The 144,179-nt window shown below is 36.4% G+C and overlaps 7 protein-coding genes across 8 annotated transcripts in view; 4 read left to right on the top strand and 3 right to left on the bottom strand.

The window, feature by feature from the left end:
• The first annotated feature begins 19,313 nt into the window (after positions 1 to 19,313).
• On the top strand, positions 19,314 to 26,103 carry LOC139866747 (biotin carboxyl carrier protein of acetyl-CoA carboxylase, chloroplastic-like). The gene is made up of 7 exons (XM_071855041.1): positions 19,314 to 19,689; positions 20,688 to 20,741; positions 20,817 to 20,947; positions 21,513 to 21,840; positions 24,997 to 25,068; positions 25,726 to 25,791; positions 25,881 to 26,103. Exons 1-7 carry the CDS (start codon positions 19,519 to 19,521, stop codon positions 25,902 to 25,904), a joined length of 846 nt encoding a protein of 281 aa, XP_071711142.1. The 5' UTR covers positions 19,314 to 19,518; the 3' UTR covers positions 25,905 to 26,103.
• Positions 26,104 to 26,707: 604 nt separating this feature from the next.
• On the bottom strand, positions 26,708 to 27,136 carry LOC139868129 (uncharacterized). Its single transcript, XM_071856464.1, has one exon. The coding sequence runs from the start codon at positions 27,134 to 27,136 to the stop codon at positions 26,708 to 26,710; it is 429 nt and encodes a 142-aa protein (XP_071712565.1).
• Positions 27,137 to 30,490: 3,354 nt separating this feature from the next.
• LOC139866777 (chaperone protein ClpB1-like) lies at positions 30,491 to 34,639 on the top strand. Its single transcript, XM_071855066.1, has 5 exons — positions 30,491 to 31,640; positions 32,279 to 33,083; positions 33,192 to 33,471; positions 33,686 to 33,883; positions 34,120 to 34,639. Exons 1-5 carry the CDS (start codon positions 30,491 to 30,493, stop codon positions 34,444 to 34,446), a joined length of 2,760 nt encoding a protein of 919 aa, XP_071711167.1. The 3' UTR covers positions 34,447 to 34,639.
• A 1,883-nt stretch (positions 34,640 to 36,522) lies between these two features.
• LOC139865653 (PLASMODESMATA CALLOSE-BINDING PROTEIN 2-like) lies at positions 36,523 to 92,436 on the top strand. Its single transcript, XM_071853733.1, has 4 exons — positions 36,523 to 36,635; positions 37,166 to 37,405; positions 37,511 to 37,544; positions 92,044 to 92,436. The coding sequence occupies exons 1-4, from the start codon at positions 36,584 to 36,586 to the stop codon at positions 92,300 to 92,302; spliced, it is 585 nt and encodes a 194-aa protein (XP_071709834.1). The 5' UTR covers positions 36,523 to 36,583; the 3' UTR covers positions 92,303 to 92,436.
• Positions 92,437 to 93,259: 823 nt separating this feature from the next.
• LOC139867249 (uncharacterized) lies at positions 93,260 to 94,906 on the bottom strand. Of its 2 annotated transcripts, none has more exons than XM_071855592.1 (2): positions 94,769 to 94,906; positions 93,260 to 94,387 (listed from the first exon to the last, which is right to left on the bottom strand). In XM_071855592.1, exon 2 carries the CDS (start codon positions 94,359 to 94,361, stop codon positions 93,450 to 93,452), a length of 912 nt encoding a protein of 303 aa, XP_071711693.1. In that variant the 5' UTR covers positions 94,362 to 94,387; positions 94,769 to 94,906; the 3' UTR covers positions 93,260 to 93,449. The 2 variants fall into 2 exon arrangements, with proteins under 2 accessions (XP_071711693.1, XP_071711692.1); XM_071855591.1 differs by having other exon boundaries at positions 94,747 to 94,903.
• A 42,211-nt stretch (positions 94,907 to 137,117) lies between these two features.
• LOC139866282 (histone deacetylase 5-like) lies at positions 137,118 to 141,125 on the top strand. Its single transcript, XM_071854473.1, is given in 14 exon segments — positions 137,118 to 137,408; positions 137,539 to 137,740; positions 137,869 to 138,015; positions 138,103 to 138,212; positions 138,293 to 138,504; positions 138,957 to 139,021; positions 139,190 to 139,363; positions 139,445 to 139,577; positions 139,656 to 139,780; positions 139,859 to 139,985; positions 139,988 to 140,051; positions 140,136 to 140,262; positions 140,574 to 140,638; positions 140,728 to 141,125. Coding segments are annotated over 14 exon segments (1,911 nt in total). The 5' UTR covers positions 137,118 to 137,214; the 3' UTR covers positions 140,894 to 141,125.
• Positions 141,126 to 143,696: 2,571 nt separating this feature from the next.
• LOC139865953 (glycine-rich RNA-binding protein 2, mitochondrial-like) overlaps positions 143,697 to 144,179 on the bottom strand; it is a 2,443-nt gene continuing 1,960 nt past the window's right edge. The window contains exon 5 of the mRNA XM_071854074.1: positions 143,697 to 144,179. This exon is cut by the window's right edge and continues 177 nt beyond it. Coding sequence (XP_071710175.1) covers positions 143,946 to 144,179 — 234 coding nt within the window. The 3' untranslated portion in view covers positions 143,697 to 143,945.

The following is a 144,179-nucleotide window of genomic DNA, read 5'->3' on the forward strand; positions in this document are numbered from 1 at the left end:
TAAGTTAGTAGTCCTGTTTTTACATATGTAGTTCATTGTTAATATACTTAATGATATGTTTACTTATCATAGTATCATGTTAACTATATATATATCCATATATATGTCATCATATAGTTTTTACAAGTTTTAACGTTCGTGAATCACCGGTCAACTTGGGTGGTCAATTGTCTATATGAAACATATTTCAATTAATCAAGTCTTAACAAGTTTGATTGCTTAACATGTTGGAAACATTTAATCATGTAAATATCAATCTCAATTAATATATATAAACATGGAAAAGTTCGGGTCACTACAGTACCTACCCGTTAAATAAATTTCGTCCCGAAATTTTAAACAGTTGAAGGTGTTAACGAATCTTCTAGAAATAGATGCGGATATTTCTTCTTCATCTGATCTTCACGCTCCCAGGTGAACTCGGGTCCTCTATGAGCATTCCATCGAACCTTAACAATTGGTATCTTGTTTTGCTTAAGTCTTTTAACCTCACGATCCATTATTTCGACGGGTTCTTCGATGAATTGAAGTTTTTCGTTGATTTGGATTTCATCTAACGGAATAGTGAGATCTTCTTTAGCAAAACATTTCTTCAAATTCGAGACGTGAAAAGTGTTATGTACAGCCGCGAGTTGTTGAGGTAACTCAAGTTGGTAAGCTACTGGTCTGACACGATCAATAATCTTGAATGGTCCAATATACCTTGGATTTAATTTCCCTCGTTTACCAAATCGAACAACGCCTTTCCAAGGTGCAACTTTAAGCATGACCATCTCTCCAATTTCAAATTCTATATCTTTTCTTTTAATGTCAGCGTAGCTCTTTTGTCGACTTTGGGCGGTTTTCAACCGTTGTTGAATTTGGATGATCTTCTCGGTAGTTTCTTGTATAATCTCCGGACCCGTAATCTGTCTATCCCCCACTTCACTCCAACAAATCAGAGACCTGCACTTTCTACCATAAAGTGCTTCAAACGGCGCAATCTCAATGCTTGAATGGTAGCTGTTGTTGTAGGAAAATTCTGCTAACGGTAGATGTCGATCCCAACTGTTTCCGAAATCAATAACACATGCTCGTAGCATGTCTTCAAGCGTTTGTATCGTCATTTCGCTCTGCCCATCAGTTTGTGGATGATAGGCAGTACTCATGTCTAGACGAGTTCCTAATGCTTGCTGTAATGTCTGCCAGAATCTTGAAATAAATCTACCATCCCTATCAGAGATAATAGAGATTGGTATTCCATGTCTGGAGACGACTTCCTTCAAATACAGTCGTGCTAACTTCTCCATCTTGTCATCTTCTCTTATTGGCAGGAAGTGTGCTGATTTGGTGAGACGATCAACTATTACCCAAATAGTATCAAAACCACTTGCAGTCCTTGGCAATTTAGTGATGAAATCCATGGTAATGTTTTCCCATTTCCATTTCGGGATTTCGGGTTGTTGAAGTAGACCTGATGGTTTCTGATGCTCAGCTTTGACCTTAGAACACGTCAAACATTCTCCTACATATTTAGCAACATCGGCTTTCATACCCGGCCACCAAAAATGTTTCTTGAGATCCTTGTACATCTTCCCCGTTCCAGAATGTATTGAGTATCTGGTTTTATGAGCTTCTCTAAGTACCATTTCTCTCATATCTCCAAATTTTGGTACCCAAATCCTTTCAGCCCTATACCGGGTTCCGTCTTCCCGAATATTAAGATGCTTCTCCGATCCCTTGGGTATTTCATCCTTTAAATTTCCCTCTTTTAAAACTCCTTGTTGCGCCTCCTTTATTTGAGTAGTAAGGTTATTATGAATCATTATATTCATAGATTTTACTCGAATGGGTTCTCTGTCCTTCCTGCTCAAGGCATCGGCTACCACATTTGCCTTTCCCGGGTGATAACGAATCTAAAAGTCGTAATCATTCAACAATTCAATCCACCTACGCTGCCTCATATTCAGTTGTTTCTGATTAAATATGTGTTGAAGACTTTTGTGGTCGGTATATATAATACTTTTGACCCCATATAAGTAGTGCCTCCAAGTCTTTAATGCAAAAACAACCGCGCCTAATTCCAAATCATGCGTCATATAATTTTGTTCGTGAATCTTCAATTGTCTAGATGCATAAGCAATCACCTTCGTTCGTTGCATTAATACACAACCGAGACCTTGCTTTGATGCGTCACAATAAATCACAAAATCATCATTCCCTTCAGGCAATGACAATATAGGTGCCGTAGTTAGCTTTTTCTTCAATAACTGAAACGCTTTCTCTTGTTCATCATTCCATTCAAAATTCTTCCCTTTATGCGTTAATGCAGTCAAGGGTTTTGCTATTCTGGAAAAGTCTTGGATGAACCTTCTGTAGTAACCAGCTAGTCCTAAAAACTGGCGTATGTGTTTCGGAGTTTTCGGGGTTTCCCACTTTTCAACAGTTTCTATCTTTGCCGGATCCACCTTAATACCTTCTTTGTTCACTATGTGACCGAGGAATTGAACTTCTTCCAACCAAAATGCACACTTTGAAAACTTAGCGTACAATTCTTCCTTCCTCAATACTTCTAACACCTTTCTCAAATGTTCACCGTGTTCTTGGTCATTCTTTGAGTAAATAAGTATGTCATCAATGAAAACAATGACAAACTTGTCAAGGTATGGTCCACACACTCGGTTCATAAGGTCCATGAACACAGCTGGTGCATTAGTTAAACCAAACGGCATGACCATAAACTCGTAATGACCGTAACGTGTTCTGAAAGCAGTCTTTGGAATATCATCTTCTTTCACCCGCATTTGATGATACTCGGAACGTAAGTCAATCTTTGAATAAACAGACGAGCCTTGTAGTTGATCAAATAAGTCGTCGATTCTCGGTAGTGGGTAGCGGTTCTTGATGGTAAGTTTGTTCAACTCTCGGTAGTCGATACACAACCTGTATGTACCATCTTTCTTCTTGACAAACAAAACAGGAGCTCCCCACGGTGATGTGCTTGGTCGAATGAAACCACGCTCTAAAAGTTCTTGTAATTGGCTTTGCAGTTCTTTCATCTCGCTGGGTGCGAGTCTGTAAGGAGCACGAGCTATTGGTGCAGCTCCTGGTACAAGATCTATTTGAAATTCAACTGATCGATGTGGGGGTAATCCCGGTAATTCTTTCGAAAATACATCGGGAAATTCTTTTGCTATGGGAACATCATTGATGCTCTTTTCTTCAGTTTGTACTTTCTCGACGTGTGCTAGAACAGCATAGCAACCTTTTCTTATTAGTTTTTGTGCCTTCAAATTACTAATAAGATGTAGCTTCGTGTTGCCCTTTTCTCCGTACACCATTAAGGGTTTTCCTTTTTCTCGTATAATGCGAATTGCATTTTTGTAACAAACGATCTCTGCTTTCACTTCTTTCAACCAGTCCATACCGATTATCACATCAAAACTCCCTAACTCTACTGGTATCAAGTCAATCTTAAATGTTTCGCTAACCAGTTTAATTTCTCGATTCCGACATATATTATCTGCTGAAATTAATTTACCATTTGCTAATTCGAGTAAAAATTTACTATCCAAAGGTGTCAATGGACAACTTAATTTAGCATAAAAATCTCTACTCATATAGCTTCTATCCGCACCCGAATCAAATAAAACGTAAGCAGATTTATTGTCAATAAGAAACGTACCCGTAACAAGCTCCGGGTCTTCCTGTGCCTCTGCCGCATTAATATTGAAAACTCTTCCGCGGCCTTGTCCATTCGTGTTCTCCTGGTTCGGGCAATTTCTAATAATGTGGCCCGATTTTCCACATTTATAACAAACTACATTGACATAACTTGCTCCGACACTACTTGCTCCACCATTACTCGTTCCGACACCATTTGTTCCTTTCGTTCTATTAACCCCTGGTCCGTAGACCTCACACTTCGCCGCGCTATGACCATTTCTTTTACACTTATTGCAAAATTTGGTGCAGAACCCCGAGTGATACTTTTCACACCTTTGGCATAGCTGCTTCTGATTGTTGTTGTTGTTGCAGTTATTATTGTTGTTGGGATGATTGTTGTAGTTGCTGTTGTTGTTGTTGTTGTTATTGTTGGGCCGTTTATTGTAGTTGCGATTGATGTTGCGATTGTTGGGATAATTGTTGCGATTATTGTTGTAATTGCTGTTGTTGTTATATTGGTGATTCTTATCACCGTTTTCCTCCCACTTTCTTTTGACTTGCTTCACATTGGCCTCTTCAGCAGTCTGTTCTTTAATTCTTTCTTCAATCTGGTTCACTAGTTTGTGAGCCATTCTACATGCCTGTTGTATGGAGGCGGGCTCGTGTGAACTTATATCTTCTTGGATTCTTTCCGGTAATCCTTTCACAAACGCGTCGATCTTCTCTTCCTCATCTTCGAACGCCCCCGGACACAATACGCACAATTCTGTGAATCGTCTTTCATACGTGGTAATATCAAATCCTTGGGTTCGTAACCCTCTAAGTTCTGTCTTGAGCTTATTTACCTCGGTTCTGGGACGGTACTTCTCGTTCATCAAGTGCTTGAATGCTGACCACGGTAGTGCGTACGCATCGTCTTGTCCCACTTGCTCTAGATAGGTATTCCACCATGTTAACGCAGAACCTGTGAAGGTATGCGTAGCGTACTTCACTTTGTCCTCTTCAGTACACTTACTTATGGCAAACACCGATTCGACCTTCTCGGTCCACCGTTTCAATCCGATCGGTCCTTCGGTTCCATCAAATTCCAAAGGTTTGCAGGCAGTGAATTCTTTGTAGGTGCATCCTACACGATTTCCTGTACTGCTAGATCCAAGGTTATTGTTGGTATGTAGCGCAGCCTGTACTGCGGCTATGTTTGAAGCTAGAAAAGTACGGAATTCCTCTTCATTCATATTCACGGTGTGTCGAGTAGTCGGTGCCATTTCCTTCAAAATAGTCAAATGGAACAAGTTAATCATACAGAATATTAAGAGTAGTTAATAGTATTTCGTAGCATAATATGAACTCATTTATAAAAGCTTTTTCTTCATATTAGCGTTTTATAAGTTTAAATTCGGGTAGTACCTACCCATTAAGTTCATACTTAGTAGCTAATATACAATTCAACTACTACAATTCTATATGAAAAACTGATTATAATAATATTTCGCGTTCAAACTTTTATACAATATTTTACAAACTTACAATACTGCTTATTTTACATAAAGCATGAAATATAGCACACAATAACTTTGATACAAGATAGTTGTGAAGATAATTCTAGCTAGTACACAAGTCGTTCAGCAAAGGCAATAAAGACACGTAATTCATACGTCCAGAAACAAGTCATGCATTCTGGTTTTACTAGGACTACTTCCCATCCTTGGTCTTGTGGAACATAACCGTTATGGCCGTTGATAAGACAGCATGTTGTAACGTCGTCAAAGGGACGAGGGTTACGTAATGTCCAACAGTCCCGTAACAATCTAAAAACCTCATTTCTTACCCCAATTACCGACTCCGTCACTTGTGGGAACGTTTTGTTTAATAGTTGTAGGCCGATGTTCTTGTTCTCACTTTGGTGAGAAGCGAACATTACTAATCCGTAAGCATAACATGCTTCTTTATGTTGCATGTTAGCCGCTTTTTCTAAATCACGAAGTCCAATATTCGGATATATTGAGTCAAAATAATTTCTTAACCCATTGCGTAAAATAGCATTTGGGTTCCTCGCAATATATGCGTCAAAGTAAACACATCGTAACTTATGGATTTCCCAATGTGATATCCCCCATCTTTCGAACGAAAGCCTTTTATAAACCAAGGCATTCTTGGAACGTTCTTCGAATGTCTTACAAACTGATCTCGCCTTAAATAGTTGTGCCGAAGAATTCTGACCGACTCTAGACAAGATTTCATCAATCATGTCTCCGGGTAGGTCTCTTAAAATATTGGGTTGTCTATCCATTTTGTGTTTTTATACTGTAAAATAGACAAGAGTTAGATTCATAAAAAAAAATACTTATTAATACAAGCAATTTTTACATATATCATAAAGCATAAGCACACTATATTACATATATTACACCGCACGAATACAGCTATCTTATTCCGACTCGCTTGTTTCTTCTTCTTCGGTTTTGGTTCGTTTTGCCAAGTTTCTAGGGATATATGATGTTCCCCTAATACGAGCCGTCATTATCCACATTGGTTTAGAAAAACCTGGTGGTTTAGAGGTTCCCGGGTCATTGTTACAACTTAAGGACTTCGGGGGTTGACGATACATATAAAGTTCATCGGGGTTGGAATTAGATTTCTCTATTTTTATGCCCTTTCCCTTATTATTTTCTTTTGCCTTTTTAAATTCAGTTGGGGTAATTTCTATAACATCATCGGAATTCTCGTCGGAATCCGATTCATCGGAGAATTGGTAATCCTCCCAATATTTTGCTTCCTTGGCGGAAACACCATTGACCATAATTAACCTTGGTCGGTTGGTTGAGGATTTTCTTTTACTTAACCGTTTTATTATTTCCCCCACCGGTTCTATTTCTTCATCCGGTTTCGATTCTTCTTCCGGTTCCGATTCTTCTTCTGGTTCCGACTCTTCTTCCGGTTCCTCTTCGGGAACTTGTGAATCAGTCCATGAATCATTCCAATTTACATTTGACTCTTCATTATTATTAGGTGAGTCAATGGGACTTGTTCTAGAGGTAGACATCTATCACATAATATCAAACGCGTTAAGAGATTAATATATCACATAATATTCACATGTTAAAAATATATAGTTTCCAACAAAATTTGTTAAGCAATCATTTTTCAAGTAAACACGGTCGAAGTCCAGACTCACTAATGCATCCTAACAAACTCGATAAGACACATTAATGCAAAATTCTAGTTCTCTAAGACCAACGCTCTGATACCAACTGAAATGTCCCGTTCTTATTGATTAAAAACGTTCCATATTAATTGATTTCGTTGCGAGGTTTTGACCTCTATATGAGACGTTTTTCAAAGACTGCATTCATTTTAAAACAAACCATAACCTTTATTTCATCAATAAAGGTTTAAAAAGCTTTACGTAGATTATCAAATAATGATAATCTAAAATATCCTGTTTACACACGACCATTACATAATGGTTTACAATACAAATATGTTACAACAAAATAAGTTTCTTGAATGCAGTTTTTACACAATATCATACAAGCATGGACTCCAAATCTCGTCCTTATTTAAGTATGCGATAGCGGAAGCTCTTAATAATCACCTGAGAATAAACATGCTTAAAACGTCAACAAAAATGTTGGTGAGTTATAGGTTTAACCTATATATATCAAATCGTAACAATAGACCACAAGATTTCATATTTCAATACACATCCCATACATAGAGATAAAAATCATTCATATGGTGAACACCTGGTAACCGACATTAACAAGATGCATATATAAGAATATCCCCATCATTCCGGGACACCCTTCGGATATGATATAAATTTCGAAGTACTAAAGCATCCGGTACTTTGGATGGGGCTTGTTGGGCCCGATAGATCTATCTTTAGGATTCGCGTCAATTAGGGTGTCTGTTCCCTAATTCTTAGATTACCAGACTTAATAAAAAGGGGCATATTCGATTTCGATAATTCAACCATAGAATGTAGTTTCACGTACTTGTGTCTATTTTGTAAATCATTTATAAAACCTGCATGTATTCTCATCCCAAAAATATTAGATTTTAAAAGTGGGACTATAACTCACTTTCACAGATTTTTACTTCGTCGGGAAGTAAGACTTGGCCACTGGTTGATTCACGAACCTATAACAATATATACATATATATCAAAGTATGTTCAAAATATATTTACAACACTTTTAATATATTTTGATGTTTTAAGTTTATTAAGTCAGCTGTCCTCGTTAGTAACCAACAACTAGTTGTCCACAGTTAGATGTACAGAAATAAATCGATAAATATTATCTTGAATCAATCCACGACCCAGTGTATACGTATCTCAGTATTGATCACAACTCAAACTATATATATTTTGGAATCAACCTCAATCCTGTATAGCTAACTCCAACATTCACATATAGAGTGTCTATGGTTGTTCCGAAATATATATAGATGTGTCGACATGATAGGTCGAAACATTGTATACGTGTCTATGGTATCTCAAGATTACATAATATACAATACAAGTTGATTAAGTTATGGTTGGAATAGATTTGTTACAAATTTTCACGTAGCTAAAATGAGAAAAATTATCCAATCTTGTTTTACCCATAACTTCTTCATTTTAAATCCGTTTTGAGTGAATCAAATTGCTATGGTTTCATATTGAACTCTATTTTATGAATCTAAACAGAAAAAGTATAGGTTTATAGTAGGAAAAATAAGTTACAAGTCATTTTTGTAAAGGTAGTCATTTCAGTCGAAAGAACGACGTCTAGATGACCATTTTAGAAAACATACTTCCACTTTGAGTTTAACCATAATTTTTGGATATAGTTTCATGTTCATAATAAAAATCATTTTCTCAGAATAACAACTTTTAAATCAAAGTTTATCATAGTTTTTAATTAACTAACCCAAAACAGCCCGCGGTGTTACTACGACGGCGTAAATCCGGTTTTACGGTGTTTTTCGTGTCTCCAGGTTTTAAATAATTAAGTTAGCATATAATATAGATATAGAAAATGTGTTTAGTTAATTTTAAAAGTCAAGTTAGAAGGATTAACTTTTGTTTGCGAACAAGTTTAGAATTAACTAAACTATGTTCTAGTGATTACAAGTTTAAACCTTCGAATAAGATAGCTTTATATGTATGAATTGAATGATGTTATGAACATCATTACTACCTTAAGTTCCTTGGATAAACCTACTGGAAAAGTGAAAAATGGATCTTGCTTCAACGGATCCTTGGATGGCTCGAAGTTCTTGAAGCAGGATCATGACACGAAAACAAGTTCAAGTAAGATCATCACTTGAAATAAGATTGTTATAGTTATAGAAATTGAACCAAAGTTTGAATATGATTATTACCTTGTATTAGAATGATAACCTACTGTAAGAAACAAAGATTTCTTGAGGTTGGATGATCACCTTACAAGATTGGAAGTGAGCTAGCAAACTTGAAAGTATTCTTGATTTTATGTAACTAGAACTTGTAGAATATATGAAGAACACTTAGAACTTGAAGATAGAACTTGAGAGAGATCAATTAGATGAAGAAAATTGAAGAATGAAAGTGTTTGTAGGTGTTTTTGGTCGTTGGTGTATGGATTAGATATAAAGGATATGTAATTTTGTTTTCATGTAAATAAGTCATGAATGATTACTCATATTTTTGTAATTTTATGAGATATTTCATGCTAGTTGCCAAATGATGGTTCCCACATGTGTTAGGTGACTCACATGGGCTGCTAAGAGCTGATCATTGGAGTGTATATACCAATAGTACATACATCTAAAAGCTGTGTATTGTACGAGTACGAATACGGGTGCATACGAGTAGAATTGTTGATGAAACTGAACGAGGATGTAATTGTAAGCATTTTTGTTAAGTAGAAGTATTTTGATAAGTGTATTGAAGTCTTTCAAAAGTGTATAAATACATATTAAAACACTACATGTATATACATTTTAACTGAGTCGTTAAGTCATCGTTAGTCGTTACATGTAAGTGTTGTTTTGAAACCTTTAGGTTAACGATCTTGTTAAATGTTTTTAACCCAATGTTTATAATATCAAATGAGATTTTAAATTATTATATTATCATGATATTATCATGTATGAATATCTCTTAATATGATATATATACATTAAATGTCTTTACAACGATAATCGTTACATATATGTCTCGTTTAAAAATCATTAAGTTAGTAGTCCTGTTTTTACATATGTAGTTCATTGTTAATATACTTAATGATATGTTTACTTATCATAGTATCATGTTAACTATATATATATCCATATATATGTCATCATATAGTTTTTACAAGTTTTAACGTTCGTGAATCACCGGTCAACTTGGGTGGTCAATTGTCTATATGAAACATATTTCAATTAATCAAGTCTTAACAAGTTTGATTGCTTAACATGTTGGAAACATTTAATCATGTAAATATCAATCTCAATTAATATATATAAACATGGAAAAGTTCGGGTCACTACATATTCATGGCATGGTGACTAACAGCTTACCCTGTTCCATTACTGTTGACGCCATCCGACGAGCTCTTCAATTACCCAATGGTCCATTTATAGATTCATCTACAAGTGATGAGTTTCGAAGGGAGGTACTGGAAATCATTGGCTATTCTCAACCAGTGTCTCATACACCACTCAGGAAACACATGCCACCCCTATGATATTATTTCTTTGGGTTGCTGACTCAGTGTATCAGTCACAAATCTGGCAGTTTTGATCAATGCTCAGATTATGAGTTAAATATGGGTTACGGGCTGCTGTTCAACCGCAACATAGATTATGCCGGTGAAATCTACTTAAGGTTAAGGGAAATGGTGCTTGCACCCAAACAAACACATCTAATCCCCTTTCCAAGGTTTTTGAGCCTTGTTTTTGAAAATGAGCTGGGTGAAGCTTACCAGCAGATTGCTGACAAATCATATAACCTGCCTCTTAAACAAGGGGGGATGCCAAAGGATAAGCCTACTGCTCCATATGCTGTGTTGACACCAGCAATGTTTGAGTATCTAGCTGCTCAGGGTGGAGCTGCCCCATTGACTGCCTCTGGTGTTGCACCAGCTGAGGGGGAGGGTCTTCAGCGAAAGCCAGCTGTCAAGAGGAAGAAGCCAGCTACCTCAACTAGTACAGCCACCGTCTCACATACTGGTAACGCAGTAGTTGTATTAGAATCTAGTGCTCTCTGATCACAAAGAACAGCCCTAGTCTTATATACTGACTACCCACTTCTAGTATTGGAATCCGTTGCTTAACTATTTCTTGGTAACAGGCAAATCCAAACGTGCAAGAGCTGGCTCCAAGCAAACCACAGGGGGAATTGCACCAGTCTCAACTGCTGCTCCTGCAAAGGATGTGGCTATGGAACCTGGTGCGTTTCTAGACCATACAGCAGAAAATTCTAACATAATTAAAAATCTTTTATCTGCTGACTTGAAAAATTAATGTGGAGTTCAAGGTATAACCCTGGCTCCCAAGCTGACTGGTTTTAAAACTAGTGTTAAGAAGAGTAGCAACTCATACTCCTCTAGCCAGACACTTCCACATTTTTCAAATTTGAACTTAATGTTATATCCTCTGCTGCCAGTACAATCAGCAGAGCACATACCTGACCCCCAAAGCAAACTTGAGCTGGCTCCTCATCGTGTTGAACCAGCTCAGGATACTGCACAGCCATTATGTTACTCGGATCATTCTAAGAGTCTCACTCCTACATCATTACCAGCCAGAACTCTTACACTATCTGGGTCAACATGTATCGCCAATGAGTCAGCAGAGTCACAGCTGTACTTACAGACACCTTATTCTGTCTCATTCGAAGGGCTGACCAAATCACCAGTCTGTCCCCAGAGACCAACACCAGATGGAATTGTTGAGTCAAATTTATTTGGTTCTACAGTTGTTAACATAAAATGTTCTATTATTTCAGTTCTTAGCAGGGTAGATGAACAGGCAGAGGGGGAGCAAGTTAAAGATGATATTATTCCTACTAAGCAGATTGCTGCCTCTGCTACTGGTATTGGTGCTACTGTTTCTCCTACTGGTGGTGCTGATGCTAGTACCGTTGCCTCTACAGCTGCTGGTAATACTGCTCCCAGTATTGTTGCTTCCACCACTACACCTGAAGTGGAAGATGAAATCATAGTGGATCCTCCTGTTCTTAAAAAGGTAATAGACAATATTGTCAAGGATGTTCTACTTGATGAACCTGTCACTGAACCAAAGGGTGACATTACGTCTGCTGCTGCTACTGATGCACAAGATGTTATCATGGAAGCTGGTACAAGTGCTACTTTTCCATCTGATGTTATCATGGATGCTGGTAAAAGTGCTACTTTTCCATCATATTCTGGTTCACAGGATGATACTGTTCTGGAGGGTCTTGATTTTGTTAATGCTGGCTATGTTGGCTATGTTGTCTATGTTCCCACAGAGCCAACGGTGGATACTGATGCTACTACTGGAGATGCTGCTCAGTTACTTACTGCTGCAACTGGTTCTACGGAATCCATTATGGATGCTGGTACCTCTGCTATTGCCACCACTAACTCTTCTCAGGCTACTGTTTCTGCTGAGAAGAAACCCTATGTGTGCCAGGTGCCAGATCCTGATGAAGTTGTCCCTAACTTCATCTATCGAGGAGCATCTATCACTCCCAGAGTTGCTCTGCTGGTGGATCAGCTAACTTTTGATCCTCAAAATGCCATAGTATCAGCCAGCAAATTGCCTCGCGAAGAGCTGACTGAACTATTGTCTTAACTTGATCGACCCGCTAGAGAAGAAGTTTATGAGAGGCTGGCTACTTTAGAACAGATAAACGAGCAGCCATTTTATCACTATTTTGGCATGGCTCCAGCTGCTTCTCCATGGCCTGGTACATGGAGGCCTCTCAAGTTCATCAGGGATCCCTCTACTGGTAAATATGTTATGCAGAATATTCCTGATTCGCCAGTACCTTCTGATTCATCAGCTTCTTCCTCATCATCTTCTTCTTCTGATGGTGATGCTGATAAAGGTACTGGTAAGGATGAACCAGTCATTCATGATAATGTGACTGGTTCCAAAGAAAAACCAGTGGATCTCACAGATGATACTGATCTTCATGCTGATAAGGATACTAGTGGTTCTAAACCTTCGGGTGAAGGTAAAAATGATGGTGATCATGGTGACGAGTCAGATCCTGACCTTCCACCTCCACCACCCCGCGGACGTACTCCTGTGTCAGCTGCTTCTGACCAGCCCTTAACCAGCTATCTTAAATTTAATGCTGATGAGGTGGCTGATATTTCCACCTTCGCCGTGCTTAGGACACTCAGTGAAGTTACACCAGATCTTCAAAACACCATTCGCACTGCTATTGATGATAGTGTAACTCAAGCCATCAGGAACGCTGGGCAAGTCACCTCTTCGAATATTGAGGCCCAGCTAGGACAAATACGTGCTTTTGCTGATCTGGCAGTATCAGCCATTGTCAAGCAAATGGAGGGGGAGGAGGAATTACAGAAGCGAATCCTTTCTCACAATGAGTACATGGAGGACATTGCTAGCCTTAAAGCTGATTTGGAGGCTGCCAATCACAGAGTCCTGTTTCTTAATGAAGAAAATGCTGTTCTGCATGAGAGATTGGAATCGCAGGAACAACAAATGGCTAACATGATTCCTGTCTCTGCCTATGTTCAAATGGTGGAGAATATGCAACGCCTGGCTGCCCTACAGGGTGATGTTAGGGCTATGGTTGAACAGATGGCCATGGGTGTTGCAAGGAATGAAGTTAGATCCTCCAACCTTCTCCTTAGACAATTTGGTGTGGATCCTGGTGCCCATCTCACTCCTGAAGTTGCTAATTGGAACAATTTTGCTTTCTCTGTTCCCAACTCAGATAGTGACCTTGATGCACAAGTCTCCCCTGTTCTTTCTCCTGCCCCTGCTGATGACAAAAAGGGGGAGAAGAAGAAATCTAAAAGTAAATCTAAAAAGAGAAAACAATCAGAGGGGGAGCATGAGCATGAGAAGGCTCCTAAACAACCAAGGAGAGATGGTGATGGTGATGGTGATGGTCAAGACTTTGGCACTAAGCCCAACAACGCTCATACTGAAACTGGTGTACAGGCAGCTGGTGGATCTCAACCCAGTGAGTCTGTCACATCAGTGGATGATATTGGTTCTGGCAGTAAGCCCAGTGATGTTTCTGATATGGCTGTTGCTAAAGCTCTTCTTGTCTCTCAGTCTATTGAAAGGAAAATGAAAAGAAAACTTGAGAGATATCAGAAGAGACAGCAAGATTTAAATGATTCCTTCAATGTTAAATGAGATGCCTATGTTGCTCTTAAACGCCACAGAATTGATCATAGGAGATGGCTGACCCAACAAAAGAAGGACATTGATGATGACCTGACTGGCATTGATCTCTACAAAAAGGAAGCACGAAAAAGAAATGCCAAGTTCATGATCAAATACGACAAAAAGAGGGCAAAGTTGTATGCTGAGCGTGTAGACAGAATTAAACGAATGACTCCAGAAGAAATGAAAGATTATCTTGCATCTACTGGATCAGGGGGAGGAGTTAGAGCTGATATTTTTATGAAATGGTTAGATGCTGTGTTAGAAACCAGCTCATCTCCTCGACCAACATCCACTGCTCAGCCAGCTACACAGCAACAACCAGCAGAAACACTCAATCTTGACGTTGATGATACTCAGGGGGAGCATCTTGCTATTGTTCCCTATCTGTCTCCACAAGAACCAGTATCAACACAAGAACCATCAGCTGAACCCAAGCCTATTGACAAACAAAGGGTGAAATCCACTCCAAGGGATAACCAGCCCCTCAGGAAAGGACCCCTATTTGAGGCAGCTGATGAAGATACTGTGACAGTTGTGCCAGCCGATACTAATCAATCAGCTGGTACTGAAGACTCAGCAAGGAGTGCTGAGAAAGAAGACCCAGCCGGAAGTGTGCTGCTGGGTGACACAAGCGTTGAAGACCCAGCTAAGGTGGTTGAGCTGGGTGCAAAACCAGATGATGATACGGTTGATCCTGCTGACTTTACTGTCTGGGGTAGAGAAGATCATTTATTTGTTCAATCTCCTATCACTCCTTGGACTCTCACTTATTTTAATAGAACAAAGGATAACCGTGTCAATCAATTCTCAGTAAGTTCATCTGGCATAGATGAATCAAACATGTATCCTCCATCTTCCCCTAAACGTCATGGTAAACACAGAACCTGGGAAGATGATTCAGTTGACCATAGTGAGCCGAATCTTTCAGAATGAATCCAGATGAAAGAGAAGCTTACAGGCTGGAGATCACTGTTCCAGAATTGCTTGAGCAAAGACAAGCAGAGCTTAATGAAAGAATACGCCAAGTCAGATTGCTGCATCATCCTCTTGATCAGCCACTCTGCATCGCTGCCTTGACCTTTGGCGTTGATATTGGTGTATATTTGAATAACAGTGGTCGAAGGCTCTCCACTGATAAGGAGAAAGCTCAATTTCATGAAGCTCATCAGCTGGGTATGGATCTGAAAGAGTACCAGGTTGCTCTAAGAACTGAAGATGGAAGAAAAATGATTGAAGCAGTCAGATCTCTAAAAATTAGCCACACTGATTATCTGCTAGGCTTAGTGGCAGAACAGCAAAGAAGAGAGGCTGCTAATGCTGAACTTACTGAGAGATTAAGCCTTCAGGAAATAGAAGACAAGTTGGCTGCTGATGAAAAGGAAGAGGCTGAGTCCCTCAAACTAATTCAAGCCATTGTCAAAGAACATGATAAGGCACTTGATGAGAAGGAAGCTGCTGAGAAAGCACCTGCTACTGCTCCTATAAAACCTGTCAGTACTATTGAAGTTCCTGATCATTATTACAGGAGCAGATATGGTGATGTAATGAATAGAAGATCAAATCCCAGCCGGATCATCAAAGTGAACAGAGGGTCAAAAAGAGCCTTCAACGTTATGAGGGAGAATAATGTTCAAGAAGGATTAACTATGATGAGTTAAGATCCCTTGGATTTAGTGAATGGATGGAGATACTGGAGTATTTTATTGGCAAAAGTGATAGTGCCATCAAAAAGACAATTAAATCTGAACTCCAACAGCTCTTCAACAAAGCCACGAAGTTTGGGAATGCACCAGCAGTAGATGTAGAACAGGTTCTTTCTTAAAAATTTAAAAGACATCAATCTACTGGTGAAGGACCAACCGGAAGAGGCCCATCATTCTACCTCCTTCTATCCCTGTTTTTGACCCAGCTGAGATACCTATTCTGTTCTATGAATCCTGGAGAATCAACCAAGAAGAGCTATCTGAAGAAGAACGGGACAAAGATAAAGATAGATAGTCTCCTATATGCTTAAATTGAATCTTTTGTCTAACTCACTTTTCATTCTATTATCACTGTATTTAATGTATATATCCTGTTGTAATGAAAGTGAAATGAGTTTATCTTCAAAATCATATCGAATTATAAGATATAGATAACTCAGCAAAAGATCCCAAAACAAACTTAAAAAGGGACAATCTCACTGCATATTCTTATTTGTTCCCTTGTTGCTGGCTTTAGTGTTTTCTCTATATGTCATAGGTTTTGTCATCATCAAATAGGGGGAGATTGTTGAGTCCCCAAAATAATTAAGGATTTAATTATGACAAAACTGTAATTTATTTACACTAAAATGTTATGTGCAACCAGCACAAGTTTGTTTATGTTGTTTATGTACAGTCAGCTAATATAGCTGTGTCGAGTGTGTAGCATGCTGGCTGATCTACCAGCACAAGGTAGAATGTATTCTTCGAATCAGCACAGGATGAGTACTCAGCTAATTAAGAATATCAAGTGACTCAGCATATGAAGAACCAGTAGATCTGGATAGCAGCATACAACACAAGACAGCCATGCTCCATTACAAGCATGGTAGTTTCCCAGAGTGGTCTACATCAACGCACTATTCAACAGAAGTCGAAGACAAAGTTGAACAGAAAAGGACAGGAGTCGGCGGCTGACAAGTGACCTTACAAGACCACGTGGGAATGCAGAAGTGGAACGCATGTGCAGATATGTGTTATACTTTATTCATACCTAGGGAACACAACATTCCATTTGTTTAAATCAAATGGTAGTGCCAAACCGAATTGGTGTGTTCCTGCAAATAGCTACCTAAGAGGAAAGAAGGAGAGCACGCCTTCTGACACAATTGTCCCCACAAGTACAAGGCATCCAATGTACTAGTGGACAATAGATTAATTACACGGACAATAGGACTACTATATATTGCTGTATTCACTGTTGTATCAACTAGTGGTGTGGGTTTCATTATTTAGAGTCCTAAACGTGTAATAGCTTTTAGTTTACCTCTTAGCTATAATCTAGGTAATCTGTATCAACCAACTATCATTCCGCCAAGGGTAGTTGTAATTCTTTGTGATTCAATCAATAAAGAATAACCGTTGAAAATTACCTGTGACTCTATCTAATTTGCATGCTTGAATACATAATCGAGTTTAACTGTTTAGTTAATTGAAAAGTAATTGTATTCACCCCCCCCCCCTACAATACTCCTGTCGTTATTAAGGGACCAACAGACCTCAAACTTTCATGATATTTCATGGATGACCTTGGTGCTGACGAAAGTTAAATTTTAGCCGCTAAGTTTAATCACGTGCACAATAAGTGAGAGTATTTTAGCGTGAGGGCATTTTTGTTCATGTATAGAAGGTTTAATAGATCAACTTATTTTAACGTAAACACAAATCTGATTATCATTACACCATTTTGTCCCTAAAATTCAGAAGAAAAAAAAAATTAGAGTCATATCGTGACTATCATCATCATTTTTAGAACTCGTTTCATCGATCTTGTTCATTTCATCATCAAATTGTTCTTCATATTCTAGATATCTCATATATCATTATCAGAATTAGATACAAGAAACAGATTCAGATTCGGATCCATAAACATCTCATCTACGTTCATATTTACCTTCAAATCGCAACAAATAACTGATTTTTTTTTGCGCAAAAACGATAAACTGATATTACCAAATAAGAGTTCATCAAAAAGATGAAACACTTATGAAACGTACAAAAATGGTAAAAACCTCTGATCTAAACTAACAACAACCTGACATACGCTCACGACAAACAATGACAAAGAGAAACCTAAGCAACAACATACAACAAAATAACGACAAAAACGAATAGTGACCAATCTACAAAACAATCAGAAGATTGAAAACCATCTAAACGTCATACCGTCTACCTAAAAAGGCTGAAAATCCCGACATCAAACATTTTTAATAAAAACACCAAATTGCTCCATCTCCTCCCCTTGAACCAATTTTTTCTTCTTCTCCTTTTTAACTTTAGCCTGGACCATAGGCTCCGTAGAATCACTCAAAATAACCAGAATTGCATTAACTTTGTCGCTTTCCTCAACCATGTCATCCATCATCTTATTAAAATTAGCATAAGGGTTAACCGAATCATTGGTGGGATTTAAAATGCACTCTACATCAACCAAAAACTTTTTTCTCGATTTGTCAAACTTGCGAGCAATGGACGTAAATTTATTCTGACACTTGCCAATATCACCAACCCCCACTGTTAAATCAATTTCACTAGAATAGTTACTCGAACCAATGACAGGTTCAACTCCATTGGACTTTCAATCAAACCCAGAAGCTGACAATATTTTGAATCTGTAACAGGAACAGAAGGGTCTTCGATGACCAATTCATCCAACATCTTAACCGAATCGCACGTTGGTAAGGATGAAGATTCAATGCCAACAAGAACGTCTTTGTAAAGTGGTCTTGGGCTCGACGGAACCAAATGCGGTACAACTGGAACAACGGGGTCACTTGCAACAAGACCGAGACCGGCACAAACCCCTTTACATGCCCAAGAACATTCACAAAACATGGATTTAACTGGACCCACTTTCATTTCCAAAACAGATGCATTAGAGGTATCTTTTGAAGAGGATGAGATGCCCACCTTCTCAAGAGTAGGCTCAAACGCATCATCAACGATAATTGAAAGAGTAGAGTGAGTTTGAGCTCGCACTTTAGACTTGACAGATTCATAGTGATTAGCATAGGGACCATCTGTACGAGCTTATGAAGCACAACATTACCAACATCCCCAAATAATTATTACAAGTTACAACGGTACTCGTAAACAAAATCACGTCACCGTGTCAAACCGCACGATTCAATAAGGTTAATAAATCTAAAGGAAAACCTAGATGATAAAACTGATCAACATCTTTAAAATCAGAAAATTCGTTGACATGAATAAAAAAGGAATAGGAGTTCAGATTGTTTTTGATCTCATTTTCTACGTTCGAAATCAAATTAGGGAAATCCAATTTGACAAACACTAATGCAACTCCAAGAAGAAAAAATAGATAGTAGAAGATAATTATAAGGATACTGATATTTCTAAATGTTATTTTGATAGATCCACACATATTATATGCCATCTTCTAGAAACACCCTTTACTATATTCCTTTATTATATTGAATTAAAAATTTTGTATAATACAAGATTTAAGGGTATTTTAGTAATTTTATGTGAATTTATCATAAAGTGATTTGCAATCTTTAATGACGTACGGAGTATTAACCACAGAATTAGCAAAAACACCATTCCATTTACCTTCACTACCAATAACTCATCCACCTAGTGAAATCCATCATCTCCCTCGTTCATATCGCCCTGCAATTTCATTTCTGTATTTTAAATTTAAACTCTACTCTCACTTTGTTCCTCCAACTCCGCCCCCAAATCCTTACAAATTCAACTCAATTTTCCCCAATTTCTCCCCCTCTTTGTTTCACAAATGGCTTCTTCATTCACTGTCAATTGCCCAAACACATCACCTTCTTTACTCCCTACTCACTCTAACCCTAACCACAATCCCAAACTTCGTACCAGCTCCGTTGTTCCTATTCAATCTCATTTCAAATCAAACCGTGCATTGATCTCTGTATCCACTTCCTTAGGATTCCAGGTAACCTATGAGTCTGTTGTTATTGTTGTAAGTATGAATTTACATCCGTTGGATCCATATTTTGTGATTGATTCGTTAATTGTGTTAAATTTTAAAGTTTGAATTGACTAAATTGAGTATCACTGGTTTGTTGAATTTGTTGACTGGCTGATTAAATTACTGTAGTTGTGATTAATGCAACTGTGACAACTTATAATGGAGTGTTACTATCTAATAGACTAATTAATTGATTAATGAGAACAGTGATATGTGGCTATTAGTCAAATAATGGTTTTGTTTGACAATATCGTTTTGAAGCACTGATAAGTAGCAGCTTCTAATTTAAAGTTGTATTTTCGATTGCAGAACTAAGTTATGTATTAAAACTAGTTTTACTTAAACATCGTATGTTAAGTTATTATGTCTTATGTCTGCGCGATCGCAGACTTTTTTACTGCAGACAGTTTGTTTTTCTGAAGACATAAGATAAAATTATGTCTGCAGCCTCGCAGACTTAGAAATGTGCTTCTAAGTGCTGCAGACAGAATTAAGTTATGTTGCAGACCTAAAAACAAACAGTCTTCATTATTCAACATACATACAAACCTTCAGACCACATCTTCTTTACAGACATCGTCCGCAGATCTTCAGACAAAAATATCTTAAAAAACAAACAGCACCTTAGTTAAGTTAATTTATTCCTTTTTGATTGCTTTGCTTTCCCATCAGCGGGTTGGATAACAGGATTAAACTGGTTAAGTTCAAATTTATAAAACTACACATGTTGATGGCCTAAATCGAGTGTTAGTTTATTTATTTATTTTTTTCATCCAATGTTTAGAAAACTAATAAAATAACTTAGTTTATTTATTTATTTTTTTCATCCAATGATTAGAAAACTAATAAAATAACAATTTAGTTTTAGCTAAATGATTTACGAGATGGTTACTTGTTACGAGATGGTTAGTATTTGATTTGATTGTTTTGTACTAATGTTATGCTATATTTATTTTATGTAGTCATCTAAGAGGAACCAGAATGACATCATGAGAGTGTCTGCTCAACTTAATGATGTGAGTTACACAATGCTAGTATATATAATTTTTTCTTTCATCTTAGTCTTTGTCTAAATCTCCTTTTCTATTAAGATTGCCGTTGAGAAATCATCAAATTCTGCACCGGCTTCAGAGAAATTAACCGAGATATCTTCTCAGGACACCACAGTCCCTGATGCTGCAGCAATCACTGCATTTATGAATCAAGTTGCAGGGCTTGTTCAGTAAGTCAATCCATTTCTTATACATAACCATGGTTGCGAACGCCGGTTGCGGTGGTTTGGTGACTAGCCTGTCTCATTTCACACAAAAACGTCTTATTACTCGGTCAACGCTAAAAGTCAGGTCAACGTCGGTCAAAAGTTGACTTTTTTTCTTGTATTGTTCAAGTGTAAACGAAAATCCCAAGACCATTTAAAAATTTGATGGGGAAAAAATCCAATTTACATTGTATCCCTAAAGATAAATTAATAATTAATAAATACATTATAATTAGAGAAAACATTATAAAAAGCCTATATATTTTTAAAATAACACCACATCATCTTTTGTGTAAATCAATTATTCTTAAAATACTTATGTTCAAAATATTTATGTTTGAAAATTTGTATTTGATATATTTGTATTTAAAAGTCAACCATTCGTCTCAACCGACTCCACCTTCAAGCTCCTGACCGACTTGTCTCAGTCTTGCATATTTTTCAATCTTGTACATAACCATTTTGTCCCCATATAATATTGTTTTCATTCAATTCTTCTTATAATGGAAAATGTTATTTCAAATTTTAGGCTTGTGGATTCGAAAGACATTATGGAGCTAGAGCTAAAGCAACAGGGCTGTGAGGTTCTTATCAGAAAAAAGGAAGCCTTACCTCAACCTCCAGCTGCTCCTATGGTTATGATGCAATCTTCACAACCGCAGGCTATGTATCAATCTGCACCGCAGTTTGCTCCGGCTGCACCACCACCGGTTACATCTTCATCGGGACCCGCACCAGCAACACCGTCACCTGCACCTGCACCTGCAAAACCCAAGTCATCTCATCCTCCAATGAAATGCCCCATGGCTGGGACTTTCTACCGATCTCCTGCACCAGGAGCTCCTGCTTTCGTCAAGGTACTTTGATAGTATATGCATATCTACATGCGTGCATTGAGTAACCTGTCAAAATGGTTTCAGGACGGGTCGAAAGGTATTCAAGTCGGTGTATTCAAATACATGTTTATATTTTCTATCTTAGCTCTTACATTTTTAGTTCATTGATTCTGTTAGGAATTCGGTAGGCCCTAACAAGACAGGTGATTCATCAAACCACCAAACCCACAAACGACAAACGATTAATAAAGCTAGAACGATAAATAAAAACAATAAACGACACAGGGTATTTAACGTGGTTATATCCCAAATCCAAAACACAGAGAAGGGTTTACTTCACGGGCGCAAACCAGAGATTTTTCTACTATTAATTTTGTGCACACATTACAATGAGGCTAGGGGTTACAATTTATAGGAAGAGTTAAACTTGTCCACCAAGTTAAACTTGTCCTTCAAGCAAAAGACATTCCATAAATATCTATTACTTGCTCCATACTCCATTCCTACTAGAAGAATTAATTAAGGCAAGAGAATCTCTACGACTTGTTCACCAAGTCAAGCTCCCTACAACTTGTTCACCAAGTCAAGCTCTCTACGACTTGTTCACCAAGTCAAGCGCCTTGTTCATCAAGTCACATCTTGTTCCTTTGATCAAATTCTTCACACCTTCAACAATCTCCCACTTGAAGACTTTGAGCAAACTCTTCACTACTCAACAATCTCACACTTGAAGATTTTGAACAAACCCGAACATCAATCTCCATTCCAACCAAGAACGTCAAACCACCATTATACCGCCAAACTCCATTTGGGACACGCACACTCATCACATATGTCGAATGAGTAGACTTTCGATACAAGGTCTTCAACACTACTTGTCGGAACTAGAAACCAATAACCGCCTCAACTGTCAATGTTGTTTAAAACACCCATAGCAACTCCCGATCTCCTCTCAGCTACGACTTTTGATACCGCCGGAATCAAACATCTGGGTCACGCCGCTCTTCCACGCCAGAGGGAAGGAAGTCTTTCGACATCAAAACCGCCAAGCTTCAACCCGATCTCCAGTTACTAACTTAGGTACTCTCGGTTTCTTGCACCACCATCTTCTTACACGAAGATCAATTTAAGTATGCGAAACTTCAATTACAGGATTCTTTCATGAGACAAACACCGCCTCACCCATCTCTCTAGACACGTCCAATCCAGAAGCCCGTGTCAACGATCATTAGTACAGAATTTCCGTCTATCTATGATTTCCTTTTACCAGCAATCAGAAAACCTAATAGACGCCTTTGTAGACTATTTATCAAGGCTCCAATGAGAACGCTATCACAACCTTGAAATCTACCACTTTGAACTTATTCCCGCTTTCACGCTGGTATACTGACCCATCGTTATAACTCTGAATTTCACAAACCCATCTTCTCAATCCCAAGCACGCTCCCACTGTACGAATAAGAAATAAAATCGTGGCTATCCGAGAAGAATCTGGTTTGTTCCACCGGTCAGTTGCAAATCTATTTGCCATTCGAGGGTATGTTTGCAGCATCCAAGTACCCTAGTGTTATACGCACTAATCATGTGAATACCAGAGACCCACGTTACATAACCGTCTCCATAACTCCCATTAGTCGTCAAACTCCCACTAGCTCAGTACTTCCGTCGGTTACCAAACTCCCATCGAGTTCCCGACACCCTCTAGAAAGCTCAAGTTCCAGGACTTACAAGATTATCCACTTCTACCATCACCTGAAGATTCCTAATTGGTCACCCATAAGAAACTGCTCGCTTTGTTGAACAAACCATCACCCAAACCCGAGCCACGGTCGAACGCGTCCTATCCGACAACTTCAAACCAATTTCTTCAGTGAGAGAAGCTAACCCTGCCCACATACTCCAAAATACTATGGAATATTCGACCAAATACATTGGTCGACCCGTTCAATAATCTCTTCTTTGTCTTCAGCAACAAATCTTCGATATCTCGACACAAGTTGCAAGACGCACAACCCTGTCGTTTAATCTAACCTTGATGAACACCCGAATCATCAAACATATCGAATATCTTGCTTTCAAATCGCCATCGTGCCCGTCTTCGAACCTTAAAGCTCTGATACCACTTGTTAGGAATTCGGTAGGCCCTAACAAGACAGGTGATTCATCAAACCACCAAACCCACAAACGACAAACGATTAATAAAGCTAGAACGATAAATAAAAATAATAAACGACACAAGGTATTTAACGTGGTTATATCCCAACTCCAAAACACGGAGAAGGGTTACTCCACGGGCGCAAACCAGAGATTTTTCTACTATTAATTTTGTGCACACATTACAATGAGGCTAGGGGTTACAATTTATAGGAAGAGTTAAACTTGTCCACCAAGTTAAACTTGTCCTTCAAGCAAAAGACATTCCATAAATATCTATTACTTGCTCCATACTCCATTCCTACTAGAAGAATTAATTAAGGCAAGAGAATCTCTACGACTTGTTCACCAAGTCAAGCTCCCTACAACTTGTTCACCAAGTCAAGCTCCCTACGACTTGTTCACCAAGTCAAGCTCTCTACGACTTGTTCACCAAGTCAAGCGCCTTGTTCATCAAGTCACATCTTGTTCCTTTGATCAAATTCTTCACACCTTCAACAATAATTGATTTTAGAAAAGGATGGACTCTTGGGCTTGTATTGCAGGACATTGTGTTTGGGCTATGTGATCCCTACAAATGGTATCAGAGCCAGGTTATAGCCCCGATGTGGTGGACGGCGCAATGGGCGCACCCCTGAGCGCACGCAGTGACGTGGCGCACCCTCGGTTGTATGCAGCGATGAGTGGACCCAGCTATCGTTCGAGGGGACCCTGGCACGATGAGTTGATCCTGGAAGCCGCCGCCTGGATCCGGACTATCGTTGGAGGGGAGGCCTAGATGGACTTAGGTTTGAGGGGAGGTTTGTAAGGGTGCAAACCAAAGTCCCACATCGGTCATGGGGCAAAACTAATGTATGTATATAAGTCTAAGGGAAAATCCCTCTATCACCAATTGGTTTTAGAAAAGGATGGACTCTCGGGCTTGTATTGCAGGACATTGTGTTTGAGCTATGCGATCCTTACAGATTCTGCAGTGATGCGTTTGCATTATTGATGAAGATATCTCGTATACATTTTTTGCAGGTCGGAGACAAGGTTAAAAAAGGCCAGGTTGTTTGCATTATTGAGGCAATGAAGTTAATGAACGAGATTGAGGTACGTTGCCATTCTGTGTGTAGTTTATACATAAAAATAATACTGTAATATTACTGGCGATTACTTAAACTAAATCATAACATAATACTTGAAAACCTGTATTTTGAACTCCTGTAAATACATGATTCTTTGTTTATATTCGAGAAACAACGTCACTTCGGACATAATATCACTGTTAACATGCTTGTTAAACTACGACTTGATCAGTTTTCCTTTAGAATTCACTTGTTGATTGTAAGATAGTATGAGACATCTGTTTCCATTTTTATTTGACATAAATTATCAATTTTTTTTTTTGGGTAAGCGAGAAACCCTCCTATGAACGAGCACATTGGCTCCCCCATAGAAGGTAAAACCTCGGGTAATCAAGCCCCCCGAGCGCGAGACTTGGTACCGGGTGAATTGCGCATTATACACACCCTCTAGTCACACTCTCTTTTTGAACAATTTGGCATAGCCAGAAATTGAACACGGGTGATGTGCTTCATTGGGCAACTCGGGTGGCCACTCATGCAAGCCTGCGTGGTTATAAATTATCAATCTTAAAGACAAATCTCTAAGCTTTGGGAATTGGCTATTAACTAATCTATAAACTATGAAACTGTAAAAATCTGGAACTTGTTTTGAACACTATGCTAACTCTGCTTATCTTTTTAGGCTGATCAATCTGGAACGATAGTCGATATTCTTGCTGAGGATGGGAAACCAGTCAGCCTGGACACGGTATCTTTCTATTTCCTCCTTTTTCCTATATGTAAAACTAATGTCATTCGTGTTGTTGATTAAACGATAAACATTGTTGTTGCTTGCAGCCCCTACTTGTAATTGAACCATGACGAGGAGACATGAAGTGATCTGATGACTATTATATGTCAAAGTACGAGATTAAGCTTTAGACTTGTGTTTGTTGTTTAGTTTCTTTTTTTGCGGGTAAAGGGTATTGTAATTTGGTTTTGTTCACTGCTTTATAAACAAACACTATACTATTATCTATTTGATTGTAGATGAGTCTAAATGAGACCCTTTGTATAATTAATAAAGATAATCTAATTGATAATCTTGTTGTGTTGTCTTGGCAAAGATTTAATCATCAAAATGTGACTCTTTATGCTTGTTAATTATTGGTATCATTATCATTATTAGCATCACTTAAATTAAATATTCATTTTTTCATTTTTTCGTAAAATAGCAAGTCAACAAGATCCAGATCTATGATCAAATGGCCGGCCATGCATACATGATACATGTAGATTTCATGGTATATTATATACACACACTAGTTTTGGTGAGCGAATCACTATTGTCATAGCAATTATGTAAATACTTTCAATTTTAAGGGTATTATGGTAAGCTATTTATTTATTTTAATTTTTCCATTATTATTTACTCCATTTCTTTATTTTGTTAATGTTTAATTGCCCGGCCATTAGCCTTTTTTTACCGTTCAATTAGCCGACCATTAACCGACCCGTTAAACGTGTTCGTTCAATCAACCGACCGTTAACTGGAAAATCACTCCGCAGCAAAGCACGAACTTTTTATCCTCGTGAATATCATTATCAAGAACTTCGTTATTGATGTTTAATAACATCCACAAATAACAATATACACAATTTTACTTAATACAAAAACTTAAAAACTACCCGGAACAAGTTATCTGGGGACCCTGCTCGACTTTGAGTGCTGCAAGTTGCGCTTGTCTCATCACCAGTGAATTATACATCTGAATTACTATTTTTTCATCGTAGTCCTTTGTGGGTCTCATTCCAGATTGACAAGCACCATCACCTCCGAAACCACCTAATCCTCCTCCACTCACAAGAGGCGAATTGGCCACCTTCATCATCATACTCACGTAAGCACGACGAAATCTAGTAAGAAACTTCTTAAGGTTAAGTTTAAGTTTAAACTTGAGCTTTATTTTCAACTTGGAAGCTACCTTTATTCTCCGAGAACTTCGGTTTGTCTTTGATTTGGGTTTATCAGTACCGATAGCGAGATGCTTGTAGCCTCTCCGTAGCCAATATTGCTTCACACCGTTGGACACTTTGCTTCCCAAGTGTCCCATTTGGATTACTATAAAATGGTATGTTATGGAACACTAATTAATTAATAGGATGGAATGGATGTTGAGAGGAAGATGGGTAGAGAATATCAGTGACATTTGAAATTTCATGTGTACTCAAATAATAATACTCCATGATAATTTGACGTTTGGTGTTATGGATCTCTCATCAACATTATATTATGCCTTTGTACAACTAAGGGCCGGTGAAGGTCCATATTACCTACTCTTAATATTGTGTTTTTTAAATATTTTTTGTTGTTCAGTACGTATATTTACCGGCCCACTGGCGGAAATAGGTAAGGATAAGGGCATCCGCTCTAAGTGAATTTGCAATTTTCAGTGTAAAAATTTTGGATTTTTCGAGTTTGCCTCCAGTGAATATTTTTTTTCCCCATATTTTACTCCAAAACCTTTAACATTTGCCCGAAAACCTCCAAAACTTGCCCAATAACCTTCATATTTTGTCCAAAAATCTCCAAATCTTGTCCAAAAAACTTCATATTTTGTCCAAAAACCTCCAAATTTTACTTTAAAAAGTTGCTAAGTTTCAAAAAAAAAAAAAATTCGCCCCGGGTGAAAAAAGTTTCTGTTTTTACCACCGTACCGGCCTATACTGTTGATAAAAAATTTGGCTGGTTGTCTTTAAAGACAAAGTATTGATACTTTTATAATGTTGTTTTACCGACTCATTGAGTCAACGATCAAAGTTTGTTTCCTACTGGTACTACTGAAAATTTAAACTTTGAAATATTAAATTAAATAGAATATAACAGTAACTTCTCAAACTTGGAAGTTGGGAAGATAACCAACAAGCTGAGGGAAGTACGACTTAGATGATTTGAACATGTTTTGAGGCGTCCACTTTTAGCCCCGGTTAGGAGAGTCGAGACCCTCGTTGTTGGGGGCGTAAGGAGAAGGGGTAGACCCAGACGTAGGTTGGAGGATAGATTGAAGCTTGATATGAAGGATCTCTTATTTACCGAGGACATGACCTCTGATAGTAATTTGTGGAGGAGTAGAATTAGAATAGATGACTAGGTTCTACATATTGTTTATTTATTTTATATTCCCTGCCTACTTGCTTGTGTGCACTTCATTTTTTTTTTTTTTTTTTTTTTTTTTGCGTGGTACTTCTCGTATTGGCTGTACATGTTTTTTGGATATATAAAATATCTATACTTATTGCAGCATATCCACATGCTTTATTGCTCTATATGGTTACATGTTTGTTTTACATTATATAGCAATAGCAATTAAATTATACGTACTTTCATATTACATGTTTTTATGCTAACATAGTATACTTATTTGTCTATGCTTACATTGTATACCATCTACTTTATACTGCATATTATACCTACATGCTTTTTACCAACATGTTTACGTATACTTATTGTACTTACATGACTTGTTATACTTGCATATTTGACACTCACTTATTTTACTTTTATGTTATATTACATTATATTGTTACCTGCTCTTTTTACCTATACATATCGTTTTGGAGTATACATTATTCATTATTCATGGTAAAGTTTCTATTTTATCAACTGTACTTGTATATTTTTACTGCACATATCGGAATTCATGGTTCTTTCTGGCCGGAGGTCCCTAGGAAGCAGCCTCTCTGCTCTACAGAATAGGGAGGGACGACTTCCTCTACCTGGTGACCGATAGGTATCCGTGGGTGGAGGAATGACTTCCCTTTTACTTTAGGGTAGAGGAAAGGACTGCCTACATCTAACCTCCTCCATACTCAACTTTAGTGGAATTGGGTATTGTTGTTGTTGTTGTAGTAACTTCTCAAACTATCTGGACCAATCTTGTGAAACCCAAAAACCTTAAGGACTAATACAGAAACTTTACCTAGAACCCATACACAAATTAACTCGAAGCGCCTAGAAAATTTCTAGTAGTTTCGGGACTCAACTTCCATTTCATTCCAGACAGTCTTAGAACTCGGTATAAAATCATATCATCACCGATATTTCAAACAGTTTGCAAAAGTCATCATCAACGATTATATAAAATTCGAAGTTTGAACAACATCCAAATCGTTTGTTTCTGATCATATTTTAACATTTCAATTCAAGGTACGCTATCATCTACTCGTATTTTATTAAGCTTATGTTACGTTATTATCATGTATTTGTTTTAACTTTTCAAGATGCTATTATTATTTTATGTAATATGTAATTAACCCTACATAGTAATATGCATAGGCAAAATCGTAGTTTCAGTTTTATTCGAATGTTTCAGTTTTATTCGAATGTCGTTTTGAACTTGCGTTCACACTAAACCCGGCCCCTCAAATTCGGCTTCATATACAAAACGACCCCCAACTTTCTATTTTTTAGGGTAAAAAGCGTAAATATATAATTTTAAAAAAAACAAAAGAAAATGATTCCACCCGTATTTTTAACGGGCCCTATCTTCTCGTTCGGTCCGAGTTAAATTTTTCCGACACCACCGTTCAACTTGAAAAAATCAGGCGGACACAACGGGACTAACTATGCGCGAAACGGACATCGTTAAAAAAACACTAAATAACGGGCCCTATATTCTCGCTCGGTGCGAGCTAAATTTTTCCCGAGCGAAATTTTTCCGAGATCACCGTTCAACTCGATATTATTTTACGAACACAACGCGACTAATTATATGCGAAACGGACATCATCAAAAAAACACTAAATGTTTCGAGCTATATTTCATACATATACGTACACGTCCAACAAACAACCCAACCTACTAGATATATTAGGTAACAAACAACGTATATACAAACATGACCGCGCGTTGAACACAACCGCGCGTTGCGCGGTCGAATTTTTTCTAGTGTTGTACCTAATATTGATTGACATGAATTTTATAGTAACAATCGTAATTAGTTTTTTTTTTCTCTTTTTGTAACAGTTTTGGATTTCATGTTAGAGCACTATGAGTCGTTCAATGTTAAACACTGAGATTTAACACTGAACACTGAGGTCAAAATAGGAGAAATCGTTGTTAAATTCATTATTTATATACTTTTAATATTATTAAAACAGAAAATAAAGAAAGAAAAGAAAAAGAAAAAAAACAGAAACACAGAGTTGCCCACGGTGGTGCCTGACGGTGGCCTTTAACGCCGTTAAATCGGCGGGCGGGTGTCGTATTTTTCACCGTCCCCACCGTTAAATTTGTTTAAAGCCGAAATATCGTTTACATATGAAACTAGATACAGAGCATTCAAATTAGAATTATATGCACTTGAATTGTACTTTGAAATTTGAAATAATCTAAATCATATGAAACTAGATACCGACTGAATTATTAGTAATTTTGTTTCTGTGGTTTTTAGGAAGTGTAATAAAAGATGAATCCAGACACATTTACAAACAAGACAAATGAGGCATTGGCAGCAGCTCATGAATTAGCTATGGATGCTGGTCATGCACAGTTTACACCTCTACATATAGCTAATGTGTTAATTGTGGACCCAAATGGTATATTCAAACAAGCAGTATGCAATGCTGGTGGTGAAGAGGCGGCTAATTCGGCCGAAAGAGTTTTTAAACAAGCTTTGAAAAAGCTGCCATCCCAGTCCCCTGCACCAGATCAAATTCCGGCTAGTGCCTCGCTTTTGAAGGTGATTCGTAAAGCTCAAAAAGCACAAAAAAGCCGAGGAGACACGCATTTGGCTGTCGATCAGTTGATTTTGAGTTTGCTTGAAGATTCACAGATTAGTGATCTTTTGAAAGAAGCTGGAGTTGGTGCTTTGCGGGTTAAAACCGAGGTCGAAAAGCTTCGGGGTAAAGAAGGAAAGAAGGTGGAAAGTGCTTCGGGTGATACGAATTTTCAAGCGCTTAAAACATACGGTCAAGATCTCGTGGAGCAAGCCGGGAAGCTTGATCCGGTTATCGGTCGAGATGAAGAGATTAGGAGAGTGGTGAGGATTTTATCGAGACGAACCAAGAATAATCCGGTTCTAATTGGTGAGCCTGGTGTAGGGAAGACTGCAGTTGTTGAAGGGTTGGCTCAGAGGATTTTAAGAGGTGATGTACCGAGTAACCTAGCCGATGTGCGCGTTATCGCGTTGGATATGGGTGCGTTGATTGCGGGTGCTAAGTATAGAGGGGAGTTTGAGGAACGGTTGAAAGCGGTTTTGAAAGAAGTTGAAGAAGCTGAAGGGAAAGTGATATTGTTTATTGATGAGATCCATTTGGTTCTTGGGGCGGGTCGAACCGAAGGGTCCATGGATGCTGCGAATTTGTTTAAGCCTATGCTTGCTAGAGGTCAGTTAAGGTGTATTGGTGCGACTACGTTGGAAGAGTATAGGAAATACGTTGAGAAAGATGCTGCGTTTGAGAGACGGTTTCAGCAGGTTATGGTGTTGGAGCCTAGTGTTCCTGATACGATTAATATTCTTCGTGGGTTGAAAGAAAGATATGAAGGTCATCATGGTGTTCGAATTCTTGATCGCGCTCTCGTTGTTGCAGCTCAACTCTCAAGCCGATATATAACTGGTATGGTTCACATCTCTTGTTTCTGTCAGTTACGTTTTTATTGATCGTGTATTTGGTTTTTTTAATAATAAAAATTTACTTGCCTTTAAAAAAAACGTTTTTATTGATCGTATTTACGGAGTACCTTCGAGTATTTAACTTTGATCGTGAAAAAAAGTTTTAGTTATTGATGATGCTTATAATACGGTTGCAAAAATTGCTACGCGGGAGTATTTGGTCGGGACTTTTGAGGGAGTAATCGGACTAGACTTTTTGAGGGATTAATCGGACTAGACTTTTTATACATTTAAATAACAAATTTTAAAATCATATGTGTAAGTGTATAAGAAATCCATAGACATAAACATTTAAATAACTGTTACCTAATCTTCATTTGTTCAGAATTTCTAATTTAAATTTAGATTCATGTTAAAATTTGGACCTATAATTTTGACTTGACTAAATCCGTTTTGACCAATTAAAATGGATTTTGACCTATTGACCGATGAAATCTGACTTTGGTCAATAAAATTGGATTTTGGCTCGGTGACCGATGTCGACCAAATTATTACTCGGTGTTTGAAAAAGCGGATCGGCCATTTGCATTAATTCGCTACTTTTACAACACTGCGTATAATTACTTTGAAATGTGAATGCAGCACGGTTTTTGCCTGATAAGGCTATCGATCTTATGGACGAGGCGTGTGCGAATGTGAGGGTGCAACTTGATAGTCAGCCTGAAGAAATCGATAATCTTGAAAGGAAGAAAATGCAGTTAGAGGTTGAGCTTCATGCTTTAGAGAAGGAAAAAGACAAAGCAAGTAAAGCGCGTGTAATCGAAGTAAAAAAAGAACTCGAGGATTTGCGAGATAAACTGCAACCCTTAATGATGAAGTACAAGAAAGAAAAAGAAAGAATCGATGAAATTCGAAGGCTAAAACAGAAAAAGGAGGAACTCATGGTGGCTTTAGAAGATGCAGAACGAAGAAGTGATATAATTCGAGCTGCTGATTTGAGATACGGAGCAGTTCAAGAAGTGGAAACTGCACTTGCGAAAATGGAAGGGACCACTGATGAAAATGTTATGTTAACGGAGACGGTGGGACCCGATCAGATTGCTGAGGTGGTGAGTCGGTGGACTGGGATACCGGTTACTAGGCTTGGGACGAATGAAAAAGAGAGGCTTATTGGGTTAGCTGATAGGTTGCATCAGAGAGTTGTGGGTCAAGATCAAGCGGTTAGTGCAGTGGCTGAGGCGGTTTTGAGGTCTCGAGCCGGTTTGGGAAGGGCTCAACAGCCTACTGGTTCGTTCCTGTTTTTGGGTCCTACTGGTGTTGGAAAAACAGAGCTTGCTAAGGCTCTTGCTGAACAATTGTTTGATGATGAGAAACTTATGATCAGGATCGATATGTCAGAGTATATGGAGCAACACTCAGTCGCCCGGCTCATTGGGGCTCCACCTGGGTAAGTTACATTAAGTCGATCACCTATAATATTAAATGTTTCGTTATCGTTTTTAGTATGTTGTGAATGATGCTGACATGATGTTTGTATCTATTGTTTTGTGTTTAGATATGTTGGTCATGATGAAGGCGGTCAGCTAACGGAAGCGGTAAGGAGACGACCTTACAGCGTTGTATTGTTTGATGAGGTGGAGAAAGCTCACAGTTCTGTTTTCAACACTTTACTTCAAATGTTGGACGATGGAAGGTTGACCGATGGTCAAGGTCGTACGGTTGACTTTACAAACACTATTATTATTATGACTTCTAATCTTGGAGCTGAATATTTGTTACAAGGGTTGTCAGGCAAGACTAGTATGGATAGTGCCCGGGCTATGGTGATGCAAGAGGTAAAGCTTAAATTATATGAGTTTATTCTACTTTGAATGACTATGCTAGGGGCAAATGAGGTCGGCCGCCTCTACGACCGAAAATTTTTTAGTGTATGTGTATGCTAAAGTTCAGCGTTTTGCCTGCGTTTTTTTTGCTTATATAAAATTTTTAACAAATTTCTGGATCCTGATTGTATGGCCTATGCCTTGAACTATTACCTGTTTGTGACAGGTGAGGAGGCATTTCAAACCCGAGCTTCTGAATAGGCTTGATGAGATCGTTGTTTTCGATCCGCTTTCACATGATCAGCTACGAAAAGTTGCACGACTTCAGTTGAAAGACGTGGCTGTTCGTCTTGCAGATAGGGGTGTTGCTTTGGGAGTTACAGAGGCCGCGTTAGACGTTATACTTCGTGAGAGTTATGATCCGGTAAGCATTAAAAAAAAAAAGAACAAATTCACCTTGATTTACTTAACGGGTCAGGTTGGGTCGGTTTGGGAATGAGTCAAAACAGTTTTGGGTTGAAATGGGTCAAACGGGTCATCTACATAGTAACATAGCTGTGAAGAGGGTGAAGAATTTGAGTTTAATGCTTAATATAGCAAGTTTACATGGTTAATTTAAGATATGGGATACTCATTTTGGGTTGAATGTGAAATTGTTAGGTTTATGGTGCGCGGCCGATTAGGAGATGGTTGGAAAGGAGGGTAGTGACGGAGTTATCGAAAATGCTGATTAGAGAAGAGATTGATGAAAATGCGACGGTGTACATCGATGCGGATATGAATGGGGATGAGTTGAGTTACAGAGTGGAAAGGAATGCAGGACTTGTGAATGCTGCAACGGGTCAGAAGTCGGATATATTGATCGAAGTCCCTAATGCAAATAGTGGAGTGGGTGGTGGTGCGGCACAGGCTGTGAAGAGGATGAAGATTGAAGAGGTAGATGATGATGATGATGCTGATGCTGATGATGATGAAATGGCCGAGTGATTCAGAAGTGCAAGGTCATGAGTTGTATATTGTAATGGTCTGTATATCTATGGAGTCTTGAGAATGTTTTTTCTAAAGTGTCTTGAGAATGTTTTTTCTAAAGTTTGAAGTCAGGAATGGTGTATGTCTTTGGTTTACTGTTGTGGATGTCTGCTTTGTTGTTCTTCAGATGTTTGAACTAATGTGAATTATATAAGGGTTTTTTTTTTTAATATATTTTTTTTTATATTATTTCTTGCATATTCAGGTGTTTGTGAAATTGTGAATTGGGTTGTAAAGTTCAAAGTCTTGACAATCATTAAAAAAGGCAAATCAGCTGTGTTAACAAAGAACCTGAAACTACATACATGAGTTCAATGTCTTGACAGTCATTGAAAAGGCTAATCAATCTTGTTAACTATTGTATCATATCATATTACCCCTATATACTAATAGTCACTAAAATTTGTGTAGTTAACCCTGTATACTAATAGCCACCAAAATTTGTGTAGTTTTAATTATTTTGGGATGTAGTTTTGAGTTTGTGTTAAAAAAGTGTAAATATACAATTTAATTAAAATTAAAATTAAATTAAAATTAAAACCTATATACTAATAGCAACCAAAATTTGCATAGTTTCAATAATTTTGAGATGTAGTTTGGAGTTTGTGTTCACACTTTGGTTGGTCCCTCATCTTTGCTTTAATTTACATAATGACCCCTCAAATTCACATTTCCTTAGAGGTAAAAAGTGTAAATATACAATTTTATTAAAACCTATATACTAATAGCAACCAAAATTTGCATAGTTTCAATAATTTTGAGATGTAGTTTTGAGTTTGTGTTCACACTTTGGTTGGTTCCTCATCTTTGTTTTAATTTACATAATGACCCCTCAAATCACATTTCCTTAGAGGTAAAAAGTGTAAATATACAATTTTATTAAAATAAAAAAAAACTAATCTCACCCGAATTTTTAACGGGTCCTATCTTCTCGCTCGGTGCGAGTTAAATTTTTCCGAGCCCAACGGGACTAACTATACGCGAAACGGGCACTTAAAAAAAAAACGCTCAATACCTCGGATTATATTCAATACATATACACACCTATAATACGCTCCGTTAACTTTGAATATATTCGCGCGGGCTCCTTTTTCTAGTTCTTAACTAACTCTGGAGTTCTAAAGATGAGGTAAATGAACAGAATCAAAATCCTCTCTATTATAGACAACAACTACTTGGGACAAGATCTTTAATCGACCTCAACTCCAAAGTTTTTGTTGCTATCTTCGGAAACCGAGTACCTCAAATTTCCATTAATTGGAACCCAATGCCCACTATCATAGTTCATTAATTGTATCTTCATCAGTTAATCCTCCCCGCATTCATTGTTTTTCCTTGGTTTCCTTCTTTCCAATGCCCTCGTCGTATGTCTCCTGTCAACGTTGTAGTTTGCCTTTCTGAAGAGGAAAAAAATTGTACTTTTGTTTGATCTTGTAAATATTGTAAGGAAGTAACATGTAGCAGATATTATAATCAATAGTATATTTTTTTCATTCGCATAGGAAACTTCTCTAGCGACAATCACATTGGGTTCTCACTAGCTAGCAAGTAAAACTCCTAGTTGACGAGTTCCTAAGCAACGGGACCTGTAACGAGTATAACCAATTATCTTTGTAGCAATCATAAAAGCGATAGATCGTTGCAGCTCTCATTTTGGTAATTTAGCAGTTTTGTAATTGCGTTATATAATGATAAAACTTGGTGAAAAAATGTAGATCTTTTTTACTGTATTTAATTAGAGTGTAATCTTTTTTCTTAATTTAAGCATAGATGAAATTCACTTAATAGTTGGAACACTTAGTAATTTCTCTATTAGCTAGAGAATTTTTCAACAGAATACTACGGAGTATGTTGTTAATTTTTTATTTTTATTTTTATCTTCGGTAATTTCTTTTCAAGAGTTGGAATATCTAATTTTAGACAAATGTACAACTAATATTGCATTATGTCCAATCGTTACAAAATCTTTTTCTTTGACTTCACTTCACATTAAAGTTTTAATTTTAAACCCAAGCCCCCACAGGCCATATTCATACTCTCCCTCACACACTCATATTTTCTCCAATCTTCTTGTTCTTTTGCATTCATAACAACAATGGCTTCTCTTGTTGTTCTTTTGCTCTTCTTCTCCATGGTTACTCACTCCAGTAAGCATTTCTCTCTTCTTTGTTTTTCCCATTTTTTCAAAATAATGAAGACAAAGATTCAAACTAACAATAAAGTTTGGATCTTTTTACTTGACTTTTTTTTTTTTAACTCAATTAATCTTTAGTCATGTAACAACCAGCACTAAAAGAAAAACAACAAATAAGAGGTCTTAATTCATAATTCCCACAAAATAGTTAGACCCTCAAATCCAAACTGCAACTGTAACTCTAACTTAATTTTTCAAAGATACATTCCTTAAAAAAAAAAAAACTCACAATCATTTACTGTACATTGCTTAAAGCAAGTATGCTACATTGACTTGTACTCTATGTCTAAAAGTTTGTACATAGCTGGTAGATATCCTTAATTAAATCCCATACATTTTCTGCTATAAAATGTACCCATCTGTTCAAAGCACAAAAAATTGTATTCCAACTTGCTCTCATGCTTTAAAATTTGAACCTTTTGACAACATTCAATTCAATTTAATTACTGGTTTATCATGTAAAATGTATGTATGTATGTGTAGGTGCAACATGGTGTGTATGCAAGAAAGGTGGAAATGATAAGGTTCTACAAATGGCAATAGACTATGCTTGTGGTAATGGTGCAGACTGCACCCAAACACACCAAGGTGGTAGATGCTACAACCCAGATACAGTCATTGACCATTGCAACTATGCAGTCAACAGTTACTTTCAAAACAAGGGTCAGACCCCTGAGGCTTGTAATTTCAATGGTGCAGCCATGGTGGTCACCTCTGACCCAAGTTAGTATTTACCAGTATTCTTGTAACCAAACACTCCCTTTGTCTACACACACATTTATGATGATTATGTTTAGGGTTAATAATTTTTTGTGCATTTGTGTACAGGCACAAATGGATGTTCATATCCAGCTTCTGCCAGGTATGTATTTTTTTATAACTTATTAAGGTACTTTCAAGAATTTTTATTGATTATTGATTTGTAAGTTTTTAATGTAGCTATGGAGTGTTTCAAAAATGTTTTTTTGTTTCTTCAAGATAATATAATAATAATAATAATAATAATAATTCAAATGGCCTACCACAGCCTCAAGCCAAACAAAACCTCTTTAATCTTTCACTTTTTGACAAAATCTAGGTTATGGGCCTTGATCAACTTTTGACTTGTACCATCGTATTCTTGTATGTTCGAGAAGTTGTACTATTATGGTAATTTTAGTATTATCTAACAATCATTCTAAATAGTTGTGGTTTACTTTAAAACAAGGTTTATCAATTTTTTTGAGGGGGCGAAAATAATACCAACATGATGCATATAATTTTTTTACTCCTAGATATTATATATATTACCCTTTACCAAAAAAAATATTATATATATTACACTAATAAAGTACTTAAATTTTAGGGGCGGCTCCAATATAGCTTTATCTTTTGCCAATGGTTATCAAGTTATACATAATAACGGGTTTGGAAAATGTTTAGTCACTGTAGTGCATGCCAATAACTTGATACTTTCACGGAAATAGGGTTAAGGGGGCAACACCAGAGGTGTAGGGGGCAACACCAGAGGTGTAGTGGGCAGCATCAACTAGTTGGGTTTCAAACGGCTTATTTTACCATACGTGTTTAGTGAAAAGTTGTGTCCCAACTGTTTTTCCCGCCAGATGATTTTAACCAAAATTAAATGTTTTTCCTTCTAAATAAAAAAAACAGGTATGCTTTCAGCCTTTCATATGAAAACACGTAAGTACATGCATTCACCTTCGGGTGATCCCAAATTCGCTGTTCTAAAAAAAAAAACATGCATTCACGCTCGATATTTTGATTTGTGATTCTACTGCTTAAAACACAAATTGTATTCTTGTTTTATTTCTGTGAAGATTTCATGAACCTAGACACACATTCGGTCGAATATTTTATAGAGAACGTGTTTACTTCATTCAGGAACTTATCCAGATTATCATTCGGTAATTAGTTCCTAAGAGGCTAAGACGTTATACTCTGTATATCTAATGTCCAATAAGATTTTAAAGTTCTTCACATGTTACTTTAACTAGCATTACATTTGGGTTGCACCTTGTGCTTACGTAGTTGTACACTTCTACAGATGAAGCTTAACTACGTTCCAACCTAGCTAACTCAAAAATATTTAAGCCATCTTTCAAGAGTGTACTAATATTGTACCATTCTTTGTCTTGACCTTTAGTTCGTGTTGTATACATCTATCAAAAAATTTTGAGGTGACTTGTACATTTTGTACATTGCCTTAAGTTTTTTAACCCATAAATTAAGCATTCATGTGATGAACTTTGTGAAACATTTCAGTCAAACATATAAAGCTAAACATCCATCAAAAAGTTTTTGAGGTTACTAGCTTGTGCATTTTGTACTTTATCTTAAGTTTTTGTTAACCTATAAATTTAAGCATTCATGTTATGAACCTTGTGAATTATTTCAGTCAAATATATAACCTTGTGGATTAGTTCATTCAAATATATAAATTCGTAGCTACCAAAAAATGTTGTCATGGTAACTACGTGCAAATAGTACCTCATTTTAACCACGGTCCTAATGAAGTTCACCTGCAACGACCCGGGGCTACCTACATAGGAAGTTGGGATTAGTCAGCTCGCAAAGTGGGTCTTGGATACCCAAATTATCTCAAAAAATGCTGTTATGGTGTATATCTTTGTTTATTCGATCTAGCTTATGATCACGTATATGGGCCAAAAGTGTTAAGTTACTAATACTTCTACAAGTTATTATTTTAATAACCATTAATTCTTGTGTTCCACTGTTGTATAAATATAAATTCGAGACATACCCGAAACCTAATAGCGGAAGCGGTCGGATCGACGTTTAGATCACCGGTCGGGAAAGCGATCACCAATAGGAAGGCTTTCTAGTTTCACGGCCTAAGTTCCTTCAACGGTTTGCAATGTTCCACTTGAACAACTATACTCACAATTTTACTACTTACTAGTGTATGATTTTCTCAATGATTTGTTGTGTGTTTCTTGTGTTTTTGTATTTTTTACAAGAAGAGTTTAACTCTCTATTTATAGATACAAAGAGAGTACTTATTACCATGTACTACCAAAAGTACATAGTACTTATTACCTTTGTAAGTGTACTATCAAAGGGTAAATGGTACTTATTACCATTAGTGTACTACTCATTAATAGTGGGTCAAACACAATGAGTTTGTGGGTGTTCCACAAATAATTTCCAACATCTCCCACTCGCACACTGTAACGTCCTCCCAATAGGGTCTGGAAGAAATGTAACTAATATCAAATAAACCAACATATTATAATACGAGAACAATACTAAATGATAAAATTAACTGGAATGAGTACGCAGCGGAAAATGAAATGTCGTTACAAAAGAAATATGTAATTGTTTAAATGCAGTAGTAATAAATGCGATAATCTCTTGATCCTATGTCCAAGTAGCATCACATAAGCAGTAGATAGGAAAGCTTGAATTAAACATCACCTGAGACAAAACATGCTAAAGTGTCAACCAAAAAGGTTGAGTGAAGTTCATAGGTTTAACAAAAGTAGTTATCGTTGTTTTTAGACCACAAGATTTAATTGTAAAGTTGATCTCCCGCAGGATCAAAAAGTAGATCTCGCAGATCCAAAAGTTATGCCAGTGCGTGATATTTAGACTAAACATTCAAGTTTGCCCCATGACAAGTTGTGTCTGTCCTTGTCGGTTTAATTTCATTATCAAGTAATACAAAGACTTAGTCAAATGTATCGGGGACGTTACTCCCGATAGGCCTACCCCCAATAAATAAGCATGCCGCAGCACTTAAAAATATCACTGTAGGGACTTAGTCGGACATAGCTGGGTATAACATAGTTTTAACAGTTGGTACTTGTGTCTAAATTGTAAATAGTAAAAGCAGCATGTGTCTCATCCCAAAAAGTTAAATAAGTTTGCTAGCAATAAAGAGTGGGGCTATGCATTCACCTTAGTAAGTAGAGAGAGTTATTCCTCGAAATAAAGAGTTGAACGAGTGAGCAGGAAAGTCAACCTATTGACATTTAAGAGTAGTTAAGTGTTTTGCCCATGTTTAAGTTTAAGTATGTGTTTAAGTATAGTTTGTTTTACTAAGTTTCTATTCCTAGTAAGTTACTATTTTTATAAAGTTTTCATTTTTAGAAAGTTTCTTATTTTACTAAGTTTCTATGACTAGAGAGTTTCTACTTTTATGAGTGTTTTCCATTTTAGGATACTTGCTGTATTAGATAAGCTTCCAATCACCCCTTTCCCTTCGAATGGCTAATTTAGATATAGGGGCTTGAGCCATAGGACCCTTTAAATCGGAAATCCAAACCCTTTGCCTAGAATCTCGTAGAAACCATTCGTCAAGAAAGTTCGAAGATCTATACATCTCTAATACATATCCCAAAATGTTTTTGTGCTACAATATAAGTAGTAGGTTATAGGTGCTAGTAATAGTAATAGTGTATACATGTTAAGTACTAGTATAAGTAGTATTAGGGTTTAAGGTTTTAATATGTATATGTATATATAATTCGTATATATATGTATATATATATAAAAATATATTTTTTTACATGTATACATGTATATATAAATCTAGATGTGTTTATGTATATACTTATGAATAACAAGTTTATAATATGAATATGAATTAACAAAGATTAAAGTTTATGTAAATAGTTTAGGGTTTATGTTATACCTTTGAAGATTCAAGATAATTAACAAAGAAAAGATGAACACGATGAAGATGGAAGATCAAAGCCTTGAAAATCTTGAAGAACTCCTTGAAGATTCTTGAAGAACACGAAGAACAAGCTTGAAGATCCGAATACCACAAGAGAGGGAGAGGGAGAGATTGTTTTTGAGAGAGGATTTTGGTGTGATTTGTGAATGAGAAACTAGGAGTCTAGGAGTGTTTATATAGTGCAAGTATTAGAGTGTTAGTCAACATAAGGATGTTCTAATTAATGATTTTATTTTGTTTTATAATTTTTAGTCAACAAAAGGTGGTACTAGTTTATAATTAGTCAACATAAGGATGTACTAGTTTATACTTTATTTTTAGTCAACATAAGGATGTAATTGTTTAAGATTCTTTAGTCTCATCATCATCATCATCATCATCATCATCATCATCATCATCATCATCATCATCATCATCATCATCATCATCATCATCATCATCATCATCATCATCATCATCATCATCATCATCATCATCATCATCATCATCATCATCATCATCATCATTATTATTATTATTATTATTATTATTATTATTATTTACATTTACTACATGATAAGTATTATTTTCTTTTTACTAATTCATGACTTGTATTTATTTTTATTTAGTTCCCAATTGTTTTATTATTTATATAAATGTCACTTTTTATTTATTACTTATAGATTAATAGTTATAAATAATATTACTGAAATGCATAAATTTTAATTAGCAGTGAGTGTCGAATAAAAATTTATTATTTGGTCAACGTTAAATTGATTGTGTATATAACAACCCTTAAATAATTAATACGTATAGTCAGACAGTAAACCCTAGGGTCATTTCAGTAATTTCAGAAGTCAAAAAGTGAGGGTTGTTATAGTACCTCCCGTTAATAAAAACTTCGTCCCGAAGTTTTAGGTAGACTTCTCGGATGCATCAGCAGTTGAGAAGAGATGGGGATATTTCCGTTTCATATGGTCTTTGCGTTCCCAGGTATATTCGGGGCCTCTACGCGAATTCCAACAGACTTTAATGATAGGTATGTTGCTTTTACGCGTTTGTTTGACCTCTCCTTCCATGATTTCTATAGGTTCTTCAACGAAGTGCATTTTATCATTAATGCGAAGATCATTCAAAATGATGATGTTATACAAGTCATTTCAGTAAATTGGATACATGAAATGTGTTATGAATAGTATTGAGCTCATTTAAAACCTTGAGCATTTTATGCCACAATATTAGGGCAGACAAACAGAGAGGAGTTCGTGAAAATCACAGTCATGAAATTTGATAGAGATCTTCATTGTTTACAACAAGAATATTTTAATGATGAATATAAGTTGAAAAATAAAGTTTTATCACTATTGGATAATATGGATAAAACGATTCGTTTATAGGAAGAGTATAAACGAAGCAATCATAAAAGAGTGAAATGAGAAAATTAAATGTTCGCCTTAACTTTTGACGTAGTCACGATTGATTTCCGGAATTCAAGGAATTAAAGGAAATCTTCGTAATCTATAAGATTTGATTCTCCGGTAATTAAGGAATTTGAGATTTTCTTTGATTAAATGCGGTGGATTGTCTCGATTGTTGTGTTTGGAATTTTGCTATAAATTAGCTTCTTCCGTTTCATTATCTTCACCACTTCTATACTTTCTTTCTCAATTCAAACTTCCAAAAGATTAAGAAAATGCTTAATCCAGTTCTGATCCTGGTTATTATATTGACCATATATGCAGTCATTCTTCTTTTTCTTTTACCGCCAGAGGAATCTGTTTACTTCTACTATGCTCTTGGGGTTATAGTGTTTTTAATTATCCCGTGTCTTTATATTGCTATACGCATTGATATACACGGTTTGTAATTTCGGAGTCGTTATTGGGCTTTATATTTTCCCTTATATGTCGGAGCTTTATGCTTTTGTTTCTTCTTCTCGACTTCAAGTCAAGCGAGTAATGGTCCAGAATTCATAGGTATGAAGTTTAAAATGATCATAATATATAAAGTAGAAATGAAAGGTAATAGCACGATTTGATTTGTCATATTACCAGAATATCCGGAAAAGACCGAATCATCAAGAAAAATATTTTCTTGATATGTTTAGAGGTTAAATAGAATGTAAGAGTCGTGTAACATGGCAAATGATGATTATAAAATCTATGAATCATCATCTTCCATTAAAAACTTAGCATGACTTACTGTAATATAATCACGTTGGCCTGACGTCATTATATTATACTAACTCATGCTTCAATTCCCAACACTTCTTCAAAGCATTTATAATTTAAACTCGAATTTTACAGAATATAGAAACTAAAACAGTTTCCTTTATAAAGATATCGCAAAGAGATACGTTATGAAGATATCTTCCGAAATATAGAGGATATTTATGATGATATTTTGGAATTTCTAAGTTTGAAAGTTGATGAAGAAAAATTTTCCGCAAGCTTTTAACATGACTTCGGAGCAAGATATTCTCTAAAGATTTCACCGGATCCAGAATTACCTGGATTCTTTGAATATAGGGTTTGGTCCTTGTGTTTGTCCTTGGTCTCCTCCGTGGTTAGCTCAATCCGTTTTTCAGTTCAAAATTTTCTTTTGAGCTTTTCCAACGTACCATTCTTTATTATCAAACTGTTGGCCCTTAAGACCATCTACAATTTTTCTGTTTCCTCTGCATTTAATGCAGCCATATTTGAATCATCGGTTATCAATCCGAGATGGTTTCAAGAAATTTCATTTTTAGATGATTAAACGCTGATTGCGATCGTCAAGATTCAAAGGATGTTTTCAAGAATTTTGAATTTGAAGTGTTTAAGCGTAAGATGCATCCATCAATGGATCTAACGGTTGACGAAGAAATGTTGTGATTTTCAAAAGTAAGGAATGGTAAGTTCGGTGGTTTGATGTGATAATTCATCATAGAATACGAATGAATATAATTCATGAATGTAGTGATCTTTAGGAAGATAACACTTGCTAAAGCTTTACTTAAGTTCCGATATGTCAAAATCAGAATATGTAACTGAATTTGTATGAAAATGGTTGTTCTTTGGTGAACATATACATATATCATGTGAATTTAAGTAGTATAGTTAACAACTGCTGAATCAGAATGGAAGAATGTACAATGTAACATATTTATATGAGATATGAATATCTCTCGGGTTTTACCTACCCGTTAAAATATTTTTCACAATTACAAAAGAGAAGATATACGTTCATATATGTATTCTTCAGATGTAATCATGGTTTTATTGAGTTAATATAATATTAAACTCATTTGATTTGCTGTTGAAACGAGAATAAATAATCTCCAAAACCTTTGAGATTTCATAATTGTCGTGAAATATTTCGCTAATGAAGTTATGAATCAATACTTCATCATTCATTATTATTGATATACTTCGGTATATGATGTTGGTGCTCGTGGAATTCTTGTGAAATTCATAAGGCACTAATGATGTTTTCTAGAAAGTTTCGAGTACATCGAAAATTAAAGTATACAATCAATCATGTATTTGAGTAATACACTTGGTTTATTACGAAATGGAGTTTATTGTGTTGAAGCAATGATTAACGATTGTTAAGTTATTAACAAAAGATGTACATCATAGCATATTATGATATGAATTAACCATGTAGTACATACTAGTTAAGATTCACACGTAATAGCTTAGTACGAAAAGATTTATTATTGTTCCAATCCATATATATAAAGTATACATATGTAATTCTTCAGGAAGAATGAGTCAATACATCTTAACTCATTATTACTAATATTCCTTGGTATCTATGAGGTGTATGATGTTGATGTTTGAGGTACTGAGTGTGATGTTGAGGCGTGGAATGCGGATGTTGTCGTTGGTGAAGCTGGTGATGTTGGTGGTGATGCCGATGGTACTGGTGGTACTGGTTATGCTGCTGGTGCTGCTGCTGGTGTTTGTAGGTTTCGCACCATATTCTCCAGAGCCACTATTCGAGCGCGAAGCTCGTTGACTTCTTCTATTATTCCGGGATGATTGGCGGTTCGGACAAGTGGATGAATAAGATCTAAAATTTTAGATATTATATATTCGTGACTGGATATCCTGGAAATGAGGGTGAAAATAGTGTTCCGAACGGGTTCGCCAGTAAGTGCTTCAGGTTCTTCACCAAGAGGTGAATTCGGTCGGTGGAAGGGATCACCTTCTTCTTGTCTCCATTGATTAAGTTTACTACGAACCCATCCCCAATTCATCCAAAATAGATGATGGCTGATTGGTTCGTTCATTCCAGTTACGCTGCCATTGGAGCTCGAAGAGTTCGAGGAATCCATATTATGTGTTTGGAATAGGGTTTTTGATATGAGATTAGTGTTGAATACTGGATGATATATTCGTCTCCTCGAATACGTGTATATAGCAAAAAGATTTCCGTAATTTACGGTGGGAATTTAGGAAAAGTGTTAGACAAAATCTATTGGGATAGATACGATAAGATATAATAAGATATGATGTGTCTATACTTTAATAATGGCAGTATGACGTGTCGAGATCATAAAGTGATAAGTATGTAATCTAATAATCTTTTGATTAAAGACTTTCAATTCGTATACTGTGATAGCCCAATGACATTTTTCGATTCGCAAACCGATGCATGAAGGCATAAGGCATATAGGTACGTGATATAATAGGGAGTTATATACGTTTGATTGTGAGTAGTAACAATTATAAGAGTTTCAAAATCATGGATAATATTTCATGTAATACATATGTAATACACATAACCATGATAGATGACTTATGAATGTCAAGAATTTCTGAAATCATTGTGTCGCATTTAGATGTGGTGGTGTAATTGGATAGTACTCAGGAAAGTGAGCAGAGTTCTTAGATTAGCTCGGCATTCTAAGATAAGTAAAGTTTCTAAAGTATAGTGTAGCATTTAACAGTTAAAGGCAACAATTAAAGGCACTATGGTCAAGGAAAGTTGTAGTCCTACATTAGGAAAGAGACTTTGATTAGAATCTTTAAGTCAAGTTTGGTAAAGCATGATTGTTAAGATTATAAGGCAATCCTAAGTGCTTTAAGTCTAAGACAGGAAAGGTTATATGTAACAACCCCAAACCATCCAACGACAAAACCACGTGAAAACAGCAAAATAAAAAAAAAAATTCCTGAACAGCATGTTGCGCGGCGCGCCATATAGGCCGCGCGGCGTGCCAAAGTGGACTGTCCAAAAAGTTCTTAAATGCGAAAATGTTTGACTAGTTCCCGACGTATTTAGACAAAACGCTTTTAACCGCATGTTCAATATATGAAAACTAGCGCGTTCCATTAATAAAATTTAGTTTATGAAGCGGGGCCCACATTGACTCAAATTACCCCTTAAGTACCAAAATACAATTTTCGACCATACGACTTTTAATACAAAACAAAGCCGAGCATGGCGATTGGGGATACGCTACCCAATCCTAATAAATCCAAAAGCAAGTCTCTAAAGCAACTATGCAAGTCTTCTAGTCCCCACGCTTACCCGAGCCACCGTCCGCATGCAATCTATAAAAGAGTCAACAACGAGAGGGTAAGCTAACGCTTAGTGAATGATAATATACTACATACATATATATGTATAAAATGAATACGCCACACAAATATCAAATACCGCATACCGAACAACCAAGCATAAAGGCAAGCTAGTCTAGGCGTACCGTACAAACACTAAGCACGAGCTAAGATACAACAACAAAATATAAGTTCACCAACGACGATGTGAACCACGCCAAATAGCTACACCCGGAGGGTTAGCTACAACACAACAATACATTAATATATAACAATATAAACGAACAAGGTTAACACCTTAACCAAATACCGAGAACCAAATACCACAATGAAGATTGGCCGAACTACACGAGCCTTAGTAATCTGAAACCACACGAGATTACTATCTTCACAACATCGAGGTTGGCCGAATGAAACAACCCAACCCGTACTCCGTACGCTATAAAATTTTTTTTTTTTATAATATACACATTTATGCGCCAATTAAATATGTAGACCAACTCACAAGTTTCATTAAACCGTACAACCATTACCAATGTTTACAAAAGGCACAATGGCCGTTAATTAAGTTAATACAAGTTTGACCGAATACAATGGTAGTTTATTAACCAAACGACCCGACGAGCATGGTTTGGGACTAAACTACCCAAAAGGTGGCCAACTTCCAAAAGCTCCTACAAGCACATCATCAAGGGCATCTAGTGCCCGACAATCCCCTTCCCTTTATCCTCACCTGCAACTAAAAGATAAACAACGAGAGGGGTAAGCTAACGCTTAGTGAATGCAATAATTATACATGATCATATATAACCTACTTACTTGCATACACTTACACAATACCACATACGAGCTAGCAATTCAACAAACATGCAATCCATCATGCATAAACTACTATCCACGTTCCACATTATGCTAGCAACAATAATAGCATATAGTTCACAATATAATATGCTAAGTACAATTCGCACAACCATGGTTAACCAAGTATACAAGAGAACGGTACATGTAAGTCCGTTGGAGTTCATAACATCCACTAGTGTTACTTATACACCGCGTAATCACTAGTCCCCCGGGTGATGTCTTGAACACCGCGACTAACTCACCCTTACAACAATGTGGCGTCTTAAACACCGCGACGAATCCACACTTCATTCAATACAATGAGTGGTGTCTTGAACACCGCGACACTTCCACTCTCACGACATTGTGGTGTCTTAAACACCGCGACAATCCCACAAGTCAATTACACAAGGAGTAGTGTCTTAAGCACCGCGACAATACTACTCGTTACCTAGAATGTGGTGTCTTGAACATCGCGACACTTCCACATTCATACCACACAAATAAATACATTATATACGTTCACGCATAATTATTCCACTCACCTTGACGCAAGGATGATGAATAATCGCTTCCAAACTTCAAAGCCAAGTACCTAATACATTAAGTACCAATTCAATACATAAACTAGTGGAATTAACCACATTACATTTACTTGGGCATTTAATGACTCAATTTTGCATTAAATGACCCAACCACACCACAACCGCCCTCTTAATGGCCAAGACTCGACTTTAATTACCAACATTAGTGCATTAAAGTCTACTAGCCTCAATTGACATCCACCTAGGGTAATTTACACCCATTTTACCCAAACTAGGTCAACTAGTACATTCTTGACCCAAATGACATCTCTTTCAATTCTAACAAGTGTTTAATGCTTACAATACCATTAACACTTTCAAACTCACAATTACAAGACCAAAACCCTAGATTATGGCCATTAGGGTTTCATTACAACAACCTAACCCAAATTCACCCATTTTACTCCCAAATGGGTCATACAAGCTTCTATTAACCAAAACCCTAGCCATAATCAATTAAAACTCGAAACTTAGAGTTAGAACTTACCGAGACTATCACCACGTAGCTAGAGTCACACGGAACAACTTTAATACTTGCTCCAAGGATCAACCCTAAATCCTTCCTCTCTCAATCTCACTTTGAATCCAAATGGGTGTTAGAGTTTTGGGAGAGAAATTGAAAGAAAATGAAAAAGGAAAATGAAATAAATGAACTAGTGGACCAGATTTAATGCACCCATCTGATCTATACGTCCATTTACCATTTTGCCCCTCAAAATCTCTTAATTTAACCTAAAACCGGAACCTGGCCAGCAGGCCTGCCGCGGCGCGGCACTAAACGTCGCGGCGCGACGAATCAAAGTAAAATTCACCATGCTTATGTCCTGTTCTGATCTGGAAACGCTTGATGGGTCGCTGCGCGGACCCGTTTGTCGCGGCGCGACATACGCCTGGGTCTGGCCACTTCGACTAGTTAGTCAAATTTCCAAGGTTTCCACAACTAATTCCTTCATTCTCGTTCCCAATACACGTCTAAGCCTCACATCTAAGTCTCACGAGACCTAACACTACACAAGCTCATTTGTACACTTATATACGCACATGTTAACTAGCACACAATAAATTATATATATACGTTTATCTATACAATTACGCATAAGCTTCCGAATCATAACGTACAAATGGTTAAATATGTACCTTTAGTCACGTACGGGAAAAACGGGATGTTACAACTCTCCCCCACTTAGATCGGAGCGCGTCCTCGCGATCCAAGCCGCATGACAAGCCGGAAGATAAACCAAAGCAAACTCTTCGGATTCCCATGTAAACTCGGAACCCTTTCGATGTCGCCATTGCACTTTGAAGGTTCTAACTTCCTTGTTCCGCAACATCTTAACCTTTTCATCAAGGATTGCAACCGGTTCTTCCGCATACTCTAACTTGTTATTCAAAGTAATCTCATCCAATGGCACCCAAGTCGAGTCATCCACAAGACACTTGCGAAGATGGGAAACATGGAACGTATTATGAATTCCCGCAAGTTCTTCGGGTAACTCTAATCGATAAGCAACCTCACCAACACGTGCCAATACCTTGAAAGGACCAATAAACCGAGGAGCTAACTTTCCTCGCTTTCTAAACCGAATCACACCCTTCCATGGAGAAACCTTAAGCATCACCATATCACCTTCTTGAAACTCAATCGTTCTTCTACCTTTATCGACATAAGACTTTTGTCTATCTTGCGCCGCTTTAAGTCGAGCCCGAATCATTTCAATTTTACTATTCGTCTCCAAAACCAAATCGATACTCCCGATTTCCTTTTGACCCACTTCACCCTAACAAATTGGAGTTCGACATCTTCGCCCATAAAGCATTTCATACGGTGGCATCCCGATACTAGTATGATAACTATTATTGTACGAGAATTCCACCAAGGGTAAGTGCTCGTCCCAACTTCCACCAAAATCAATAATACACGCCCTTAACATATCCTCTAGCGTTTGGTTAGTACGCTCGGTTTGACCGTCCGTTTGAGGATGATACGCCGTGCTCATTTTCAATTGAGTACCCATATCTTCATGAAACTTGTTCCAAAACCGAGATGTAAAGCGAGTATCTCGATCTGAAACAATAGATACCGGAACCCCATGTCTTGATATCACCTCCTTTATAAACAACTTAGCTAAAGTCTCCGATGATATCGTTTCCCGAATGGGAAGAAACAAGGCACTCTTCGTCAATCTATCAACAATCACCCAAATCGTATCGTATTGGGTTCGCGCCGTCTTCGGTAACTTGGTAATAAAGTCCATGGTAATGTGCTCCCATTTCCATTTCGGGACTTCCAATGGTTGTAACTTACCGTAAGGCTTTTGGTGTTCGGCTTTGACTTGCAAGCACGTGACGCATTGTTCAACATACTTAACCACATCACGTTTCATGCCGGGCCACCAATAATCTTTCTTCAAATCATAGTACATTTTCGTTGCACCCGGATGAATGGAATACTTGGACTTATGTGCTTCATCAAGTAGCATTCGCCGGTAATCCCCCATCTTGGGTACCCACACCCTTCCTTGAAAGGACAACAAGCCACGCGAGCCCATTGTAATGAACTCCGATTGGCCAACGATTCGTTCCGTGTGCTTATTGTGAACATAAGCCTCTATTTGATCTTCACCCATCTTTTCAAGAAAGTCATTAGTGATAATCAAACGTAACGATCCCACCTTTATCGCCGGATGTGTACTCTTTCGACTCAAGGCGTCCGCAACAACGTTCGCCTTACCCGGATGATAAAGTATCACGCAATCATAATCTTTCACTACATCCATCCACCTACGTTGACGATAATTCAAATCTCGTTGAGTAAAGAGATGTTTCAAATTCTTGTGATCCGAATATATCGTACACTTGACACCATACAAGTAATGGCGCCAAATTTTCAACGCATGCACAACCGCCGCCATCTCTAAATCATGAGTCGGGTACCTCGTCTCGTGTTCTTTTAATTGTCGAGAGGCATAAGCGATGACTTTACCTCTTTGCATCAGAACACACCCGAGTCCATTCAACGAAGCATCACAATAAACCACCATGTCTTCAATCCCTTCCGGTAACACCAACACCGGAGCTTGACATAACTTCTCTTTCAACAATTGAAAGGCGACTTCTTGTTCATTTTCCCAATTAAATTTAACATTCTTCCTCGTCAACTTCGTCAAAGGAGAAGCAATCTTAGAAAAGTCTTGAATAAACCGCCGATAATAACCGGCCAATCCGAGAAAACTTCGGATTTCCGTAGGCGTAGTCGGTCGACTCCAACTTTTCACCGTTTCGATCTTCCCCGGGTCTACCATAATACCTTCTTGATTCACAATATGACCAAGGAATTGAACTTCCCTTAGCCAAAATTCACATTTGGAGAACTTAGCATACAATTTCTCCCTTCGCAACGTCTTCAACACTTCACGTAAATGGTGTTCATGTTCCTTCATACTCTTGGAATAAACGAGTATGTCATCAATGAACACGATTACCGACTTGTCCAACATAGGTTGGCACACTCGGTTCATTAAATCCATGAATGCCGCCGGTGCATTCGTGAGACCAAAAGGCATAACCACAAACTCATAATGCCCGTAACGCGTCCGAAAGGCCGTTTTCTCGATGTCTTCCTCACGGACCCGCACTTGATGATAGCCGGACCGTAAATCGATCTTAGAAAAATACGTAGCACCTTGGAGTTGATCAAATAAATCGTCGATCCGAGGTAATGGATAACGATTCTTGATCGTCACTTTATTCAACTCCCTATAGTCGATGCACATTCGCATGCTTCCATCTTTCTTTTTCACAAACAAAACCGGAGCACCCCACGGCGAGGAGCTTGGTCAAATGAAACCCTTCTCAAGCAACTCTTGGGTTTGATTAAGCAATTCTTGCATCTCCGTCGGCGCTAAACGATAAGGGGTTTTAGCAATGGGAGTAGCTCCCGGAACCAACTCGATGCGAAATTCGACTTGTCTTTCCTCCGGAACACCCGGTAATTCATCCGGAAAGACATCTTCAAATTCGTTAACCACCGGAATCTTACGAATAGGTGGTGGCTCATCACGAGTATCAACTACGTGAGCAAGATAAAACAAGGCACCGCTCTTGAGAAAACGTCGTGCCCTTGCATACGTGCACAATGGTACGAGTCTCCTCCGTCTATCGCCATGAATAATCAACTCTCCCCCACTTGGGGTCCTAACACGAATGAACTTATCATGGCATGCAATATCGGCTCTATAACGATCGAGCCAATCCATACCAACAACAATATCGAACTCACCCAAGGTCATCGGAATGAGGTCAATTTTAAAGGTTTCGGTACCAAACACAACATCACAATTCTTACAAGCATCAACCACTAGCGCCGTCTTGCCATCCGCTATTTCGACTTCAACCGGACGACTCAACTTAACTAGCGGTTTATTTAACTTAGATACAAATCGAGGCGACACAAAAGACAAATTAGCACCGCTATCAAATAATATCTTGGCCGGTTTAGAGTTAACCAAGAAAGTACCTGAGACAACCTCGTTCGATTGCTTGGCTTCATCATTAGTCATCAAATAATTTCGACCCCGGCCCGTACCCGCCGCCTTCTCTAACCGCTTGACATGATCATTAACCAACTCGGGACACTCGGTCTTCTTGTGTCCTTCTTTCCCACAATTGTAACAAGTGAATTTTGTAGTAGAGGATGGTTTGGTGCAATCACGGGCCATATGTCCCCTTCGCCCACAATTATGACAAGAATAGGGGAAATCCCCCGAAGCACCTTTCTTCACACTCCCCACACTCTCGGAGCCTTTCTTAAACTTCTTGCTAGAAAAATTAGATTGACTAGTAGCTTCAAATTTTTTCTTGCCCAAGGTAAGGCTATTCTTCCTCATCACAAGAGCCTCGAAACCCTTGGCCATGTTAAACAATTCGTCAAAGCTTTTCACCACATTCACACTTATCTTCTCTTGATAACTATCATTCAAGATCCGATAAAAATCTTCCTTTAACATCTTGTCGTTCCCGACATACTCCGGGCAAAATTGAGTTTTAGACAAAAACACGGATTTGAGAGTGTTCAAGTCCATCGACCCTTGCCTCAAGGAACGTAACTCGTCCTTTAGCCTAGTGAGATCAGCCGAAGTTCGGTATTCTTCGAAAAATTCCACCTTAAACTCATCCCAAGAAAAGTCCATGCATTGTTCTTCGCCATAGACTTGAATCTTTGCATCCCACCATAGCTTGGCATCACCTCTTAGCATGCTACAACCATACCTTGTCTTTTTATCGTTAGGGCACTCACATGTACGAAAAGCCCCCTCCATATCGGAGATAAACCGGGCACTCTTAAGTGGGTCCCGTTCACCATCAAAGGTAGGAGGTTGAGCATCCTTGAAGTTCTTAAAGAAAAAGTCTCGCCTCCCCACATTCTCTTCTTGAAGAACAATTTTAATTTGTTCCTTAACCATATCGACGACTTGTTCTTCAATAGTGTCTAGAAACATCTTCTTAATATCAACAAGAAAATCCGCCCTTTGGCGTTGAAAGATGGCCTCAACCTTGGCCGTGAACTCGGGGTCCTCGCTCGTGCCCCCATTATCGGTGTCGTGTCCGTTTCTCATCTTCATTCTATAAAACGGGAAAGATTAAACAACGAAACCAAATACATGACACATATATACCATACCACCCCATCTCGCTCAACAATCGTCATACATCGCTCGTTTGACACGATTTGCACCCGTAGCAAGGGTAGCTAGTCATTGCTACACGAGCACGTCACATTAACTTGCTAGTACAACGTCTGTCTCGCTCGATGATTCCATCTACAACCCAAATCAATTAGTGCATGGTTAGTTCATATAAACCTACGCACTACAATTCCCGATTCGACCCGAAGTCGTACAAGTCCCGCCTAAAAGCGCATACACATAAAAGTCTAAGTCTAGGCACCTATCTCAAGTCGCCTAAATCCCTTAGACCATGCTCTGATACCACTTGAAACAACCCAACCCGTACTCCGTACGCTATAAATTTTTTTTTTTTATAATATACACATTTATGCGCCAATTAAATATGTAGACCAACTCACAAGTTTCATTAAACCGTACAACCATTACCAATGTTTACAAAAGGCACAATGGCCGTTAATTAAGTTAATACAAGTTTGACCGAATACAATGGTAGTTTATTAACCAAACGACCCGACGAGCATGGTTTGGGACTAAACTACACAAAATGTGGCCAACTTCCAAAAGCTCCTACAAGCACATCATCAAGGGCATCTAGTGCCCGACAATCCCCTTCCCTTTATCCTCACCTGCAACTAAAAGATAAACAACGAGAGGGGTAAGCTAACGCTTAGTGAATGCAATAATTATACATGATCATATATAACCTACTTACTTGCATACACTTACACAATACCACATACGAGCTAGCAATTCAACAAACATGCAATCCATCATGCATAAACTACTATCCACGTTCCACATTACGCTAGCAACAATAATAGCATATAGTTCACAATATAATATGCTAAGTACAATTCGCACAACCATGGTTAACCAAGTATACAAGAGAACGGTACATGTAAGTCCGTTGGAGTTCATAACATCCACTAGTGTTACTTATACACCGCGTAATCACTAGTCCCCCGGGTGATGTCTTGAACACCGCGACTAACTCACCCTTACAACAATGTGGCGTCTTAAACACCGCGACGAATCCACACTTCATTCAATACAATGAGTGGTGTCTTGAACACCGCGACACTTCCACTCTCACGACATTGTGGTGTCTTAAACACCGCGACAATCCCACAAGTCAATTACACAAGGAGTAGTGTCTTAAGCACCGCGACAATACTACTCGTTACCTATAATGTGGTGTCTTGAACACCGCGACACTTCCACATTCATACCACACAAATAAATACATTATATACGTTCACGCATAATTATTCCACTCACCTTGACGCAAGGATGATGAATAATCGCTTTCAAACTTCAAAGCCAAGTACCTAATACATTAAGTACCAATTCAATACATAAACTAGTGGAATTAACCACATTACATTTACTTGGGCATTTAATGACTCAATTTTGCATTAAATGACCCAACCACACCACAACCGCCCTCTTAATGGCCAAGACTCGACTTTAATTACCAACATTAGTGCATTAAAGTCTACTAGCCTCAATTGACATCCACCTAGGGTAATTTACACCCATTTTACCCAAACTAGGTCAACTAGTACATTCTTGACCCAAATGACATCTCTTTCAATTCTAACAAGTGTTTAATGCTTACAATACCATTAACACTTTCAAACTCACAATTACAAGACCAAAACCCTAGATTATGGCCATTAGGGTTTCATTACAACAACCTAACCCAAATTCACCCATTTTACTCCCAAATGGGTCATACAAGCTTCTATTAACCAAAACCCTAGCCATAATCAATTAAAACTCGAAACTTAGAGTTAGAACTTACCGAGACTATCACCACGTAGCTAGAGTCACAAGGAACAACTTTAATACTTGCTCCAAGGATCAACCCTAAATCCTTCCTCTCTCAATCTCACTTTGAATCCAAATGGGTGTTAGAGTTTTGGGAGAGAAATTGAAAGAAAATGAAAAAGGAAAATGAAATAAATGAACTAGTGGACCAGATTTAATGCACCCATCTGATCTATACGTCCATTTACCATTTTGCCCCTCAAAATCTCTTAATTTAACCTAAAACCGGAACCTGGCCAGCAGGCCTGCCGCGGCGCGGCACTAAACGTCGCGGCGCGACGAATCAAAGTAAAATTCACCATGCTTATGTCCTGTTCTGATCTGGAAACGCTTGATGGGTCGCGGCGCGGACCCGTTTGTCGCGGCGCGACATACGCCTGGGTCTGGCCACTTCGACTAGTTAGTCAAATTTCCAAGGTTTCCACAACTAATTCCTTCATTCTCGTTCCCAATACACGTCTAAGCCTCACATCTAAGTCTCACGAGACCTAACACTACACAAGCTCATTTGTACACTTATATACGCACATGTTAACTAGCACACAATAAATTATATATATACGTTTATCTATACAATTACGCATAAGCTTCCGAATCATAACGTACAAATGGTTAAATATGTACCTTTAGTCACGTACGGGAAAAACGGGATGTTACACCGAACTACACGAGCCTTAGTAATCCGAAACCACACGAGATTACTACCTCAATAAGATGACCGAACTACACGAGTCATCGTGAATCCGAATACACACGCGATTCACTTCTCAACATTAAACCCTTCGCCATTGGGGTTATATCAACCACATCACAACCACGTGTGATAATGTACACGCGAACGTGTACTTTGCCAAAGATGGTCAACCAAAACGCACAATCGTGCCAATTGGACTCATGCAAAAGTCCATCAAGTCCACCTACATGTGAAGTGAGCTCTATAGCCGAGAATCACTTCACCCGACCCACACCCATCCTACACATACATATGCACATAGGATATTATCACTCACCTTGAAGTCTTGAAGAAAGCTTCCAAGTAAACCGCAACTCGCCAATGGAAAATACCTATTCCATTATCACAATTACAACAATACACTTAGAGTGGATTTACAAATCAACCCAATTCGTCACTTAGTGCAATTTCGACCCAAATGCACTTCCAAGCCCAAACCGTGCCCAAAACTAACCAATAATCACTAACACAAGTGGGAATGGTCCTAATACGCCAATTAAACCCGAACTCAATTGTTAAACACGTGTCATACCCATTTTGACACTTAAACCCTAATTTTGACCCATAAGTTCAAAATCTCACCATTTACAAGTTTTGACACCAAAACACATTTAACTTGGTTTTATACTTCAACTTAATCCTTTTCAAGTTTATAAACCTCATTAAATCGCCAAATGGGTCATAATCACCACCAAACCCTAATTTGACCCAAAGTCACAATTTGTCAACCAAATAACCTTAAATGGGTTTCAATACTTCCATAATCACTAACTTAAGTGATTAAACTCAATTTCAAGTCCTAAACATGGCCAATTAGTTCACCAACCCAAAATCCACCAACAATTAACAATAAACCCAATTACTAGCATCATTAAACCCATTTCATCATCTAAAAGGGTTTTTCATCAAACTAACTCAAACCCTAACTTGAATATCAAATCAAATAGATGAAATTCGGAGTTTGAGCTTACCAATACCACCACAACGTAGCTAGGAACGAAAGGAACAACTTTAGAACTCGAGCTTTTGATCAATTCGGCCTCCTTCTTCACCAAAACCCTAAATCTCTCTCTAGAATCTCTCTCTCTCTCTAAAATAGTTTGAGAGTGATGAATGGATGTGAAAATGATCCAAAACTGATCCAAACCAGCTAATATGGCTCACAAATCCGGCCCCAAGTGAAATTACCCAATTGCCCTTCATTTAAAACAATTAAAAGAAGAAGAGAGCTGTCTGCGTGATTTGGCGCGGCGCGCCCCTGACCCGCGCGGCCCGCAAGTAGCCAGTTTCAGATTCTTTTACCTTTTTAATTACATAACAATATTCAACGAAGCCCGTTCTCGAATGTCATAAGTACACAAGTATACAAGATAAATATTCGGGTCTTACATTATAGTTTCCTAGATTGCTAAGGCACCCTAGCTAGCAAGTAAGGCACACATAAAAATGCAATCCTGGTTCACTATAACAGCCTGGTTATGCTCTGATACCAATCTGTAACGTCCTCCCAATAGGGTCTGGAAACGTTACTAATATCAAATAAACCAACATATTATAATACGAGAACAATACTAAATGATAAAATTAACTGGAATGAGTACGCAGCGGAAAATGAAATGTCGTTACAAAAGAAATATGTAATTGTTTAAATGCAGTAGTAATAAATGCGATAATCTCTTGATCCTATGTCCAAGTAGCATCACATAAGCAGTATATAAGAAAGCTTGAATTAAACATCACCTGAGACAAAACATGCTAAAGTGTCAACCAAAAAGGTTGAGTGAAGTTCATAGGTTTAACAAAAGTAGTTATCGTTGTTTTTAGACCACAAGATTTAGTTGTAAAGTTGATCTCCCGCGGGATCAAAAAGTAGATCTCGCAGATCCAAAAGTTATGCCAGTGCGTGATATTTAGACTAAACATTCAAGTTTGCCCCATGACAAGTTGTGTCTGTCCTTGTCGGTTTAATTTCATTATCAAGTAATACAAAGACTTACTCAAATGTATCGGGGACGTTACTCCCGATAGGCCTACCCCCAATAAATAAGCATGCCGCAGCACTTAAAAATATCACTGTAGGGACTTAGTCGGACATAGCCGGGTATAGCATAGTTTTAACAGTTGGTACTTGTGTCTAAATTGTAAATAGTAAAAGCAGCATGTGTCTCACCCCAAAAAGTTAAATAAGTTTACTAGCAATAAAGAGTGGGGCTATGAATTCACCTTAGTAAGTAGAGAGAGTTATTCCTCGGAATAAAGAGTTGAACGAGTGAGCAGGAAAGTCAACCTATTGACATTTAAGAGTAGTTAAGTGTTTTGCCCATGTTTAAGTTTAAGTATGTGTTTAAGTATAGTTTGTTTTACTAAGTTTCTATTCCTAGTAAGTTACTATTTTTATAAAGTTTCCATTTTTAGAAAGTTTCTTATTTTACTAAGTTTCTATGACTAGAGAGTTTCTACTTTTATGAGTGTTTTCCATTTTAGGATACTTGCTGTATTAGATAAGCTTCCAATCACCCCTTTCCCTTCGAATGGCTAATTTAGATCTAGGGGCTTGAGCCATAGGACCCTTTAAATCGGAAATCCAAACCCTCTGCCTAGAATCTCGTAGAAACCATTCGTCAAGAAAGTTCGAAGATCTATACATCTCTAATACATATCCCAAAATGTTTTTGTGCTACAATATAAGTAGTAGGTTATAGGTGCTAGTAATAGTAATAGTGTATACATGTTAAGTACTAGTATAAGTAGTATTAGGGTTTAAGGTTTTAATATGTATATGTATATATAATTCGTATATATATGTATATATATATAAAAATATATTTTTTTACATGTATACATGTATATATAAATCTAGGTGTGTTTATGTATATACTTATGAATAACAAGTTTATAATATGAATATGAATTAACAAAGATTAAAGTTTATGTAAATAGTTTAGGGTTTATGTTATACCTTTGAAGATTCAAGATAATTAACAAAGAAAAGATGAACACGATGAAGATGGAAGATCAAAGCCTTGAAAATCTTGAAGAACTCCTTGAAGATTCTTGAAGAACACGAAGAACAAGCTTGAAGATCCGAATACCACAAGAGAGGGAGAGGGAGAGATTGTTTTTGAGAGAGGATTTTGGTGTGATTTGTGAATTAGAAACTAGGAGTCTAGGAGTGTTTATATAGTGCAAGTATTAGAGTGTTAGTCAACATAAGTATGTTCTAATTAATGATTTTATTTTGTTTTATAATTTTTAGTCAACAAAAGGTGGTACTAGTTTATAATTAGTCAACATAAGGATGTACTAGTTTATACTTTATTTTTAGTCAACATAAGGATGTAATTGTTTAAGATTCTTTAGTCTCATTATTATTACTATTATTATTATTATTATTATTATTATTATTATTATTATTATTATTATTATTATTATTATTATTATTATTATTATTATTATTATTATTATTATTATTATTTACATTTACTACATGATAAGTATTATTTTCTTTTTACTAATTCATGACTTGTATTTATTTTTATTTAGTTCCCAATTGTTTTATTATTTATATAAATGTCACTTTTTATTTATTACTTATAGATTAATAGTTATAAATAATATTACTGAAATGCATAAATTTTAATTAGCAGTGAGTGTCGAATAAAAATTTATTATTTGGTCAACGTTAAATTGATTGTGTATATAACAACCCTTAAATAATTAATACGTATAGTTAGATAGTAAACCCTAGGGTCATTTCAGTAATTTCAGAAGTCAAAAAGTGAGGGTTGTTATACACACAAACGAATTTTGATATACTCATATATCTTGAAAAACATACCGTGTAGTACGCAAACCATTCATACTGGGAACTAGGCTGTGCGACCGGCATACTTTGAGAGCACACGTGCTATACATCTGTTAGGAATATATAGCGTCTCAAAACAAAATGACAAGAGTAGATTTAGTATGCAATATCCTAGATCATTAATCACATTAATAACTCACATGATCTCAGTTTTGCTCATAAAACTATATTGTATTCCCAATTATCATTTATCACTAAGATTTGTCACTGAGACAAGATAATTGGCCGGCCGGTGAATACAAATCAATGCGAACTTCAAATGATCTTCCTTTCTCTTAGAATCCTTCGGCCTTAACTCGACTTGCTTTTCTAAGAACGTCCCGCCAGGTCGAATTGCTCATGACCCTTAAGCAACGCCTTAAGATAGCAAACATCAAACTAAGCCTCAAGAGACAAGAAAAAGTCATAAGGATATTATTTGAGGTTACTAATACCTCAAGGGACTCACATAACATAGAAGTAGAGATCGCTTTCTTCTATTTCCCTTATTGGTCGTCTTGATCACATGTGGTATGAATCACATGCTGCAACATTTCTCCTTTTCCAATGGAGGTATGTCTTTAAATCAATGTTGCACAGATGATAGTTTAAACATACTCAATGTTAAAACTCGAGTTCACTCATCTACTCATCAAAACACGTCTTTCTCATAAGAACTCACATCTGGATATAGAAGACAGATAATGCGAAACTTAAATAATTCACATATTGTTGTAAACGTTACAACTGTAGCATCAAATATTTTAAGTTTGTGCTCAGTTGTCACTCAGACAATATACTTAAAATGCGCCACTTCACCAGTCACTACTAAAGTGATGGAGCTGATCACCCATGTGAGTGGGCTGATCTCTAATCTGTCTGACATACTTTTCTCACAATAATACTTTGTATATAAGATTTGACAAACACATTGTCATGGATATCAAATACTAAATATGTTGGGAAAAATAAAAACTCAATACAATCTCAAAATCTACGCAACCTCTGAGACGTGACATGTCACATAAACATGTCTCTCTAGGCATGAATTTCTCAAATGATTTATAACCATTTCATTCGTAGATATGTACTACATATTTACTAAAACTCTTGCAACCATGTCTCTAAGTAATGATGCATTTTACAATTATGTGCTTGACTTACAATGGACCTTGGAATGAACTACAAAGTACTAACTATTTGAGTAAACTATTACTCAATCAATAACTTTGTTATAAACACCAAGTTTCTCAAAAGATTGGTTAAGCTACAACAGCTTATTGAATCTTAGTTGACAGTAAAATTCAACCTCCATTGTAAACAAGGCTTCATATGACTAACTCTTGTTACTCCATGAGATAACAACCTAGTTAATATCTCTACAACCTTTTGATTTCAAATCATTTTCATTAAAGCACAATAAGATAACATTACTACTTAGATACTTAGTATCATTTTCATGGCTTTTCAATTGCTTTCCATCTTAAATGGAAATTAATCAACTTTGTACATTGCATAACGTACAAAGGATTTCCAACATTATTCGCATAAACAACAAACTTCATATGCTCATTTCATATTGGAGTCTAAGGACAAAAAGATATGCTCAATATTCACCATAAGATTCTCAGTGAGATTATTTAACACGTTCAAGGATCTTGTTAATATAAGCTCTTGTGAAAGAGATATTAACTTCCTTGAACAATCTCTTAAAATTCTAATTTCAAGAATACATGAAAATTTTCTCACAATAACATTCTTCTTATTTATTCAAGCCACAAAAATATCATCAACGTATAACGATAAAATAAACATTTAGACCTTTTAGTACATACTCATGATCCTTATTGATCATAATGAAATCATTCGATATGATTACATTGTGAAAGTACATATATCATTTTCTCAAAGACTGTTTGAGGCCATAGATTAATTCAAAAAATCTACAAACCATATGTTTGTGGTCATTGTTTAAAAAATCTACACATTGATTTCTTGCTACAGATCTTCATTGAGAAGTTAAGACTATTAACAATGATATAATGTAATTCACGGTCTATTGTTTGTCATTATGGATAGAATCAACCTAACTTGGTGAAATTATAACAAGATACGAGGTTCTCACAAAGTAAACTTTTCTTGTTGGTTGTAGCCTTATGCCACATGTTGATCTTTGTTACTTCAGGATACTCACTCCAATTCTTATTCCATTATTCTTATTCAATCTCATTTCGAATAGGGTTTATGCTGACAACTTCTTTGTCGTTGATGTGTGAAATCTAGTATATAAATTATCTTTGGAAATATGCCTGGTTAAAGATTACTACACACTTACGGGCAGTGTACCCGATCGTGCAATAGTATAAAAATGGTAATTCCAAGTATCGTTCCAAGGACAGTATTAACGTGAGAATTAAGTTTGCAAATAAAAGTAAACTAAGTTAAACTATGAAAATTGAAAGTACGAGATAGTTTGTTTTGCTGCTATTTAACGATTAGCCAAATCAAGATAGCTATAAAAAATAAAAGACAATATTTTTGTGTTTTTAAGTTTAAGTAAAAGAAATGCAGACTCAACGGAAAAGTAAAGATATTTGAATTCAATGGATAAAAGAATGTTCGCCTAGATATCATATTCGCAGTCTTGGATGATTTGTTATTAAGCACTAGTTCTATTAATCAATGCACGCAATTACAGAGTCGGTTTACCCAGAGTTCTCTTTTAGCAAACACGTCAAACTAGGATTAATTGGCTTAGGGTTCCCTTTCACCAAATACCATCTTTCGTTTGTGACTTAGTAACTAGCTAATTATACGATTAAGATTCAATTGGTTACGCGTTCGCTCCACACAATTCACCCCTATTTTGTTCAATTACGTTACCCGGTTTACCCCCTTGGTCCAGTAAGCACCCAATCGGTTAAGACAAATCAATTGGAAATTAGATCACTAAATTGAAACAGGGTTCCCTTTGTTCAAACAAGATTCACTAATCAACCTAGTAACAATAATCAACACCCACAAGAATGGTTCTTAATCAAAACTCATAATTATCATGCATCAATTAATAAAACATCAAGGTTTCATCCAAACACTTGCAAATATTCAGTCTAGACAAACATTAAAAGCTTAGCCTACAATCATGGCTAAAACCAAAATAACAATCAAAGAAATAGAGAAATTCATTGTTGATAACAAAAGAATAAACCTAATCAAAGATTGAATCCTGAAAGATAAACGAATCGAGACTTGTTCCCGGAATGATTCGTACCTTAGAATGACCTTGAAGATCCCCAAAAATCACCTAAGTTCGTCAAAAAGTGGCTGGAATTCGTCTGGATACGATAATGAATTATTTAGGGTTAAATTCGGGCCTTTTATACTTGCCAAAATAGCTGAACCGCCAGAGGTGTCGCGCCGCGACGTTATTGGTCGCGCCGCGGAGATACTCATAAAATAATTACCTTCTTAACTCACTTTCTGATCTGGAAACTAGTACTATGTCGCGCCGCGAGGCCCCTTTCCGCGCCGCGACGATACACTGCGTCTGGTTCCTTCGACTTTTTACACTCTTTCTTCACTCAAAACCCAATATACCCGATAAATACTTAACGTTTTCATCCTCGGTGCGCCTTTAGCAATAACAAACTAACAATACGCCTCATAAACTCCATAAAACACCACGTTTCAACACTTAGCTTTTCAAACTCGAACAAATCTCAATATGATCAATATAACCGCCAAATCGTATCCGAATGGACCAAAATGTGACCGATATCGCTAACGAAAATGTGTATAAAATACGCGATATCAAACCACCCCACACTAGAGTTTTGCTTGTCCTCAAGCAATAGAACTCGAAAATAATCTTCTACAATATAATAACGTCTTCAAACATGAATGTAGAACCAATGAACAAGAAACCAAACAAGCAACTAGCGTGGGCACGATTTGGCATAAATAACAACCATGGTTCCCACTTGCATTCCCCCGATGTAACTTCCCAAACCGCAATCAATATGAATCAATATAGTAAAAAAAATAATCTCGATAACGTACCATAATGATGAAGTAGAGAATCTCGATCATAATATAAATCTTCAAAGAATCCGGGAATCAAGTGGGAACCTAGCACCAAGGAATAAGCAATCGAACACATGTGCCAAGAGAACGCACGGGCTACCCCGCAATTGGTCAAGCCAAGCCTCCCACAGTACCTAACATCGCGAGATGTCGGTAAGAAAATAATGTGCTTAGGAGGATACACATTACGTCCGGATATCATCGACGGTTATGAGGTAACCGTCTAATCCGTTAGGTCAATCATGAAGATTGAAGTTCATCAGGCTTAAAAGCTGATATCTTACCTTTCCGGAGGTTATCCACTGGGAATCTGATCAATCACTGACATTTTGTGTATCATGGTGCGCTTCCCATTTGGCTAGCAAATCTCCCTCATTGAGATAAGCTTTGACTACCAGTTTCCCTGTTTGATGTTGAGGCCTGGTAGATTTCCAGTCGATTTTAGCAATGACTTTTCAAGGTTTTTCGTCACCCTACAACTGGTCTGGACTACATCTTCTGAAATAAATCAGCAAGTGTGTCGTTCGGGAGACTTGACTCCTTTTAGGATGGAGTGGATTCATCCTGTATGGTCATAAAAGGTGGTCGAGCGCATACATTGTCCTTGTTAGGAGAAACAATGAAGACCGCCCTGTATAAGTTTTCGATCTAGCGTATGGCCCGGCTTCGACCACACGATCCAATCACCGTTCATACGATTGACACCCGTTTTTGTACAAGTGACCTACGTATGAACTGAATGTTCATGTAGGATTTCACATTCAAAATAATGAACGTGTTTTGAAAGTTCAAGACTTTCTCCTCTAACGGTACCTCATCGTGATATGATGGGTAATGAAATGGCACGCTTAAGAGGTATACGTACCAAGTAGGACGGTCGGAAGACTTTACTTCCTTAATGAGTGGATCTGAATCACTCGGAAGTGCCAATCTGTTTCACTTGACACCGGTTTTGAAAAATCCCGAAAACCTTCGGGTTCCATAGCTTTTGGCTATGGGTTGTGTTGTCTAAGCAAACACAAGCACGTAGCTATTGCTCCTAAAAAGGACAGCACTGGTGAAGCTCAAGGCTCCTCTTCCCACAGTATCACATCATTTAAATGATGCAATAATAAAATGATATAGTTTCGGAAGTATGCTATACCAAGTAACCAAAAATTTTTGATCTGGCACGTGATTCGGTCACAATCACGCTATGCAATCACCGCTCTCTCACGGTTTACACCCGTTTTGGTACAGGTGACCTACTATTGAGTTCCCCGAACTCGTAGGATTTCATGTTCAATGGTAATGAACATGTGGAACAACCTTGGCTTCTTTAAACATCATGAAATATAAATACCAAGCCATACTTAAACAAGGGTTTTGGTCGAATTTTTAACTATATTTTATATATATATATATATTTTTTTTTTTTTTCGCTACCTAATTTTTCATTTTTTTTTTATTTTCCCCTAAATTTTTCAATTTTTTTTTTACGACCAAAACCCCGTGAAACGTCAAGTCTTTTAGATATCAAAACCAAAATAATGATGATTCTATTAATAACCAACCCGAGAGATTTTACATCCCCCACCCCACACTTGAGATCAAGTAATGTCCCCATTATTTGAGATCAAAAATGGATTAAAATCGAAAGGGTAAGAAAAATAAAAACTTATCGAGCTTAACCACAGATCGTGGAATGACAGTGACAGATGGCGCTGAACTGACTGCCAGCATAAGAACATCGTCCATTCCCGATCCTCACACCAATATCATCACTCAAGTAGTTTTGCTGAACTTAATGCCAGACTTGAAAAACTGTTTCACCAACACACCTAAGAAAAGAAAAACAAGCAAACTACATAAATGGGACAAGGTGGTACCACCCGGTACCGAAACGCCTTGCCCCTAATAAGGTCTCAAGTACATAATATGAAAAATAAAAATATTCAAGTACAACCCAAACGAAATGAAAATAGTCTAAACAAATACAACAAGATCACGGGCTCGCAGGCCCTCCTCACTGAAATCCACCATACGGCCAGCTGCCATTTGGGTACTGCTGCTGAAAACGCTCTCGCGCGTTCTCCAACCTCTCCTGCTCGTCATAAATAGGGGCCTGAACTCGTGGCCGAACATCACTGCGGTAATAAACCGGTGTCTGAGCTGTTGTGCCATAATAATTATTCGGATCATAATAATAGAGGCGATCATTATGGCGCTGCCAATCATTGCCATATGCAATCCACTGCTGATCATGGGCTATCTCATCTAACCTTTCCTCCTGCCTAGAGTTACTCGACTCTACTCTTTGCTGGCTTGCCCACATGCGGTTATCATGTTCCCGCTGATCCCCTCGGAAATCACTGAACCCTCTTGACATACCAACCTGTAAATTACCAACTGACGAAACCAAACCGTCCCAAGCCTCTTGGGAAATACCCCACTGTTGTTCACCCCCTGCATGCACATTTGGAGCAACCGGCTCCGGCTCATTAACACCCTGATTAGCACCTCCAACTGCAGGTACTTGTGGCTCAACAAATGCTACCACACCATCTCGATTCGCATTCCACATAACAAAATTTGCGTTAAAATAAAACCTTAAATTAAAAGGTTTCATAACTTGCAACTGATCGGTTAATTTGGCGCACCTGCTGAAATCAATATCGAAAAACTTCGCTATTCGCGTAACATAATGACCACCAAGAATTGGCCGTGTCGCTCTAGTTTCTCTTGAATGATTCGACAAATATGTACCAATAAGATTGCACAAATCCACATGTGCACTACGCGTATACCTATACATAATCCATAACTCGGTGGAATTTACTTTGTCGTTCCCATTCCGTCTGCCACAAAAAGTACTTGACAAAAGTTTCTGAAACAACCGTAAATCCCTGCGCTGAATATCAGAGCCTTTCGATTCATTAGACACAAATGGCACCAAACCCGATATCTCTTCCCAAAAATCACGCTCACTATAACCTTCCTGGCTTCCAATAAACTCTGTTTCTTTTAAATACCGTTTCAACAAATTCTCGTTCCACCCTTCATATAAATTTAATGCCTGAGCTAAATCGAGTCGACTCATTGCCCGTCTCTCGCCTCCCAAGCGAAAAGTTAAGAACGCTTGATCTTCCCCATTTCTTCTAGTACGGTAGCTAAGAGAGGAGAAAAATTCAACAATTAACTCTCTATAAAGATCCTCCCTTAAGGACATGGCACGTTCCCAGGAATCTAGATCGAACCCATGATAAGACATCGACAACAATGAAGCAACATCCTCCTTAACATCACCAGACGCTCTCTCTAATTCATTCCAGCTAAAATACCAAGTAGTTTGGATATTTCTAGCCGAAATAAATTCATAGTAATTAGAGAATTCTTCATGCACTTGTTCCAACCAAACTTCCGGGTTTGTTCGTCGCTCTTCCTCCCTACGGGCTTGAGCCGTGGAGGATGATGGAGCATTACCTCTGCTTCTCTACACAAATTAAACAAAAACCAATCCAAACACAAAACATTGAAAAGTTAGCGTTAAGCGAAATCAACATGTTCCACATACTTGCATCAACTACCATCATTTGTGGTGATTCGTGCCGGTAAAGTATGTGGAACATACTTTACCATCAAGCTTTGCATCAACTACCATCAAGCTTTACCCACAAATGATGGTAGTTGATGCAAGTATGTGGAACATGTTGATTTCGCTTAACGCTAACTTTTCAATGTTTTGTGTTTGGATTGGTTTTTGTTTAATTTGTGTAGAGAAGCAGAGGTAATGCTCCATCATCCTCCACGGCTCAAGCCCGTAGGGAGGAAGAGCGACGAACAAACCCGGAAGTTTGGTTGGAACAAGTGCATGAAGAATTCTCTAATTACTATGAATTTATTTCGGCTAGAAATATCCAAACTACTTGGTATTTTAGCTGGAATGAATTAGAGAGAGCGTCTGGTGATGTTAAGGAGGATGTTGCTTCATTGTTGTCGATGTCTTATCATGGGTTCGATCTAGATTCCTGGGAACGTGCCATGTCCTTAAGGGAGGATCTTTATAGAGAGTTAATTGTTGAATTTTTCTCCTCTCTTAGCTACCGTACTAGAAGAAATGGGGAAGATCAAGCGTTCTTAACTTTTCGCTTGGGAGGCGAGAGACGGGCAATGAGTCGACTCGATTTAGCTCAGGCATTAAATTTATATGAAGGGTGGAACGAGAATTTGTTGAAACGGTATTTAAAAGAAACAGAGTTTATTGGAAGCCAGGAAGGTTATAGTGAGCGTGATTTTTGGGAAGAGATATCGGGTTTGGTGCCATTTGTGTCTAATGAATCGAAAGGCTCTGATATTCAGCGCAGGGATTTACGGTTGTTTCAGAAACTTTTGTCAAGTACTTTTTGTGGCAGACGGAATGGGAACGACAAAGTAAATTCCACCGAGTTATGGATTATGTATAGGTATACGCGTAGTGCACATGTGGATTTGTGCAATCTTATTGGTACATATTTGTCGAATCATTCAAGAGAAACTAGAGCGACACGGCCAATTCTTGGTGGTCATTATGTTACGCGAATAGCGAAGTTTTTCGATATTGATTTCAGCAGGTGCACCAAATTAACCGATCAGTTGCAAGTTATGAAACCTTTTAATTTAAGGTTTTATTTTAACGCAAATTTTGTTATGTGGAATGCGAATCGAGATGGTGTGGTAGCATTTGTTGAGCCACAAGCACCTGCAGTTGGAGGTGTTAATGAGCCGGAGCCGGTTGCTCCAAATGTGCATGCAGGGGGTGAACAACAGTGGGGTATTTCCCAAGAGGCTTGGGACGGTTTGGTTTCGTCAGTTGGTAATTTACAGGTTGGTATGTCAAGAGGGTTCAGTGATTTCCGAGGGGATCAGCGGGAACATGATAACCGCATGTGGGCAAGCCAGCAAAGAGTAGAGTCGAGTAACTCTAGGCAGGAGGAAAGGTTAGATGAGATAGCCCATGATCAGCAGTGGATTGCATATGGCAATGATTGGCAGCGCCATAATGATCGCCTCTATTATTATGATCCGAATAATTATTATGGCACAACAGCTCAGACACCGGTTTATTACCGCAGTGATGTTCGGCCACGAGTTCAGGCCCCTATTTATGACGAGCAGGAGAGGTTGGAGAACGCGCGAGAGCGTTTTTAGCAGCAGTACCCAAATGGCAGCTGGCCGTATGGTGGATTTCAGTGAGGAGGGCCTGCGAGCCCGTGATCTTGTTGTATTTGTTTAGACTATTTTCATTTCGTTTGGGTTGTACTTGAATATTTTTATTTTTCATATTATGTACTTGAGACCTTATTAGGGGCAAGGCGTTTCGGTACCGGGTGGTACCACCTTGTCCCATTTATGTAGTTTGCTTGTTTTTCTTTTCTTAGGTGTGTTGGTGAAACAGTTTTTCAAGTCTGGCATTAAGTTCAGCAAAACTACTTGAGTGATGATATTGGTGTGAGGATCGGGAATGGACGATGTTCTTATGCTGGCAGTCAGTTCAGCGCCATCTGTCACTGTCATTCCACGATCTGTGGTTAAGCTCGATAAGTTTTTATTTTTCTTACCCTTTCGATTTTAATCCATTTTTGATCTCAAATAATGGGGACATTACTTGATCTCAAGTGTGGGGTGGGGGATGTAAAATCTCTCGGGTTGGTTATTAATAGAATCATCATTATTTTGGTTTTGATATCTAAAAGACTTGACGTTTCACGGGGTTTTGGTCGTAAAAAAAAAAATTGAAAAATTTAGGGGAAAATAAAAAAAAAATGAAAAATTAGTTAGCGAAAAAAAAAAATATATAAAATATAGTTAAAAATTCGACCAAAACCCTTGTTTAAGTATGGCTTGGTATTTATATTTCATGATGTTTAAAGAAGCCAAGGTTGTTCCACATGTTCATTACCATTGAACATGAAATCCTACGAGTTCGGGGAACTCAATAGTAGGTCACCTGTACCAAAACGGGTGTAAACCGTGAGAGAGCGGTGATTGCATAGCGTGATTGTGACCGAATCACGTGCCAGATCAAAAATTTTTGGTTACTTGGTATAGCATACTTCCGAAACTATATCATTTTATTATTGCATCATTTAAATGATGTGATACTGTGGGAAGAGGAGCCTTGAGCTTCACCAGTGCTGTCCTTTTTAGGAGCAATAGCTACGTGCTTGTGTTTGCTTAGACAACACAACCCATAGCCAAAAGCTATGGAACCCGAAGGTTTTCGGGATTTTTCAAAACCGGTGTCAAGTGAAACAGATTGGCACTTCCGAGTGATTCAGATCCACTCATTAAGGAAGTAAAGTCTTCCGACCGTCCTACTTGGTACGTATACCTCTTAAGCGTGCCATTTCATTACCCATCATATCACGATGAGGTACCGTTAGAGGAGAAAGTCTTGAACTTTCAAAACACATTCATTATTTTGAATGTGAAATCCTACATGAACATTCAGTTCATACGTAGGTCACTTGTACAAAAACGGGTGTCAATCGTATGAACGGTGATTGGATCGTGTGGTCGAAGCCGGGCTATACGCTAGATCGAAAACTTATACAGGGCGGTCTTCATTGTTTCTCCTAACAAGGACAATGTATGCGCTCGACCACCTTTTATGACCATACAGGATGAATCCACTCCATCCTAAAAGGAGTCAAGTCTCCCGAACGACACACTTGCTGATTTATTTCAGAAGATGTAGTCCAGACCAGTTGTAGGGTGACGAAAAACCTTGAAAAGTCATTGCTAAAATCGACTGGAAATCTACCAGGCCTCAACATCAAACAGGGAAACTGGTAGTCAAAGCTTATCTCAATGAGGGAGATTTGCTAGCCAAATGGGAAGCGCACCATGATACACAAAATGTCAGTGATTGATCAGATTCCCAGTGGATAACCTCCGGAAAGGTAAGATATCAGCTTTTAAGCCTGATGAACTTCAATCTTCATGATTGACCTAACGGATTAGACGGTTACCTCATAACCGTCGATGATATCCGGACGTAATGTGTATCCTCCTAAGCACATTATTTTCTTACCGACATCTCGCGATGTTAGGTACTGTGGGAGGCTTGGCTTGACCAATTGCGGGGTAGCCCGTGCGTTCTCTTGGCACATGTGTTCGATTGCTTATTCCTTGGTGCTAGGTTCCCACTTGATTCCCGGATTCTTTGAAGATTTATATTATGATCGAGATTCTCTACTTCATCATTATGGTACGTTATCGAGATTATTTTTTTTACTATATTGATTCATATTGATTGCGGTTTGGGAAGTTACATCGGGGGAATGCAAGTGGGAACCATGGTTGTTATTTATGCCAAATCGTGCCCACGCTAGTTGCTTGTTTGGTTTCTTGTTCATTGGTTCTACATTCATGTTTGAAGACGTTATTATATTGTAGAAGATTATTTTCGAGTTCTATTGCTTGAGGACAAGCAAAACTCTAGTGTGGGGTGGTTTGATATCGCGTATTTTATACACATTTTCGTTAGCGATATCGGTCACATTTTGGTCCATTCGGATACGATTTGGCGGTTATATTGATCATATTGAGATTTGTTCGAGTTTGAAAAGCTAAGTGTTGAAACGTGGTGTTTTATGGAGTTTATGAGGCGTATTGTTAGTTTGTTATTGCTAAAGGCGCACCGAGGATGAAAACGTTAAGTATTTATCGGGTATATTGGGTTTTGAGTGAAGAAAGAGTGTAAAAAGTCGAAGGAACCAGACGCAGTGTATCGTCGCGGCGCGGAAAGGGGCCTCGCGACATAGTACTAGTTTCCAGATCAGAAAGTGAGTTAAGAAGGTAATTATTTTATGAGTATCTCCGCGGCGCGACCAATAACGTCGCGGCGCGACACCTCTGGCGGTTCAGCTATTTTGGCAAGTATAAAAGGCCCGGATTTAACCCTAAATAATTCATTATCGTATCCAGACGAATTCCAGCCACTTTTTGACGAACTTAGGTGATTTTTGGGGATCTTCAAGGTCATTCTAAGGTACGAATCATTCCGGGAACAAGTCTCGATTCGTTTATCTTTCAGGATTCAATCTTTGATTAGGTTTATTCTTTTGTTATCAACAATGAATTTCTCTATTTCTTTGATTGTTATTTTGGTTTTAGCCATGATTGTAGGCTAAGCTTTTAATGTTTGTCTAGACTGAATATTTGCAAGTGTTTGGATGAAACCTTGATGTTTTATTAATTGATGCATGATAATTATGAGTTTTGATTAAGAACCATTCTTGTGGGTGTTGATTATTGTTACTAGGTTGATTAGTGAATCTTGTTTGAACAAAGGGAACCCTGTTTCAATTTAGTGATCTAATTTCCAATTGATTTGTCTTAACCGATTGGGTGCTTACTGGACCAAGGGGGTAAACCGGGTAACGTAATTGAACAAAATAGGGGTGAATTGTGTGGAGCGAACGCGTAACCAATTGAATCTTAATCTTATAATTAGCTAGTTACTAAGTCACAAACGAAAGATGGTATTTGGTGAAAGGGAACCCTAAGCCAATTAATCCTAGTTTGACGTGTTTGCTAAAAGAGAACTCTGGGTAAACCGACTCTGTAATTGCGTGCATTGATTAATAGAACTAGTGCTTAATAACAAATCATCCAACACTGCGAATAGGATATCTAGGCGAACATTCTTTTATCCATTGAATTCAAATATCTTTACTTTTCCGTTGAGTCTGCATTTCTTTTACTTAAACTTAAAAACACAAAAATATTGTCTTTTACTTTTTAAAGCTATCTTGATTTGGCTAATCGTTAAATAGCCGCAAAACAAACTATCTCGTACTTTCAATTTTCATAGTTTAACTTAGTTTACTTTTATTTGCAAACTTAATTCTCACGTTAATACTGTCCTTGGAACGATACTTGGAATTACCATTTTTATACTATTGCACGATCGGGTACACTGCCCGTAAGTGTGTAGTAATCTTTAACCAGGCATATTTCCAAAGATAATTTATATACTAGATTTCACACATCAAGTTTTTGTGGTTTGATGCAAAAACCCTAAAAAGGGTGTAATACTCGTCGGGTTATGTGAAAAATTGGGTTGACCCATTTAACTTTAAACACTAACGAGGGGTTCAGAATCGTCGCGCCTGTATCGTCGCGCCGCGACGTTACTTGCCGCGCCGCGGCAGTATACTACACCTGACACAAACATCTATAAAAATACATGAACCAAAATCCTGCTATACCTCGCGCCGCGACCCCAGATGTCGCGACGCGGTAATACACGCGTGTAAAAACCATCTTTAGGCCTCTTTCTGTTACCAAATCATTAACATCATCGCCCCGCGATCCCCATTTCCGCGCCGCGGCCTTTCACTGGAATTGGCATTTCGCCCTTTTTATAATACAGCAGCCTTTGATTACCTTTAAACCCCAAAACTAACCATATAACCAACAAGTAATTGATCAAAAGCAATTATTTAGCAATTTAGACGCAGCAAACCCGTGATCACACCTAATTATACAAACTATACAACAATGTGAACCTTATTTTACGAGTCGTTCACGCGACTCGTCCCCAACTTCAAGTGGCGTTGGGATCGGGTTCAACGTGAACCTCATCATTAATCTCTAACGGACCATCAAAATACTTCTTCACACGATGTCCGTTAACCTTAAAGGTAATACCATTCGCATTTTTTAACTCGATCGTACCGTATGGGTACACCTTAACAACCTCAAATGGTCCCGTCCACCGGGACTTGAGTTTTCCCGGTAAAAGCTTTAATCTAGAGTTAAACAAAAGCACTCGGTCGCCTTCGTTAAACTCTTTTGGACCCTTTAACTTCCTATCATGCCATTGCTTGGTTTTCTCTTTATAGATCAATGAATTCTCGTACGCATCTAGGCGTAATTCACCAAGCTCATTCAATTGCCCCGCCCTTAGGCGTCCGGCTTCCTTCAAATCTAAATTGCACTGTTTAAGTGCCCACATAGCCTTATGCTCAATCTCCAACGGGAGATGGCACACTTTCCCATAAACCAACCGATAAGGAGTGGTACCAATTGGCGTTTTGTAGGCGGTTCTAAACGCCCACAAAGCTTCATCGAGCTTATTTGCCCACTCCTTCGGATTCAAACCCACAGTTTTCTCAAGAATACTTTTAAGAGCTCGATTGGTATTCTCAACTTGTCCGCTCGTTTGGGGATGGTATGAAGTAGAAACTTTATGGAGAACTCCATATCGCTTCAATACCTTTTCCATTTGGGCGTTAAAAAAATGAGTACCCCTATCGCTAATTAAAGCTTTAGGAGTTCCAAATCGAGAGAATAAACGCTTAAGGAATGAAATCACAACTCGTGCATCATTTGTGGGTAAAGCTTGCGCTTCGGCCCATTTAGACACGTAGTCAATGGCAACGAGTATGTAACTATAATTCTGAGATTTCGGAAATGGCCCCATAAAGTCAATTCCCCAAACGTCAAATACTTCGCAAACTTGGATGCTTTGTTGAGGCATCTCATCCCGTTTGGTGACTTTACCGGCCCTTTGGCACGAATCACATGACTTACAAACCAGGTGGGCATCCTTGAAGATTGTCGGCCAATAAAAGCCGGCATCATAGACTTTACGCCCCGTAATTTGGGGTCCAAAATGCCCACCGGTAGGCCCACTATGGCACTCGGTTAAAATACGCATACACTCATCACCTGAAACACACCGGCGGATAACCCCATCGGGACAACAACGAAAAAGATAGGGATCCTCCCAGAAATAGTACTTAAGGTCACTGAAGAATTTCTTCCTCTTTTGATGTGACCACCCTTTTTCTAAGAATCTCCCAACGAGATAATTAGCAATGTCCACGTACCACGGCTCGTCAACCTTATCCACCTTCATGAGATATTCGTCGGGAAAATCATCACGAATGGTAGTCTCATCGAGAACCTCACGGGAGGGGTTCTCAAGACGTGAAAGGTGATCGGCCGCTAAGTTTTCAGCACCCTTTTTATCCCGGATCTCAACATCAAATTCTTGCAAAAGCAAGATCCATCTAAGAAGTCGGGGTTTTGCATCCGGTTTAGCAAAAAGGTACTTTAAAGCAGAATGGTCCGTAAAACAATAGTCTTAGACAAGACTAAGTAGGACCGGAACTTATCAAACGAAAAGACCACCGCAAGGAGCTCTTTTTCAGTGGTAGTATAATTTAATTGCGCTCCTTGCAAGGTCTTGCTTGCATAATAGATGGGTCGGAAATGCTTCTCGACCCTTTGACCCAAAACAGAGCCAACAGCGAAATCAGATGCATCGCACATAAGCTCGAATGGAAGGGACCAATTCGGAGCAATTATGATTGGTGCATTGATGAGTTTCTCCTTCAAAAGCTCGAATGCCTTTTGGCACTCTTCGGAGAAGTTCCACGGGCTGTCTTTTTCAAGGAGTTTATTCATCGGGTTTGCAATCTTAGAAAAATCTTTAATGAATCGCCGGTAAAAACCGGCGTGCCCGAGGAAACTCCTAACACCCTTAACATCGGTGGGAGGTGGAAGGTTTTTAATATCGGTAACCTTTGCGGGATCCACCTCTATACCGTTTTTAGAAATCTTGTGCCCGAGAACTATGCCCCCTTGAACCATGAAATGGCACTTCTCCCAGTTGAGCACAAGATTGGATTTTTCGCACCTGACCAACATCCGTTCTAAATTGAGAAGGCATGAATCGAAAGTGTCACCGAAGACCGAGAAGTCATCCATGAACACCTCCATGCAATCTTCTATCATGTCATGGAATATGGCCATCATGCACCTTTGAAAAGTGGCCGGAGCATTGCAAAGGCCAAAAGGCATGCGTCGATATGAAAACGTGCCATACGGGCACGTGAAAGTAGTCTTCTCTTGGTCCTCGGGCGAGATAGGGATTTGAAAATAGCCCGAGAAACCATCGAGAAAGCAATAGAAACTGTTTCCCGCCAACCTCTCTAGCATTTGATCCATGAAAGGTAGCGGGAAGTGGTCTTTGCGTGTGGCGTCGTTCAACTTACGGTAGTCGATACAAACACGCCACCCCGTGACAGTCCGAGTGGAAATTAACTCATTTTTATCATTAGTGGTAACAGTCATACCACCTTTCTTAGGTACACAATGTACCGGGCTAATCCACGGACTGTCAGAAATCGGGTAAATCAGACCTGCATCAAGGAGCTTAACGATCTCTTTCTTCACGACATCTTGCATGTGCGGGTTCAACCTCCTTTGACGTTGCACCACAGGTTTGGAGTTATCCTCCATTAGAATTTTGTGGGTGCAATAGGAGGGACTAATACCCTTAATGTCGTGAATCTTCCATGCAATGGCCGGTTTATGGGCCTTTAGCATGGTTACAAGCTCAGTTTTCTGACCTGCTGAAAGAGAAGAAGAAATAATTACCGGAAGCTTAGATTCCTCATGCAAGTAAGCGTATTCCAAATGATCTGGAAGTGGCTTCAATTCAAGCTCGGGAGGTTCTTCAATTGAAGACTTGCTCCGGTAATCTGAATCACGTTCGAGTTCTTTGAACTCCTCTTCAGTCGGCTCATAGCCGTTTTCCATCAAGGTGGTTAAAATATCCACCTCCTCAACCTGCAACTCTTCATCAATCTCAACCAATGAGCATTCTCCTGAACCCTGTAACTCTGGGAATTCCTGCAAAAATTCAGACTGGACATTCACAGTGTTAAGAAAATAACATGTATCATCAGTGTAGCCAGGGTATTTTAAAGCATGGTCGATTGAGAATGTTGCACTCAAATCGTCTATCCTAAGGGTCAACTTTTGGCCATACACATCAATCATACACCTAGCAGTATTTAAGAATGGCCGACCCAAAATTAGTGGAATCCTTTCATCCACTTCCATATCCAAAACCACAAAATCTGCCGGAAAAACTAACGACCCGGTCTTCACTAGCATATTCTTTATGATTCCACGAGGGAATTTAATAGAGCGGTCAGCTAGCTGCACAGCCATACGCGTGGGTTTTAACTCCCCGGGGTCTAGCTTTAAGTAAATAGAATAAGGCATTAAATTAATGCTAGCCCCCAAATCCGCCAAAGCCCTCATACAGTCCAAATTACCAAGTAAACAAGAAATGGTAAAACTTCCAGGATCTTCAAGCTTCTCGGGAAGCTTGTTTGCAACAACCGCTGAGCATGCGGCATTCAACCTGACTGAAGACACGTTCTCCAGCTTCTGCCTGTTAGTCACCAAATCTTTGAGAAACCTCGCATACTTAGGCATACATGCAATAACATCAATAAAAGGCATATTTATGTTAACTTTTTTAATCAAGTCCATGAACTTGGACTTTTCGGCCTCTAGCTTCTCCAATCGATGTTTCCTCGGGAATGGGAGCGGTGGTTGATACTCTCTAACTACCGGTTTAGCAGCAACAGTAACCGGTTCCTTAACAACTTTTTCAGCCACCTGTTCCGGCTCCTTTTCCCTTTCCGGTTCACTTTCAACAACCGGCTCACTATCATTAACTAACGGTACCCTCAAATCATACTCGTCGGGCTTCCTCGGTGGATAATATGCTAAACCACTTCGGGTGGTGATAGCATTAACATGCCCGTTTTTCGGGTTAGTATCCGTCTTGCTCGGTAACTCTCCCGGTTTCCTCTCACTACTCTTATTAGCAAGTTGACCAATCTGCTGTTCAAGATTATGAATAGCTGCTTGTTGATTTCGAAACATTTGGTCATTCTTTTCATTATTCTGAGTAACGGTAGTGACAAGTTGAGTCTGAGATATCACTAACTTCTCGATCATAGCCTCAAGGTTGGACTTTTTCTCTTCGACCTGTGGTTTCTGAAAATAACCGGGAGCTTGCTGCTGAAAACCTCCACTAGAACCCGGTTGGAACCTCGAACCCTGATTACCTTGCGGATTATAAGGATTGTTGAAATTCCTGTTAAACTGAGCACGTCCCTGAAACTGATTGTTATTCTGCTGACTAATGTAATTAATCTCTTCTTTCTGATTCATAGTCAAACCTGCATCACAATCTTTGCCCAGATGTAAACCTCCACAGTATTCACAACCAACCTTCATACCATGAATGTCTTTGTTCATCTTCTCCAAATTCCTACCAAACGAATCCAACTTAGCACTGAAAGACCCAAAATCATCATAAGCACCTGTACCTGTAGTCTCTGTTCTCTTAACTGAAGCTGAATGGAAAGACTCATGATCCTGATGCCACTCATGAGAATAAGCAGCTTGCTTTTCAATAATCGCTAATGCCTCTTCTTCGGTCTTATCCATTAACGTTCCACCTGCTGCTTGATCAATACTTTGACGCGTAGGAATATCACAACCTTTGTAGAAAATCTGAACCTTCTGTAAATCATTCAACCCGTGTTGCGGACACGAGCGTAACAAAGTAGCAAAATGGTCCCAAGCATCAAACAATGTCTCACTGCTCTTTTGTCTAAATTGAGAAATATCTGCTTGAAGTCGAGCAGCTCGAGAAGCAGGGAAAAACTTCGACAAAAACTTATCTTCCAAAGTCGCCCAAGATGTAATCGTACCTTCTGGTTGCTTATCTAACCATCTCTTGGCTTCTCCCTTAAGAGTCCAAGGGAAAAGCCTTGTCTTGATTGAAGTGTCGGCAACCTCATGTAGTTTAAACAAGTTACAAACATCATTAAAATTACGAAGATGCTCGTTAGCATCCTCGGTATCTTTGCCATAGAATCGGCAATCAGAAGAAATCAAATTCAGGATCGGCCCTGTGATTTGAAAAGGCTGATTAATATCCGGCTGAGTAATCGAATTGCCTTGGCCTCCTCGGGTGGCCTTCAACTTTTCTGCCATAGTCTGAGGACGAGGTGGTTCTTCGGCCATTTCTTCAGTATCTGAGGTGTCAGACGAAACGTAAGAATCTTCTTCTGAGTTAACTTCTGGTGGTGTCTCGGGCACCACAATGTCTGTGTTACTGAACAAATTGACTACTATTTCACTCGAAGACGGTGATGAATCCACTTTAGATTTTTGCTCTTGACTTAAGGCTTTGAACAACTCTCTTTCAGGCTCGTCAAACGGTGTTAAAATCGGAGAACTTGAAGAACGCGTGTGTGGCATACACTACCTGTAACTGCAAGAACACAGCTAACAAACCGATTAAACGCACCGACTCAATTAGAATTAAACTAAAATAAACAGTTAAAATTAACTAAGAACAAACTTAATTATCAAACTTAATTTTCAACACAACTGTCCCCGGCAGCGGCGTCAAAAACTTTGATGTGTGAAATCTAGTATATAAATTATCTTTGGAAATATGCCTGGTTAAAGATTACTACACACTTACGGGCAGTGTACCCGATCGTGCAATAGTATAAAAATGGTAATTCCAAGTATCGTTCCAAGGACAGTATTAACGTGAGAATTAAGTTTGCAAATAAAAGTAAACTAAGTTAAACTATGAAAATTGAAAGTACGAGATAGTTTGTTTTGCGGCTATTTAACGATTAGCCAAATCAAGATAGCTTTAAAAAGTAAAAGACAATATTTTTGTGTTTTTAAGTTTAAGTAAAAGAAATGCAGACTCAACGGAAAAGTAAAGATATTTGAATTCAATGGATAAAAGAATGTTCGCCTAGATATCCTATTCGCAGTGTTGGATGATTTGTTATTAAGCACTAGTTCTATTAATCAATGCACGCAATTACAGAGTCGGTTTACCCAGAGTTCTCTTTTAGCAAACACGTCAAACTAGGATTAATTGGCTTAGGGTTCCCTTTCACCAAATACCATCTTTCGTTTGTGACTTAGTAACTAGCTAATTATAAGATTAAGATTCAATTGGTTACGCGTTCGCTCCACACAATTCACCCCTATTTTGTTCAATTACGTTACCCGGTTTACCCCCTTGGTCCAGTAAGCACCCAATCGGTTAAGACAAATCAATTGGAAATTAGATCACTAAATTGAAACAGGGTTCCCTTTGTTCAAACAAGATTCACTAATCAACCTAGTAACAATAATCAACACCCACAAGAATGGTTCTTAATCAAAACTCATAATTATCATGCATCAATTAATAAAACATCAAGGTTTCATCCAAACACTTGCAAATATTCAGTCTAGACAAACATTAAAAGCTTAGCCTACAATCATGGCTAAAACCAAAATAACAATCAAAGAAATAGAGAAATTCATTGTTGATAACAAAAGAATAAACCTAATCAAAGATTGAATCCTGAAAGATAAACGAATCGAGACTTGTTCCCGGAATGATTCGTACCTTAGAATGACCTTGAAGATCCCCAAAAATCACCTAAGTTCGTCAAAAAGTGGCTGGAATTCGTCTGGATACGATAATGAATTATTTAGGGTTAAATCCGGGCCTTTTATACTTGCCAAAATAGCTGAACCGCCAGAGGTGTCGCGCCGCGACGTTATTGGTCGCGCCGCGGAGATACTCATAAAATAATTACCTTCTTAACTCACTTTCTGATCTGGAAACTAGTACTATGTCGCGCCGCGAGGCCCCTTTCCGCGCCGCGACGATACACTGCGTCTGGTTCCTTCGACTTTTTACACTCTTTCTTCACTCAAAACCCAATATACCCGATAAATACTTAACGTTTTCATCCTCGGTGCGCCTTTAGCAATAACAAACTAACAATACGCCTCATAAACTCCATAAAACACCACGTTTCAACACTTAGCTTTTCAAACTCGAACAAATCTCAATATGATCAATATAACCGCCAAATCGTATCCGAATGGACCAAAATGTGACCGATATCGCTAACGAAAATGTGTATAAAATACGCGATATCAGTCGTAACTGAGTTTCAAATCGTAACTGAGATTTCTTTGAAACTAATTCTTGGTATCTCATAAGCTCCCACTCAAATCAGAATTATTCTCATTCGCAATAGTTTGAGGAATCGTGCATAGATAAACAAATCTTCTAACATCATTCCTCAAATTTCTCCCGCTCGAATGAGATAATTATATGAGATAAACAAATTTCTCCCACTCAAATAAAGACGAAACTTTATTTGTATCTAGAGATTTTGAAAACTCATTTCCAAGAACGTTATATTTCAAGTTTTAATATGAGTTAGACTCCCACTGACGTCTTCACGTATGAACATATAACCTCTTGATTGTTAACGTACTTGGTGAAAATAAATTTCCACCTCTTGGACCTATTTTCCAAAATTTATTTGATAAATTTAATATGTTCGTTTCACAACCTTAATGTCTTATGACATTGTAATTGTCATAATCTTTCCATAACTTATATGGTGTGGAAGTTACTAATTTTCAAAGACATTCAATTAGGTACGAATGTGATATTTCACATTACCCCATACTCTCTTTGTATCTATAAATAGAGAGTTAAACTCTTCTTGTAAAAAATACAAAAACACAAGAAACACACAACAAATCATTGAGAAAATCATACACTAGTAAGTAGTAAAATTGTCAGTATAGTTGTTCAAGTGAAACATTGCAAACCGTTGAAGGAACTTAGGCCGTGAAACTAGAAAGCCTTCCTATTGGTGATCGCTTTCCCGACCGGTGATCTAAACGTCGATCCGACCGCTTCCGCTATTAGCTTTCGGGTATGTCTCGAATTTATATTTATACAACATTGGTATCCGAGCTATATGTTTATAATCCCGGTTTTAAGTGCGTCAATTTGTTTGATGAAATATGTTTGATTTATTACATGAACTGCTAGTAATAATTTGCCTCTAGAATATTATTACTATTACTCTACTTAGCATGACGATGGATGTATAAATATAAAAACTAAAGCAAATCATATAATTTGAGTTGAAGAGCTTTAGTTATAATTTTCAAAGATAGCAGATTGGATTTGTTGGGTATTTGTGTTTTGCTAAAAAAAAAGGATAAAAAAAAACAAATCCATTATTGATGGATGAATAAAGTAATAACCCATACAATAGATATACACCTGGTGCTTCCCTACGATTTATTACGTTTTTTTTAAGATGAAGGAATATAAAAAGAAATAAATGATAAAAGGGATTAAAATGAAAAGATGGGTATAAATATTTACTATCATGTGTAGAATGGTAAATGAAAAATTAAATGACTTTCGGGTGATGCTAAACAAATAGTGTAATGTATCTATTTGTTAGTTACATACCTATTTGCTTGTAATATTATATTATTATGTATGTGGACATTATTATTTTTATATAAATCTACAATGATGAGTTTATGTAACTTTTCTTATGAATATGAAATGAGTACACAATGAATGTATTAGTTACATTAATATTAAATTATGATTCATAATAAATCTGGATATATACATCGTCAATGTAGTTTCGTGACTACTCACAATTTTTTTTAAGTGTATTGCGATAATTTATTAAACGAATTTCAAAAGTTGAAATATTAATTTTGGTCCATTAATGTTGGAACTTTATGTCACTTTCACCCACAAATAATTTTTTTTGTGAGTGGGAGTGGTTGGTTGATAGTTGTTGACTAATTGTGTAATCATTGATATGGTATTATGGCTCTAGTGTTTTGGACTACGGAGTTATATAGTTATTTATGTAAGTGGTGAATTATTAAATGAACTAGGAGTAGTTCAAAAATTTATGTTTAGTTTGTTATAATTCAGTAGGCTTATAACTACCTTTAGTGGTTTGATTCTTGATGTTATAATTCAGTAGGCTTATAACTACCTTTAGTGGTTTGATTCTTGATTAAGAATGCTAATAATGAAGTGTAAGAACAAAGATGATAATGGAGAGAAAGAAAGAAACACTTTGTAAGTGTGAGAAAATGGTGCAAGTTTAATGCTTGCATTCATGACTATTTATAGCAAAAATATCACAAGTTTAGGTAATACAATAATATTACTTTTGTGTATCAATAATTGACTATCCATTTATATATATATTTATATATTATAACACTCCCCCTTGGATAGCAATTTTGTTTGTTTAAGATCAACTGTAAGTTACTGCCTCGTTAAAAACCTTGCTAAAGAAAACCCAGTGGGAAAAAAACTTTAGCTAAGGGAAAAAGAGTGCAGCATGGAGTTGACTCCCCCTCAAGTAGACATCGCTTCAGTTGTTACATCTTTTGAACATGTCTCATGCCAATGTTATGAACGTGTGTTCTGAAAATAGCAGTTGGAAGTGCTTTCGTGAAAAGATCAGCAGAGTTTTTTGCTGGATTGAACATATCTCATTTCAATCTCGTTGTCCTTAATGAAATTTTGAGTGTATGAGAAGAATCTAGGAGGTATGTGTTTGGTTCGGTCACTTTTGATATACCCTTCTTTCATCTGTGCTATGCAAGCTGCATTATCTTCATAGATAATTGTTGGACTTTTATCGCGTTCTAGTCCACAAGAATCAGTAATGATTTGTGTCATTGATCTCAACCAAAAACATTCCCGAGTAGCTTCATGTAATGCAATCACTTCGGCATGATTTGATGATGTAGCAAAAAGTGTTTGTTTTTGAGAACGCCATGATATTGCAGTACCTCCATTTAGGAATACATATCCAGTTTGAGATTTAGCTTTATGTGGATCAGATAAATAACCTGCATCAGCATAACCAACCAAATCTTTTTTTGATTCGTTAGAATAAAACAATCCTAAATCAGTAGTTCCTCGAAGGTATCGAAATATGTGTTTGATCCCATTCCAGTGTCTTTTGGTAGGAGCAGAGCTGAACCTTGCCAACAAATTAACTGCAAAAGAAATGTCAGGTCTTGTACAATTTGTAAGATACATAAGAGCTCCAATTGCACTAAGATATGGTACTTCTGGTCCAAGAATATCTTCATGATCTTCACATGAACGAAATGGATCAGTTTCAACATTGAGTGATCTAACAACCATAGGAGTACTTAATGGTTTTGCCTTGTCCATATTGAAACGTTTCAGAATTTTTTCAGTATATGTTGTTTGATGTACAAGTAAACCATTAGGCATATGCTCAATTTGTAAACCAAGGCAATACTTGGTTTTTCCGATATCTTTCATTTTAAATTCTTTCTTTAGAAGTTGAATGGCTTCATGGATCTCTTTATTTGTACCTATGATGTTAAGATCATCAACATAAACAGCTATGATCACATATCCGGATGTTGTTTTCTTAATGAAAACACAAGGACAAGTAAGGTTATTTGTATACCCTTTTCTTATCAAGTAATCACTTAATCGGTTATACCACATACGTCCCGATTGTTTTAACCCATATAAAGATCTTTGTAATTTAATCGAATACATTTCTTTGGGTTTTGCATTTGATGCTTCTGGTAACTTAAATCCTTCAGGTATCTTCATATATATATCACTATCAAGTGATCCATATAGATAAGCAGTCACAACATCCATGAGATGCATTTCTAAATTTTTAGAAACTGCCAGGCTGATTAAGTATCTAAAAGTAATTGCATCCATATCAGAGGAATAAGTTTCTTCATAATCAATTCCCGGTCTTTGAGAAAAACCTTGAGCTACAAGTCTAGCTTTATACCTTGTAACTTCATTTTTCTCATTTCTTTTTCGGACAAAAATCTATCTGTATCCTACAGGTTTCACATCTTTAGGAGTGAGAATGATGGATCCGAAAACTTTTCTTTTATTGAGTGATTCTAATTCAGCTCGTATTGCTTCTTTCCATTGAGCCCAATCATGTCTATTTTGACATTCAACCATAGATGTTGGTTCTGGATCATCATCATTATTCATGATGTCATATGCAACATTAAATGAAAATTTCTCATCAAGATTTTTCATTTCATTTCGGTTCCATAATATTTTTGAATGTGCATAATTGATTGCAATTTCTGTATTGACATCATCAATCTCCTCTGCAGTAGGAGTACTGATTTGTGGTTCTTCTTGAACACTTTCTTTTACCTTATTATCAGCTGATTTTCTTTTTCGAGGATTTTTATCTTTGGAACCAACTGGTCTCCCACGTTTCAGACGTGGCATATATTCTTGAGTGACTACATTATCAGTTTTCCGATTTGGAATCTCAACTCGAGCTGGAGTATTAACTGCTGGTATATATGATTTAGTCACCCTTTTTGTATCTGTGAATGCATCAGGCAATTGATTTGCAAGTTCTTGCATATGCATTATCTTTTGAACTTCTATCTCACATTCTTTTGTGCGAGGATCAAGATACTTTAATTGAGGTTCACACCGTGAAACATCATTTTCTTTATTTTTTATTTCTCCCCCAAATCTAGGAAACAATGTTTCATTAAAATGACAATCAGCAAAACGTGCTGTAAAAACATCACCTGTCATAGGTTCAATATACCTTATGATTGAAGATGTTTCATATCCAACATATATTCCCAACTTCCTTTGAGGACCCATTTTTGTACGTTGTGGTGGCGCAATTGGAACATATACTGCACAACCAAATGTTCTAAGGTGGGAAATATTTGGCTCTTGACCAAAAGCAAGTTGTAGGGGGAATATTTATGACTTGCACTTGGTCTGATGCGAATCAATGCAGCAGCATGTAAAATTGCATGACCCCATATAGATACAGGGAGTTTTGTTCTCATTATCAATGGTCTAGCGATTAACTGTAAACGTTTAATCAGTGACTCGGCTAAACCATTTTGTGTATGCACATGAGCAACAGAATGTTCAACAAAAATTCCTATAGACATGCAATAGTCATTAAATGCTTGAGATGTAAACTCACCGGCATTATCAAGTCTCACCTTTTTAATGATGTAATCAGGAAAATGTGCTCTCAATTTAATAATTTCGGCAAGAAATTTTGCAAATGCCACATTACGGCTTGATAACAGACAAACATGAGACCATCTACTAGATGCGTCTATTAGGACCATGAAATATCTAAATGGTCCACATGGTGGATGAATTGGCCCACAAATATCACCTTGAATTCTTTCAAGAAACATTAGTGATTCTTTCTCAACCTTAAATGGTGAGGGTCTAGTTATCAATTTTCCAAGAGAGCAAGATATACATGGAACCATTGTATCATGAAGGATTTTTCTATCCTTCAGTGGATGTCCATGTGTACATTCAATAATTCTTTTCATCATTGTTGATCCTGGATGGCCCAATCTGTTATGCCATAAATTAAATACACCAGAATCAATATACTTTTCTTTAATTACCATATGTGCTTCTGGTACATTTATATGTGTTTAATGTAATCCAGAATTAAGTCTTGGCAGTTTTTCAATCACGTGATTCTTGTTAGTGATACTTAAATATTTCTCATTTTCTGCCGTTACTGACTGATAATCATATCCATTAAGGTATATGTCAGAAAAACTCAATAAATTTCTGCTTGACTTAGGAGAGAATAAGGCATTATTAATTAAAAATGTTGTACCGTTTGGTAATATGAATTTTGCCTTTCCTATCCCTTCTATCAAGTTAGCAGCACCTGATATTGTATGTATAGTTCCTTCCGTTGGTTTCAAATCAATGAAATATTTTTCAGATTTAAGTATAGTGTGTGTAGTACCACTATCTGCTATACAGAGATCTTCACTACTTGATTGATGTTGTGTTCCAGCAGAATTCATATTAAACTTCATATATAAGAAACAAACAGTAAGTATATAAATGTTACACAAAATGTTTATTACACACAAATAGATAAAACTGAAACATTTGACATACATAGAATTGAAACATCAAACATAGAACTGGAACATTTGATAAAACATATAGAACTGAAACATTTGAGAAAACATGATGACAAAGGTTAAATCGTTTTATTTATAAAAGAAACATATTAATTTAATTCAAGAAATCTTCATATAAATCAGATGGTTGCTCAGTGACTGTTGGATCAATATTATCCACAAAATTTACTTCCTTTTCTTTACCTTTCAGCGAATCCTGATACATCTTAACAAGATGTTTAGATGTTCGGCAAGTATTAGCCCAGTGGCCCATTCTACCACATCTGTAACAAGATTCTTCAGAATTTTTAGAAGAATTTTCTTCAATATCTTGTTTAGTGGGCTTGTTTTGTGGTTGATATTTATATTTTCGTGGATTATTATTTCTTTGACCACCACGGCCACGACCACGGCCACGTCCACGCCCATTCCCATTACCATAAGGATGGTTTCTACCATAGTTATGGCTTTTGGCATGATGATGGCGATGGTTATTATAACCACGACCTTGCCCGCGTCCTTGTCCCTGTTTATAATTATTTGCAGTATTTGCTTCAGGGATTGCAAGTGTACCAGTAGGACGGGATTGCTGATTTTTCATTAATAGCTCATCATTTTGCTCTGCAACCAAGAGATATGAATTAAGTTCAGGATATGTGTTGAACTTTAGCATTCTCAAATTTCTTTGCACTGTGATGTTGGCAGCATTCATTGTGGAGAAAGTTTTCTCCAACATGTCTGCATCACTTATTTCATGTCCACAGAATTTAAGTTGTGAGACTGTATTATACAGAGCTGAGCTGTATTCATTTACTTTCTTAAAGTCTTGAAACCTTAAAGTTCTCCATTGATCCATAGCAGCTGGAAGTAAAATTTCTCTTTGATTATTGAATCTGCTTTTGAGACCTTCCCATAAAACATGGGGATCTTCTACAGTCACATAATTATTTTGTAAGCATTCATCAATATGTTGATGAATAAAGCAACATGCCGTTGCTTGTTCTTTTTCAGAACAAGTGTTGTTTTCATTTATGGTTTCAAGAATGCCCATTGATTTAAGATGCATTTTTACTTTTATAACCCATGGCATGTAGTTGTTTCCCGTTGATTCTAAAGGAGTAAATTTAAGCTTTTTCAGATTCGACATTTTCTATTATCAAAAATTAAAACAAACAACATGATAAATTAGAGTCAATTTATATTCATAAGTATATAAACATTAAACATAAATTTAATATAACATAAATGATAAGTAAGCGACAGTGTCGACCATATGTAAGCAATCATAAATAAATGTTATATAACATAAATGATAATTAGGTGACAGTGTCGACCATATAAATGTTAGATAATAGAAATATAAATGTTAGTAACATAAATGATAATTAGGCGACAGTGTCTACCATATAAATGTTAGATAATAGAAATATAAATGTTAGTAACATAAATGATAATTAGGCGACAGTGTCGACCATATATTATTCAGGTTGTATAACCGACCATATATCATTTAGGTGGCAGAGCCAACCATAATTAGTATTAAAATTATCGTGCTGATAACGTGTTATAATTCAGTAGGCTTATAACTACCTTTAGTGGTTTGATTCTTGATGTTATAATTCAGTAGGCTTATAACTACCTTTAGTGGTTTGATTCTTGATTAAGAATGCTAATAATGAAGTGTAAGAACAAAGATGATAATGGAGAGAAAGAAAGAAACACTTTGTAAGTGTGAGAAAATGGTGCAAGTTTAATGCTTGCATTCATGGCTATTTATAGCAAAAATATCACAAGTTTAGGTAATACAATAATATTACTTTTGTATATCAATAATTGACTATCCATTTATATATATATTTATATATTATAACATGGTTCATTATATTATCTTTGGGATAATTGTTATAAACGTTGATTTTTTTTCTGTATACGTTATAGATATTATATAAAGAAAGTTTTGTATCGAGAAGAAAACTTGGTTAATCATTTTTGTAATGATTATACATTTCTTTCTTTTAAATTTGTACTTTTGTAATGAAATTGTGATCATAATAATCAATTATTTTACTAATAATTATGGTAAACTTTCATTTCGATTGAAAGAAAATATTATACCTTCTATAGTTTTGGAATAGACATTTCTATGTGAAATGTTGAATATATTAACCATTTGTTGGTATAGATAAACATTTCCTCGATTATGGTTTGTTTATTTTCCAAATCGATTCATGATATTTTTTTTAACATGAAGTGAGGTTATGTATCCGATGTAATATAATTCTTTTGTAATTCTATATTTGTTATAGAAATATTAAGGAAAAGAAAGAAAAGTTCATAAAGGACCAAATTTATGATATATTTCTTAGTGAAATATAGTACAATTGAATCATTACTAAGTAATTTCTTAGTGAAATTAGAACCTTTATGAAATTAGCATATGTGCTATAATTAGATAACTTTGCATGATTGATTATGTTAATTGTAGTTTCATGGTAGGTTTGTGGACGATAATTGAAAACATAGTGAATGTTATAATTCAGTAGGCTTATAACTACCTTTAGTGGCCTGTTTTTACAAATAATAATTTGTAGAAGAGAGAATATGAGAAGTATATTTATTATCAAATATGTGTGTATTAAGATGTATATGTGTGTTTTTGTAACTTACATTATGCACATATATATAGTACAAATTTTACTATTCATATTTGACTAATTACCATCCATATTTGAAACCATAAAAATTGTGAGGCTCAGATAAGATCAAAAAACAAAAGCTAAAGTGGGGTTTATTTTCTTTTTAGTCTAAAGTAAGATCGATCCTTTTTGGCAACATATACTGTATCTTTTATTGCATATAGTACAATCATTTATAGCATTGTTTTCAATTTCTCATTCGCTTTATTAAATACCATTCCACCAATATGGAACGTGGTGGTGCCTTTTAAGTTTTCCCTGTTGTTGGACCATCATAATCATCACTAGAGGAAATATCACCTTTAGTGGCGCTAAAATAGCGCCACTTTTGGGTATCAAAGCGCCGCTGTAGATCTATTGTGGCGCTTTTGTGGCGCTTTTGCGAACACTACTTAAACCTCGCCGCTTTAGATATTTTGTGGCGCTTTTAAGTGGCGCTTTCAGTGGTACCCACAACTTCTTTATTAAAAGATAAAAGAAATTAAATTACTCCCTCCGTCCCATTACAAGTGTCCACTTACTTTTTGCACACAGTTTTAGGAAATCCCACTAACTTCATTCTCCACCAATCAGAAATCTTCTCTCTCCAGAATAACTCATTCTCATTGGTTAAAACACAAAGTGGACACTTGAAATGGGACATCCCAAAATAGAAATGTGGACACTTGTGGTGGGACGGAGGTAGTAGCATTTAGCGGCGCACATTTGTGACGTAACAAGCGCCACAATTGATTTTATATAAATAAATTTTAATTATAAAGAAATTATTATGTGACGACCTTTTAGTGGCGAAAAAAAGTGCCGCTTTTGATTTTAATTTTATTTAAATATTTATATAAATATAAATACTAATTAACCTGACCCTTTTGTAGCGCTAGTTTGTGGCGTACATAACGCCGCTAAAGAGTTAAAAAAAAAAAAATTGGCAGCATTTTGCTGTATTTGCTACTACCAGCCCAGAATTCCGGGCTTACATCCCTCAAAATCAAAACCTGTTTAACATTTTAAATAATCGCAATATCAACATAATATAACATCAACAAAAAGTTTAAAGCGTTAAATAGATGTCAAACGCTAACATACAATATAAGTTCAAGAGTTAACACTAATTGTTCAAAAGATGACTTAAAGAGTTAACACTAATTGTTCAAAAGATTCTAATCGCCACAAACATTTCCAATTTTCAGTTTTCATCTTCCTCCTCGTAGCCAACATCTTCCTCCTCGTTGCCAATATATTCCTCCTCGTCGTCATCTTCCTCCTCACTATCTTCTATCACAATTGGTTTTTTTCCCTATACTGGTGTAGTTGATTTAAATATCCTCTTTTGCATTTTAGCTTCTGAACGAGCTAACATTTTATCAACTTGCAATTGAGTGTACATCCGTCCATTCGATTGGCTAGTCTGAGTGGAGGAGGATGCCATGGAAGTATTCGAAGTGGAAATTTTTGGGCCAATGCCACGTAGCCAACCATGTCGTGGACGCAATACCACTTCTAAAATTTAAGTTTCAGTAAATCTAAAATAAAATAAAATCAGTAAATCAAATGTGGCGCTCATTGCGCCAAAAAAGCGCCACAATAGACGATGTTTGACCAAAACTGAGCGAGCGTTGAAAATTTTGTCGTTTAGTGACCCTTTAACGGCACTTTTGGAGCGCCACAAAAAGTATGCTTCCCCTGTTCTCATTTTTCTAGTAGTGCATGACCTTCAATTTTGCACTCCAAGCATCTTAGACCGCCGCCTATGGTTTAGACATAGGCCTTGTCGTAGTTCGCCATACCCATGGCACCATAGGCACCAACCCTCCATGGGTTAGCCACTGGGGTTTTCAAAATACGTACGGCGAAGAGAAACATGTGAATGGACCCCACGAAGCTTTGGATTGTTTATACTTTATGCCTTAATAATTGTACATTGTTTGTTTAGGTTTAGTTATGATAGGTAGTGTTTAGTTATGTGTTAGTTTATACTGTTTTGATGTTGATGTGACGCCCATGTGGTAGTTAAGATAGTTGTTTAATAAGTTTGTAAGCTACATTGTATCAATCTTTTCTTTTTCATATCTAAGTAGTTTGTAGTCTACAATATATGCATTTAGTTACCCAAAGATTGTTACCAAACTAATTAATTTTTCACAATTATGGATGCAGTGGTACCATCATGACAAATGGCAACACGAAGACACCAGGGTCCACGACTGTGACAGCTGGCAGCACGACCACTTCTCCGTATGGCAACACCCCAAGTAACACGGGCACATTAGGAGGTGGAATTGTCCCGGGTATGGGTTCATCAGGAGCCGGTATTAACACGTATGTTAGCCACGGAATCATGTTACATCAAGAAAGGACCGGTTTAGGGTTCTTGACTATTATGGGTTCAGCATTTGCAATGCTTTTGTGGGGTTGATGGAATTATGGATTTAGCATAAGGTACAAATGATTGTTTTGTGTTTAATATATGGCTTTGTAGGATTAGGGGAATGTTTAAAAGGCAGTGTTGTATTTTGGATTTTATTTGCCGGTCTAGTTGCGAATTATTATAAGGTCTTGTTAAGTTTATATTTCTAAGGGATTACTGTTCATGACTCATGTGACATTTTCTTTTTCTACTTTAGTCTTTAGTTATATGAGACTAGCGTCACTCTTATGCAACATTACAAAACTCGCTAACCGAGGAGTACTCGGGCTTTTGAGGGAGTTATCGGCAACTCGAGGATTAATCAAATTAGGGTTTTTATACATTTAAATAATGAATTTCGAAAATTATGTGTAAATACAAGATAAAAACCACAAACATAAACTTAATAACATAATTGTTTAGAAACATGAACGTCGAAAATTTTATATTCCAATTTGAATTCCTTATAATATTTGACATTTTGACATTGACCACCTAAATCCGACATTGATCAACATATTTGATTTTGACCCATCAACTAACATTGATTGATTAACTACAAGTTTTAAAAAATCGGATCAGCTTGCTCTTTAAAATGAGTGATCAGGGAGTAATAGGAACATTTTACAAAAGTGTGCTCTCATGTTGGTTGAATGTATTTTGCCATAGGTTACATGCTTTTATGTTTTACTGTATAATAATAATATATAGCTAATCTTCTAGATTGGTTACCCTGTCTAGGCAACCCAAAAATGCAAAATGCATGTACTTTTACTCAACTGAACGTGACGAACACAATCTAACCGAGTTATCCCCTAACCATTTCCATTCCGCTATTTAAAAAGGGAACACAATCTAACCGAGTTATCCCCTAACCATTTCCATTCCGCTATTTAAAAAGGGATAACAAGTATAAAAAAATATATCCATCAAACAAAAAATGTAACTTTCTATGATATAGGCCAGTCAATGATGAATCCATATTAAAAAACATTGTATACAAACCACTGATACAAATGAATAAACTACAAAGCCTCTCTATTCCAACATTCTTGTATATCATCTGATATGTCCTATAGTCATAGTACCACATGCCTATGTTATTTAATCAGCAAAAAAATGGAACAAAACAATCTTTTTCAAAAAACAAAACCCATCAGTAAACACCCCTCCATGAATGCCACTTCAGTTTCAACTGAAACAACAATGGAGGCACACCCAAAATCCCTCGATTCAGCCTCGGATCAAAAACATCAAACCCTACACGACTCAACGAATCCAAAATTACCTGCGAAGGCACAGCAGGCAAAAGTATCGATCGAGCCTCTTTAGGCACCGATTCAGCCAATGCTTGAGCCTTCTGTAAATGAGCATTAGCCGTAGACGCCATATCAAAAACCGCATCACAAAGCTTCTCACGCGAATCTGTTCTTATCTCAAACCTATCTCCTTGTTTTACTAATAATCCATGTTTTTCAGCCACATTAATCGGTACATAACAAAACTGATGATTACGATTAGCATGATAAGGAATTGATTTAATTAACAACAAAAGTCCACTTGCTTTACCAATATGTGACGCCGCATGATCCGCAGCAGTCGAGGTTATACCGCCTGCTTGAAGAGTTGTATACAAAATAGTCGAACATGTATCTTCTGCGTATTTCTCCAAATCTTCAACTGTTTGATAAATATGGTCAACATCCCTTTGGGCGTCGTTTATGCGGGCCCCAACGGACCGTTTCAACCAGATTTTGCTAATTTTATGCTCAGATACGATGGATGAAAGTGCACGTACAGTCGGATGTTCGATTACTTTATTTTTGTAGATCTTGTCAATGGCATCTTGCCACCAAAGAAGACGCATTAACCCGATTTTGGGGTCGGATGAAACGTCCATTGCTCGCGATGTTTCAACGTTGAATGCACGTAGAGCAAAACCAGCACGACGCATAGTTGCAGGTAGTTCAAGTAAGCAGAGATAGTGATGGTAGTCATAGTTTCTGACTTGTTGTACACAGTGTGAAAATGCAACTTTTAAGCTGCTAGATGTTGAAGCACCACTCATTTGAACTCAATTATTATGATTTTCCACTGAAAAATCATGTAATTTTCTTTAGGATTTCAGGATAAAAACCAATAAGTAAACAAAAAGTGAATATTTTAGAAACTGTTTATTTGCTTATTTTAAAATAAGTAAACAAAAAGTTGCATCTTGTTTCATTACCACAACAACAAGATAAATAGAAATCACAACTTTTGCATAAAGATGAAACAGATTAAACAGGAAAGGACTATGAAATGGTAGGTATTTATTTATTTATTTATAGTTTATAGTAGTAGTAGTAGTAGTATCAAAATAAATTATTAAAAACCTAAACGCCCAAATCACAGGCTAAAAAAGACAGCTACTCATATATGTAACAGATGAATGGAATAAAAGGAAATCATACCGCAATGAATGAGAGAGATAACCTGTAGTTTACGGTGGTTAGCGGTGGTTGATCTAACGCCGGCGAGATATTGAGAGAAAATGGTGGACCGAGTCACCGAGGTCGGTTGGGTGTGGTGGCCACGTGACCCGAAATTGGTCCGCTCGTATAGTTTGGCACAAGTTGCATTTGAACCCCCTCTAGGTTTTACATGTAGATACCAATCAATATCAATGTCTTAATATAACACAATTTAAATGAAATTCTTTAATGCACATCAACGTCATATCACCTTGTCGTCGGTTTCGATTTGGGTTGGAACGATGTCGTTGCCGTCATTTTCGACTTTTTCGATTTCGAAAAATGAGATTTTCGAATATGATCTCTTGAGGGTTTTTCGACCGCCCGTTCGGTTGTTTTATCTATTATTGGGGTCGGTTTGCTGGTCACAGGGTGGGCGTTCTTGGGTTTCTTGGTGGACGGAGCTTGCTAGTTTGTTGATGATCAAGTGTTGCTCTTCGTGACGGGAAGGTAACCGTCCAACAATTATCTCATCTTTTTTAGTAGACTTAGAAAATTGTTGGTGTTTGGTCGTTGACGTTGCGTGATTATTGGGTGGTTACGGATCTCAGCTTCGGTTTGTTTGCCTAATCTGGATGTGCTTATATCGATTCATATCCGAGGTTCTCGTTGTGGTTGTGCTTTTGTGCTTCTCGGTTGGTGTAAGGATTAGATGTCAGCTGTATCAGAACGTCAATTGTTATCGCATTAAATTGTTTTGCGGTTAATTTTTTTGACGAATATGTAGTCCATTGCGGTATGAAGTCACAAGCTAATGGAAGTCTCAATGTTGCAATGCCTGAATCAATTGATGTACACTCCGTTAAACTCACTTAGATCGTTGAATTTATTTACTTGTAATTCAATTGAAGCTGAAGTTTATTTTTTATTAGTGTTTAGCAAAGTAGATGGAAGCTTACTTTTTAATTCCACCATCTCATTATAAATGTTTGATATTGACTTTTCATTGTCTTTCTTTATTAATTTTGACATTAAATATATTTAGTTTTGTTATATACTCGTAACTTTTTATGAAAGTTATATGAATAGATTGAGTTTTAAATGTGCTTTATTAATTAATATAACTTTCAAGAGTTTATTATATATCACAATATAAAAGTCTAGGGTTAAAATTATGAAAAAAATGTTATAAAATATCTAGATTGTGTTATAAAATATCTAGATTGGATGTTAATTTTATTATTATTATATTTCTTGCATAGTAATATTTTATACTATAAATAGACATGTATGGTAACCATTTAAGGTGCACTATTTCTCTTGAAATATCAATATCAATATTTCTTCTCTCCTTCTTCTCTCTTTTTCTCTCTTTGTTCTTATAACCATTAAAGGTAGTTATAAGCCTACTGAATTATAACACGTTATCAGCACGAAAAGCTTAGTGTAATTAAAAGATATCTCAAACGATCACGAATCACTAATCAAGGTATGAAATTATTAATAATTTTCAGACTCGAATATATCAAATTTTGGACTACTAACATTTATATTTATGTTATTTAAGTTATATATGGTCGGTTATACCACCTGAATTATATTTCTGTAATCTAACTTTTACTAACTTCACTAACATTTATATTTATGTTATTTAAGTTATATATGGTCGGTTATACCACCTGAATTATATTTCTGTAATCTAACTTTTACTAACTTCACTAACATTTATATTTATGTTATTTAAGTTATATATGGTCGGTTATACCACCTGAATTATATTTTCTGTAATCTAACTCTTATTAACTTCACTAACATTTATATTTATGTTAATAAGACCTCATGATTGTACGCAACACGTCATTTGACAACACGGTACTTTATGTACGCAACACGTCATTTGACAACACGGTACCATGGGTCGAGATTAATTCCGATCAATACGAATACGACGGGGTCTTTATATATTATCTAACATTTATGATTACTTATGCAATTAATCATTATTTATTTCATGCATACTAATGTTTATTCTTAAATTTATAATTTTAAAAGTTAAAATAAAAAAATAGTTTGTATTTTTATTAAAAGTAAATCTTAAAAGTTAAAATAAGAAAAAGTAGCTTGTACTTTTATTAAAAGTAAATCTTAAAAGTTAAAATACAAAAAGTAGTTTGTATTTTTATTAAAAGTAAATCTTAAAAGTTAAAATAAGAAAAAGTAGTTTGTATTTTTATTAAAAGTATATCTTAAAAGTTAAAGTAAGAAAAAAAAAAGGGATGGTAAAATGGAATAGTTTTTTGTCAAAAATGAAGTATTGAAAATGAAGTGGTCTCCTTCTATAACTAAAAAAAAAATATATACTTTTATCAAATGAATTTTTTTGTGGCCGACAATTTCAAACACGAGTCCGTGTTTAGTTTATCAAGAATATCTCTTGCTTTGGTGAAAGGTCACGATCACGATATCAGGTGTTGTGAAAGAATTAAAAAATTGGTCAAGTGGCCTTTTAAAAACTAGAAAAAAAATTTAAACAAAATTTTTTTTTATATATTTATAATTTAAGGGTAACGTAAAAAAAAAGGAAGTTTTTTAAAAAAAAAAAAACAAAGAAAGTGTTTAAATGAGTTTTACAGAAAGGGGGAAAGCAAAGTAAAAAAAAAAAACTTTTTTCCAAACAAAGGTAAATGAAAGTAGGACTTAATACAAGAAAAAAGTAAACATCTCCTAGACGTGATAAAATCTATCAATGATAAGTATTAGACTTGATGAGCTAAATGTGACAAAAATGTTTCAACATGTCTTATGTTAATTTTCTAAAATAAGTTATTATTATTCCGAGTTTAACACATATACATATGTTAATTAAAAACAACCTTTTTGTTCTTATGTAGTGTTGAGTTGCAATTTTGGTTGTATGCCATAATTCCATCCAGTAGAGTGACAATAGAAAACTTTTGATGATAATCAATAAAAAACTTTTTTCCAAACTTGTCAAATGTTTTGTTAAAAACGTGACCGTTGAAAAAAAGAGGTTGAATAATAAAACTTAAAAAACAAATTATTTTTTTAAGAGTGTGCATCAAAATGGCCCGTTTAATAATGGGGAGTAAAAATATAGTCAAATTGTTTCAACGAACAAGGGTTCAATTGGATGTCTCTTAAAAAAAATCCGCGGGTACGGGTGATGGATCCAATGGATCCGCATCCACGACCCGCGGGTGCTATCCCTAATTGTGACAAGTACAAATCAACTAAAAGTCTAAAAAATAAATGCTCTTATAGGGACCAAATGTTCATAATAATTGCCTAAGCTAGATATGAAACAAATAGTTCATAAAAAAAAAAGGTCATTGTGCGTTTTCGGGATGATAGCCGAAATACACTTACAAAAGTAGGTCAGCCGTCAATTCTTTATGGCCATATCAACGTAGATCAATAAAATCATTTATGGTTTTGATAAAAGATTAATTAAAAATTAATTGTTTTTTGGTCTTGGATTCTCGGTAACAAAAGCAAAGGTTGTTTTTGGTTGCCACAACAAACAAGACAGAGGTTGTTGACTTTTGTTGTTAAACATGGCACAAGTGAACAATAACAATAGATTATTGTTTTTGAAAAGAATAATGATGCGTTAATTTTATTGTATAAAATAAAATTAAAGAAAATGGTTTTCATTGATGACTATGAACAAACGCAAACAAAGTGTTTGTGGTATTTGGTGATTAAAAAAAAAAGTGCATCTAAAGCTTCTACTGAAAATAATATGCATCTAAAGCTTCTACTGAAAATTAATGTGTAAGGTACAACGTATAACTATATGGTCAAATTCATTTGAGCCTTCGGAGTCACAAGTATATGATGTATATATATATTACTTAATTAACAAAATAGTAAATCTAAATTAATTCATATGAATAGTAAAACGAAATTAATTAATTTACTATTCACATAAAAAAACGCATATGATAAAAAGTGAAATGTCCCGTTCTTATTGATTAAAAACGTTCCATATTAATTGATTTCGTTGCGAGGTTTTGACCTCTATATGAGACGTTTTTCAAAGACTGCATTCATTTTTAAAACAAACCATAACCTTTATTTCATAGATAAAGGTTTTAAAAAGCTTTACGTAGATTATCAAATAATGATAATCTAAAATATCCTGTTTACACACGACCATTACATAATGGTTTACAATACAAATATGTTACAACAAAATAAGTTTCTTGAATGCAGTTTTTACACAATATCATACAAGCATGGACTCCAAATCTCGTCCTTATTTAAGTATGCAAACCTATATATATCAAATCATAATAATAGACCACAAGATTTCATATTTCAATACACATCCCATACATAGAGATAAAAATCATTCATATGGCGAACACCTGGTAACCGACATTAACAAGATGCATATTTAAGAATATCCCCATCATTCCGGGACACCCTTCGGATATGATATAAATTTCGAAGTACTAAAGCATCCGGTACTTTGGATGGGGTTTGTTAGGCCCAATAGATCTATCTTTAGGATTCGCGTCAATTAGGGTGTCTGTTCCCTAATTCTTAGATTACCAGACTTAATAAAAAGGGGCATATTCGATTTCGATAATTCAACCATAGAATGTAGTTTCACATACTTGTGTCTATTTTGTAAATCATTTATAAAACCTGCATGTATTCTCATCCCAAAAATATTAGATTTTAAAAGTGGGACTATAACTCACTTTCACAGATTTTTACTTCGTCGGGAAGTAAGACTTGGCCACTGGTTGATTCACGAACCTATAACAATATATACATATATATCAAAGTATGTTCAAAATATATTTACAACACTTTTAATATATTTTTGATGTTTTAAGTTTATTAAGTCAGCTGTCCTCGTTAGTAACCTACAACTAGTTGTCCACGGTTAGATGTACAGAAATAAATTGATAAATATTATCTTGAATCAATTCACGACCCAGTGTATATGTATCTCAGTATTGATCACAACTCAAACTATATATATTTTGGAATCAACCTCAACCCTGTATAGCTAACTCCAACATTCACATATAGAGTGTCTATGGTTGTTCCAAAATATATATAGATGTGTCGACATGATAGGTCGAAACATTGTATACGTGTCTATGGTATCTCAAGATTACATAATATACAATACAAGTTGATTAAGTTATGGTTGGAATAGATTTGTTACCAATTTTCACGTAGCTAAAATGAGAAAAATTATCCAATCTTGTTTTACCCATAACTTCTTCATTTTAAATCCGTTTTGAGTGAATCAAATTGCTATGGTTTCATATTGAACTCTATTTTATGAATCTAAACAGAAAAGTATAGGTTTATAGTCGGAAAAATAAGTTACAAGTCGTTTTTGTAAAGGTAGTCATTTCAGTCGAAAGAACGACGTCTAGATGACCATTTTAGAAAACATACTTCCACTTTGAGTTTAACCATAATTTTTGGATATAGTTTCATGTTCATAATAAAAATCATTTTCTCAGAATAACAACTTTTAAATCAAAGTTTATCATAGTTTTTAATTAACTAACCCAAAACAGCCCGCGGTGTTACTACGACGGCGTAAATCCGGTTTTACGGTGTTTTTCGTGTTTCCAGGTTTTAAATCATTAAGTTAGCATATCATATAGATATAGAACATGTGTTTAGTTGATTTTAAAAGTCAAGTTAGAAGGATTAACTTTTGTTTGCGAACAAGTTTAGAATTAACTAAACTATGTTCTAGTGATTACAAGTTTAAACCTTCGAATAAGATAGCTTTATATGTATGAATCGAATGATGTTATGAACATCATTACTACCTTAAGTTCCTTGGATAAACCTACTGGAAAAGAGAAAAATGGATCTAGCTTCAATGGATCCTTGGATGGCTCGAAGTTCTTGAAGCAAAATCATGACACGAAAACAAGTTCAAGTAAGATCATCACTTGAAATAAGATTGTTATAGTTATAAAAATTGAACCAAAGTTTGAATATAATTATTACCTTGTATTAGAATGATAACCTACTGTAAGAAACAAAGATTTCTTGAGGTTGGATGATCACCTTACAAGATTGGAAGTGAGCTAGCAAACTTGAAAGTATTCTTGATTTTATGAAACTAGAACTTTTGGAATTTATGAAGAACACTTAGAACTTGAAGATAGAACATGAGAGAGATCAATTAGATGAAGAAAATTGAAGAATGAAAGTGTTTGTAGGTGTTTTTGGTCGTTGGTGTATGGATTAGATATAAAGGATATGTAATTTTGTTTTCATGTAAATAAGTCATGAATGATTACTCATATTTTTGTAATTTTATGAGATATTTCATGCTAGTTGCCAAATGATGGTTCCCACATGTGTTAGGTGACTCACATGGGCTGCTAAGAGCTGATCATTGGAGTGTATATACCAATAGTACATACATCTAAAAGCTGTGTATTGTACGAGTACGAATACGGGTGCATACGAGTAGAATTGTTGATGAAACTGAACGAGGATGTAATTGTAAGCATTTTTGTTAAGTAGAAGTATTTTGATAAGTGTATTGAAGTCTTTAAAAAGTGTATAAATACATATTAAAACACTACATGTATATACATTTTAACTGAGTCGTTAAGTCATCGTTAGTCGTTACATGTAAGTGTTGTTTTGAAACCTTTAGGTTAACGATCTTGTTAAATGTTGTTAACCCAATGTTTATAATATCAAATGAGATTTTAAATTATTATATTATCATGATATTATCATGTATGAATATCTCTTAATATGATATATATACATTAAATGTCTTTACAATGATAATCGTTACATATATGTCTCGTTTAAAAATCATTAAGTTAGTAGTCTTGTTTTTACATATGTAGTTCATTGTTAATATACTTAATGATATGTTTACTTATCATAGTATCATGTTAACTATATATATCCATATATATGTCATCATATAGTTTTTACAAGTTTTAACGTTCGTGAATCACCGGTCAACTTGGGTGGTCAATTGTCTATATGAAACATATTTCAATTAATCAAGTCTTAACAAGTTTGATTGCTTAACATGTTGGAAAAATTTAATCATGTAAATATCAATCTCAATTAATATATATAAACATGGAAAAGTTTGGGTCACTACAGTACCTACCCGTTAAATAAATTTCGTCCCGAAATTTTAAACTGTTTAAGGTGTTGACGAATCTTCTGGAAATAGATGCGGGTATTTCTTCTTCATCTGATCTTCACGCTCCCAGGTGAACTCGGGTCCTCTACGAGCATTCCATCGAACCTTAACAATTGGTATCTTGTTTTGCTTAAGTCTTTTAACCTCACGGTCCATTATTTCGACGGGTTCTTCGATGAATTGAAGTTTTTCGTTGATTTGGATTTCATCTAACGGAATAGTGAGATCTTCTTTAGCAAAACATTTCTTCAAATTCGAGACGTGGAAAGTGTTATGTACAGCCGCGAGTTGTTGAGGTAACTCAAGTCGGTAAGCTACTGGTCCGACACGATCAATAATCTTGAATGGTCCAATATACCTTGGATTTAATTTCCCTCATTTACCAAATCGAACAACGCCTTTCCAAGGTGCAACTTTAAGCATGACCATCTCTCCAATTTCAAATTCTATATTTTTTCTTTTAATGTCAGCGTAGCTCTTTTGTCGACTTTGGGCGGTTTTCAACCGTTGTTGAATTTGGATGATCTTCTCTGTAGTTTCTTGTATAATCTCCGGACCCGTAATCTGTCTATCCCCCACTTCACTCCAACAAATCGGAGACCTGCACTTTCTACCATAAAGTGCTTCAAACGGCGCCATCTCAATACTTGAATGGTAGCTGTTGTTGTAGGAAAATTCTGCTAACGGTAGATGTCGATCCCAACTGTTTCCGAAATCAATAACACATGCTCGTAGCATGTCTTCAAGCGTTTGTATCGTCCTTTCGCTCTGCCCATCAGTTTATGGATGATAGGCAGTACTCATGTCTAGACGAGTTCCTAATGCTTGCTGTAATGTCTGCCAGAATCTTAAAATAAATCTGCCATCCCTATCAGAGATAATAGAGATTGGTATTCCATGTCTGGAGACGACTTCCTTCAAATACAGTCGTGCTAACTTCTCCATCTTGTCATCTTCTCTTATTGGCAGGAAGTGTGCTGATTTGGTGAGACGATCAACTATTACCCAAATAGTATCAAAACCACTTGCAGTCCTTGGCAATTTAGTGATGAAATCCATGGTAATGTTTTCCCATTTCCATTCCGGGATTTCGGGTTGTTGAAGTAGACCTGATGGTTTCTGATGCTCAGCTTTGACCTTAGAACACGTCAAACATTCTCCTACGTATTTAGCAACATCGGCTTTCATACCCGGCCACCAAAAATGTTTCTTGAGATCCTTGTACATCTTCCCCGTTCCAGGATGTATTGAGTATCTGGTTTTATGAGCTTCTCTAAGTACCATTTCTCTCATATCTCCAAATTTTGGTACCCAAATCCTTTCAGCCCTATACCGGGTTCCGTCTTCCCGAATATTAAGATGCTTCTCCGATCCTTTGGGTATTTCATCCTTTAAATTTCCCTCTTTTAAAACTCCTTGTTGCGCCTCCTTTATTTGAGTAGTAAGGTTATTATGAATCATTATATTCATAGATTTTACTCGAATGGGTTCTCTGTCCTTCCTGCTCAAGGCATCGGCTACCACATTTGCCTTCCCCGGGTGGTAACGAATCTCAAAGTCGTAATCATTCAACAATTCAATCCACCTACGCTGCCTCATATTCAGTTGTTTCTGATTAAATATGTGTTGAAGGCTTTTGTGGTCGGTATATATAATACTTTTGACCCCATATAAGTAGTGCCTCCAAGTCTTTAATGCAAAAACAACCGCGCCTAATTCCAAATCATGCGTCGTATAATTTTGCTCGTGAATCTTCAATTGTCTAGACGCATAAGCAATCACCTTCGTTCGTTGCATTAATACACAACCGAGACCTTGCTTTGATGCGTCACAATAAATCACAAAATCATCATTCCCTTCAGGCAATGACAATATAGGTGCCGTAGTTAGCTTTTTCTTCAATAACTGAAACGCTTTCTCTTGTTCATCCTTCCATTCAAATTTCTTCCCTTTATGCGTTAATGCAGTCAAGGGTTTTGCTATTCTGGAAAAGTCTTGGATGAACCTTCTGTAGTAACCAGCTAGTCCTAAAAACCGGCGTATGTGTTTCGGAGTTTTCGGGGTTTCCCACTTTTCAACAGTTTCTATCTTTGCCGGATCCACCTTAATACCTTCTTTGTTCACTATGTGACCGAGGAATTGAACTTCTTCCAACCAAAATGCACACTTTGAAAACTTAGCGTACAATTCTTCCTTCCTCAATACTTCTAACACTTTTCTCAAATGTTCACCGTGTTCTTGGTCATTCTTTGAGTAAATAAGTATGTCATCAATGAAAACAATGACAAACTTGTCAAGGTATGGTCCACACACTCGGTTCATAAGGTCCATGAACACAGCTGGTGCATTAGTTAAACCAAACGGCATGACCATAAAATCGTAATGACCGTAACGTGTTCTGAAAGCAGTCTTTGGAATATCATCTTCCTTCACCCGCATTTGATGATACCCGAAACGTAAGTCAATCTTTGAATAAACAGACGAGCCTTGTAGTTGATCAAATAAGTCGTCGATTCTCGGTAGTGGGTAGCGGTTCTTGATGGTAAGTTTGTTCAACTCTCGGTAGTCGATACACAACCTGAATGTACCATCTTTCTTCTTGACAAACAAAACAGGAGCTCCCCACGGTGATGTGCTTGGTCGAATGAAACCACGCTCTAAAAGTTCTTGTAATTGGCTTTGCAGTTCTTTCATCTCACTGGGTGCGAGTCTGTAAGGAGCACGAGCTATTGGTGCAGCTCCTGGTACCAGATCTATTTGAAATTCAACGGATCGATGTGGGGGTAATCCCGGTAATTCTTTCGGAAATACATCGGGAAATTCTTTTGCAATGGGAACATCATTGATGCTCTTTTCTTCAGTTTGTACTTTCTCGACGTGTGCTAGAACAGCATAGCAACCTTTTCTTATTAGTTTTTGTGCCTTCAAATTACTAATAAGATGTAGCTTCGTGTTGCCCTTTTCTCCGTACACCATTAAGGGTTTTCCTTTTTCTCGTATAATGCGAATTGCATTTTTGTAACAGACGATCTCTGCTTTCACTTCTTTCAACCAGTCCATACCGATTATCACATCAAAACTCCCTAACTCTATTGGTATCAAATCAATCTTAAATGTTTCGCTAACCAGTTTAATTTCTCGATTCCGACATATATTATCTGCTGAAATTAATTTACCATTTGCTAATTCGAGTAAAAATTTACTATCCAAAAGCGTCAATGGACAACTTAATTTAGCACAAAAATCTCTACTCATATAGCTTCTATCAGCACCCGAATCAAATAAAACGTAAGCAGATTTATTGTCAATAAGAAACGTACCCGTAACAAGCTTCGGGTCTTCCTGTGCCTCTGCCGCATTAATATTGAAAACTCTTCCGCGGCCTTGTCCATTCGTGTTCTCCTGGTTCGGGCAATTTCTAATAATGTGGCCCGGTTTTCCACATTTATAACAAACTACATTGGCATAACTTGCTCCGACACTACTTGCTCCGCCATTACTCGTTCCGACACCATTTGTTCCTTTCGATCTATTAACCCCTGGTCCGTAGACCTCACACTTCGCCGCGCTATGACCATTTCTTTTACACTTGTTGCAAAATTTGGTGCAGAACCCCGAGTGATACTTTTCACACCTTTGGCATAGCTGCTTCTGATTGTTGTTGTTGTTGCGGTTATTATTGTTGTTGGGATGATTGTTGTAGTTGCTGTTGTTGTTGTTGTTGTTGTTGTTGTTGTTGTTGTTGTTGGGCCATTTGTTGTAGTTGCGATTGATGTTGCGATTGTTGGGATAATTGTTGCGATTATTGTTGTAATTGTTGTTGTTGTTGTATTGGTGATTCTTATCACCGTTTTCCTCCCACTTTCTTTTGACTTGCTTCACATTGGCCTCTTCAGCAGTCTGTTCTTTAATTCTTTCTTCAATCTGGTTCACTAGTTTGTGAGCCATTCTACATGCCTGTTGTATGGAGGCGGGCTCGTGTGAACTTATATCTTCTTGGATTCTTTCTGGTAATCCTTTCACAAACGCGTCGATCTTCTCTTCCTCATCTTCGAATGCTCCCGGACACAATAGGCACAATTCTGTGAATCGTCTTTCGTACGTGGTAATATCAAATCCTTGGGTTCGTAACCCTCTAAGTTCTGTCTTGAGCTTATTGACCTCGGTTATGGGACGGTACTTCTCGTTCATCAAGTGCTTGAATGCTGAACACGGTAGTGCGTACGCATCATCTTGTCCCACTTGCTCTAGATAGGTATTCCACCATGTTAACGCAGAACCTGTGAAGGTATGCGTAGCGTACTTCACTTTGTCCGCTTCAGTACACTTACTTATGGCAAACACCGATTCGACCTTCTCGGTCCACCGTTTCAATCCGATCGGTCCTTCGGTTCCATCAAATTCCAAAGGTTTGCAGGAAGTGAATTCTTTGTAGGTGCATCCTACACGATTTCCTGTACTGCCAGATCCAAGGTTATTGTTGGTATGTAGCGCAGCCTGTACTGCGGCTATGTTTGAAGCTAGAAAAGTACGGAATTCCTCTTCATTCATATTCACGGTGTGTCGAGTAGTCGGTGCCATTTCCTTCAAAATAGTCAAATGGAACAAGTTAATCATACAGAATATTAAGAGTAGTTAATAGTATTTCGTAGCATAATATGAACTCATTTATAAAAGCTTTTTCTTCATATTAGCGTTTTATAAGTTTAAATTCGGGTAGTACCTACCCGTTAAGTTCATACTTAGTAGCTAATATACAATTCAACTACTACAATTCTATATGAAAAACTGATTATAATAATATTTCGCGTTCAAACTTTTATACAATATTTTACAAACTTACAATACCGCTTATTTTACATAAAGCATGAAATATAGCACACAATAACTTTGATACAAGATAGTTGTGAAGATAATTCTAGCTAGTACACAAGTCGTTCAGCAAAGGCAATAAAGACACGTAATTCATACGTCCAGAAACAAGTCATGCATTCTGGTTTTACTAGGACTACTTCCCATCCTTGGTCTTGTGGAACATAACCGTTATGGCCGTTGATAAGACAGCGTGTTGTAACGTCGTCAAAGGGACGAGGGTTACGTAATGTCCAACAGTCCCGTAATAATCTAAAAACCTCATTTCTTACCCCAATTACCGACTCCGTCACTTGTGGAAACGTTTTGTTTAATAGTTGTAGCCCGATGTTCTTGTTCTCACTTTGGTGAGAAGCGAACATTACTAATCCGTAAGCATAACATGCTTCTTTATGTTGCATGTTGAAATGTCCCGTTCTTATTGATTAAAAACGTTCCATATTAATTGATTTCGTTGCGAGGTTTTGACCTCTATATGAGACGTTTTTCAAAGACTGCATTCATTTTTAAACAAACCATAACCTTTATTTCATCAATAAAGGTTTAAAAAGCTTTACGTAGATTATCAAATAATGATAATCTAAAATATCCTGTTTACACACGACCATTACATAATGGTTTACAATACAAATATGTTACAACAAAATAAGTTTCTTGAATGCAGTTTTTACACAATATCATACAAGCATGGACTCCAAATCTTGTCCTTATTTAAGTATGCGACAGCGGAAGCTCTTAATAATCACCTGAGAATAAACATGCTTAAAACGTCAACAAAAATGTTGGTGAGTTATAGGTTTAACCTATATATATCAAATCGTAACAATAGACCACAAGATTTCATATTTCAATACACATCCCATACATAGAGATAAAAATCATTCATATGGTGAACACCTGGTAACCGACAATAACAAGATGCATATATAAGAATATCCCCATCATTCCGGGACACCCTTCGGATATGATATAAATTTCGAAGTACTAAAGCATCCGGTACTTTGGATGGGGTTTGTTAGGCCCAATAGATCTATCTTTAGGATTCGCGTCAATTAGGGTGTCCGTTCCCTAATTCTTAGATTACCAGACTTAATAAAAAGGGGCATATTCGATTTTGATAATTCAACCATAGAATGTAATTTCACGTACTTGTGTCTATTTTGTAAATCATTTATAAACCCTGCATGTATTCTCATCCCAAAAATATTAGATTTTAAAAGTGGGACTATAACTCACTTTCACAGATTTTTACTTCGTCGGGAAGTAAGACTTGGCCACTGTTGATTCACGAACCTATAACAATATATACATATATATTAAAGTATGTTCAAAATATATTTACAACACTTTTAATATATTTTGATGTTTTAAGTTTATTAAGTCAGCTGTCCTCGTTAGTAACCTATAACTAGTTGTCCACAGTTAGATGTACAGAAATAAATCGATAAATATTATCTTGAATCAATCCACGACCCAGTGTATACGTATCTCAGTATTGATCACAACTCAAACTATATATATTTTGGAATCAACCTCAACCCTGTATAGCTAACTCCAACATTCACATATAGAGTGTCTATGGTTGTTCCGAAATATATATAGATGTGTCGACATGATAGGTCGAAACATTGTATACGTGTCTATGGTATCTCAAGATTACATAATATACAATACAAGTTGATTAAGTTATGGTTGGAATAGATTTGTTACCAATTTTCACGTAGCTAAAATGAGAAAAATTATCCAATCTTGTTTTACCCATAACTTCTTCATTTTAAATCCGTTTTGAGTGAATCAAATTGCTATGATTTCATATTGAACTCTATTTTATGAATCTAAACAGAAAAAGTATAGGTTTCTAGTCGGAAAAATAAGTTACAAGTCGTTTTTGTAAAGGTAGTCATTTCAGTCGAAAGAACGACGTCTAGATGACCATTTTAGAAAACATACTTCCACTTTGAGTTTAACCATAATTTTTGGATATAGTTTCATGTTCATAATAAAAATCATTTTCTCAGAATAACAACTTTTAAATCAAAGTTTATCATAGTTTTTAATTAACTAACCCAAAACAGCCCGCGGTGTTACTACGACGGCGTAAATCCGGTTTTACGGTGTTTTTCGTGTTTCCAGGTTTTAAATCATTAAGTTAGCATATCATATAGATATAGAACATGTGTTTAGTTGATTTTAAAAGTCAAGTTAGAAGGATTAACTTTTGTTTGCGAACAAGTTTAGAATTAACTAAACTATGTTCTAGTGATTACAAGTTTAAACCTTCGAATAAGATAGCTTTATATGTATGAATCGAATGATGTTATGAACATCATTACTACCTTAAGTTCCTTGGATAAACCTACTGGAAAAGAGAAAAATGGATCTAGCTTCAATGGATCCTTGGATGGCTCGAAGTTCTTGAAGCAGAATCATGACACGAAAACAAGTTCAAGTAAGATCATCACTTGAAATAAGATTGTTATAGTTATAGAAATTGAACCAAAGTTTGAATATGATTATTACCTTGTATTAGAATGATAACCTACTGTAAGAAACAAAGATTTCTTGAGGTTGGATGATCACCTTACAAGATTGGAAGTGAGCTAGCAAACTTGAAAGTATTCTTGATTTTATGAAACTAGAACTTTTGGAATTTATGAAGAACACTTAGAACTTGAAGATAGAACTTGAGAGAGATCAATTAGATGAAGAAAATTGAAGAATGAAAGTGTTTGTAAGTGTTTTTGGTCGTTGGTGTATGGATTAGATATAAAGGATATGTAATTTTGTTTTCATGTAAATAAGTCATGAATGATTACTCATATTTTTGTAATTTTATGAGATATTTCATGCTAGTTGCCAAATGATGGTTCCCACATGTGTTAGGTGACTCACATGGGCTGCTAAGAGCTGATCATTGGAGTGTATATACCAATAGTACATACATCTAAAAGCTGTGTATTGTACGAGTACGAATACGGGTGCATACGAGTAGAATTGTTGATGAAACTGAACGAGGATGTAATTGTAAGCATTTTTGTTAAGTAGAAGTATTTTGATAAGTGTATTGAAGTCTTTCAAAAGTGTATAAATACATATTGAAACACTACATGTATATACATTTTAACTGAGTCGTTAAGTCATCGTTAGTCGTTACATGTAAGTGTTGTTTTGAAACCTTTAGGTTAACGATCTTGTTAAATGTTGTTAACCCAATGTTTATAATATCAAATGAGATTTTAAATTATTATATTATCATGATATTATCATGTATGAATATCTCTTAATATGATATATATACATTAAATGTCTTTACAACGATAATCGTTACATATATGTCTCGTTTAAAAATCATTAAGTTAGTAGTCTTGTTTTTACATATGTAGTTCATTGTTAATATACTTAATGATATGTTTACTTATCATAGTATCATGTTAACTATATATATATCCATATATATGTCATCATATAGTTTTTACAAGTTTTAACATTCGTGAATCACCGGTCAACTTGGGTGGTCAATTGTCTATATGAAACATATTTCAATTAATCAAGTATTAACAAGTTTGATTGCTTAACATGTTGGAAACATTTAATCATGTAAATATCAATCTCAATTAATATATATAAACATGGAAAAATTCGGGTCACTACAGTACCTACCCGTTAAATAAATTTCGTCCCGAAATTTTAAGCTGTTGAAGGTGTTGACGAATCTTCTGGAAATAGATGCGGGTATTTCTTCTTCATCCGATCCTCACGCTCCCAGGTGAACTCGAGTCCTCTACGAGCATTCCATCGAACCTTAACAATTGGTATCTTGTTTTGCTTAAGTCTTTTAACCTCACGATCCATTATTTCGACGGGTTCTTCGATGAATTGAAGTTTTTCGTTGATTTGGATTTCATCTAACGGAATAGTGAGATCTTCTTTAGCAAAACATTTCTTCAAATTCGAGACGTGGAAAGTGTTATGTATAGCCGCGAGTTGTTGAGGTAACTCTAGTCGGTAAGCTACTGGTCCGACACGATCAATAATCTTGAATGGTCCAATATACCTTGGATTTAATTTCCCTCGTTTACCAAATCGAACAACGCCTTTCCAAGGTGCAACTTTAAGCATGACCATCTCTCCAATTTCAAATTCTATATCTTTTCTTTTAATGTCAGCGTAGCTCTTTTGTCGACTTTGGGCGGTTTTCAACCGTTGTTGAATTTGGATGATCTTCTCGGTAGTTTCTTGTATAATCTCCGGACCCGTAATCTGTCTATCCCCCACTTCACTCCAACAAATCGGAGACCTGCACTTTCTACCATAAAGTGCTTCAAACGGCGCCATCTCAATGCTTGAATGGTAGCTGTTGTTGTAGGAAAATTCTGCTAACGGTAGATGTCGATCCCAACTGTTTTCGAAATCAATAACACATGCTCGTAGCATGTCTTCAAGCGTTTGTATCGTCCTTTCGCTCTGCCCATCAGTTTGTGGATGATAGGCAGTACTCATGTCTAGACGAGTTCCTAATGCTTGCTGTAATGTCTGCCAGAATCTTGAAATAAATCTGCCATCCCTATCAGAGATAATAGAGATTGGTATTCCATGTCTGGAGATGACTTCCTTCAAATACAGTCGTGCTAACTTCTACATCTTGTCATCTTCTCTTATTGGCAAGAAGTGTGCTGATTTGGTGAGACGGTCAACTATTACCCAAATAGTATCAAAACCACTTGCAGTCCTTGGCAATTTAGTGATGAAATCCATGGTAATGTTTTCCCATTTCCATTCCGGGATTTCAGGTTGTTGAAGTAGACCTGATGGTTTCTGATGCTCAGCTTTGACCTTAGAACACGTCAAACATTCTCCTACATATTTAGCAACATCGACTTTCATACCCGGCCACCAAAAATGTTTCTTGAGATCCTTGTACATCTTCCCCGTTCCAGGATGTATTGAGTATCTGGTTTTATGAGCTTCTCTAAGTACCATTTCTCTCATATCTCCAAATTTTGGTACCCAAATCCTTTCAGCCCTATACCGGGTTCCGTCTTCCCGAATATTAAGATGCTTCTCCGATCCTTTGGGTATTTCATCCTTTAAATTTCCCTCTTTTAAAACTCCTTGTTGCGCCTCCTTTATTTGAGTAGTAATGTTATTATGAATCATTATATTCATAGATTTTACTCGAATGGGTTCTCTGTCCTTCCTGCTCAAGGCATCGGCTACCACATTTGCCTTCCCCGGGTGGTAACGAATCTCAAAGTCGTAATCATTCAATAATTCAATCCACCTACGCTGCCTCATATTCAGTTGTTTCTGATTAAATATGTGTTGAAGACTTTTGTGGTCGGTATATATAATACTTTTGACCCCATATAAGTAGTGCCTCCAAGTCTTTAATGCAAAAACAACCGCGCCTAATTCCAAATCATGCGTCGTATAATTTTGTTCGTGAATCTTCAATTGTCTAGACGCATAAGCAATCACCTTCGTTCGTTGCATTAATACACAACCGAGACCTTGCTTTGATGCATCACAATAAATCACAAAATCATCATTCCCTTCAGGCAATGACAATATAGGTGCCGTAGTTAGCTTTTTCTTCAATAACTGAAACGCTTTCTCTTGTTCATCATTCCATTCAAATTTCTTCCCTTTATGCGTTAATGCAGTCAAGGGTTTTGCTATTCTGGAAAAGTCTTGGATGAACCTTCTGTAGTAACCAGCTAGTCCTAAAAACTGGCGTATGTGTTTCGGAGTTTTCGGGGTTTCCCACTTTTCAACAGTTTCTATCTTTGCCGGATCCACCTTAATACCTTCTTTGTTCACTATGTGATCGAGGAATTGAACTTCTTCCAACCAAAATGCACACTTTGAAAACTTAGCGTACAATTCTTCCTTCCTCAATACTTCTAACACCTTTCTCAAATGTTCACCGTGTTCTTGGTCATTCTTTGAGTAAATAAGTATGTCATCAATGAAAACAATGACAAACTTGTCAAGGTATGGTCCACACACTCGGTTCATAAGGTCCATGAACACAGCTGGTGCATTAGTTAAACCAAACGGCATGACCATAAACTCGTAATGACCGTAACGTGTTCTGAAAGCAGTCTTTGGAATATCATCTTCTTTCACCCGTATTTGATGATACCCGGAACGTAAGTCAATCTTTGAATAAACAGACGAGCCTTGTAGTTGATCAAATAAGTCATCGATTCTCGGTAGTGGGTAGCGGTTCTTGATGGTAAGTTTGTTCAACTCTCGGTAGTCGATACACAACCTGAATGTACCATCTTTCTTCTTGACAAACAAAACAGGAGCTCCCCACGGTGATGTGCTTGGTCGAATGAAACCACGCTCTAAAAGTTCTTGTAATTGGCTTTGCAGTTCTTTCATCTCGCTGGGTGCGAGTCTGTAAGGAGCACGAGCTATTGGTGCAGCTCCTGGTACAAGATCTATTTGAAATTCAACGGATCGATGTGGGGGTAATCCCGGTAATTCTTTCGGAAATACATCGGGAAATTCTTTTGCGACGGGAACATCATTGATGCTCTTTTCTTCAGTTTGTACTTTCTCGACGTGTGCTAGAACAGCATAGCAACCTTTTCTTATTAGTTTTTGTGCCTTCAAATTACTAATAAGATGTAGCTTCGTGTTGCCCTTTTCTCCGTACACCATTAAGGGTTTTCCTTTTTCTCGTATAATGCGAATTGCATTTTTGTAACAAACGATCTCTGCTTTCACTTCTTTCAACCAGTCCATACCGATTATCACATCAAAACTCCCTAACTCTACTGGTATCAAGTCAATCTTAAATGTTTCGCTAACCAGTTTAATTTCTCGATTCCGACATATATTATCTGCTGAAATTAATTTACCATTTGCTAATTCGAGTAAAAATTTACTATCCAAAGGCGTCAATGGACAACTTAATTTAGCACAAAAATCTCTACTCATATAGCTTCTATCCGCACCCGAATCAAATAAAACGTAAGCAGATTTATTGTCAATAAGAAACGTACCCGTAACAAGCTCCGGGTCTTCCTGTGCCTCTGCCGCATTAATATTGAAAACTCTTCCGCGGCCTTGTCCATTCGTGTTCTCCTGGTTCGGGCAATTTCTAATAATGTGGCCCGGTTTTCCACATTTATAACAAACTACATTGGCATAACTTGCTCCGACACTACTTGCTCCGCCATTACTCGTTCCGACACCATTTGTTCCTTTCGTTCTGTTAACCCCTGGTCCGTAGACATCACACTTCGCCGCGCTATGACCATTTCTTTTACACTTGTTGCAAAATTTGGTGCAGAACCCCGAGTGATACTTTTCACACCTTTGGCATAGCTGCTTCTGATTGTTGTTGTTGTTGCGGTTATTATTGTTGTTAAGATGATTGTTGTGGTTGTTGTTGTTGTTGTTGTTGTTGTTGTTGTTGTTTGGCCGTTTGTTGTAGTTGCGATTGATGTTGCGATTGTTAGGATAGTTGTTGCGATTATTGTTATAATTGCTGTTGTTGTTGTATTGGTGATTCTTATCACCGTTTTCCTCCCACTTTCTTTTGACTTGCTTCACATTGGCCTCTTCAGCAGTCTGTTCTTTAATTCTTTCTTCAATCTGGTTCACTAATTTGTGAGCCATTCTACATGCCTGTTGTATGGAGGCGGGCTCGTGTGAACTTATATCTTCTTGGATTCTTTCCGGTAATCCTTTCACAAACGCGTCGATCTTCTCTTCCTCATCTTCGAATGCTCCCGGACACAATAGGCACAATTCTGTGAATCGTCTTTCGTACGTGGTAATATCAAATCCTTGGGTTCGTAACCCTCTAAGTTCTGTCTTGAGCTTATTGACCTCGATTCTGGGACGGTACTTCTCGTTCATCAAGTGCTTGAATGCTGACCACGGTAGTGCGTACGCATCATCTTGTCCCACTTGCTCTAGATAGGTATTCCACCATGTTAACGCAGAACCTGTGAAGGTATGCGTAGCGTACTTCACTTTGTCCTCTTCAGTACACTTACTTATGGCAAACACCGATTCAACCTTCTCGGTCCACCGTTTCAATCCGATCGGTCCTTCGGTTCCATCAAATTCCAAAGGTTTGCAGGCAGTGAATTCTTTGTAGGTGCATCCTACACGATTTCCTGTACTGCTAGATCCAAGGTTATTGTTGGTATGTAGCGCAGCCTGTACTGCGGCTATGTTTGAAGCTAGAAAAGTACGGAATTCCTCTTCATTCATGTTCACGGTGTGTCGAGTAGTCGGTGCCATTTCCTTCAAAATAGTTAAATGGAACAAGTTAATCATACAGAATATTAAGAGTAGTTAATAGTATTTCGTAGCATAATATGAACTCATTTATAAAAGCTTTTTCTTCATATTAGCGTTTTATAAGTTTAAATTCGGGTAGTACCTACCCGTTAAGTTCATACTTAGTAGCTAATATACAATTCAACTACTACAATTCTATATGAAAAACTGATTGTAATAATATTTCGCGTTCAAACTTTTATACAATATTTTACAAACTTACAATACCGCTTATTTTACATAAAGCATGAAATATAGCACATAATAACTTTGATACAAGATAGTTGTGAAGACAATTCTAGCTAGTACACAAGTCGTTCAGCAAAGGCAATAAAGACACGTAATTCATACGTCCAGAAACAAGTCATGCATTCTGGTTTTACTAGGACTACTTCCCATCCTTGGTCTTGTGCAACATAACCGTTATGGCCGTTGATAAGACAGCGTGTTGTAACGTCGTCAAAGGGACGAGGGTTACGTAATGTCCAACAGTCCCGTAATAATCTAAAAACCTCATTTCTTACCCCAATTACCGACTCCGTCACTTGTGGAAACGTTTTGTTTAATAGTTGTAGCCCGATGTTCTTGTTCTCACTTTGGTGAGAAGCGAACATTACTAATCCGTAAGCATAACATGCTTCTTTATGTTGCATGTTAGCCGCTTTTTCTAAATCACGAAGTCCAATATTCGGATATATTGAGTCAAAATAATTTCTTAACCCATTGCGTAAAATAGCATTTGGGTTCCCCGCAATATATGCGTCAAAGTAAACACATCGTAACTTATGGATTTCCCAATGTGATATCCCCCATATTCCGAACGAAAGCCTTTTATAAACCAAGGCATTCTTGGAACGTTCTTCGAATGTCTTACAAACTGATCTCGCCTTAAATAGTTGTGCCGAAGAATTCTGACCGACTCTAGACAAGATTTCATCAATCATGTCTCCGGGTAGGTCTCTTAAAATATTGGGTTGTCTATCCATTTTGTGTTTTTAAACTGTAAAATAGACAAGAGTTAGATTCATAAAAAAAATACTTATTAATACAAGCAATTTTTACATATATCATAAAGCATAAGAACACTATATTACATATATTACACCACACGAATACAACTATCTTATTCCGACTCGCTCGTTTCTTCTTCTTCGGTTTTGGTTCGTTTTGCCAAGTTTCTAGGGATATATGATGTTCCCCTAATACGAGCCGTCGTTGTCCACATTGGTTTAGAAAAACCTGGTGGTTTAGAGGTTCCCGGGTCATTGTTACAACTTAAGGACTTCGGGCGTTGACGATACATATAAAGTTCATCGGGGTTGGAATTAGATTTCTCTATTTTTATGCCCTTTCCCTTATTATTTTCTTTTGCCTTTTTAAATTCAGTTGGGGTAATTTCTATAACATCATCGGAATTCTCGTCGGAATCCGATTCATCGGAGAATTGGTAATCCACCCAATATTTTGCTTCCTTGGCGGAAACACCATTGACCATAATTAACCTTGGTCGGTTGGTTGAGGATTTTCTTTTACTTAACCGTTTTATTATTTCCCCCACCGGTTCTATTTCTTCATCCGGTTCCGATTCTTCTTCCGGTTCCGATTCTTCTTCCGGTTCCGACTCTTCTTCCGGTTCCTCTTCGGGAACTTGTGAATCAGTCCACAAATCATTCCAATTTACATTTGACTCTTCATTATTATTAGGTGAGTCAATGGGACTTGTTCTAGAGGTAGACATCTATCACATAATATCAAACACGTTAAGAGATTAATATATCACATAATATTCATATGTTAAAAATATATAGTTTCCAACAAAAATGTTAAGCAATCATTTTTAAAGAAAACACGGTCGAAGTCCAGACTCACTAATGCATCCTAACAAACTCGATAAGACACACTAATGCAAATTTTCTGGTTCTCTAAGACCAACGCTCGGATACCAACTGAAATGTCCCGTTCTTATTGATTAAAAACTTTCCATATTAATTGATTTCGTTGCGAGGTTTTGACCTCTATATGAGACGTTTTTCAAAGACTGCATTCATTTTTAAACAAACCATAACCTTTATTTCATCAATAAAGGTTTAAAAAGCTTTACGTAGATTATCAAATAATGATAATCTAAAATATCCTGTTTACACACGACCATTACATAATGGTTTACAATACAAATATGTTACAACAAAATAAGTTTCTTGAATGCAGTTTTTACACAATATCATACAAGCATGGACTCCAAATCTTGTCCTTATTTAAGTATGCGACAGCGGAAGCTCTTAATAATCACCTGAGAATAAACATGCTTAAAACGTCAACAAAAATGTTGGTGAGTTATAGGTTTAACCTATATATATCAAATCGTAACAATAGACCACAAGATTTCATATTTCAATACACATCCCATACATAGAGATAAAAATCATTCATATGGTGAACACCTGGTAACCGACAATAACAAGATGCATATATAAGAATATCCCCATCATTCCGGGACACCCTTCGGATATGATATAAATTTCGAAGTACTAAAGCATCCGGTACTTTGGATGGGGTTTGTTAGGCCCAATAGATCTATCTTTAGGATTCGCGTCAATTAGGGTGTCTGTTCCCTAATTCTTAGATTACCAGACTTAATAAAAAGGGGCATATTCGATTTTGATAATTCAACCATAGAATGTAATTTCACGTACTTGTGTCTATTTTGTAAATCATTTATAAAACCTGCATGTATTCTCATCCCAAAAATATTAGATTTTAAAAGTGGGACTATAACTCACTTTCACAGATTTTTACTTCGTCGGGAAGTAAGACTTGGCCACTGTTGATTCACGAACCTATAACAATATATACATATATATTAAAGTATGTTCAAAATATATTTACAACACTTTTAATATATTTTGATGTTTTAAGTTTATTAAGTCAGCTGTCCTCGTTAGTAACCTATAACTAGTTGTCCACAGTTAGATGTACAGAAATAAATCGATAAATATTATCTTGAATCAATCCACGACCCAGTGTATACGTATCTCAGTATTGATCACAACTCAAACTATATATATTTTGGAATCAACCTCAACCCTGTATAGCTAACTCCAACATTCACATATAGAGTGTCTATGGTTGTTCCGAAATATATATAGATGTGTCGACATGATAGGTCGAAACATTGTATACGTGTCTATGGTATCTCAAGATTACATAATATACAATACAAGTTGATTAAGTTATGGTTGGAATAGATTTGTTACCAATTTTCACGTAGCTAAAATGAGAAAAATTATCCAATCTTGTTTTACCCATAACTTCTTCATTTTAAATCCGTTTTGAGTGAATCAAATTGCTATGATTTCATATTGAACTCTATTTTATGAATATAAACAGAAAAAGTATAGGTTTCTAGTCGGAAAAATAAGTTACAAGTCGTTTTTGTAAAGGTAGTCATTTCAGTCGAAAGAACGACGTCTAGATGACCATTTTAGAAAACATACTTCCACTTTGAGTTTAACCATAATTTTTGGATATAGTTTCATGTTCATAATAAAAATCATTTTCTCAGAATAACAACTTTTAAATCAAAGTTTATCATAGTTTTTAATTAACTAACCCAAAACAGCCCGCGGTGTTACTACGACGGCGTAAATCCGGTTTTACGGTGTTTTTCGTGTTTCCAGGTTTTAAATCATTAAGTTAGCATATCATATAGATATAGAACATGTGTTTAGTTGATTTTAAAAGTCAAGTTAGAAGGATTAACTTTTGTTTGCGAACAAGTTTAGAATTAACTAAACTATGTTCTAGTGATTACAAGTTTAAACCTTCGAATAAGATAGCTTTATATGTATGAATCGAATGATGTTATGAACATCATTACTACCTTAAGTTCCTTGGATAAACCTACTGGAAAAGAGAAAAATGGATCTAGCTTCAATGGATCCTTGGATGGATCGAAGTTCTTGAAGCAGAATCATGACACGAAAACAAGTTCAAGTAAGATCATCACTTGAAATAAGATTGTTAAAGTTATAGAAATTGAACCAAAGTTTGAATATGATTATTACCTTGTTTTAGAATGATAACCTACTGTAAGAAATAAAGATTTCTTGAGGTTGGATGATCACCTTACAAGATTGGAAGTGAGCTAGCAAACTTGAAAGTATTCTTGATTTTATGAAACTAGAACTTTTGGAATTTATGAAGAACACTTAGAACTTGAAGATAGAACTTGAGAGAGATCAATTAGATGAATAAAATTGAAGAATGAAAGTGTTTGTAAGTGTTTTTGGTCGTTGGTGTATGGATTAGATATAAAGGATATGTAATTTTGTTTTCATGTAAATAAGTCATGAATGATTACTCATATTTTTGTAATTTTATGAGATATTTCATGCTAGTTGCCAAATGATGGTTCCCACATGTGTTAGGTGACTCACATGGGCTACTAAGAGCTGATCATTGGAGTGTATATACCAATAGTACATACATCTAAAAGCTGTGTATTGTACGAGTACGAATACGGGTGCATACGAGTAGAATTGTTGATGAAACTGAACGAGGATGTAATTGTAAGCATTTTTGTTAAGTAGAAGTATTTTGATAAGTGTATTGAAGTCTTTAAAAAGTGTATAAATACATATTGAAACACTACATGTATATACATTTTAACTGAGTCGTTAAGTCATCGTTAGTCGTTACATGTAAGTGTTGTTTTGAAACCTTTAGGTTAACGATCTTGTTAAATGTTGTTAACCCAATGTTTATAACATCAAATGAGATTTTAAATTATTATATTATCATGATATTATCATGTATGAATATCTCTTAATATGATATATATACATTAAATGTCTTTACAACGATAATCGTTACATATATGTCTCGTTTAAAAATCATTAAGTTAGTAGTCTTGTTTTTACATATGTAGTTCATTGTTAATATACTTAATGATATGTTTACTTATCATAGTATCATGTTAACTATATATATATCCATATATATGTCATCATATAGTTTTTACAAGTTTTAACGTTCGTGAATCACCGGTCAACTTGGGTGGTCAATTGTCTATATGAAACATATTTCAATTAATCAAGTCTTAACAAGTTTGATTGCTTAACATGTTGGAAACATTTAATCATGTAAATATCAATCTCAATTAATATATATAAACATGGAAAAATTCGGGTCACTACACATGTTAGCCGCTTTTTCTAAATCACGAAGTCCAATATTCGGATATATTGAGTCAAAATAATTTCTTAACCCGTTGCGTAAAATAGCATTTGGGTTCCCTGCAATATATGCGTCAAAGTAAACACATCGTAACTTATGGGTTTCCCAATGTGATATCCCCCATCTTTCAAACGAAAGTCTCTTATAAACCAAGACATTCTTGGAACGTTCTTCGAATGTCTTACAAACTGATCTCGCCTTAAATAGTTGTGCCAAGGAATTCTGACCGACTCTAGACAAGATTTCATCAATCATGTCTCCGGGTAGGTCTCTTAAAATATTGGGTTGTCTATCCATTTTGTGTTTTTAAACTGTAAAATAGACAAGAGTTAGATTCATAAAAAAAATACTTATTAATACAAGCAATTTTTACATATATCATAAAGCATAAGAACACTATATTACATATATTACACCACACGAATACAACTATCTTATTCCGACTCTCTCGTTTCTTCTTCTTCGGTTTTGGTTCGTTTTGCCAAGTTTCTAGGGATATATGATGTTCCCCTAATACTAACTGTCGTTTTCCACAACGGTTTAGAAAAACCTGGTGGTTTAGAGGTTCCCGGGTCTAAATTAATTCATATGAATAGTAAAACGAAATTAATTAATTTACTATTCACATAAAAAAACGCATATGATAAAAAGTGAAATGTCCCGTTCTTATTGATTAAAAACGTTCCATATTAATTGATTTCGTTGCGAGGTTTTGACCTCTATATGAGACGTTTTTCAAAGACTGCATTCATTTTTAAAACAAACCATAACCTTTATTTCATAGATAAAGGTTTTAAAAAGCTTTACGTAGATTATCAAATAATGATAATCTAAAATATCCTGTTTACACACGACCATTACATAATGGTTTACAATACAAATATGTTACAACAAAATAAGTTTCTTGAATGCAGTTTTTACACAATATCATACAAGCATGGACTCCAAATCTCGTCCTTATTTAAGTATGCGACAGCAGATGCTCTTAATAATCACCTGAGAATAAACATGCTTAAAACGTCAACAAAAATGTTGGTGAGTTATAGGTTTAACCTATATATATCAAATCATAATAATAGACCACAAGATTTCATATTTCAATACACATCCCATACATAGAGATAAAAATCATTCATATGGTGAACACCTGGTAACCGACATTAACAAGATGCATATTTAAGAATATCCCCATCATTCCGGGACACCCTTCGGATATGATATAAATTTCGAAGTACTAAAGCATCCGGTACTTTGGATGGGGTTTGTTAGGCCCAATAGATCTATCTTTAGGATTCGCGTCAATTAGGGTGTCTGTTCCCTAATTCTTAGATTACCAGACTTAATAAAAAGGGGCATATTCGATTTCGATAATTCAACCATAGAATGTAGTTTCACATACTTGTGTCTATTTTGTAAATCATTTATAAAACCTGCATGTATTCTCATCCCAAAAATATTAGATTTTAAAAGTGGGACTATAACTCACTTTCACAGATTTTTACTTCGTCGGGAAGTAAGACTTGGCCACTGGTTGATTCACGAACCTATAACAATATATACATATATATCAAAGTATGTTCAAAATATATTTACAACACTTTTAATATATTTTTAATGTTTTAAGTTTATTAAGTCAGCTGTCCTCGTTAGTAACCTACAACTAGTTGTCCACGGTTAGATGTACAGAAATAAATTGATAAATATTATCTTGAATCAATCCACGACCCAGTGTATATGTATCTCAGTATTGATCACAACTCAAACTATATATATTTTGGAATCAACCTCAACCCTGTATAGCTAACTCCAACATTCACATATAGAGTATCTATGGTTGTTCCAAAATATATATAGATGTGTCGACATGATAGGTCGAAACATTGTATACGTGTCTATGGTATCTCAAGATTACATAATATACAATACAAGTTGATTAAGTTATGGTTGGAATAGATTTGTTACCAATTTTCACGTAGCTAAAATGAGAAAAATTATCCAATCTTGTTTTACCCATAACTTCTTCATTTTAAATCCGTTTTGAGTGAATCAAATTGCTATGGTTTCATATTGAACTCTATTTTATGAATCTAAACAGAAAAGTATAGGTTTATAGTCGGAAAAATAAGTTACAAGTCGTTTTTGTAAAGGTAGTCATTTCAGTCGAAAGAACGACGTCTAGATGACCATTTTAGAAAACATACTTCCACTTTGAGTTTAACCATAATTTTTGGATATAGTTTCATGTTCATAATAAAAATCATTTTCTCAGAATAACAACTTTTAAATCAAAGTTTATCATAGTTTTTAATTAACTAACCCAAAACAGCCCGCGGTGTTACTACGACGGCGTAAATCCGGTTTTACGGTGTTTTTCGTGTTTCCAGGTTTTAAATCATTAAGTTAGAATATCATATAGATATAGAACATGTGTTTAGTTGATTTTAAAAGTCAAGTTAGAAGGATTAACTTTTGTTTGCGAACAAGTTTAGAATTAACTAAACTATGTTCTAGTGATTACAAGTTTAAACCTTCGAATAAGATAGCTTTATATGTATGAATCGAATGATGTTATGAACATCATTACTACCTTAAGTTCCTTGGATAAACCTACTGGAAAAGAAAAAAATGGATCTAGCTTCAATGGATCCTTGGATGGCTCGAAGTTCTTGAAGCAAAATCATGACACGAAAACAAGTTCAAGTAAGATCATCACTTGAAATAAGATTGTTATAGTTATAGAAATTGAACCAAAGTTTGAATATAATTATTACCTTGTATTAGAATGATAACCTACTGTAAGAAACAAAGATTTCTTGAGGTTGGATGATCACCTTACAAGATTGGAAGTGAGCTAGCAAACTTGAAAGTATTCTTGATTTTATGAAACTAGAACTTTTGGAATTTATGAAGAACACTTAGAACTTGAAGATAGAACTTGAGAGAGATCAATTAGATGAAGAAAATTGAAGAATGAAAGTGTTTGTAGGTGTTTTTGGTCGTTGGTGTATGGATTAGATATAAAGGATATGTAATTTTGTTTTCATGTAAATAAGTCATGAATGATTACTCATATTTTTGTAATTTTATGAGATATTTCATGCTAGTTGCCAAATGATGGTTCCCACATGTGTTAGGTGACTCACATGGGCTGCTAAGAGCTGATCATTGGAGTGTATATACCAATAGTACATACATCTAAAAGCTGTGTATTGTACGAGTACGAATACGGGTGCATACGAGTAGAATTGTTGATGAAACTGAACGAGGATGTAATTGTAAGCATTTTTGTTAAGTAGAAGTATTTTGATAAGTGTATTGAAGTCTTTAAAAAGTGTATAAATACATATTAAAACACTACATGTATATACATTTTAACTGAGTCGTTAAGTCATCGTTAGTCGTTACATGTAAGTGTTGTTTTGAAACCTTTAGGTTAACGATCTTGTTAAATGTTGTTAACCCAATGTTTATAATATCAAATGAGATTTTAAATTATTATATTATCATGATATTATCATGTATGAATATCTCTTAATATGATATATATACATTAAATGTCTTTACAATGATAATCGTTACATATATGTCTCGTTTAAAAATCATTAAGTTAGTAGTCTTGTTTTTACATATGTAGTTCATTGTTAATATACTTAATGATATGTTTACTTATCATAGTATCATGTTAACTATATATATATATCCATATATATGTCATCATATAGTTTTTACAAGTTTTAACGTTCGTGAATCACCGGTCAACTTGGGTGGTCAATTGTCTATATGAAACATATTTCAATTAATCAAGTCTTAACAAGTTTGATTGCTTAACATGTTGGAAACATTTAATCATGTAAATATCAATCTCAATTAATATATATAAACATGGAAAAGTTTGGGTCACTACAAAAAGCGCATCGTATATGATAAGCGCATATGATAAAAAGCGAATATGATGAAAAGCACAACGCATATGATGAAAATCGCATATGATTAAAAGTGCATATGGTGAAAAACACAGCGCATATGATTAAAAGCGTATATGGTGAAAAGGATATATGATAAAAAAAAACACATATGGTGATTTAAAAAAAAAAAAAAAACACATATGGTGATTAATGAAAAGTATATTGTGAAAAAGAATCACAAATGTTTCTTGAAAGAATTCAAGGTAAGATATATGAACCAATTCATCCATCATGTGAACCATTTTGATATTTCATGGTTCTAATAGACGCATCTAGCGGATGGTCTCATATTTGTATGTTATCAAGCCGTAATATGGCATTTGCAAAGTTTCTTGCACAAATTATTAAATTGAGAACACATTATTCTGATTACACCATTAAAAGGATGAGACTTGATAATGCTGGTGAGTTAACATCTCAAGCATTTAATGATCATTATATATCTACAGGGATTGTTGTTGAACATCCAGTTGCTCATGTGCATACACAAAATTGGTTTAGCTGAATCAATAGATAAACGCTTACAGCTAATAACTAGACAATTGATAATGAGTACAAATCTCTCAATATTTATATGTGGACATGTAAATTTACATGCTGCGACATTAATTCGCATTATACCATGTGGAAGTCGTAAATATTTTCACTTAATACTTGATTTTGGCCAAGAGCCAAATATTTTTTACCTTAAAACATTGGTTGTGCAGTGTATGTTCCAATTGTATCACCACAACACAATAAAATGGTTCTTCAAAGAAAGATGATAATATATTTTGGATATAAAACATCTTCAATCATAAGATATATTGAACCCATGATGGGTGATGTTTTTACAGCACGTTTTGCTGATTGTCATTTTAATAAAACATTGTTCCCTAGATTAGGGGGAGAAATAAAAATAAAAAATAAAATGATGCTTCATGATGTGAACATCAATTAAGGTATATTGAACTCGCACAAAAGAATGTGAAACGAAAGTTCAAAAATAATGCATATGCAAGAACTTGCAAATTAATTACTTTATGCATTTACAGATATAAAAAAAGTGACTAAATCATATATACCAGCGATAAATGCTCCAGCTCGAACTGAAATTTCAAAAGCTGGCAATAATGTCACTGTTGAGTCTTTGCCACGCATCAAACGTGGGAGATCAATTGGTTCCGAAGATAAAAATCCTCGAAAAAGAAAATCAGCTGATAACGAGGTAAGAGAAAGTGTTCAAGAAGAACCACAAATCAATATTCCTTCTGCAGAGGATATTGATAAATGTAAATATTAAAATTGCGATAAATTATGCAATATTATGGAACCGAAATGAAACTAAAATCTCTATGAGATATTTTCATATAATGTTACAATGACATCATGAATAAAAATGATGATCTGGAACTAAAATCTGTCATTGAATATACAAAATGGACATGATTGAGCTCAATGGAAAGGAGCAATAAGAGCTGAATTAGAATCGCTCGATAAAAGAAAAGTTTTCGGATCAATCGTTATCACTTTTAAAGATGTGAAACGTATGGGATACAAATGAATTTTTATCCGAAAAGAAATGTGCAAATGAAGTTACAAGGCAAAACTAGACTTGTAACTCAATATTTCCCACAAAGACCAGAAATGAATTAGGAGGAAAAATTATCCTCCTGTAATGGATACAATTACTTATTAGATACTTAATCAACCTGGTAGTTATTTAAATGCATCTCATGAATGTTGTTACTACTTATCTGTATGGATCACTTAATAGTGATATATATGAATATACCTAAAGGGTTAAGGTATCATAAGCATCTAATGTAAAACCCAAGGGAATATATTCCATTAAATCACAAAGATTTCTAAGTGGGTTTATACAAACGGGACGTATGTGGTATAACCGATTAAATGACTACTTGATAAAAAAAAAGGGTATAAATATAAACTTATTTTGCACGTATGTTTTATAAAAACAATGTTCGGATATGAGATCGTAGTTGTTTATGTCAATGTTCTTAACATCATATGAACAAATAAAGAGATCTATGAAATCATTCAACTTCTAAAGAATTATTTTGAAATGGAAGATCTTGAAAAAACCAAGTATTACCTTGGATTGCAAATTGAGCATATGCCTAATGGTTTACTTGTACATCAAACAACTTATACCGAAAAGATTTTAAAACATTTTTTTTTAAAGACAAACTCATTGTTGTTAGATCACTCAATATTGACACTGATCTATTTCATCCCTGCGAAGATCATGAAAATTTTAACAGATCGAAAGTTCTATATTTTAGTGCAATTGAGGTTCTTATGTATCTTATAGATTATACAAGATCTGACATTTCTTTTGCAGTTAATTTGTTGACAAGGTTCAGCTCAGCCCCTACCAAAAGACATTGGAATGGGATCAAACAAATAGTTTGATACCTTCGGGGAACTACTGATTTATAATTATTTTATTCTAACAACTCGAAACAAGATTTGTTTGGTTATACAGATGCAGATTATTTATCCGATCTACATAAAGCTAAATCTCAAACTGGATATGTATTCCTAAATGGAGGCACCGCAATATCATGACGTTCTCAAAACAAACACTTGTTGCAACATCATCAAATCATGCCGAAGTGATTGCATTACATGAAGCTACTCGGGAATGATTTTAGTTAAGATCAATGATACAAATCATTATTGATTCTTGTGGACTAGAACGCTATAAAAGCATAACAACTATCTATGAAGATAATACAGCTTACATAATACAAATGAAAGAAGAGTATCAAAAATGACAGAACATGTAACGACCCGACCAAAACCGTTATTGACGGCGTCGTTAACTTAGGTCCCGTTGCGTGGTCGTAGTCCCTATATGAGACTCGTTTGACCAAAATTATGTCGCGTTCATTTGAAAGGTACAAAGTTTAGTTTAACAAACGGATCGACAATAAGTTTAAGTTTACAAAGTTATAAAGTATGAATGAAATAACTTGCGACATAATTAGTTTGAAACCACAGTTGCTATAAATAGCGTAAGTAAGTAGACAAAAGTTTGAATCCAAAAATGCTATCCCTAGCGTATGCATGCATGGTAGACTCCAATCAAGTAATCAAAGAGTGCGGAAGCGTGTATCAAGTAGCCGAGTATGAACCTGAGAAACATATAGAAAACTGTCAACGAAAAACGTTGGTGAAATCATAGATGTATTTGTAAACGTTGTTTTTGAACCACAAGATTTAGTATTCCCATAGTTGATTATCAAAATCGTTTGCATTCCAAAAGTATTGTTCGCGAGCACCCAATTATCAAGACTTAACGTTTCCTTCCATAGAACCCCATCACAATAGTGTTAGAACATACACTGTTTCTCGAAAATATATTTCATCCGTAGACGGTAGCGAACCGTCCGTAATGAGGGTTTGTCAAACCCGTATGGCCACACAATATAAGTTCTCGCTTACACCCTGCAAGTGTAACTAATGATAATCGAATTGAGGATTTTTGTTCTAACTCGCTGTGGAATGTTTGTTTTCCTTGTACTTGTGTTCAAAGTATAAAAGTAAGTAGTACAAAATGTAACAAAGTATATGTTTCTCAGCCCACAATTTAAAAGTATAAAAAGTTGTTGAAAAGGTAGGACTATGATCTCACCTCGAGTGCACGAGTATAAAAGTACTTCACAAAGTAACGTATGCATGAAAGTTGCTTTGCCTTGACCTAAACAAGTAAGTTATATCAATTAACCGGTTACGACACAAAGTCGGGTGAAATGTGTTCAATTAGTCCTATGGCTCGTTACGACTCGATTAAGTATAGTATGTGAATCACGTTGTCAAGTTTCATACAAGAAACAAGTATAAAAGCATGTTAGAATGATTGTATAAAAGTTTGGTTAAGTTTGACTAAAAGTCAAACTTGGTCAAAGTCAACGAAAAAGTCAACGCGTTCGGGTCGGGTCCCGAACTATTTTTCTATGCTAAATATTCATATACAAGTATATTAAAACAAGTTTCATGTGAATCGGAGGTCGGTAGCTAGTCAAACATTTCGCGTGAAATGCGCCAAACAAGGCAGAATCTGGCCAGGCCAATCCGCGCGCCGCGCGGGGATGGGGCGCGCCGCGCCACCATCTGGGCAGAGATTTCTGGTCAGTTTTTCAAAGTATGCACGAACCAAAACATTTTCTAACCCAACTCTTGACCCGCAAACACTTATAATGCCTATCATATATCGTCGAAAAGGTATTTTGACGAGGAATACAACTAACCACATATCATCAATCAAAAACATCATTTACAATAACCGAAAACTCGTCAATTGATCAAGAAAGGTTTATTTTCAAAGTTTCAAGTTCGTAAAACGTATTTTATGATTCGGGAATCCAATTTACACATACGATATGCCGTTTTGAAGGTAATGAAGCATACATTACAACTAAACACTTACTAATAACATTTCATGGCATTCGAAACATCAAAAGCTCGTTTTAAGTCTATCAAACCCTAACCAAAATCCGCAAAAATCAATATTCATGTTTTTGAAGTTTCCTTAATCAACCTACGCATCAAAACGAAGCTAGTGATACTAGTAACACAATTAAAACATGAACTTTAACAATTTAACAACATTAACTCATCCAAAATCAAAGATTTAGCACACCCATTTCAAATGTTCAAACTAGTTACTCAAAACAACGAATCGAGCAAACAAAACATATATTTATGTTATACACGAGCCATAGACACTAACTAACACAATTTCAAGTATATAAAACGAATTTAGAGAAAATTAGTGATTTTAGAAAGTTACCCAAAATGGATGAAATTGGTACCAAATCGAAGAGGATGATGAGAGGATCACGAATATGTAATCGGATTTGTTGTGAGCTTCCAAGATTGAATTTAGATGATGAATGAATGGAATGGGTTTGTGTGTGTGTTCTTGAGATGGAGAGAAAAGAGATGAGGAAGATGATGGAATGAATGAATGGTGGAAAAATGGGTTGACTAGTTGACCTAGTCAACTAGTTTGCCCATTTGGCAACTCCGGTCCCTCGAGTTTCAAAGCGGGTGCGGGATTTAACCGATCGAATATTTTTAAAACGCTCGAGTAAACGGGTGATGTCAAAATTAAATAGCGGGAATATAATGAACGTTACTCACGGAAACTATTAATTTAAATACGAAAGATTATGTTTTAAAAAAAAAGACGGTGTTAAAATTAAATTTAACGGAAAAACGCGGGATGTTACATTATCCACGCCTCAAAAGAAATTTCGTCCCGAAATTTAGTTGGAAGTAGTAGTTGTTGAATCTTCCTCGAAATCTTGCGTTGCCAATTCTACGAGTGAGGGAGAAGTACGTCCTAGGGTATTTCAACGAATTTTGACGGTCGGGATCATATGTTGTTTTAAGGTTTGGCTTCACGATTTATGGTTTCAACCGGTCCTCCTAGGAAGTGAGGGTTATCGTCGATAGTGAGTTCATCAAAGGAGATAACAAGTTCTCGTTTCGCAAAACACGTCTTTAAGTTGATACATCGAATGTAGGATAAACGGAGACTCAAAATGAGTCGGAAAAGTCTAAACGGCTAGCGACGGGTCCAAAACACCCCAAGAATTTAAAGGATCAAAATATCGCGGATTTAGCTTCCTACGTTTTCCCGAAACGGATTGCACCTTTCCAAGGTGCGACTCTTAACGTGACGCGGTTTCCCACGTGGAATTTGAAATGTTTACGTCTAAATCGGCGTAGCTCATTTGGCGACAACGAGTCGTGTTGGGTCTTTCTTGGATATGGATAAGTTTTCTCGGTCGCTCATGCATAATCCCGGTCCCGGTGAATTGGTCATCGTTTACTTGGTTCGACAAAAGGAGAATGACGTTTCCGGTCATATAAGGTTTCGAAGGCGTGGCGTCAATACTCGAATGAAAATTTTGTAGTAAGAGAGTTTGATTAAAGGCAAAGACGTTTCTCAAGAAAATTTGAAGTTGGTAATACAAATTCGTATTATGGTTTCCAAGGTTTAAATCGCATGTTTGTTCGGTCCGTCGGGTTGTGGATGGTACGCGGTACTCATGTCTAAACGCGGTCCCGAGGCTTTTTGTAAGGTACTCCAAAATCTAGAAGTGAAACGAGGATCTCGATCCGAAACGGGGTACATTTCCCTAAGGCATATTGAACAAGTTTGCTAGGAATTGAAAACGTTAGCTAGGACAAATTTCTCAAGAAAATTCGCGTCGCGGAAGATTTATCGGTTTCCAAAAACGTTCGTCGGGGCAAGTTCTTATCGGGTTTTGAAAACGATTGTTAGGACTATCCACCCTCGCGGCGAATACTTGTATGACGTGAAGAGTCGCTCTCCATTGAGAATTTAGAATAAGGACCTCCTGAACCGGAAGTACGAGGGTGATGCAAGAGAAGTTTCCGCCCCGATGTGAGCATAACGAGTAAATTGTAGTTAGTCAACAAGACTGCGCGAGGACGAGCTAGTATACCCGTGTGACATACGGTTGAAGTCGAATGGAATTGGTAATTCATTCGGAAGCATAAATATAATTTGACAATAATTGAAGGTGTGTCCCCGGTATGGTTGTTATAAATATTCTCGGAGTTTTCGGATGTCCAAACCTGAAAAGATGAAGTCATGTACATGGCACATGGTGGTGTTTAGGTTGATCGAGTCTAACCACCATCACGCGTCACTAGAACTTTGGTATGTCTTACCGTAATATAACTACGTTGATCGAGTGTAGTTATATTACGCTAACTCATACCTCCATTCCCACATCACTCCATAGATTCAAGTTCGTGTCATCGCGAAAATCTAAAATAAACAAAATGTAACGACGTCTCAAACGTGACTCGTATTAAATCGAAAGAATTGGTGCAACTCTGAAGATGCGTTCCCCGAGGGAAGTGTATAGTTGATTGTTCACGTCAATGTGGTTCGAGTCAGACAATATTGTATTTAGGTATGAAAAGAGTAACGAGTCATGATAACAAGTAATACGCAACCGTAGCGATAAATGGTGATGACGATACTCATCTAGAGTAGTGACAGTGACTTTACAATATTCATGGATAGTAAGATGAGACGGGGGGAATAACAACCAAGGAGTCAGAGTTCCCGAACTAAAGTGGCAGGATACGAGTTCGTATAATGAAGGTTGGGTACCATTAAAAAGTTTTCCTAAGAATGATTCAAGTATAATGCACAAGTAGTCAAGTAAGTGCTATCTATAGCAAATGTATGTCAGAATGCAATGATTAACTATCCGGTTGTAGTCTAGACTTACTAATGCGTCCTAACGACTCTGTTAGACACACTAATGCATCCTAGTTCTCTACAACCAACGCTCTGATACCACTTGTAACGACCCGACCAAAACCGTTATTGACGGCGTCGTTAACTTAGGTCCCGTTGCGTGGTCGTAGTCCCTATATGAGACTCGTTTGACCAAAATTATGTCGCGTTCATTTGAAAGGTACAAAGTTTAGTTTAACAAACGGATCGACAATAAGTTTAAGTTTACAAAGTTATAAAGTATGAATGAAATAACTTGCGACATAATTAGTTTGAAACCACAGTTGCTATAAATAGCGTAAGTAAGTAGACAAAAGTTTGAATCCAAAAATGCTATCCCTAGCGTATGCATGCATGGTAGACTCCAATCAAGTAATCAAAGAGTGCGGAAGCGTGTATCAAGTAGCCGAGTATGAACCTGAGAAACATATAGAAAACTGTCAACGAAAAACGTTGGTGAAATCATAGATGTATTTGTAAACGTTGTTTTTGAACCACAAGATTTAGTATTCCCATAGTTGATTATCAAAATCGTTTGCATTCCAAAAGTATTGTTCGCGAGCACCCAATTATCAAGACTTAACGTTTCCTTCCATAGAACCCCATCACAATAGTGTTAGAACATACACTGTTTCTCGAAAATATATTTCATCCGTAGACGGTAGCGAACCGTCCGTAATGAGGGTTTGTCAAACCCGTATGGCCACACAATATAAGTTCTCGCTTACACCCTGCAAGTGTAACTAATGATAATCGAATTGAGGATTTTTGTTCTAACTCGCTGTGGAATGTTTGTTTTCCTTGTACTTGTGTTCAAAGTATAAAAGTAAGTAGTACAAAATGTAACAAAGTATATGTTTCTCAGCCCACAATTTAAAAGTATAAAAAGTTGTTGAAAAGGTGGGACTATGATCTCACCTCGAGTGCACGAGTATAAAAGTACTTCACAAAGTAACGTATGCATGAAAGTTGCTTAGCCTTGACCTAAACAAGTAAGTTATATCAATTAACCGGTTACGACACAAAGTCGGGTGAAATGTGTTCAATTAGTCCTATGGCTCGTTACGACTCGATTAAGTATAGTATGTGAATCACGTTGTCAAGTTTCATACAAGAAACAAGTATAAAAGCATGTTAGAATGATTGTATAAAAGTTTGGTTAAGTTTGACTAAAAGTCAAACTTGGTCAAAGTCAACGAAAAAGTCAACGCGTTCGGGTCGGGTCCCGAACTATTTTTCTATGCTAAATATTCATATACAAGTATATTAAAACAAGTTTCATGTGAATCGGAGGTCGGTAGCTAGTCAAACATTTCGCGTGAAATGCGCCAAACAAGGCAGAATCTGGCCAGGCCAATCCGCGCGCCGCGCGGGGATGGGGCGCGCCGCGCCACCATCTGGGCAGAGATTTCTGGTCAGTTTTTCAAAGTATGCACGAACCAAAACATTTTCTAACCCAACTCTTGACCCGCAAACACTTATAATGCCTATCATATATCGTCGAAAAGGTATTTTGACGAGGAATACAACTAACCACATATCATCAATCAAAAACATCATTTACAATAACCGAAAACTCGTCAATTGATCAAGAAAGGTTTATTTTCAAAGTTTCAAGTTCGTAAAACGTATTTTATGATTCGGGAATCCAATTTACACATACGATATGCCGTTTTGAAGGTAATGAAGCATACATTACAACTAAACACTTACTAATAACATTTCATGGCATTCGAAACATCAAAAGCTCGTTTTAAGTCTACCAAACCCTAACCAAAATCCGCAAAAATCAATATTCATATTTTTGAAGTTTCCTTAATCAACCTACGCATCAAAACGAAGCTAGTGATACTAGTAACACAATTAAAACATGAACTTTAACAATTTAACAACATTAACTCATCCAAAATCAAAGATTTAGCACACCCATTTCAAATGTTCAAACTAGTTACTCAAAACAACGAATCGAGCAAACAAAACATATATTTATGTTATACACGAGCCATAGACACTAACTAACACAATTTCAAGTATATAAAACGAATTTAGAGAAAATTAGTGATTTTAGAAAGTTACCCAAAATGGATGAAATTGGTACCAAATCGAAGAGGATGATGAGAGGATCACGAATATGTAATCGGATTTGTTGTGAGCTTCCAAGATTGAATTTAGATGATGAATGAATGGAATGGGTTTGTGTGTGTGTTCTTGAGATGGAGAGAAAAGAGATGAGGAAGATGATGGAATGAATGAATGGTGGAAAAATGGGTTGACTAGTTGACCTAGTCAACTAGTTTGCCCATTTGGCAACTCCGGTCCCTCGAGTTTCAAAGCGGGTGCGGGATTTAACCGATCGAATATTTTTAAAACGCTCGAGTAAACGGGTGATGTCAAAATTAAATAGCGGGAATATAATGAACGTTACTCACGGAAACTATTAATTTAAATACGAAAGATTATGTTTTAAAAAAAAAGACGGTGTTAAAATTAAATTTAACGGAAAAACGCGGGATGTTACAGAACAAAACATAAATACTGACGAGGCGCTAAAGCTATAAACGGTCTTAACGGTCATAAGTTCGATGGAAAAGAATGGTATATTGGTAAGGCTCAGAAAAAGACTGAAAGGGAATAGGAACTGAAACAACGGTTTGAACAAACCATGAAGGAGACTGTAGACAAATCACGAGGGCCAAACTTGTACATAAAAGATTTAGATGATACAGTTTCAGATGAAAACCTCAGATTTTTCTCATATACTCAAGATATCGTAAAAGACAACCAGATTAAAATGAGATACGTTCAATCAACAACTCTGCTGATCTTTATACCAAAGCACTGCTAACTGCTATTTTCAGAACACACGTTCATAATATTGGCATGAGGCATGTTCAGAAGATGTAACAACTCAGGCGTTGCCTACTTGAGGGGGAGTCAACTTTATGCTGCACTCTTTTTCCCTTAGTTAAAGTTTTATCCCAATGAGTTTTCTTTAGCAAGGTTTTTAACGAGGCAGTACTAGTTATTCTCTAATAAAATTGTCATCCAAGGGGGAGTGTTATAAAATATCTAGATTGTGTTATAAAATATCTAGATTGGATGTTAATTTTATTATTATTATATTTCTTGCATAGTAATATTTTATACTATAAATAGACATGTATGGTAACCATTTAAGGTGCACTATTTCTCTTGAAATATCAATATCAATATTTCTTCTCTCCTTCTTCTCTCTTTTTCTCTCTTTGTTCTTATAACCATTAAAGGTAGTTATAAGCCTACTGAATTATAACAAAAAAGACTTTCTAGAGTTTAATTAACTTTATTGTCCTTTATTTTATTTTTTTTATGGTGAAAGAAAAGAATTTATTAAAACACGATAACTTCATTAAAACAATGAATGTTATCGAAAAGAGTTACAATACATGAAAAAAGACAACAAAGAGATATCATATTAAACAAAAGTGCTATTGGCAAAGTAAAAACTAAATATGCTCCCAAACTTAAACTTGAAACTGCAAACTTGAGATTTGTCGTCCAAATACAAACTTTATCGTCCTTTATATGGTTCTCTAAAACTTATTTTTTTTTTCATGAACTCTGCAAAATTTATCACCCAGATCTTACTGGCTTCTGCTTAAACTAAAATAAACTTGTCACCAAACTAGTTAATACTGAGTAATTAAAGTCAAACTCTCGAGTGATAAGTCTATTTCTTCCTCGATGGACGATCGATCACACTAACGAAATTGGAGGTCAAGTTTCATCGCTGCTCAACGACATCGTGTTGGATTGGTGTATGATGAACGTATGTGTAAGCATTCAGCACCTAACCATGAATATTTTTTCAAAAACCTCGATCGTATGCGTGTCATTTGAACAGATTACTTTCTGCTGGTATTATTATTATTATTATTTTTATTTTTTTGAAAGATCAAGAGATTTTATTACTAAACCATGAGTACAGATTACAATAATGACTCAGAGTCTAGCTCAACAACCCGAACCACTAAAATACCCTAAATCCTAATTATAAATAAAACCTCCCACGTACATAACCCTACTATCCTAATTTATAAATCCTTTTTTTTTTTTTTTTTTAAAGATATCGAATATCGATATCTTATCGCCTCTCAAGAATTCTCTCGCAAATTCTCGCCGGATCACGAATCTTTTCCGCATTTGGTAAGCTTTGAACATTAATTGCACTTAATTATTTTCTCTGTTTATTTGCTGAAAATTAACCTGAAGTTGAACTTTTTGTTATTACAAGTCCTGAATTTGTTGTTTGATCTGTACATGTTTTTGCTGGTTGCATAAAGTTCTGTTGTTTCTTTTGTCCACATTCATCTATCTAAGGGTGCTCCCAATGGTATTGTCTCCACTCCCGCCCAGCCTTTAGTCCTCCTGACACCAATGGCAGCGATTAGTCCAGGGGGCCGCCAAGACTTTAGTCCTCATTCTCGTCCATTGGCTAGTCCTTTTGTGAAATATTTGAGGATGGAGGAATATGTTTATATGTGTGGTACCTTTTGCTTCTTTAGTTGTACATTTAATTAATTAATTAATATAGTGGGTCCCAATTTATTTGAGGAAGTATGTCATTGTTGGTAGTGTTTAGTCCTGGGTTAGTCCTAAGAAGAAAGTGCTGACGTGGCGGCTAGTCCTGGAGAGGAAGGAGTGTCACCATTAGGAGCACTCTAAGAACCCATTATTATATCAATCTTAAAGTTATGTATGTGTTTCTACTGTTTTTCTGTTGATGTTGTTGTTTTGACTTTTGAATATGGCCAATTTTTGACTTTTTCAAGATTTAGATTTTGGTTAATGCATCATGTTTGTAATAAGAAACATCTGGGTATTGTATCTCGTGGTGATATACGTCAAGTCTTGATAGGATAGGTGTTATTTGCTTCTCGGTTTTAATGAGCAAATAATACAGTAATAAACTTTTGGATTTTAATGTGTTACTGTATTTCAAAGATATGATTTTAGCTCATAGTTCTCTTATTTAATAAGTACTAATTGCTCAAAATCTATTTGAATAAGGTATCTGATGTTATTATTTGCTCATTGTTCTCAAGTGTTGATGTTGATTTTCAAACCCATATTTGAACAATTTATCATTATATTAATCATAGATGTCATTGTAACTGTTGGGTTCAATTGTATTGTTGCTGTTTATCATCATAATGGTACTATATGTCTTAGTTAGTGCAGTTTAATTTGCGTAGTGTATGGATACCCAAACTGCTAATATGCTCATTTGTATATTATGTATAGTTTATTTATAGTAATAATATATATTTTTTCTGAAAAGCAAAATAATATCATTAATGGAAGTTACATGATACATGTATGTAAATGAACTGTGTATGTAACACCACAAGATACTTTGGATTATTATCTAATGTTCTCGAATGTTTGTTAATGACTATGTTATCATTAAATTATATATATTAATTTAGCATTAAGTGTTGTCTTTCCTCATGCCCATTTTTGTCATTTTACCATATTTTTAACAGCTCTAGCTATTTTGCCAAGCACCTAAATATATCTAAAAAGCTTTCAGCTACCGGCTTCCAGTTCCAGTAAGTTCTTCCTCTATGGACGATCACACTAACCGAATTGGAGGTCAAGTTTCATCATCATCGTTATCTACTGAACTACTTCGTGTTGGATTGGTGTATGATGAACGTATGCGTAGGCATTCAACACCTAACGATGAATTTTTTTCCGAAAACCCCGATCGTATTCGTGCCATTTGGGACAAATTACTTTCTGCTGGTATTACTCAAAAGTAAGTTCTATTACTATATCAATGCTATTGTATGATTACTAACAAATTTATACAAATAAGCACAAAATTATTTATATTGATTCACGTAATTGTAACTTATAATCTTAATTGAATGTTAAATTGTGTTAAGATGTGTGGTGTTTAATGCGAAAGAAGCAGACGATAAATTTATAGCTGCAGTTCATACCAGTAATCACGTGAATTTAATCAAAACTATTAGCTCCTTGAGTCTAGCCTCACTAAGAAACAGGGTGGATGCAAAGTACGATTCAATTTATTTCAATGAAGGTTCATCAGAATCTGCTTATCTTGCTGCTGGTTCTGTTCTTGAGGTAACACCTTCAGATCAGTGCATATCACATTCACCAGACTACGTTTATAATTAATTGCATTTAGTATATAATAATTTAATTTTAATAAATAAATATTATATTAAATTAATAGACGAGTTGTGTAACAGGCTGCTGAGAAGGTTGCAAATGGGGAATTAAACTCGGCTTTTGCGATTGTTAGACCACCTGGACACCATGCAGAAAAAAGTCAACCAATGGGATATTGTCTTTTCAACAATGTTGCAATTGCAACGAACTTTCTCCTTAACCAAAAAGTAGGAGTTTTTATTATTATATACGGTTTTTAAAATTAACATTTTCAATTTGATGTATTAAGTAGTTAAAATATTGTTATGTTACAGGAATTAGGTATCAATAAGATATTAGTTGTTGATTGGGATGTTCATCACGGAAACGGTACTCAAAAGGCGTTTTATAACGACTCTCGGGTGCTGTTTTTCTCTGTTCACAGGTAAGAAACACGATAACCTATTGTGAAAACATGTAAATTTATGTCATGATTATTGTTATAATATGTTGCAAAACGTGCAGGCATGAGAATGGGTGTTTTTATCCTAGGGGTGATGATGGTTCACACTTAAAGATGGGTGAGGGGCCCGGTTTAGGGTATAATATTAATGTTCCGTGGGAGAATGGTCAGTGTGGAGATGCAGATTATATTGCAGTTTGGGACCATATATTGATCCCGGTTGCAAAGGAATTTAACCCTGATATAATAATAATTTCAGCAGGATTTGATGCAGGTCAGTTCTCATAATTATCAATGCATATGAAAAAACTATATTCCAGTTTTGGTTCATGTTTGAAATTACATTTATGCAACACACTTGTGTCCGATTTAAAGAGTGTGTTATAATTATTGTTGTAAATGACGTGGTTTGGTGACTAGCCCGTTCTGTTTGGGTCAAAAATGTCTAGGCTAAAAAGACGTGTCAAAGAAAGTCAAAGTCGGGTCTGAGTCCGTCAAAGTCGGTCAAAGTAAAGTTTGGTCAAAGTTAGGTCAAATTTTTGATATTTTTAATACTCAGATTTTGTGCCCTATACACATGTTTGAAATATTTACGTTTAAAATAGTTATGTTTAGTATATGATGTCTAATACATAAGTTAAATATATATTACGTACTAAAAGTCAATGTGAGTCAATTGGTTATGAGTTTATTAGCTTAACCTATGGTAATTGTATTATTGTTCAGCTATTGGTGATCCACTTGGCGGCTGCTGTATCACACCACATGGTTATTCTGTAATGTTAAAAAAGGTTAGCATCCAAAAATCAAGTGTCATATTCGCAGTTTATATAAATATATTGCTCTTCAAATTAAGTAATAGAAAAGTGTCTTAAGGTTGTATTTCCTTTAAGTAAAGTTAGAAACTTAGTGCAACCATTACGTTAATACATTTTCCTGGTGCTTGATTCTTTGTTTAGCTGATGGAATTTAGCAATAATGGAAAAATTATTATGGCGTTAGAAGGAGGGTACAATCTCGAATCCTTATCAAATTCAGTACTTGCTTGTGTCGAAGTGTTACTGGAAGACAAACCTATCGATGAATCCTTCGAGGTTTATCCACTTGAATCTACATGGAAAGTGATCAAAACGGTAATGTTTGTCAAATTCTTGTCTTATTCATATAGTACTAATTATCATATTCTGACTCGTAACTTATGTATGTACTTTCAGGTACGTGAGGGATTGAGTGCGTATTGGCCAGTACTTGCGAATAAGTTGCCTGAGAAACTGACTGGTAAAGTAACATCAGAGGAGGATGTTGCAATTCCACTTTCAAAACTGAAACTCAGTGAAAATTCTCGTGGTACAGTTCACATTTAATAATATGTTAATTTTTTTACGTTTGTATTTTTAATATATTAAAGTCAAAAATTAAATCCAGATGACGTTCCTGCTGCTTCTTTTCACAATTGGAGATCCGAGTTATCTAAAATTGATGTTTGGTATGCCTCTTTTGGATCAAACATGAGCGAATCAAGATTTCAATGTTATATACAAGGTGGCCAGGTAAAGTATCTCAATGCATACCACTATTTAAAATTTTAGGAGTCAAATAATCAAATATCATACACCGATTATTTGTAGGCAGAAGGCATGCAAAAGCCATGTCGAGGGGCCGTAGATAAAAGTCAACCGAAGGGTGTCTTGTGGAAGACTGTTCCGCATCGTTTAATCTTTGGTCAAGAGAGTACGGTTACGTGGGGCCCTGGAGGGGTGCGTTCCTAAATCCTGAAAGTAACGATCAAGAGAAAACGTTCATGTGCCTTTATAAGATCACGTATGTATCCGTCAGTTTGAATTTGTTATTCAGTTTGTTTAGTGTATTTATCTCGCGCTGAATTTGATTTGCCATTGTTTGCAGTCTTGAGCAGTTTAATGATGTTCTGCTTCAAGAGAATAGACGTACGGATACAAGTTCTCCGTTTTTCGATCTAGACGCTTTAAATTCTATCGAAAATGATAAGAATATTGCTTTGGAGGCTCTCAAGGTACAACTTCTATGAGTTGACTTTTTAAAAGTAAAATACACTTTGTAAAAGTCCGCCAAGTCAGCCAACGCGTCGGTTTGGGGACTGGCCCTTCACGACTCGCTCAAAAAACACCTTAAAAGTTGGTCAACGCTAAAAAGTCGGGTAAAAGTCGGCCGAGTCGGGTTTTAGTTAGTCAATGTCAGTCAAAGTCAACGTTGGTCAACGCCCGACTCGACCGACTCTTTCCCGACTCGCGGCTTTTACAACCTTTGTCAAATAATTCTCAAATTTTAAATTTGCAAATATTAACAAGTTTTGGTCTTATGCAGGGCGGTTGGTACCATAATGTTCTTTACTTAGGGAAGGAGAATGATATTCCGATCATAACAATGACGTACACATATTTTTTCCTTAGATATATAAATCCTTTTTTTTTTCCGGTAACGGTACATGCATTAAAACCATTTTGTTGAAAAAATGCAGGTGCACATATGCTCATGTTGAGGGATTTAAATCTGGTACGATACCGATTTGTGCACCAGCTAAAGAATATGCAGACACTTTGGTTAGAGGACTTGTACAAGGGAAGCAACTGTCAGAAGATGAAGCCATTGCTTATATTCAGGAAGCTGCTACTAAACCATTATGAGTGCTATGTTTATCATATGTATATACTTCAGAAAATAGTTGCTTGAATAACTTATTCAAGTAGTTTTATTGATCGATGTGTATGGTTTGTGGCATCGATTAAGGCTTCTTTCGAACTCCGTAGCTAATTGGAGTGTAAAAGTCTTTTGGGTGAAAATTTGTAAATGATCAATGTCTACACTAATCGGTTTATGTGTGTATATATTAATGGTGTATGTGTAGATTTCATATAGAAAAATGTCAAAAACAATCACGAGCTTACTTGATTAGACCCTAGCAAACAAGAAGTACAAAAGGGGACCCGTCGAGGTTCGTACATAGAAAACGGGTAACATCGAACCATCTATCCCGAGGCTCACCTAACCTAAGCCGAACTAAACAAACAAAAGAACACGATACGACGAAAAACCTATTCTAAAGATTACAACAAAACATGAATCAAGAATCGGAGGAAGGAACTCAAAAAAACTCAAAAGAACTCGGATGTCCTTAATGAATTCCCCGAATTTAGTCATTTCAGCGCCTTAAACCACTTTTTCCTTACGCTTTTTCCGTTTCTTGATTTTAACTGGTGGACGTGCGGTATCACTAGAATTAATAAGATTTACCGTAGGTGGTTCACTCTCGGCCATACACCTCATCATTTTATTAAAGGCAGCGAAAGCCTCGTCGGTCATATTCTGCTTAGTCAACTCCGATGACCCGCCATTTTCCGAATTCGTAAAACCACTCTTCTTATCAACCTTACCCGCCATACACAAATTTTGAATGACATCTCCGTAATTCAAATCTTCTTCATGATCAACGAGCTTAAAAGAATTGGAGGTTGAAGCAACATTCCTTCTTGACCTCATATTCACACCTTCAAATTGATCCCTTGGAACATTTCTATTTAAAATATACCACGACTTGCACCAACCCTCACACGAAAGGCCCTCACAGATTGTTTTCATACCCGGACCAAATCTTGAGTTCTTGAGTTGGTATCACGGATTGTTTTCATAGTACTGGTAAGTGTTAAAAATCTTTAATTTTGATTGTTTCTAGTTAAAGTTTGATTCTTGGATTAGGGTTTGAAAGGAGTATAATTAGGGAATAATTATAATTTTAGTTTGATGGGGTATTCAGTCTTTAAGTGTTATGGTTGTGAAAATTGGTTAGATTAGTTATTTGTTACCCTGTAGAAGGGTGAGAAAATGGATAAATGGATGGTTGCAGTTGCTGCTCATGAGGGTTATATAGCTCAGCATTTTAAAATATTAATCATGCTGATGGGCCAGTTAAGTCTGAATCATCAACCGAGGGTTTGTTAAGGGTCGAACCCGAATCCTTGAAGCAACCATTCGACAAGAAATGGCCCTTCTGCAGGTTGTCAAGGAGAAAAAGTATGAAACAGGATGATTCTAAAGGTAAAAGTGAGCCTTCTACAAGCGAATCTTGATTATGAAAAGGGGATGTTTTCGTCATCAAGTCAATTTTCGGGCTTTATTGGTGGTGATTGAGTAAGTGATCGATGACATATTTGAATTACCAAATATACCCTTGACTCATAGAAATAGAGTGTGTGTCAAACATAGACGAAAATTTGGTCTAGCTGTTAGACCTTTAAGCTCGTTAGAAAGTTGTGTTGTGGCTTAGTTACAGACGGACCATGTTGAAATGAAACCTTCTAAGCGAACCGTCAGGCCCTTTGTTGTGACCGATGGCAATAATGTAATTACCAAGTCAAGTGACCGATGGCACAACAATCAAATTGAAAAGAAGTTGGAAGAACAAAAAGCAGGATCATCAGATGCAACACTACTTTTTTGTCTCGGGATGTCGTTTGGTATATTGTACTCATTCATGGCGAATAAACTTGAAGTCGAAGAGTTAAATCGTTTGTTGAAGCAGAAAGACAATTTGGTTCAAGATCTTGAAGATGAGCTCGAGATGAAAAATTCGTTATTCATGCAAGAACTTACAATCGACGATCTTAAATCAGAAAATGTAAACGTCGGTTCTTTCAATCATGGATCACCGTTTTTTGCTTCTTGTGAACATGATAATAAAGAATCTTTTATTATAAAGGAAAAAGATTATTCTTTTAGGAACTTGAAGCTGAACTTGAGATGCTTGAACTGAATATGAAAGGAACACGGATAAAGATGAAAGTGGAAGCACAAGTACGTTTGATTCTGCAAATGATGCAGTTTCTCCAAAAGAACTGAGTTTACGCTTACAAGAGGTCCTTAAATGTCAACTTGAAGAACGTATCAGAGAATTGTAATCTGAAATAGAAAGAAAACGAGTCCAAAGTCACCAATCTTGGAGGGAATTATCAAGTAGTGATGTAGGAGATGAATACATTATAGATGAACCAGTTGTTTTGAATCTACCAGGTGAAGCTTTAGATGCATATAATGAGGCTTGTAACGAATTTGCAAAGTTTGAGGAATCGGGATGAAGAAATTGTTGAAAGAACACCCGTTTATTGGAGGGAAGATGATGATGGAATGGAGAAGCTGTTCGTACAGCATATTGTTGAAAAAGCAAGGGTCTCCTGCAATCTTTAATGCACAAAGGGTGTTGTTTTCTGAATGAAGTTGAGAAACTCATAATTTTTGTTGTCAACTTTAGGTGAATGATAGATTGATAGGTGGTGTTTTATTTTACATAAATTACTACTGAAAATTAACATGTTTTATCTACTTTTTTTTGGGTAAATGAAACCTATTATGAACCATTGCAAAAGTTCTCATTTGAGGTTGAAACAATGAAATTCACCAGATTGAGATCTTGATATGAACAAATAAAAAGTATCGTTAAGCCAAAACAGTAACAAAGGATCTTAATTCTTAAACCAGAATATTCAGAACAGATGGAATCAAGCTCTTATGTACTAAACAACAAGAACACAAAATATTATGACAAGCATGAATGAAGTTTTTACCATATTAAGATGGTAATAGTCGGGTTTTATATAGCAGATTCAACATCAAGAAATAAAACACTAACACCATAATAAGCTGCAAAAACAGCAGTCCAGTTGAAAATAAACTCAATTGCATGAGTCAACCCCTTTTGGCAAAATAGTCATCAGGCTCATCATCATTGTATCTGTAGCTTCCTTCTACCGGACCATCATCAGCAGCAAAAGTGCTTCCAGCATCAGCGTTATCCTTACCAAAGCTATCACCACCGCCAACACCAAAGTTTTGAGCACCACCAAAACCACCGCCACTATTTCCACCATAGCCACCACTTCCAAATGTATCACCACCAACAGCAGCATCACCGCCACCATA

Source organism: Rutidosis leptorrhynchoides, chromosome 9 (assembly GCF_046630445.1).
Source record: "Rutidosis leptorrhynchoides isolate AG116_Rl617_1_P2 chromosome 9, CSIRO_AGI_Rlap_v1, whole genome shotgun sequence".
Taxonomy (NCBI): Eukaryota; Viridiplantae; Streptophyta; class Magnoliopsida; order Asterales; family Asteraceae; genus Rutidosis; species Rutidosis leptorrhynchoides.

What these genes read in the sequence shown, in the direction of transcription:
- LOC139866747 (XM_071855041.1), top strand. Translation starts at nt 19,519, where the DNA reads ATGGCTTCTTCATTCACTGTCAATTGCCCAAACACATCACCTTCTTTA. An exon ending in GAGCTCCTGCTTTCGTCAAG is followed by an intron (nt 21,841 to 24,996) that starts GTACTTTGATAG and finishes CATTTTTTGCAG; the next exon opens with GTCGGAGACAAGGTTAAAAA. An exon ending in AACCAGTCAGCCTGGACACG is followed by an intron (nt 25,792 to 25,880) that starts GTATCTTTCTAT and finishes TGTTGCTTGCAG; the next exon opens with CCCCTACTTGTAATTGAACC.
- LOC139868129 (XM_071856464.1), bottom strand. Translation starts at nt 27,136, where the DNA reads ATGGGACACTTGGGAAGCAAAGTGTCCAACGGTGTGAAGCAATATTGG.
- LOC139866777 (XM_071855066.1), top strand. Translation starts at nt 30,491, where the DNA reads ATGAATCCAGACACATTTACAAACAAGACAAATGAGGCATTGGCAGCA. An exon ending in CTCAAGCCGATATATAACTG is followed by an intron (nt 31,641 to 32,278) that starts GTATGGTTCACA and finishes ATGTGAATGCAG; the next exon opens with CACGGTTTTTGCCTGATAAG. An exon ending in GGGCTATGGTGATGCAAGAG is followed by an intron (nt 33,472 to 33,685) that starts GTAAAGCTTAAA and finishes TGTTTGTGACAG; the next exon opens with GTGAGGAGGCATTTCAAACC.
- LOC139865653 (XM_071853733.1), top strand. Translation starts at nt 36,584, where the DNA reads ATGGCTTCTCTTGTTGTTCTTTTGCTCTTCTTCTCCATGGTTACTCAC. An exon ending in GGTGGTCACCTCTGACCCAA is followed by an intron (nt 37,406 to 37,510) that starts GTTAGTATTTAC and finishes ATTTGTGTACAG; the next exon opens with GCACAAATGGATGTTCATAT. An exon ending in TCATATCCAGCTTCTGCCAG is followed by an intron (nt 37,545 to 92,043) that starts GTATGTATTTTT and finishes TTATGGATGCAG; the next exon opens with TGGTACCATCATGACAAATG.
- LOC139867249 (XM_071855592.1), bottom strand. Translation starts at nt 94,361, where the DNA reads ATGAGTGGTGCTTCAACATCTAGCAGCTTAAAAGTTGCATTTTCACAC.